Source organism: Uranotaenia lowii, chromosome 3, assembly GCF_029784155.1.
Source record: "Uranotaenia lowii strain MFRU-FL chromosome 3, ASM2978415v1, whole genome shotgun sequence".
NCBI lineage: Eukaryota > Metazoa > Arthropoda > Insecta > Diptera > Culicidae > Uranotaenia > Uranotaenia lowii.
This window is the reverse complement of record NC_073693.1, coordinates 154,028,926-154,173,104: the sequence shown is the minus strand read 5'-3', so window position 1 is coordinate 154,173,104 and position 144,179 is coordinate 154,028,926. Positions and strand designations below refer to the sequence as shown.

The 144,179-nt window shown below is 35.0% G+C and overlaps 4 protein-coding genes and 1 long non-coding RNA gene across 15 annotated transcripts; 3 read left to right on the top strand and 2 right to left on the bottom strand.

Annotated features, from left to right (window-relative positions):
• Nucleotides 1-9,181: 9,181 nt before the first annotated feature.
• Nucleotides 9,182-13,987, top strand: LOC129756012 (membrane-associated protein Hem). The gene is made up of 3 exons (XM_055752760.1): nt 9,182-9,328; nt 10,167-11,544; nt 11,604-13,987. The coding sequence occupies exons 2-3, from the start codon at nt 10,195-10,197 to the stop codon at nt 13,620-13,622; spliced, it is 3,369 nt and encodes a 1,122-aa protein (XP_055608735.1). The 5' UTR covers nt 9,182-9,328; nt 10,167-10,194; the 3' UTR covers nt 13,623-13,987.
• A 4,137-nt stretch (nt 13,988-18,124) lies between these two features.
• LOC129756253 (uncharacterized) lies at nt 18,125-20,028 on the top strand. The gene is made up of 5 exons (XR_008739426.1): nt 18,125-18,181; nt 18,292-18,447; nt 18,733-18,867; nt 18,929-19,068; nt 19,138-20,028. It is a non-coding gene; the product is annotated as an uncharacterized LOC129756253 (long non-coding RNA).
• Nucleotides 20,029-35,111: 15,083 nt separating this feature from the next.
• LOC129754876 (aldehyde dehydrogenase family 3 member B1-like) lies at nt 35,112-70,478 on the bottom strand. 5 transcript variants are annotated; one of them, XM_055751128.1, is made up of 10 exons: nt 70,333-70,477; nt 51,376-51,405; nt 51,256-51,314; nt 37,520-37,922; nt 37,038-37,432; nt 36,737-36,934; nt 35,899-36,014; nt 35,463-35,598; nt 35,251-35,401; nt 35,112-35,197 (listed from the first exon to the last, which is right to left on the bottom strand). In XM_055751128.1, the coding sequence occupies exons 2-10, from the start codon at nt 51,388-51,390 to the stop codon at nt 35,186-35,188; spliced, it is 1,485 nt and encodes a 494-aa protein (XP_055607103.1). In that variant the 5' UTR covers nt 51,391-51,405; nt 70,333-70,477; the 3' UTR covers nt 35,112-35,185. The 5 variants fall into 5 exon arrangements, with proteins under 5 accessions (XP_055607103.1, XP_055607100.1, XP_055607099.1 ...); XM_055751125.1 differs by lacking the exon at nt 35,899-36,014 and adding an exon at nt 36,190-36,305 and having other exon boundaries at nt 35,113-35,193; nt 70,333-70,478; XM_055751124.1 differs by having other exon boundaries at nt 35,113-35,193.
• On the top strand, nt 46,140-50,039 carry LOC129754877 (uncharacterized). The gene is made up of 2 exons (XM_055751129.1): nt 46,140-47,400; nt 48,456-50,039. The coding sequence occupies exons 1-2, from the start codon at nt 46,556-46,558 to the stop codon at nt 49,039-49,041; spliced, it is 1,431 nt and encodes a 476-aa protein (XP_055607104.1). The 5' UTR covers nt 46,140-46,555; the 3' UTR covers nt 49,042-50,039.
• Nucleotides 70,479-75,387: 4,909 nt separating the features above from the next.
• Nucleotides 75,388-131,574, bottom strand: LOC129751092 (aldehyde dehydrogenase family 3 member B1-like). Of its 7 annotated transcripts, none has more exons than XM_055746382.1 (11): nt 130,791-131,574; nt 117,802-118,188; nt 84,942-84,976; nt 84,821-84,879; nt 84,357-84,759; nt 83,698-84,092; nt 83,435-83,632; nt 82,575-82,690; nt 81,005-81,140; nt 80,782-80,932; nt 75,388-75,770 (listed from the first exon to the last, which is right to left on the bottom strand). In XM_055746382.1, the coding sequence occupies exons 2-11, from the start codon at nt 118,181-118,183 to the stop codon at nt 75,759-75,761; spliced, it is 1,887 nt and encodes a 628-aa protein (XP_055602357.1). In that variant the 5' UTR covers nt 118,184-118,188; nt 130,791-131,574; the 3' UTR covers nt 75,388-75,758. The 7 variants fall into 7 exon arrangements, with proteins under 7 accessions (XP_055602357.1, XP_055602355.1, XP_055602353.1 ...); XM_055746380.1 differs by lacking the exons at nt 75,388-75,770; nt 82,575-82,690 and adding exons at nt 75,804-76,019; nt 83,074-83,189; XM_055746378.1 differs by lacking the exon at nt 75,388-75,770 and adding an exon at nt 75,804-76,019.
• Nucleotides 131,575-144,179: the final 12,605 nt, after the last annotated feature.

Below are 144,179 nucleotides of genomic sequence, written 5' to 3'. Positions count from 1 at the left end.
CATCCATAAAAATAATAAAAATGAGATTATTTCAAAGAAATGCATTTTTTGCTGTCAAATTCAAGTTTATATCGTACAAGTTTATTATTTGCCTGATTGCTGGTTTTATTGTTAGTACCTGGACTTGATCCCCTGACCATACGATCTGCAGCTCATGATGGTTCCTCGAAGCTATCTGGGATATATAAATTCAAGGGGATTTGCTTCAAAGGCATTAAACCAAAAGCAAATCGTACATTTCTATAACTTAAATCTTTTAAATCGTAGAACACGTCATCGATGATCTAAAAATAGACCAACATTTTGAAGCCACCTTTAATTCGATTTCAATCATCGATGTCCCATTATCATAAACGATTTTATTGAACTTTTTTGTAATCTTTTACGATTGCCAGCAAATACGTTTTACGAAAATCAGACATGCGAATTAATTTGCAAAGGTATACGATTGCATGCACATTATTACGAATCAATGCAGTTATATACGTTTTTTATTTCGAATTATTTTATGCATAGCACGACAAAATCTCTCAGTCACGGCTAATCACCGTATATCGGACTTTTTGCGAATTGTCGTACACAAAGGTCGAGTTCATATGTACATAAATACGAGTCTCTATTCTTGTCGTAATAAAATCATGCAATGCTTTTAAATACGATAAAGAATATGCATGAACCGCACATTGTAGGTGCAGATATACGAAAATGAGTATAAATAACATTCTATACGATGTAATCTGTAAAAGGAAATACGACTTCTGGTTATCTGGGGTGACTTTTTACCCTCCTTAGAAAATGGGATAACTTGCAATAAACTTTGTTACCATCTTATGAACACGTATGAAAATTACGATGCCTTAAAGATCATAACGCATGAAAACACCAATTTCTTTTAATTGCATTTTGTTGGATTTTACCCCAGACACCTTACTGAATAATAAAAATATTCATTTAAAAAAATTGTGTGACTGTTTGAAAAATATTTTTACACCAAAATTGTTGGTATAGCATGAGGAAAACAGTAAAAACTTTGTAAGTAATATTATCAAGCCAATCTGTCATACTGGGTAGTTTTTTTCGGCATCAAAAAACGTTAAAATTTGTACATTTACTGCTCGATTTTTCATATTTTATTAAATAGTTTTTTTTTTAAACTAGCTTAAGATGCGAGAAATTATGTCATCATCATTTTGTAATAATTTAAAGATAACTTTATTACAATACCTTAAATTAAAGATTGATTCAGTGTGGTGTTATATAAATGTTGCATCTAACCCCGCTATTGCATGATGCCCCATTTGACGGTACCGTAAACTGGGGGAACTTTGATCAGCGGGGTAACTTTGATCAACATGAAATTTTTGCAGATAATCATCATTAACGTGGTCTGAAGGGTAAAAGTTTAAGGCTAAAAACCCTTTTTAAATAAATGTACAACAACAACAACTAGGTCTGTAAAAAAAAAATATCTGAAAACTGTTTACTACGTTTGAAAGCCTATAAATTGAGTTACAAATAAGCTAAATTTGGTTTGATTAGAAGATTTTCAATGTTACTTAAAATGTAATTTTAAAATCTTTAAATATCTGGTTTTATGAAGGCTCACAAACAACCATCTCTCCTGATCAAATTTAAGCATTTAGGAGCAAATGAGTTGTTAATGTGAAATTTCAACGTTTTTCTATGTTTAGGATTAGTTTAAGTGTTATTTTTATGGTCATTTGATGATAATTTTTGGATGTTGAAAAATAACGGTCATTTTCCATGAAAAAGCCTGTAAAGAAAAAATGGCTAAAACCCTATCAAATGGTTAAGTTCGAAGAAAACAAGAACATGGTAACAGTGCGAGGACTTAGGGAATTGCATGAAGGTAAAATTTCATTTGTTTTTGAGGCCAAAAAATATTGAAAAATGTTGTTATTTTTGCCCCTTAATGTATGCAGCAACATTGTCAATCTTTTGAATATATTTGATTTTGAAAGATAACGTTGAAAAAATCAATTGACTCCAAACAAAAAATTACTGTTATCGATGTTTTAAGCATTCTTTGCTAAAGGCATCTAAACAATAAATTTGAAGATGTTGAGATACGTAAAAACCATAGTGATCAAAATTCAAAGTTACCCCGAAATTCGAAGTCTGGTTTTGTAACAAACATTTAATTATTACCACCAATGTCGTTTGAATTAACTGCAATCGATGATCATGTTGAATACTCCTCACCTCAGTAAGTGTTTTAAAGCTTTTAGGTGTTACGAAAAAGCAACCTCTTCCAAAATGTTCAAAAATGTATGAAAAAAGTGATCAAAGTTCCCCCAGTTTACGGTAATTTATTAATATTTACAAATTATTGAACCCAGCTTGGCATATCAATCCAATATTAAAATATCAAAAAGCCGCAGTGGAAGAAAGAGGGTGTAACAGTTCCGTTCCGATAAAAGGATTATCTTCTGCTATTTACTCCCTCCGATATGGCCGGCATGTTGCTCAGAAAAATTGGGTGTAGGAAATAAAACTTTACTGCTGTCGAGGAACATTTGCAATTCTTTTGTTATTTTTTTTTGCTCCACATGCAAATTAATCCAGCCTCAAATTTCTGAAATGGTACATGGTGATAAGGGCTAATTGAATTCACTTTGTTTTTATTTGTTCTCCAATAACAAAACTCACAAAAGAACAAAATTTCCATTTAAATTGAATTCATGGGCAGTTGAGTGGAGGCATCCCAAAGTGAAAAATGAGATTTCTTAAATAGTGTGTTTTTAGGCTTGGTAAGAAACAAAAAACAAGGTATTTCGACAATGGAAATGCATCTTAAAATATCCCTAAATCATATTGATACACGATAAAATGTTGTCATTAAAATAATGAAATAAGACAAATCTAATAAATGGTAAAAATATTTCATTCTTCTCTAGTTACCTACCTCAACTGGGGCAAAAAAAAATATATCACAGATGAAGTTATATCCACAGATAATCATCATACCACTTATGCGTCAAAAGTTTTAAGGTTGATGATGGGGCATCAAAATGACGTGGTCAGAAATATTATTGGGTAATTTAATTAATTATTTTTATGAGAATAAACATGATGGTGCTGCTAGACTACACAGTAAACGAAAATTACCGAGTTCGGTAATTTTTTTACAGAAATCCTAACATGTGTAAATCGTTAAACTGTTCGGTAATTTTTTCGGTAAAAAATAAACGAACATCGGTAAATGAAGAATCGATTTACCGATGTTCGTTTATTTTTTACCGAAAAAATTACCGAACAGTTTAACGATTTACACATGTTAGGATTTCGGCAAAAAAATTACCGAGCTCGGTAATTTTCGTTTACTGTGTAAACCAATGCAAAAATTCACTTCTTGCTCCAAATGTTTTTTTTGATGTCTTTTGGGTTACCAAGCATCAGTGTAAAGTTTGAGATGATTGGCTGATTCCTGAATTAGCGCAACGTGTTTCAATTTTGTGTGGAAGTTTGCATGGAAGAAGAAATTTTTGCTTACTAAATCATCAAATCATGAAGTTTGTCTTTAGTTATTGGTTTTGCCTATTCTTGAGCTTCGTTTTTTTTTGGTAACAAGCGAAGATATAATGATTTCAAAATAAAAAAATCTGAGTTCAATAAAAATTATTTAAAAGTGGCTGGTTTAGCTTGCTAGAGACTTCACATATATCAAGAAATGTTATTGTCAAAGCCAAAAAAATCATTGGCTATGCAAAGAATTTTTTTACGATTTTTTATTTTCATCCCACGGTTGAACAGCTTAAAATGAGCACTCAAAAACGCTAGTAGTTAAAAAAATATATTTTGAACCTTTTTTTTTTGCATAACATCGCATTTGCATCTTTTCTGGAATAAAAGTTAGGTTAAAGGTTGGTTTACATGAAATGTACAGCAAGAATTAAGGAATATTTAAAATCCAAACATATATTTTTAGAACTTTCAGTACATAAGTATCTGGCGAGTTTTGAATACAATTTTGTTATCCCTTACAAATTGCTTATAAAATAAAAACTCGTTGCGCTAATTCAAAACTGAATGAATCGCTTCCAAATTTTTGGCAGTAAAAACAACCAAAAAAATCATGTGAGGTGTAAAAATGTATAAACTTGAAATTTTCGTACAGAACTTGCAGCGGTCTAGTGTGCCTACATTTAGGGGTACAAGTACTAGGATAGAAGCACTAGTTATTGAACAGGTACCAGATATTGAACACTAGTAAAACATAAACCAATTAAAACAATTATATTCAATAGAAAAATTAACAAAAATCGTTGTGCCACGGTTGAAGCATTTTCTACCACAGAGAATTTCTACATCTGTACAAATTTTATCAAGAATTTCGGTCTCTAAGAGCCACAATCTACGAAACTTTAATATTTGTTCAAATTTCGACATGATTGTTTGACTGGATGTAGAAAACAGCCGTTTTTTCAATACTGATGTTATGAAATCGCTTTGGTACATCTTTGTACCTGAAAATAATCACATTTTCGTAGGTGATGGAAAGAATTAAAGAAACATAAGCTATCAAAGAACGAAAGAACATAAGCCGTAAATATCATGAACTTTTCGAAAAAGATACAACGGCTCACCGGCAGGACTTGAACCTGCAATCTCCGCTTCAGTACAACGGCGCGTTAGCCAATTTCACCACGGTGAACGTGATGAAACCAGCGAACACGAGCAATCGAGCTCTGCCGATCAACTGCTGGACCTTCTATCGAAGCGGATTTCATAACATCAGTATTGATTTCAACAGAGCAACACCTCCCTATGTAACTGGTCTGCTCGGAACCTTGAGCAGCACTGATTGTTTCTTCATCTGCTGACCGTAAGTTGCGGCAAACCCGAAGCAATCGACCATGTGCTCGCTCGGCTAAATCCCGAGTCGATGGGTGGGGTTAGAGAAACAAGAGAGATCAATAGCGGGAAAGACATGGTTGCCACATGTACAGATTTATCTAGACAGGTACAGATTTTTGAGCTAATTTTTGGTACAGAATCTGTACGTACAGATGATAGATTTTTAAAATTTGGTACAGATTTGTACAGATTTTTGACTTTTAAAAACTGTCAAAGTTTCTATATTTGGCTTTCATCCAGTTTATTGAAAAATGTATAGAAAATAAGTACAAAATTAGCCTTTATTATTATTGACGATAGAAGATCCTTACTAGGAAGTATGGAACAATAATTAGATTTGTAAATTTGCTACAAATAATTAAATATCCGATAATCTCCACTCCTCCACTCGTCAGCAATGGTTAACCCCTTTTTCTCTCAAGTAAATGCCGTTAAAATCAAAATTCGTAATCAAATGAGTGTTGACACATTGGACGCTATCCTTAGAACGAAAAGTTGTTTAAGATTAAATGGCGGTTCGAAAAATGTCGCATTTAATATGACACTCAAAAATCGTTTTGATAAAAGTATGTATAAACATCATGAACATTAGGAAGTGTTCGTTATGAAAAATATTTTTTAATGTCAGTTTTTTAAAGAGGTAAAATAACAATAATTAAATGAGTTTCACAAAAAGTGTTCTACTAAAAAACTTTACTTTTTTTTTTTTTTTTTTTTTTTTTTTTTTTTTTTTTTTTTTTTTTTTTTTTTTTTTTTTTTTACAAGATGGAAATTTGACTTCAAACCATAACAGCCGGGTGTTTGCTGCCGTGTGTGGGTTCGTCCCACTAAAACCACCTTGGGCTTCGTGTGCCGGATGTGCCCCTTGGTTTCACCCTATGATACTACATCAAGGGGTAGGCTGTGCTCATGCACTTATACATCTCACCCTTTTCCTCTTTCTCAATTTTTCAAAACTGTACTATGTGCAATATAGTGTATATCTTTTTCAAGATTAAAAATAAGGAAACAAAATCTTCACATATCAACACATTGAATGCAGAACTTTGTTTTCTTCGGTACAGATTTTGGTGCAGATTTTTGAGTTTTCGGTACAGATGAAAAAGATTTTTTCGATGAGCGGTACAGATTTTGATGTGGCAACACTGGGGAAAGACCACATGCGGGATATACAATGTATATCCCGCATGTGGTCTTTCCCGCTATTGATCTCTCTTGTTTCTCTAACCCCACCCATCGACTCGGGATTTAGCCGAGCGAGCACATGGTCGATTGCTTCGGGTTTGCCGCAACTTACACTGAACCTCAAAAATACCCAAACTTGAGAACTTTCCCCGCCAACCCGAATGAAACTCCCTCCCTACAGGTTTGGCTATTGGTGGCATAACCCAAAGTTAAGCTTTTAAAGGAGAACTCATCCCCCAAAATCTGATACCGCAATAAAATGGAAATCAAAATAAAAAAAATTACTGCAGGTACGGGAACACACCCATACCTGCAATGGCTCTGCGATTACCATCTCAGGATGCTAACCGCTCGACCACCTAAGAGTTGTTGAGAGAGGCAGCTGCATCATCGTATATGCGAAACTTTCTGCGAATGAAGCGGGAATAAAAGTTATCCCCCAAAAAAAACAGTTCTTCGCTTTGAACTTACCCCCCAAACCAAAATCTGCCACGATGGAGGTAACAGAATAAGATGCGCTTACAACAAAACCCCCCCAAAAAAAAACAGTTCTCCGCTTGAAGGACAAGTTTGGCGTATTGGCAAACTGTGAGTTTTTCACAAACTTAAGTTGTCAATCTTGAACTTAGGTTTGGCGGGTGGCAGTTCTCAAGTTTGGGTATTTTCGATTTTCAGTGTACGGTCAGATGAAGAAACAATCAGTGCTGTTCAAGGTTCCGAGCAGACCAGTTACACAGGGAGGTGTTGCTCTGTTGAAATCAATACTGATGTTATGAAATCCGCTTCGATAGAAGGTCCAGCAGTTGATCGGCAGAGCTCGATTGCTCGTGTTCGCCGGTTTCATCACGTTCACCGTGGTGAATTTGGCTAACGCGCCGTTGTACTGAAGCGGAGATTGCAGGTTAAAGTCCTGCCGGTGAGCCGTTGTATCTTTTTCGAAAAGTTCATGATATTTACGGCTTATGTTCTTTCGTTCTTTGATAGCTCATGTTTCTTCGATTCTTTCCATCACCTACGAAAAAGCCGTTTTTTGATTGGGAGGAAAATTTAATAAAAAAAAAACAAATCAAATTCTATAGCAATATCATGACTGTTTTCCAATAGGTCTTCTTCAATGATTTCTGGAAGACTGGAAGCCTTTATTATTTGAATTTTCTTAAAATTTTACAAACTAAAGTGTTCAATCATTGGATCACCGTAAATGCCATTGTTTCAATTATCGAACATTCAATCTTGCCATACCAGTTTCGTAAAGAAATGCATGTTACCAATTATTGAACAAACATCGGTTGGGTGCTTGGAACTACACGGAAAATAAAAAAAAAGGTAAAATTTACCTTTTTGCGAGGTGATTTTTTTCCACCTCTCTTTCGAGGTAAATTTTACCTTTTTTTCATTCACCTAGCAAAAAGGTAAATCTTACCTTTTTTCCATTCACCTAGCAAAATGGTAAATTTTACCTTTTTCGCATTCACCTAGCAAAATAGTAAATAATATCGTTTTCCCATTCATTGATTTGAAAGGTAAATGCTAGTTGGTTTGGTTGGTTTCTTCAATAAAAATGAAAACAAAATTCATTGAAAAATTTATATTTATTTTATAAATAAATATGGACAATTCATTATATTATTTTTTAAATATATCACCTTGTTTAAAAATTATTGAGGTAAGTCCTTTTTTCGCCAGGCTCGTGGCAATTCGGCTTCTCGTTCTTCCATAATGGCGACTTATCCAGTCAGGTCCGGCTTTTCCGGAATGATATCTGGAGGATGACGTGGAATACACCTCGAAGCTGGGCGTCTGAAACAAAAGCAAATTATTATGATGAGAACCAGCACAACTAAATAAAAGCTAAGAAAAAACTTACCATTCTGTTCCGATTTTTCCATATTGGCACGAAACAAAACTTCCCTTCTGAACGACAAAACAGCTTAACCTCAATAAACGGATTCGGCAAATAGTTCTTTTGTTCGAGATGATTGTACCGTTTTGTTTAGCTCAATCCAGGTCAATTTCACCTCGCTACGAGGTAAGTTTTATCTTATTTGGATTTACCTATTTTTCTAGGTGAATTATACTTTTTTATTGAGCTCAATTCAGGTGAACTTCACCTCGCTACGAGGTAAGATTTATCTTTTTTGGATGCACCTGTTTTCTCGGTGAATTGTACCTTTTTTTCAACCTCGATTCAGGTAAATTTTACCTCGCTGTGAGGTGAGTTTCACCTCGAAGAGGTAGAAGTTACCTTTTTGGCTTTCACGAGCGTTCACCTTTGCTAACTCGGTAAATTTTACCTTTTTATTATTTTCCGTGTAATATAAGCTAACTGTGTTTTGTCATGTGTTGTGAGCCTAGTTGGTTGAATAATTCTACTGAATGAAAGCAATCGAAAGATTCCCTTTAATTCAACCACGGTATAAGAAAAGTTCAGATACCGGTATTTCCATAGCAACGTACTATCTTCTTCAGTGAGCGTTTTCGATTCTTGGTTAAAATAGCTCATCCCACATTGCCCCGGCAATGTATTCTATTGAAAGAAATACCCCTAAATGTATTCAATTATTTCAAAATGTTTACGTGTTCAGTAATTAAAACACTTAATTATTATGTTTATTGAGACAAAAAAAAATTTAATAAAAAGGCTTATATGATGGTTTAAAAACATATTTTCGCTTAAAAAAATCATATCGATTCGAAGCGTGGAACAAACTTAAGCTACACTATCCAAATTGCATCAAAAAAATGTTATTTTTGTGGGCCACAAATTCGATAAATCCCAAGTATGGTGTTCAATATATAGTGATCTCAAAATATCTTTTCAAACCGAATGTAATTCAAGCTTTTAATAATCAGACTCAAATTTGTTTTCAAAGTGGTCCACAAAGAATCATGGACACGAGATCCTCATGATCTTTGGTGAAAACATTTTTTAAACAAAATGCGATGTTTTAAATCCACTTTTCATTGCATACTGATAGGCGCAAATCAATATTTTAACAACTAGGTGGCGCTTTCAAACTGCTCGAAAATTTAGCTCCACAATCTTTACGCTCTCTTTCCGACGAGCCAGCAACGAAAAGGCGATTTTTCTTGCAACCCTCCGAGGCGTTCGATTTGACAGCTCACCAGCATCGAAAATTTTTATGATTTCTCGTCGCGTTTATGCTCTCATAATGGAATCCGAAAAATTCCATTATAATTTGTAGTTTTGTGGTGGTAAATCGTCAAATTTGTGCGAATATTATATCTCCTTAGTAAGCTGAAGGTAAGGTGCACCGGGTGAATGTAATATTATATCAGTAAAATCGGATTAATAGCCTCAAAACGCGATATTGTGCAGCAGCAATCTGCTACCGATACGGCTCGCCCATTTTTTTTTCCATTGCATTCGTCTCTGCTATGTTAAGTGCATTACAAGAGGGGTGACAATTTCAGAGCAGTGGAAAAATAAATTATGAATTTCAATTTGGTATGATCTGGATTCCTGTTTGTTATGAAAACTTCTGAACGCTCATCGTAGTTTTTGACGAACCGCGAATTTATACGGTGTGAATTTAATTTTTTTAACTAGAAAATAATGGGCCAAAAATGCGAGGGGGAGTAGTGTAATGCTAACATCCATTCATAACAGCAGAGAGTGCAAACCACTAGCAAAGGTTTTCGCTCCTGCTTGTCCCACTTGATTTCTCATGCGCTTGTTGGTGAGTGGGTTGGATCAATTAATAAACAGAGCAAAGCATATTGCAACATACTAATATTTAACTAACGAAGGAGAAATGCATCCGGAGCATTTGAACTGATTTTGAATTGTTTCCCATGCATTACTGTCTTGCGTCGTCTTTACTAGTTTCATACGCTGCTAACGATCATTACTTATTTGGGATGAGTCACGCTTTGCTGAAAAGAAAATGCAAAAGCATTCGTTCACACATATGATTTAATACACATGAGTTCATGTTAAGCTATTTTTTGATTAAGGGTATACTAAATATGCATGCAAAAAGATCTTAAGAATTTGTGTTACCCTTTCTTATTTTATACTGCGTGTTGTTCTAGAACTAAAAGCAGTTCAACCACATAATATGCATTGTTTTCCTTTTCAGAAAACCCAAATAGCATCAACGGTTCACAATGGCTCGACAACTAAATCCTAACCAGCAAAAGATATCGGAAAAGCTGATCATTCTTAACGATCGCGGCGTTGGGATACTGACTCGAATCTACAACATCAAGAAAGCATGTGGCGACACCAAATCCAAACCTGGATTTCTTTCCGACAAAGCCCTCGAGTCCTCTATCAAGTTTATCGTCAAAAGATTTCCCAACATCGACGTCAAGGGATTGGCAGCAATTACCAACATCAAATCGGAGATCATTAAATCTTTGTCACTCTATTATTATACGTTCGTTGATTTGCTGGATTTCAAGGACAATGTTTGCGAAATTTTAACCACCATGGATGCGCTGCAAATCCACCTGGATGTTACTCTTAATTTCGAACTTACCAAAAACTATATGGATTTGGTAACAACTTACGTGTCATTGATGATTCTACTGTCTCGAGTAGAAGACAGGAAGGCTGTTCTTGGTTTGTTCAATGCTGCATTCGAAATGCAAAATCAGCAAAGCGATCAAAGCTTCCCACGATTGGGTCAAATGATAATTGATTACGATGTCCCTGTGAAGAAACTGGCTGACGAGTTTATACCTCATCAACGACTGCTGTCTAGTGCAATAACATCGTTAGCGAAGATATACCCAATGCGAAACTTGAGTGCCGAAAAATGGCGCGAGTTGCAGCTACTCAGTTTGGTTGGAACACCGGCTACTCTTTTGAAGGCTGCCAAAACTGACACCATGTCTTGCGAGTATGTTTCTCTAGAAACGCTTGATCGCTGGGTTATTTTCGGATTAATGCTGCAGCACCAATTACTTGGCCATCAAGATTTAATAACCTCGATGTGGATTTCCGCACTAGATTCCAGCTGGGTCGTTGCCTTGTTTCGAGATGAAGTCATCTACATTCACCAGTACATCATAAACACGTTCGAAGGCATGAAAGGCTACGGCAAACGAATATCCGAGGTTAAAGAGTGCCAGAACCAAGCACTACAAAAGGCAGGTCTATTGCACCGAGAAAGACGAAAGTTTCTTCGCACAGCGCTAAAAGAACTTGCTCTGATTATGACAGATCAGCCGGGATTGTTGGGACCCAAGGCGTTACTCGTTTTCATAGGACTATGCTATGCGCGGGATGAAATTTTGTGGCTACTTCGACACAACGATAACCCGCCAGTTGTGAAGAACAAAGGCAAATCCACAGAAGATTTAGTGGATCGCCAATTGCCCGAACTCCTTTTCCATATGGAGGAATTAAGGGCGTTAGTCCGCAAGTACAGCCAAGTTATGCAGCGGTACTACGTGCAGTATCTATCGGGCTACGACGCTCTAGACCTCAACCTTAAAATGCAGCAACTGCAGGTAAGCAACAAATTTAACAAAATACCCCAACCCCAATTAATACTTTAACTCGGTTTCAGGTTTGCCCGGAAGATGAAAGCATCATTTTATCCTCACTTTATAATTCGGCTGCATCTCTGAACGTAAAGCAGGTGGAAGATAATGAAACTTTCGATTTCCGGGCATTCCGTCTGGATTGGTTCCGCTTGCAAACCTTTATGAGTGCCAAATCAGCGATTCGAATCGTTGATTTCCCAGACCTAGCACGGCTGCTGGATTCAATGATTTTCCATACAAAGATGGTTGATAATTTAGATGAAATTTTGGTTGAAACGTCAGATTTGTCTATTTTCTGCTTCTACAACAAAATGTTCGAAGACCAATTTCACATGTGCTTGGAATTCCCAGCACAAAATCGATACATAATAGCATTCCCACTGATCTGCAGCCACTTCCAGAACTGCACACATGAGATGTGTCCCGAAGAAAGACACCACATTCGGGAGCGGTCCCTTTCGGTGGTTAATATGTTCCTGGACGAAATGGCCAAAGAAGCGAAAAACATCATCACAACCATTTGCGACGAGCAGTGTATGATGGCGGATGCGTTACTACCAAAGCATTGCGCGAAAATTTTATCTGCCGCCGCTAGCCGAAAAAAGAAAGATAAAAACAAGAAACACATGGATGACATACGTAGACCGGGAGACGAAAGTTATCGAAAAACTCGCGAAGAACTCACTAAATTGGATAAACTCCACATGGCACTCACGGAACTTTGCTTTGCTATTAACTATTGTCACACAGTCAATGTTTGGGAATATGCATTTGCTCCTCGTGAGTATCTTTGTCAGCATCTGGAAACACGCTTTTCCCGCGCCCTGGTCGGCATGGTTATGTATAATCCGGATACTATGGAGATAGCCAAACCTTCAGAACTCTTAGCCTCCGTGAGAGCATATATGAATGTTCTTCAAACGGTTGAAAATTATGTTCATATTGATATAACTCGAGTGTTCAACAACTGTTTACTTCAACAAACGCAAGCCCAAGATAGCCATGGGGAGAAAACGATTGCAGCTCATTACAATACCTGGTATTCAGATGTGCTTCTTCGTAAAGTGAGTGGTGGAAATATCGTATTTTCACTCAATCAAAAAGCCTTCGTTAGCATCACAGCTGAAGGATGCATTCCATTCAACCCGGAAGAATTTTCCGATTTCAACGAACTACGGGCTCTAGCTGAACTGATAGGTCCCTACGGAATTAAACTGCTGAACGAATCACTCATGTGGCACATAGCTAATCAGGTACAAGAACTCAAACGAATGGTAACCCTAAACAAGGAAGTTTTGATAATTTTGCGAAGCAATTTTGACAAACCGGAAATAATGAAAGAACAATTCAAACGGCTTCAACAAGTGGACAATGTTCTGCAGCGGATGACCATAATAGGAGTCATCCTAAGTTTTCGCCAGCTTGCCCAAGAAGCACTCGTAGATGTGCTTGATTCTCGAATACCATTTTTGCTTTCTTCGGTAAAAGATTTCCAAGAGCATGTGCCGGGAGGAGATCCTCTTAAAACCGTGTCTGAAATGGCCTCAGCTGCAGGGCTTAAGTGCAAAGTTGATCCAGCTCTCCTTAATGCCCTCAAAGCACAGAAACCGGAGCTGGACGAAGGCGAACATCTGATCGTTTGTCTTCTTATGGTATTCGTAGCTGTGTCGATTCCAAAGTTAGCCAAAAATGAAAACTCGTTCTATAGAGCCTCTCAAGAAGCACATACGAATAACACCCACTGCATGGCTGTAGCTGTAAATAATATTTTCGGTGCTATGTTTACAATCTGCGGCCAGAATGATATCGAGGATCGGATGAAAGAATTTTTGGCTTTAGCCAGTTCCTCCTTGCTTCGACTTGGACAAGAATCAGATAAGGAAGCGATTAAAAACCGTGAATCAATCTACCTTCTGCTGGATCAGATTGTACAAGAATCGCCGTTCCTCACAATGGATCTATTAGAGTCGTGCTTCCCGTATGCTTTGATCCGGAATGCATATCATGCCGTGTATAAACAAGAGCAATTGTTGATGCATTGAAATGACAGTACGTATTGGTATATTTCTTTGCAATAACCATCTACATATTTAGCAAGCTTCAATCGAGAAATATTACACATTCTCCATTATTCGCAAAGATGGTTTATTATCTACCTTCATGTTGACAGTGTGTGAGCATTCAAAATAAAATATTATCTACACATCTTCATAAGCCAACTAAATATTTCAAACTTCAATGAAGCATCAAAAAAATGTCTTGTTTGATTGTAAAACTTTCCAAACATCTAAATTATGACATCCATATATTATTATCAAATATTATATAAGTAAGTGCTAAAAGTGAAACCCAACATTAATAAAAGGCAATATTTCATAATATTATAATAAATATTTAGTAAAAGCTACATTGACTGTTTTTTTCAAAATTTAATACTTTCGATGGGTCTGAAAGCACTGTTAAACGATTGTCACTACTGGTGAATCGTGAATCACCGGTTTATGATTGTTGCCGTGCAGAAAATTTTGATTGGGCTCTTTTGACAAGTCATTTTCCTTAGACTCGATAAGTCTTGAAATCAAAGGCAAATATGTATTGTTGTTTTCTGTTTTTTTTTATGACGAGCAGGGTTCAACAAAACGCACTCTTTTAGCCACGCGCAACACACGCAAACCATTCTCTCGTGCAAAACACTTCATCGTTTGCGTTCTGGCCGATGACGCACTACGCACTCTCGCTCTAAACAAAAACACGCTCGCTCTATCTTTTCCACTCGTTCTTGTCGACGAGATGCGCTATCCGAAATCTGCGCGAGCGGCCGAGTCAGACAGGCACGGCTAGCTCACTGCGCGTCCTAACCGAGCGGCGTGCGAGGTCTCTCTTTTGGTTAACAGAACAGCACGCAGCGGCTCTCAATGCAGCTCGCGGCGGCCCTCCAAACGGTCTGAGGCGGCTCTCTTTTTGTCACCGGGCGGCGCGCACGGGTTCTAGTATGGGGCTTGTGTTTTGTATTTGCCGTGGCCCGATTGATAAATCTGTGTGTTTAATTTCATCAGCAAAATAGTTAGAACAAATGGTAGCGGGCAATGGACTTGGCGGGAGGATTAAAAGAATCAATGTAGGAGGTTTACGTTACATATTATTAATAGCTCCAAGCACTAGTATTTATGAAAATTTAACCATTAACTAGTAAAATTTCAATAGATCCTTTTTTGGAAATGCTACGGCGACATCGACATTTATAATGTCACGAAATTTCAATCGTAACATTGAAATGTTATGAATTTGACTGTCGCGACCACTTTTAATGCAAAGAAAATTTAGACAATGGGATTCAGATCGATTAAAATTTAATCGGAGCTAAACTAATCTCTACTGGTATTTGTTCCGTTAATGATCATTAGTTTGTTTTAATCTCGCGTATGTACTATCTTCCTATAGAAAAGCCAACAAATTAAAAACAAACATACGCGAGATTAAAACAAACTAATGATCATTAACGGAACAAATACCAGTAGAAATTAGTTTAGCTCCGATTTTAACTTGCGACCCCTTTAGTGAAAGGGTTTGACTTGTAGGTGACGAAAACTAGTGTCGCGAGTTCGCTAGTACAAGCTACTAGTGTTAGTACAGCTAGAAATTAGTTTGGCTCCGATTTCAACTTTCGACCGGTCAAGTGAAAGGGTTTGACTTGGAGATGACGAAAAATAGTGTCGCGAGCTCGCTAGTACAAGCTACTAGTGTTAGTACAAGTAGAAATTAGTTTAGCTCCGATTTCAACTTGCGACCCCTCTAGTGAAAGGGTTTGACTTGTAGGTGACGAAAACTAGTGTCGCGAGCTCGCTAGTACAAGCTACTAGTGTTAGTACAGCTAGAAATTAGTTTAGCTCCGATTTCAACTTTCGACCGGTCAAGTGAAAGGGTTTGACTTGCAGATGACGAAAAATAGTGTCGCGAGCTCGCTAGTACAAGCTACTAGTGTTAGTACAAGTAGAAATTAGTTTAGCTCCGATTTCAACATGCAAACCCTCTAGTGAAAGGGTTTGACTTGTAGGTGACGAAAAATAGTGTCGCGAATTCGCTAGTACAAGCTACTAATGTTAGTACCGCGAGAAATGTGTTTAGCTCCGATTTCAACATGCGACCCCTCTAGTGGAAGGGTTTGACTTGTAGGTGACGAAAAATAGTGTCGTGAGTTCGCTAGTACAAGCTACTAGTGTTAGTACAGGTAGAAATGAGTTTAGCTCCGATTTCAACTTGCGACCCCTCTAGTGGAAGGGTTTGACTTGTAGGTGACGACCCGCATACGAAAAAACTCTAGCCCAAATAATCAAAACGATACTTGAACTGCTCCTGCAACTGTGACTGTTTATATAAACATAGCTGTTGTGTACAACTATGCAAATCAAATAAATAAATTTTAAATAAAACGATTCAAACCAAGCCTCCACGTTCATATGAAAAGTCACGTTAATGGTTAATTCAGCTGAATGGTTTGAACAATTCACCAACGTTTTTCATCAACCGTACAAATCATCTCGAACGATTACTGCTACCGTCCATGTATACAATTTCTGGATAGCAGTGAGGGGTGCCAGGTGGTTTTGTAAGAATCAGGACAACGCGAAGAAAAAAAATCATGATTTTTCAGGACACCTATAAGAATTTATGGAAATAATATGCAGCTCTTCATAGATTGCATGAACAAAGGCGAAATACAGGTGCGCTATCCGCCCTAATTTATGCAACAATCGTCAGCTGTTTCTTGGCTGGCATGCAGCAGCTCATATCGAAAACCCCCATTTAACTACCATCTGAACCGAAGATCCTATCGGAAAAACGAGTTTTACAATTGTCTTATCACATATTCGTTCAATGTTCTCATAATTCGATTACATTTTCTATTATAATTGAGATTTTTTTTTTTGAAATTCAGGACAATTCAAGACATTTGAAGACAAATTTCCAACAAACAGGACAATTCGAGAGTTTTGGAAAAATCAGGACGGTCTCTCGAAAATCAGGACAAATACTGATAAATCAGAACACCTGGCACCTCTGATGGCAACTGTCATGCAGCTTCGAGAAAACGAAGAAAAAGAATAAGAAATTTAGGAATTTGACTCTGCGTGTTAAGTTTGAAACCAAACAGCAACTCGAACGAGTTTTTTAAGAATTCGTGCGGAATTGCTGTTGATCTGCCTCAATGGATCACAAAGCCGGCGCACCTAGAGGCAGGGTTGCCAACTGTTTTTCAGAAAAGTCTGGAAGATTTTGAAAAAATGTCTGGAATTGTCTGGAAATGTCTGGACACCAAAGTTTTGAAGATGACTTCCTTTTTTTTTGGTCCTCATAAGATCAATGTTGCAAGTTGCAGCGAAAAGATTTTTGATTTCAAAGAAAAGTGACGCAAAAACAAAGGATTTTTTACCTTTGATTTTGGTATAAACAGATATTCATATTGCTTTGGTTAAAAGGCAATTTCCTTTGTTTTAAAGAATTTTTCCTTTCAATCAAAATCTCAATGCTTTGAAATAAAAAACATCAAAAGAGCAAGTTGTTTTCGTTTGCTACAATGTTATTTAGATTTAGATTTAAAAGGATTGGTTCATTAAACCATTTTCCTTTTATAAAAAATTTAAGAAATATTTTCTGTTGATTCGAAGTTCCTATTAGGAGTTTTGAATAATAAAAACAAATAAATTACATCTTAAATTGGTTCACTATAATTGAATCATCCGGTCCTAATTTTGGCCTGAGATTTTATATGAAATCTTAAATATCCACATTTTGATTAACGGATTAACACACACTTACCATGCATTCTTCACCAGGAATCCTCCTAAATAGCTGTCTCTGATTCGAATTATTCGAGTTCCGGTTCTTGCTCAATCCAAAATATCTTCTAAGTTTGAAGTTTCAATTTAAAGAAATGATTCCTTTCTGTTCAAAACATTTTTTTTTGTTGAAAGAAAACTTACTTTGTTTCAATAGAAAAGTGCAATTGGACAAATATCTTTTGAATCAAAGAATTTGTTTAAAATCAAAGTCAAAAATTATTCAGTTCAAAAAATTAATTCTTTCTTTCCAAAATTATTCTTTCGAATCATAACGATAATTCATTGATTCAAAGGAAACAGGAATTTGATTTAAAAAAAACTGAATATTTTGAATCAAAGTCAGTTTTAATTTGTTTCAAAATCCAAGTTTTCTCTGCGTTTCGTATTTTTCTGTCACTATACCAGTCACGCGCTCTGTCTGACTCTCGATTTAACATTCATCTTCAAAGCATTTGCCATTATTAATAAGTTTCGAACACTTTTGAATTCATAATTCATAAAATTTATCATTTCCTGCCATATTACACCATGGCCAATTTGAATGTTCATAGTTTCTTATAATAATTTATGTCCAAATCCAAAAGTCTGGAATTGTCTGGAAGAAATGTCAAAAGTCTGGAAGTCTGGAAACCTAAATAAATGTCTGACAAAAGTCCAAAAAGTCTGGAAGATCCAGACAAAATCTGGAAGGTTGACATCCCTGCCTAGAGGTGGAATCTGCACAGCTCAACAGTTAGGCCAAAAGATGCATAATATTTCAGGTGAGTGGGTTTGTTTATTTTCTTTTTTTACCTGCTTATGGGGTAGCCAAACTTCATCTTTCCAATTTCCTATATGTTTCTGACTGTTTTTGTTTTTAATTTCATTTTAGAGTCGCCGAATGATAGATTTTCATACAGCCCGAGTTCCCAGACCGTGGGGAATGCCTTTGCTGGTGTAGCGATTGGGCCTGCAGTGCAAATTTCGGACCAAATTTGCCAATGTCTGCCCACATCATTCACCATTGATGATGGATAAGCAAAGCGAGGTGAATCACAGAAATAATTTAAAAGATCCTGATAGCAGTACCCGCATAGCTAAAAACCATACTCTGAATCTTGCGAATCATTCGGTTCTGATAACATTAATAGTTCCAATTGCTTTTGAGTCATTGCTAATGTGCCTTTGCTAGAAACCAGTTAAAAACCATTTTTGAAAGATACAAATAATCTTCTAAGAAATTCATTGATTAATTTAGCAACGCGTCGATAAGATACCAAATTATTCACAAAAGATTCAGTTAATAATCGTGAAAAATAATTGAATATTTTAGCAACGCGCCCCAAAATTTTCCGGCTGTCAGCAACCCGCGTGGCTGAAATTGTTGACAAAAAAATCATCTCCCGGCAAAATGTTACTTTGTTGGGCTGGTCCGGTAGGCAACGGCAATGGTTCCGGTGGTGCAAGGGTAAGTACACTTATTTATTGTGGTAGTAAGATTTTTTTAACAGTAAAGTATTTTATTCTAGGCGCAGGTAGTCGGGTGTTTCCAGATCGAGGAACAGGCGGCCTAGGATGATGAGGCCCTTGGTTCCGAAACTGAAGTGCTGAAGCTAGAAGGGAAAGGCTACGTGAAAGCCTTAGAGCATATATACAATGTAAGAAAAGGGTAAGTAAAATTACTTTGTGTATAGCTAGCGATAAACTTAAATTTCATTCTTTTCATTTTCGCCCCCAGACTGGAGAATCAATCCATTGATTGAAAAATGCGACGTTCTTTTTTTCCGAAAAGACACGAGAACCAGCATCATTACTGGAAAACCACGGGGCAGCAGCGACAAGAAAGGTTCAGCAGTGCTTCTTCAACACGAAGTAGGATGGATCGGAAGTGCCACTGCATTTGATACGGAAAGTGCTGCAGAATTGGGAGCATCCGGAAGGTGTATCAGTTAACATCCGCAGGTTGCGGAAGGTTAGTATTTTAATGATGAATCTATATATTATAAACATCGTATGGAATTAAATATATTAGAAAATTAAATCTCGCTTTATATTTATTACGAAAAAGTAATTGGAAATCAAGAAAAATAAATAAAATCCCAGCATGGGCAATCTTTTCATTGTTGGTTAACAAAAGGTTGTATCGTCATCTTTTTATGAGCGGATCATAAGACAACGATAACACGTATGATCAACCCGTTTAAGAAAGAGTAGAAAAAAGCAAAAAAATTGAATGGTTACTCTACTTAACGACCCGTTCGCTGTATCGTACAGTGTGTCCAAACGATTCCATTTCATGGAAAAAAGATTAGTTTGATCATACATTAATAATCCAAAACTATAAAGGTAATCTTTTCTGTGTCTTGGAAAGAAGATAATAGGAATAGTCATTGTACAGTATTGATTTATGCGGGTAAATATGTAAGATGAAATAGAAAAATAAAATGCAGGTAAAGAGAAATCGAATAACTTTATATGAAATCCGAAAACTCCGCAAAATATTCCCTTTTGGTGCATCCGCCATTAACGCATACGGTTCCCATAACCATCAGTATAACGCTGGAAGAACATTTTGTGGAATCGTGAACTAACTATTACTGTAAACGTTCAGTTTCAAGCATACTTCAAAGAAAACTATAACGATAACTGTTGTAAGTTCTAAAAACGTTTCCATTTGCGGTTTTGGGACGTTGTCTTAACTGTTTGTGTTACAGTTCTTCCATATAAGTGTTTTAACAGTTTTTAACAGTTACATAACCTAACAACATATTTAAAATACAGTCATTTTTTAATTCACGATTCAAGCAATGTTTTTCACAATTTCCATAATCGTTTGCTTAACTTTTATTTACGCTTCATAAAATCGTCGATAGACTATTTCAGAAATCGTTGGGTTACAATTCTTATTTATGCGGGGAAAACTAGTGTCGCGAGATCGCTAGTACAAGCTACTAGTGTTAGTACAAGTAGAAATTAGTTTAGCTCCGATTTCAACTTGCGACCCCTCTAGTAAAAGGGTTTGACTTGTAGGTGACGAAAACTAGTGTCGCGAGTTCGCTAGTACAAGCTACTAGTATTAGTACAGCTAGAAATTAGTTTAGCTTCGATTTCAACTTTCGACCGGTCAAATGAAAGGGATTGACTCGTAGGTGACGAAAAATAGTTTCGCGAGTTCGCTAGTACAAGCTACTAGTGTTAGTACAGCTAGAAATGAGTTTGGCTCCGATTTCAACTTTCGACCGGTCAAGTGAAAGGGTTTGACTTGTAGATGACGAAAAATAGTGTCGCGAGTTCGCTAGTACAAGCTACTAGTATTAGTACAGCTAGAAATTAGTTTAGCTTCGATTTCAACTTTCGACCGGTCAAATGAAAGGGATTGACTCGTAGGTGACGAAAAATAGTTTCGCGAGTTCGCTAGTACAAGCTACTAGTGTTAGTACAGCTAGAAATGAGTTTGGCTCCGATTTCAACTTTCGACCGGTCAAGTGAAAGGGTTTGACTTGTAGATGACGAAAAATAGTGTCGCGAGCTCGCTAGTACAAGCTACTAGTGTTAGTACAAGTAGAAATTAGTTTAGCTCCGATTTCAACTTGCGACCCCTCTAGTGAAAGGGTTTGACTTGTAGATGACGAAAACTAGTGTCGCAAGTTCGCTAGTACAAGCTACTAGTGTTAGTACAGGTAGAAATTAGTTTAGCTCCAATTCAATTTTTCGACCGGTCAAATGAATGGGTTTGACTTGCAGCCCGCATAAATGGAGATTATAACCCAACGATTTCTTAAATCATCAAACGACGATTTGATGAAGAGTAGAAAAACGTTTAGCAAACGATCATAGAAATTGTAAAATACATTGCCTGAATCTTGAATTCCGAAATGATTGTATTTTGAATATGTTGTTAGGTTATGTAACTGTTAAAAACTGTTAAAACAGTTGTATGAAAAAACTTTTCTGCAAACGGTATGTTAATGGTTCAGGAAACGCTATTCTTAATAGTATGCAGCATATCAAACTATTATGGTTATTGTTGCAATTGGAAGCGATAAAACGATTCTATAAAACGTGCTTCCGATGATTTGCTCACGATAATCATAACTGCGTTACGCTTTAAATAAATCGTAAGTTTTTTAAATACTGTTCGTAAGACAGTTGTTGAGAAAACCCCCACTATTAATAACTGTTCATAGACCTTTATAGAAAAGGTCATCTGAAGGATCCGGATATGCTTGTGGTTAAGGTATTAAAATATCATTAAATTCAGAGATAATTTTTATATATTTTTCACATAATCACAAAAATACAAACAACATTTTCACTAAAATATTTTTTGGAAGCTTAATATCACTTATTTTCACGGAAGCTTAATAACTTTACATATTCCTCACTTATTTTGACAATCCAAAATCCAGTGCGATAATGCCCAAAAAACGACTGTCCGGACCCGACGAAATGGCATAAATGTTCGACAGCAAGGCAAATGGCCGTCACCGCCCTCAACGCCATGGCCTTCCGGAATTTGGGCCAGAAGCAGATTAAATCGTTCCGCACCCTTCTTTCGGAGATGCGGCAAAGCGAAAAGACCATAACCTGAAAGAAAAAAATATTTCAAATTGGTTTTTTATGGAATAAGTTTTTCCAAACAGTGGTCTGGTGTTCCCCCGCAGGTTTGTTTACCTCGATTGAATTCTATTCTTGTTTCCATGAATTCGAACGCTGTGTCTGGGAATTAAAGCTGCCGTAGCCGAGAGTTCACACGGATTTTTCAAAAACTTCCGGTGCGCCAGTGTAGACACTTACTGTTAGAACAGAAAGTTCTATTTTTCACGAAAGGTCGGACCGTAATCACCGTCGTTGAAAAACGATATTCAATTCGATGCTGATTGACCCAGAGAATCCGGAACAATTCTCGAAGTGGTTGCAACAAAAAAAAATTGCAAATTTCGCGGACCGAAAGAAAACAAACTAGTCAGTGGTGCCAGATTGTTTGAACATTCAAGTTTTGATTTTTTTTGGTTCTAGATCTTTCAAAATGAATTCATAAAAACCATTTTATACAACTGAATCTGCTATTTGTGTTGTATAGTTGATATGATGAATGCCGATTAGTACCATTTGTGATAATTACTGTTATACATGATTTTCAGCGTAGATTTTGAAATAGATAAAATTCCAGGGATGGAAAACAGAAAAAAAAACCAAAAAAAGCGCTCAAATGTCAAATTGATTTGATTAAATCACCGACCAGTGAGCAGGCATCAAATTTTGTTTCATTAGAATGACCATTCTTAAAACTTTTTTTAAGTCGTTGAGAGAGTTTTGCATTGGATAAGTATACAAGTTTCACCAAACTGAACACGCCTCATCTATGAAACAACAGCTTTGTTGATTTTATTTGGTTCCGGCACGAATTTTTATCATTAACGATAACAAATCTTTTCAAAAAGTGCTCATTTTTATGTCGAAAAGTAAAAAATACTGCAGCAAAATTTCTATTTGCCTGACCTAGATAAAATCAAATCGAAGTTTTAATAACCTAATTGTTAAATTCATAGTATATTTCAAACTCACTTCTCAATGAATAATTAAGTTACAATACACATCATGGTATCCATCTGAAAATGAAATTTTATCATTAAAATCTTTAGGAGTACTGACATTTTATTTGATAAGCTATACCTGGCATCCTTGCTCAGCGTTTTGATCATCAGGTGTCAACATGCATGAACGCTTTTGGTAACGGTTCGAGATCAATTTTACGCTTAAAAAAATGAAAACGAATCGTCCATATCCATTATTCACGTTATCTTATAACGTAATTTTTAACATGAACGTGAGAGTATAGTTTTAATCGTTTTCGAGCCAAAGTAAGATGAAATAGTAACGTTTACAGAAAACTTCACTTTTTCAACAACCGTTGATGTATCGTGATGACTTTTTGAGATATGGTTTTTTCGTATGCGGGAGGTAACCAAAACTAGTGTCGCGAGTTCGCTTGTACAAGCTACTAGCATTAGTACAGGTAGAAATGAGTTTAGCTTCTATTTCAATTTTCGACCGGTCAAGTGAAAGTGTTTGACTTGTAGATGACGAAAAATAGACTCTAGTCGCGAGTTCTTCACTTGACCAGTCGAAAGTTGGAATCGGAGCAAAACTAGTTTCTACCTGTACTAACATTAGTAGCTTGTACTAGCGAGCTCGTGACACTATTTTTCGTCACCTGCAAGTCAACCCTTTCACTTGACCAGTCAAAAGTTGAAAGCAGAGCTGAACTTATTTCTACCTGTATTAACACTAGTAGCTTGTACTAGCGAACTCGCGACACTATTTTTCGTCAACTGCAAGTCAAACCCTTTCACTAGAGGTGTCGCATGTTGAAATCGGAGCTAAACTAATTTCTCGTGGTACTTACACTAGTAGCTTGTACTAGCGAATTCGCGACACTATTTTTCGTCACCCACAAGTCCATCCCTTTCATTTGACTGGTCGAAAGTTGAAATCGGAGCTTAACTAATTTCTCGCGGTACTAACACTAGTAGCTTGTACTAGCGAGCTCGCGACACTATTTTTCGTCATCCACAAGTCAAACCCTTTCACTTGACCGGTCGAAAGTTGAAATCGGAGCTAAAATAATTTCTACCTGTACTAATACTAGTAGCTTGTACTAGCGAACTCGCGACACTATTTTTCGTCACCTATGAGTGAATCCCTTTCATTTGACCGGTCGAAAGTTGAAATCGGAGCTAAACCAATTTCTAGCTGTACTAACACTAGTAGCTTGTACTAGCGAACTCGCGATACTAGTTTTCGTCACCTACAAGTCAAACCCTTTCACTAGAGGGGTCGCAAGTTGAAATCGGAGCTAAACTAATTTCTAGCTGTACTAACACTAGTAGCTTGTACTAGCGATCTCGCGACACTAGTTTTCGTCACCTACAAGTCAAACCCTTCCACTAGAGGGGTCGCAAGTTGAAATCGGAGCTAAACTCATTTCTACCTGTACTAACACTAGTAGCTTGTACTAGCGAACTCACGACACTATTTTTCGTCACCTACAAGTCAAACCCTTCCACTAGAGGGGTCGCATGTTGAAATCGGAGCTAAACACATTTCTCGCGGTACTAACATTAGTAGCTTGTGTGGTAGGTAAGTCCTGAGAAAAGATTTATGTTGAAAAAATTAATCAATTAGAGAATCAACACCTTTCATACCTCAGTAAAATATCCGGGAATAATCTTTTGAAGGATATAAATTTCACTTGAATGTTCAGATGTGTAAAAAAAAATGAAATCTAGCTAATTCTAGAAGGCAGCGTAAAATGATTTAAAAATATTGCAAACTTTGTAACGTGATCGGAGTGTGTAATTTGAGTGGCGCATGAGTTCCGTGAGTGAACTGACAGTACTTGTGGATGAACGTTTTGTGTTGTCATTCTTGATACGAACTTTGGAACGAAACAACGAGTGAAAAAAAAGGAAAATTTAAATTGTGGAAAATGTGTGTTTTGGAAATGGGAAAGAGGAAAATTGGGAAATCATGTGCTCGGAAAAGGACGGTTACCACAATGGCGCAGTTTACGCTCCCGTTGGGTGAGTATGTTCAGTAATATTTGATTCGATTTAAAATTGCTAAAATGGCGGTGGGCACAAATTTTGTACATCCGGGTTGAGATACATCTGCAGAGATGCCAGATCGATTTGGATAAGATTTAAATATTTCAAAATGTTGAACTCATTTTAACTAGTTCGATGTACAGTTTCGATACTTCTTATAAATTTAATAGTGAAATTAATCCAATGACAAATGAACTGTTGATATGAATTGAAAAAAACAGGGTTGTACATTCTTAAGGTGGTCACAAGCACGAAGAAGTGTAACACGAGTTTTATTTAAATTCACAAAAAGACTAATCTATTGAAATTTTAATTAATTTATTCAGATGAAAATGTATCGATCGACGACGAGATAATATTATGAAGCATTGATTTAATATGAAATTTCTATTTTTCTTGTTTAGTTCTTTGATATGATTTACATTGGTTTTCTGGCGCTTAATTACTGGTACAGTTCAAGATGCCTTCTACGATAAATGCCTACTTTGAACTTAAAATACGACATGACGGTGTAATTTGCATGGTACATGAAACAGCGAGGTGAATGAATTAATTGAATAGGTTTTTGATGGAGATTAAAGGACAAATTATCGAACTTTGACGACATGTGACAAATTTAAATGATCAGTTACTTAAATTGGTTTTCTAAAGCTGAAGAAAACTTTGTCGCATGCATTGATTTTTATCATTAATACATGTTATTTATGATTGGTAGAAACAAAAGCCAATAAATAGAGTGAATCTAAATATATTCAATGTAATCTCTTATCAAACAACCAAAGATATGTAAATACATTAGAATATCACATAGTGCATTTATAATTTTTGGAAAGGTATAAGAAGCGTGGTTATTAATAATCTGCTGACCAGAATAGTCATGCAATTATTTTGTGCATGCTGTAGTGTGAAGGAGGTATGCAGTTATCTTTTAAATGACTGCGATTTAATAACATAATGTGATTTTTTCATGGAACACAGTAGAAACATTATCTTCAATTCAAAAAATGTTCATCGTCAATCTACGATCTGGATAAAGCCTTGGGTCTTTAAACAAGTTTTATCAAATTTGAAAATTATGTTTAACATGTTCAAATAAAGCTTCGTAAAAGATCGAGATAATTGACATTCATATCAAAACACGGTTTGAATTGGTCAAGTTGAAAAGAGATGAGATTATGATGAAATACAGATATGTTAAATAATTTGTTCTTAGAATGATTAAATAATGAGCCATTAAAGACAGTTTAGGTCCAAAATAAAGTTGCTAATGAATGAGATGAAATACAGAAATACTGAATAATTTGTTCATAGAAAATTTATATGACGATCAATAAAATACGGCTTGCGAAAGGTCAGGTTCAAAATAAAGAGATTGCGAATATTGAGTATCATCAAAAGACGGCTTGCGAGAGGTCAAGTCCCTTTTAGTTTGTGCGATAGGTCACAAAAGGAACGAGATGCAATATAGAAGTATTGAATACATAGAAAGTTTATATGACGATCGATAAAAGATGACTTGCGAAAGGTCAAGTCCAAAATAAAGAGATTGCGAATATTGATAGCCATCAAAAGACGACTTGCGAGAAGTCAAGTCCCGTTTAGTTTGTGCGACAGGTCACAAACTGAATGAGATGCAATACAGAAGTACTGAATAATTTGTTCATAGAAAGTTTATATGACGATCGATAAAAGATGGCTTGCGAAAGGTCAAGTCCAAAATAAGAGATTGCGAATATTGAGAATCATCAAAAGACGGCTTGCGAGAGGTCAAGTCCCGTTTAGTTTGTGCGACAGGTCACAAACTGAATGAGATGAAATACAGAAGTACTGAATAATTTGTTCATAGAAAGTTTATATGACGATCGATAAAAGATGGCTTGCGAAAGGTCAAGTCCAAAATAAGAGATTGCGAATATCGAGAATCATCAAAAGACGGCTTGCGAGAGGTCAAGTCCCGTTTAGTTTGTGCGACAGGTCACAAACTGAATGAGATGAAATACAGAAGTACTGAATAATTTGGTCATAGAAAGTTTATATGACGATCGATAAAAGATGGCTTGCGAAAAGTCAAGTCCAAAATAAAGAGATTTCGAATATTGAGAATCATTAAAAGACGGCTTGCGAGAGGTCAAGTCCTGTTTAGAGTATGCGACAAGTCACAAACTGAACGAGATGCAATACAGAAGTATTCAATTCATAGGAAGTTTATATGACGTTCGATAAAAGACGGTTTGCGAAAGGTCAAGTCCGAAATGAAGAGATTGTGATTGTTGATAATCATCAAAAGACGGCTTGAAAGAGGTCAAGTCACGTTTAGTTTGTGCGACAGGTTACAAACTGAATGAGATGAAATACAGAAATACAGACTATCGATAAAAAAAGAAGGCTTAGCTTTGTCAAAAAAAAAAAAAAAAAACAAAATGGAAAAAGATTGCGATTAAAAAGAATCATTAAAAGAATTCGAGAGATCAAGTCACATTCAGTTAGGCAAGAGGTGCACGAAATGAATGAGATGCAATACAGGAGAATTTAATAATTTGATCACAGAAAATTTATATAACGAAAAATGACGGCTTGCCGAAGGCCAAGTCCAGAAAACAAAAAAAAATTAATAATGATCATTAAGAATACAGCTTGCGAAGGGTCAAGTTCGGCTGGTTGCGGAAATAGCTCGTAAATAGGATGAAATACAAAAAAAAAATATAAATTATTATTCATGGAATTTCGATATATGACAATCGATAAACACACACTGCGACTATTTTAATCCAAATCAAATTTTGTCCCAGATCCCAATCATAGAGGATCATCGAAAGACGGCTTGCGAAAAGTCAAATCAGTCTCGTTTGTTCAGCTCCGAAACTAATAAACTAAAAGAAATAAAATACAAAAGGAAACAAGTTTTGAATACAGCTTTAACAAAAGGTAAATATTACCATCGAATTAAGATCGTGATGTTAACCATACATTTTTGAAAACATTTTTACAGGTCAGTTTAATAAGTTTTTAATTATGTTTTTCATGTTAAATTTTGGTTATATTTTTAATTAAAAAAAAAGTAGAAGATTAGGTCGTTTATGCCTAGTTAATAAAAAATACATAAAATAATTGGCTTGTTTTGTTTATTTATAAAGAATTTTAACTAATTTGATAAGTTGTTCTTGTAGGAAATTGTTTGCATTTATTTTAAGCAGTTAATAGCCTAAACTTTAAATAGACCTTTTCATTTGGTGCAATATGATACATAACAATCAAAGATACGATGAATAAAGAGCAAACCAAAGACTACTTACAACAGTTGTGGTTGAATTGCGGTGGGAGACACTTTGTAAAAATCGTATGGTTTTGATTGATTGATTTGATGATTGGAAATAAAATACAACTTGAGTCCGCTTCGAATGGAATAACAGAAATTGAATTCTCTACATCACACTTAACAACACTATATATTTTAGATTTTCTAAAGACGTCTAACACTGTTTTCTATCTCACGCGTCTGATTTAACCAAGGGGCTGAAGAAAGCAAACATTTCCGTACCAAGTTTTCAGTCAAGAAACCCGCAGGAAGAAGAAAATTGAAACGAGTGAAACACGTAAATGGGCAACATGGCCGTCTTCATTGCAACAATTTCTACCAGAGGCAATTTTTTAATAATCTTTAAAATGATACCTGCGGCTCGGGAATGTCAATCAAAGGGATCTTTGGTAACATTAATAAATAATGGTTGGGCACAAAATGCAGAGTTTTCAGCATAATCCTTGTTAAAATTGATTCAAAATCTGCAGTATGCCAACAACAGATAAGTTTGGCAACCAAAATGTTACCCTATTTCGAGTCAATTATGGGGTGAAGTGTTTAATTTCGGGAACCACACTGACGTTCTGGTTCCAAAAATTTGGTACGGTGCGTTTGTATGCGATTTGACAGCTGGTTCAGTCCTCTGGATTTAACAGAACGCTGCTCTAGTTTAATTGAACAGGATTTCATACTTTAAAATGACATGTTTTTAAAATATAGTTTTGTTTTTAAAATATGGCCTAAACAGTATGTAATATAAAAAAAAAATCCATTGAAAACAATTTTTTACCTCATAGGCCTACCAATACCTTGTAGAGTAATCAGCAGATGCTGAAACTTTCTAGTTGTATAATATACAATATATTATCGTATTTTAAAATACGAGTATAAATTGTCTTAATTTGTGATAGCTAATTTCATCGAGACTCCTTCACGACATCGAAGAAAGGGTAGAAACACATTCTTAAATTTACTTATGCATCTATTCAGGACGCTAAAGGAGTAATAAAGTTGAAGAACCGTAGTTAAAATGGTGATTATAATAATGTATATTCACAGGTCATTGTTGTAAGTTATTTAAAGCTGTTACTATTAATTTTCATTACGGAAAGGAAATTATGTGAATGTGGAAAAAAAACTTCCAGCAGTACCAATTTAAGCAATCAGTCCGCGCTCTTATCGTCTTTTCCAGTTTTAAGTGTCAGGCTCATTATTCATGTTAGCGTTTGGTAAGCTGTGTTTTAAAATAAGAATTTTTACCGCAAAAGTTGTCACAATAAATGTTGTCATTCTCTCTTACGCGGATTAAATGGACATTTACAAATAGAGGCATTAAATCGCAATATTGAATCGGATGCAATTCACTATTGAGGCAACAGTCAGCTTGTTTGCTGACTAATTTCTTGAATTCTGGTGGTTTGGAGCTCTAATAATCTTTTCACTCAGGTTATCTAGGTTGGTGCTGTCTCCGAAGCGATGGTCTAAGCATGTTGGGGAAGTTTGGAAACTTTCGATTTGCCTGGAAAGAATACTTATTGTTAGTTCGTAACTCTTTATTCAAACGGAATCAGAAACTATGCCTGGTAAACAGCCGTGATTGCGACAATATTTACATGGTTATTGGATGGTTAAATTACCTTCGTACTTTGGCTCCTGGAGATGAGATTTACAATGATTTTCTTTCGAGGTTCAATGCATACGGATGGATTACGCGTGGGGTAATATAAGTGGGAACAGTATACGTTTTGCTGACGTTATTTTGATAGTGAATGGGACCTCGGTTAAACCCGACTTGTATGTGTCCGGCATCTTCATACTTCTTTCGTTTCCCGGAGTGTTTGATCAGCTTCTGAAGTTTCCTTAATGCTGTTCGGCCGATTCCTTTTTCCATATCCACGCCGTGAAAATGTTCGGTGGTCGCCGGACTCGGAATTCCGTACATTTTCACAACAAACAAAAATCGATTCCGAATTTGTGTTGATCTGTCAAAGGAATGAGTGACTATACACGCTTAGAAAATTCTACCAAGAAGTGGGTGGAAAAAACTTATCGCGTACGGTAGTAAAATTTGGGGAATTACTATAATTACACGGAAATTTTTTTTTAGAAAAATTGTTAATGATTCATAAAGCTATAAAAAAAAACCTTTACTTTAAACGTTTAATTTCAGTTCGCTACATAAATGACTATATCGGGTAACTAGGAACAAACATCTATTCACAATTGAAAAAAAAAGAAAAGAAACGTGCATGTCTCAATAGAATCGACTACCCGAAACTCACCACTGCGTAAAATTGAACAAAGAAAAAAAAACATTTTATACGATGATAGCATGCAGAAATTTTAATTGAGAGAGAACTCAATTCACTCATCCAGCTTGTTTGACGCGAAAAATAGGAATAAGATTTCGAAGGGGGTCATAAACATGATAAATATAATATCAGTAAATGTCGAATTAAAAATAACAGTTAAATATGTTATCCAGTTTAATGGGTTGGTGCCTGAGTGATATATTGTTATACCTACCTAATCACTGATTGAACAAATTTCTTATAAGTTTATGCCACTACTACACAAAAAAAGCAAATATTAATCTATTCATGAGATGTTTTCAATGAAGCATTATTTTTTGCTAAGAGGTGACAAAATTGATATTTCTTTAGTTATCTCTTATGTATCTTATTATGGAAAGAGTAGAGAAGGAGGCGAATGTGGTAGGTAAGTCCTGAGAAAAGATTTATGTTGAAAAAATTAATCAATTAGAGAATCAACACCTTTCATACCTCAGTAAAATATCCGGGAATAATCTTTTGAAGGATATAAATTTCACTTGAATGTTCAGATGTGTAAAAAAAAATGAAATCTAGCTAATTCTAGAAGGCAGCGTAAAATGATTTAAAAATATTGCAAACTTTGTAACGTGATCGGAGTGTGTAATTTGAGTGGCGCATGAGTTCCGTGAGTGAACTGACAGTACTTGTGGATGAACGTTTTGTGTTGTCATTCTTGATACGAACTTTGGAACGAAACAACGAGTGAAAAAAAAGGAAAATTTAAATTGTGGAAAATGTGTGTTTTGGAAATGGGAAAGAGGAAAATTGGGAAATCATGTGCTCGGAAAAGGACGGTTACCACAGCTTATACTAGCGAATTCGCGACACTATTTTTCGTCACCTACAAGTCAAACCCTTTCACTAGAGGGTTTGCATGTTGAAATCGAAGCTAAACTAATTTCTCGCGGTACTTGTGCCGTTAATCATCATTAATTTGTTTTAATTTCGCGTTTAATCTCCCCAAAGACACAACAACTAATTAATATTCCAACCTTCGATCAATATGATCGATCTAAACGGTTTCATTTTAACAACCCTTGCGTAAAGCTCTTTAATTTGGCATTTTTCGCGAAATTTTACTAGTTCATGGTTAAAAATTTCATAGTTACTAGTGTTGGTAACTATAACTTACAAATATTTTAAAACTTCTAACATTCATTGTAATAACCCTCCCACCAATCCCGTTGCGCGCTACAAACTGTTTAACCAATTCTATTAATTAAATTATTCGTACAGATTTCTTAATCGCCCCCCAAACACGAAACACACGGCACACGGCCCACACACCGTGTGCTAAAGAGAGCCGCGCGCGCTGATCGGTGAGCCGCCGTGTCTTCACGGTAGATGCTCGGTGTTCCTAAACGCACGCGGCTAGATAAACGCAAACGCAGTTTTCGAACCGCTCGAGCTCTCGAATAGGCGCGCGCAAATTCGCTCAGCTCAAAAATTTTCAATCTGCGTTTTGGTCGCAAATTTCTCGAGAGAATTTCGAGCAATCAAATGTGCCCGTGAACCGAGAACGAAAGAGCTGCGTTTTATTTGCTCTTTCTCATTCGACGCACTCCTGCGTGTTGAACCCTGATGACGAGATGCTGAAAAAATGAAAAACATAGTTTTAAGTTTCGCATGAATATTAATGTGGCGTTAATGTAACTTCTGGTTATAAAAGCATAAGGGCAGAAGCTTACCATCAGTTCCTGGGTCCCGTTTCCCGTTACACAAAACGTTAAATGGTTATTTTATGAAAACTTTCAATCGCTGATAAATTTATTAATTTAAGTATGTTCATTGACACGTGCGGCGAGATGAAATGCTAGGTAGAAGAATTGGTAAAGGAATGAAGAACAGGTGGATAGGCAAGCATCATATGAGCTTCGTAGGATAAAGTTTGGATAGGTGTTGAAAATTGTAAGTCTAGGGCATTTTTGTATTAGAAAGCATAAAAGTGTGCATGGTGTTATGCCTTTGCCGTACAACAGACTACTCTGTATAGGACGCACGATCGACTTTTGATCACACATTCCTAAACATAGCAGGCCATTTGGATTGTTTAGCCGTCAAATGACGGCAAACACCTTTTTCGCTAAAAGTCTCTTGTTTCCCAACCGATATCTACAAAATGTATAGTTTTTGAAAGATTATATTGTAACTCAAATATGATTCAAAGAAAACTTTCAGCTACAATCATTTGTTTTAAAGTTAGTCAAAGTCCAAGTTTTTTTTTAAAAAAAACCATGCTTCATGAAAAAAGGCTGTAAATCAGTTATTAAGTGCTCGAAAAAAAATCATTTAGAGCAAGTTCACTGGTGTTGGTAAAAAGTGGTAAAAATTTTGACATTTTGAAAATTTTACCATGCAAAAATGTTTTCAAGATCTTTGGGCGTTGTATTTTTTACAGCACTGTTTCTATTTCAGCCGTATGTGATAGAAATATTGCTATTTTTGCATCACAGCATGCAAAACTACAACACGTATTGTTAAAAAACCACAGCACAGAACCACAGATCTTAAAAATGTTTTAGCATGGCAAAATTTTCAAAATGTGCAAAAAGTGACAAAATTTCTACCACTTTTTCCCAACACCAGTGAACTTGTTCTTAGTGCCTGAAAAAGCTGAAGTTAGAAACTATGAAACTTTTTTTTAATTTTTTTTTAATCATGGCTACAAAAATGTAAAAACGTTGTGCAAACCCCGTACTTTCCCATCAATCAACCGCCAAAGCTGTTCCAGTTACCGTAGAAAACTTTTAAAAAGGGAATGGGTAAGTTGACGTAATTTATAATATTTTGGCATCTTAAGATTTTTGTAATACGAAACACCCAATTTATGACGACTTTTCGAAGGTAGCTGATTTTCGAATTTTTTATCAATCTGGATCAGCTATCAGCTTTGCACTGAATTTTGAGTATGTTAACGTAAAGTTTACTTATATGCCATTTTCTTTTCCTAAGATCTAGGCAATGATTATTTATGAATCTTATCGAAATGTTTAAATAACACTTTTTCAAGATCTTTTCATACAATCTTTGTCATTTTTGCTAAAATTTATGAAATGACATAATTTTATTGGAAGCTTTTAAAACATACGCATTTCTGCTGCAATTTTCACCAATCTAAGCTAATTTTTAACGTCAATTTATGTAACCCTTGGCTGTTATAAACTGATTCTTAATGTCTAAAATGGTAGCAAAACTCATAAAAAAGCATTATTCGGGTTTTTTGTAATAAGTTTTCTATCAGAATATCAATAAATCGCGTGTTTTTTAAAAGTAAAATATGATCTTGAGTGGAACCATCTTTGATCTTGAGCGGAACTACTAGCTTCCGGTTTAAACCGCTAGCTGCGCTGCCTTATGCCTTATGTCTCACACGTGGTTTTTACCCCTGAATGTATGCAGCACCTTTTATATATCAACTTTAGGGACAGAAAAGATGTAAAATCATTTTCGAATAGAACCAACAATTTCTTTAATTGGTTTCACAGCTTGCCAAACCAGGCACACAAAAATTTATTCTTTTTTTTCAGAGGGACGACGGGGAGGAGGAGGAAGGCTTTCTACATATTTTTTGTCATAGTTCGAGTTAGTTCTCAAACCCAATAAAGAAAGTTATTATTTCAGAATAAGAATCAATCTTCATTGTCATTACTATTTGAATTTCAATTTTTTTTTTGTCAATATATAATTTAGGTTTCTTATTTATAATTAGAAAAGTATGATAAGAATTTAATTTAAACTGATTTTTCCCAACTAAAATGTAAAACAGACCCAATTTATAATGAATTTGTTGCATCGAGTTGCATCGAATTGGGCTATTTAGTTCCGCTCAAGATCATTGCACTTTCTCGTTGTTATTTCCAATCTTCGTTGTTTCGTGATTTGTGAAAATGTGAATTACGACTTCACCGCCCACCTGAGTCCTTCCAACGCCCCCCAAATTTCAAAATAGAACTCAACGCCTTCCTGGAAGCTCTTAACGCCCCCAAGGGGGCGGTAGGGACCACTTTGAAAACCACTGGCCTAATCTTTATGTTAACATACGCAAAATCCAGCGCAAAGCTTAATTTAGGTGTTAGAATTATTTCAGAAAATCCAGATTGATAAAAGTGAAAAACAGCTTCCTTCGAAAAGTCGTCATAATTTTTGTGTTTCGTATTTCAAAAATTTAAAGACGCCAAAAGATTATAAATTACGTCGACTTTCCAATTCACGTTTTTAACATTTTTTACTGTAACTGGTACAGCTTTGGCGTTTGATAGAATAAAAGTACGGGTTTTACACACTTTTTTACTTTTTTTTATGGCCATGATCTTAAAAAAAAAAGTGCCATATGTGCAACATATAGCTTCTAACTTTGGTTAACTGCTAACAAGTTAACAAGTTAACTGTTATAAACACAACAACAACTTGTCTTCGCCCTATCTTAAAGTTGACAAAAGGCTGTCATCACTTGAATGAATAACAACTTCAGTATTTAAACAGGATGTTTAATATAAAATCGATATTTACATAGCGATCGTATCTTGTCTGCGACTCACGATGAAGTTAACGTTCTTTCTGAAAAAGAAATACATTATGGGACAAGTCATGATCAAAATATTTCAACAAACCTCAGTAATGCATTTGATGATCAGTGTTGATGCAACTCCGACTCCAAACATCAACGCATACGGCAGAAACTTGATCGAAACGCCTTGCCTTTTCTTCAGCAGAGCTGACAGGAACGACAGCTTTGAGTCGGAATATGGTGGATACCGTGATCTGGAGGAAAATTAAAGGTTTTAATTTTCTTAAACATATATGATGCAATGTTGGAACTCACGAAGCCAACCGTTCCCCGAGGGCATTGAAGTCTTTCATCAGACACGATTTGTGATGAGTGAAGGTATCGAAACCGTATTTGCCATGGTAAGATCCCATTCCGCTGGGACCGACGCCTCCGAAAGGAAGGGACTCAACTGAAATGAGAGATTCCTATGAATAATAGCTCCAAATAGATATCTTAATAATCAGTAACGGATTAGTAGAATCAACTTATTCAAGCAATAAAAATTTTGCAGCTTTTAAATAACATAACCAGATTTAAAAGAGTCAAATTTTTTTCGAGATCTAACAACTTAATTCACAGATAAGTGATTCAAAATGTATTTTGTAATATCTTTAAGAATTTTTTTTATCTCTATCTTTTATCTACTTTTTGTGAGTCACAAGTTTATTGTTTGCAATGAATTTAATAAATAAAATAAGTTATTCCAAACCTCCACAGTGAGCCAAAGTATCGTTCACGCAAACTCCTCCACAGCTTGTACTGGCCAGAATTAAATCCCTTTGGGTAGTGTTGGTGCTAAATATGTACAGAGCCAACGGTTTCTCTCTAAAGCAAGGTTAGGAAAGCATGAGAAATTTTTGTTATACAAAAGAGAGTTGGGAAACCATATACCAGACAACGTATGAACACAGTTAAGATTACCCAAATTCACCACAGCGATATAAAAAAAATTTAGATCCATTTGAAAGATTTTACCATCACCGAACCCTTCGTTTCTTACCGGCGTATTGCAGCATCGTATCGTTGAGACACAAACTACCGGACGTTGTCTTGTGAATGAACTCCTCTTGCATCATTTTATCTTGCGTAAAAATGTACAAAACCAAAGCTGGGGATCTAACGATGTAACGGACATAAGAACGAATTTCAGACGGTCACTACATAAACACTGTACAAATGACAATATGGGAACTCTCTATAACTCGTTACCAAAAAAATAGATGCTGATCAACGAATCAGTTGTAATCAGAGAGCCAATAACTAATAAATTACGAAACAAGAAATTACAGAATATAATTTACCTCACATACTGATGAGTTAAGCGTAGTTAGAAAAACGGGACATATGAAATTCGAGTTACAGAGAGCTTAACAATAACTTTCTATGACTAATTTTTTCGGTACCGAATCTACTAAACGCCTGTCAAATTAATTTCAAACGAGAATCAACCGACAAGAATGTTCGAACTTTTAAAAAGGAATTGGTTGCTCTCTAAAGGTGAATACAGGCTTCAAATTTCTTGAAATGTGGTAACCGGGAAAGAATACCTTGCATTGATGAATTCGATAGCTTCGTAGGCACCCTCAACATTGATTATGGGCAGGATCGGCCCGAAAATTTCGTCCTGCATAACTGGATCATCTGGACGAACATCGACTAGCACCGTAGGGGCAATATACTTGTCTGTAGCATCCATTTGGCCTCCGATCGCAACCTTTGCGCCCTTAATCAGTGTGCTCAGTCGCCTGAAAAGTTTTCATATTCAGAATAAGACGCCAGCAAAAATTTTACATGTTTTGTCATTGGTCCGAGATCATCAAATGATATTGAATTTCCAACGACACTTACTGAAAGTGTTGTTGATTGATGATGCGACATAAGTCCGGGCTTTGTTGTGGATTCTCTCCGTACCACTCTTTCAGAACGTTCTTTGCTTCTTCGATGAACTGTCGCTGCACTTGTTTGCTGCAGAGGACATAATCCGGTGCAATGCAAGTTTGCCCTGCGTTGATGAATTTTCCCCAGAGAATTCGTTTAGTCGCAATTGAAATGTCAGCCGAAGCGTCGATATAACATGGGCTCTTGCCGCCAAGTTCAAGAGTACAAGGCGTGAGATTTTCGTTGCACGCCTGATGAACAATTCGTCCGACTCGGCCGGAACCGGTGTAGAAAATGTAGTCAAACTTTTGCCTCAAGATTTCGGCCGTTTCTTTTGCCCCTCCTTCTACGACGCGATAACAGTCCTTGAAAGTGGAGAAAACAGGTATAGGTATCAATCAGATCTGAGATGCAACGACATTATCTTACAACCCGAACTGATCATGACTCACCTGATCCAGATACTGCGGCACTATTTTGGCAATGAACTTGGAAGTTGCCGGTGCAACTTCGCTAGGCTTGATGACTATGCAGTTGCCAGCCGCGATCGCAGCCGCCACTGGAACCAAAGTCAGCTGCAGTGGGTAGTTCCAGGCCCCGATCACCAGAACCACACCGTAAGGATCCTTGTAGATAAACACACCATCAAGCAAGTTAACGACAGTTTTCTCCGGCTTGTCAGGCTTAACCCATTGACGCAGATTGAAGATAGTGTTTCGCAGATCGTTCATGAGAAATTCTATTTCCATCAGGTACGCTTCCTGTTTATGCTTTCGGAGGTCTTCAGCCAATGCACGAGCCATTTCGGTGTGATTCTCCTCGTACATACGAAGCAGATTTTGGAGTTGTTGTTCTCTAGGTGAGCAGAAAGTTAAAATAAAGAGAATAATGATTATTTCAGCACCAACACGTGAAAAGGGTCTATGTTCATATATGACGTTTCGAGAAAAACGCGTTTGAAAATTTTGCAGTCTTTTTTAAATCGATAATTAAAATTCACGAGGAATTTCCCCAAGTCTTAATAGTCAAAACGGTGCGTAGGATCATTCTAAGTATGTTTTTATCGATACGACGGTTTTATCATGTAAAAATAGCTCGCAATTGTTTATAGACCCTAGCTGGAGTAAGAAATTCGTCTAGATGTTTTATACACCCTTCGCTTTGTACTGTATGTCTCATATGTGTGAGTGAGATGGAGATAAAATTTCCCCTAGTTTTTGACAAAGGCTTATGGTTCTCGCTATAGGAGTGAGTGAATAGGTTTCCACATTCTTCCCCTTTTAATGTTTTGCATCTAGACCGTTTGCTTTGTTGTGGAGTAAAGGGTGTATAAAACAATCTGTGTGAGGATAATGTCATTTTATGGCTCTAAATTTTTTAGATCCTTTACTCAAACTGCATTATAAATCTTACGAAAACTGAAAAACTAAAAACGGTTTTTGTGTTAAGTAGAGCTTATATTGGGCCATTTGAATCCACTGAAAACCGGTTTTGTTTACTTTGTCTTTTATACCCTTTTCTCATGTTGCTGCTGAATTTATTAATTGAAATTGAATCGTAAACAGTAAAACTTCATGAAGATAGACATTATTGGAAAATCAATATGGACACACATTAAAAACAATCTGGTAATTCGAAAGTATTAATACAACAAGAGTAAATTATATTTTTCGCAATCAAAAGCTTTAAAAAACTGTACAAGACGCACCAGCGGGGTAAGATGGCCATTATAATTTCAAAAATACGCCAACTTTTGGCCACGAATGATGTTTTTCTTCATTTCAGTAGCGGCAAACAAGCTTCTCTTTCATTTCTTAGGTAAAAATTTCATTAAAACGACTTACATTCTTAGAAACAGAAGGATAAATCGAATCTGCGTGAAACTTGTAATTTTTCATGATTAACATTCAAGGTTTTATGGCAAACCAGACTACGCAGACTAATAAAATTTCAGCTTTTCTTTTTTTCAATCGTTTGCTCGTTCGGAGGACTATAAAGATTTTTTTAAAATTTCATTTAATTTTCCCAAATTTTAACTTTAAACAATCATATTAAAATTGGGGCCGAATGCGCGCCAGACCACGTGTTTACGCTCAAATTTAGAATGCTGTTCACTTCTGATAAAAACCGAATATTAAAGCGAAATGTTATTCTTTTTATTTGCTGACTCCCAAATTACGATAAAAATGTATATTTATATCAAATTTCGTCCTTTATCACGTTTAAAAGGTGCACCAATATTTGATTATAAAAAATCATCTGCCGCCATATTTGCCGCGATATTACTTACTTACTTACTTAATGATCCCGCGCCGATCCTCCGGTGCATAGGGCCGTGGTAAAAGACCTCCACTGTTGACGATCCGGAGCCAGCGTCTTCACCTGGTCCCAGTCAAGATTCTCGTCGACAGTTCGGATTTCAGCGGCTAGACTTCGCCGCCACGAATTTCTGGGTCTGCCTCTTCTTCGATGACCTTCTGGATTCCAATCTAGCGCCTCTCTGCAAATCTCGTTTTCATCTCTTCGCAGCGTGTGCCCAATCCATCTCCACTTACGTTCCCGAATCTCGATTTCTAGCGCCTTTTGATGACACCGGCGATGTAGTTCCTCATTCGAGATCCAGTTGCCAGGCCACCAAGCGCGGATGATATTCCGCAGGCAGCGGTTTACAAATACTTGCAGTTTTCGCGTCGTTACCGCATATGTGCACCAAGTTTCGCACCCGTACAGCAATACGGATTTGACGTTTGAGTTGAAGATTCGGATTTTTGTTCGTAGAGAGATCTGGCGTGACCGCCAGATGTTTCGGAGACTCGCAAACGCAAATCGGGCCTTTCTGATCCGTGTTTCGATGTCTTTTCTGGTACCACCATCAGGCGTAATCTGGCTACCAAGATACTGGAAGCACTCCACTTTCTCAACTTGTTGCCCAGCTACCAGGAAACAGGAGGGATCTCCTGTGTTGATCTCCATCGACTTGGTCTTTCCGACATTGACTTTGAGACCTGCTGCCTTGGAACTTTCGGTGAGGTCGTCGAGTTTGCTCTGCATATCTGGTTGTGTTTGGGCGAGCAAAACAATATCGTCAGCCAGGTCAAGGTCGTTCAGTTGCTCCATTGTTGAAGGATTCCACGGCAATCCTCGGTTCGGTGCACAGTCAATCGATCCAATCAGAATCTCATCCATTACGATTAGAAAAAGTAGCGGTGATAGAATACATCCTTGTCTCACTCCAGCAGTTACCGGGATTGGTTCGGACAAGACACCGTCGTGCAAGACCTTGCACGAAAATGCCTCATACTGTGCTTCGATGAGATGGACTAGTTTCTCTGGGACCCCTCGTCGCCTTAGAGCCGCCCAGATGTTTTCATGGTTAAGTCGGTCAAATGCTTTTTCGAAATCAACGAACACCAGCAGAAGAGAGTCCTGGAATTCGTTGATTTGTTCCAGTATGATTCGGAGCGTTGTGATGTGGTCCACACATGATCGTCGAGATCGGAATCCAGCTTGTTGCCGTCGGAGTGTGGCGTCTATTTTCTCCTGGATCCTGTTCAGAATCACTTTGCAGAGTTGAGGGTTGTACAGATCAACGTTATGCCTCGCCAGTTACCGCACTCTGTCAGGTCTCCTTTCTTCGGGACCTTTACGAGGATACCCTGCATCCAGTCGGCCGGGAATGTTGCAGTATCCCATATGTCAGCGAAAAGACGGTGCAACATTTGTGCTGATAGGGCAGGGTCGGCTTTCAGCATTTCAGCAGGGATGCAATCGATCCCAGGTGCTTTGTTGGATTTCATGTTTTTGATTGCCGCTTCTATTTCAGCCAGCGAAGGCGCTTCCGAGTTGACGCCATTTATGCGACTTACTGTTGGCGCTTCGAGCTGCAGATTCTGTTGGCCATCGCTATTCGTGACTCGGAAGAGTTGTTCGAAGTGCTCAGTCCATCGTTTGAGCTGATCTGTTCGATCGGTCAATAACTGACCTGCTCGGTCTTTTAGCGGCATTCTTGCATTAGTCCTTGCACCACTGAGGCGGCGAGAAATGTCATAAAGTAATCGGATATCTCCATTGGCGGCGGCTCTTTCTCCCTCTTCGGCTAGGGAGTTTGTCCAGGCTCTCTTGTCTCGTCTACAAGCTCGTTTAACTGCCTTTTCCAGCTCCGCATATCGTAAGCGGGCGGCTGCTTTGGCTGACCCGGTACATGCCTGCTCAATTCCGACTTTCGCCTTTCTCCGATCATCGACCATCCTCCAAGTTTCATCCGACATCCATTCACTCCTTCTTCCACAAACTTTACCGAGAGTACCATGGCTCGTCGTGATAAAGGCATTCTTGATTCCACACCACTGTTCTTCGACTGTTCCGTCTGTCGGCAGCTCCGAGGCTCGGGATTCTAGCTGTTCAACGTATGCCCTTTTCACCTCTGGATTCTCCAACCGGCGGACGTCGTAACGACACCCGACTTTCTCCTCGCGCCGTTGGACACGTGCAACTCTCAGTCGTATCTCGCCAAGGACGAGGTGATGGTCAGATGCAATGTCTGCGCTTCGCTTGTTGCGGACATCAAGAAGGCTCCTTCTCCATTTTCGGCTGATGCAGATGTGGTCAATTTGATTTTCTGTTCGGCCATCTCGGGATACCCAAGTGACCTTATGTGCTGGTCGATGGGGGAAGAGCGATCCACCGATCACCATGTTGTTGTTGCCACAAAATTCTACAAACAGCTCTCCGTTTTCGCTCATCTGTCCTAGGCCATGGCGCCCCATGATGCGCTCAAGGTCCTGATTGTCGGAGCCAATCTTTGCGTTGAAGTCGCCCAAATGGATTTGAATGTCACCCTTCGGAATTCTCTCAACCACGCTGTTCAGTTGACTGTAAAACTGCTCTTTCTCCTGCAAGTCGGCAACGTCAGTTGGCGCATAACACTGGACCATTGTAAGGTTTCTAACCCGTGTTCTAAATCTGGCTACGATTATTCTTTCGTTTATCGGTTCCCATCTAATGAGGGCCGCGTAGGCCTGCGGGCTTAACAGGAAACCAACTCCTCGTTCCCGAGTAGCATGTTCTCCTCGTATGCCAGAGTAAAGCAGGACTTGCCCGGATTGTGTCTTGTGTTCTCCAGTATTAGGCCAACGGACTTCGCTCAGTCCCAGAATTTCAAGCTTAAGGCGGCTAGCCTCTCTAGCAAGTTGTTCCAGTTTGCCTTGTTGGGCAAGGGTTAAAACATTCCAAGTTCCAATTCGTGTCCGTGTTTTCATGCTAAAAGTCGTCGCCAAAGTTCCAGGTCGGTCATTTCTTTCGGATTCCGTAACAATTTCAAATCGGGAGCAGTAGGTTGTTAGCCTAAAGTCCCTATCCCGCGATGGGGCTGCCATCTTGGACATAGCTGGCGGGAGCCGCATTTCATAAATTCAGCCGCTTGCTACAAGACAGACGCTGTTTGAGCCGCCCCTGACCTGGAGAACAGACGCTCGGTTGTTGTTGCACGCCGCCCCTGACCTGGGGAACAGACGCGTGCGGCCACCTTCTCAGTCTGCATGCGACCAAAGCATCCACCGGGGTTGGGTACCCGATCTCCGCTTAGGTTACTCGCACCCCAGCCGGCACCGCGGGGAGGTAGAGATAGGAGTTGTGAATAAGAGGTGCCGCGATATTAGCAAAGAAATAGAAATTCGTTGCCTACTTGAAGGCGTTTAACCTATAAGGATCTTCCAGTAACTTTTTCTTTATCCCAAAGTCCCATTGAAAACCCTTTAAAATCAACTTTTAACTTTCAAAAAGCTGACTGGGAGCGATATAGGAATTTTATTGAACGTAATTTAGATGTAAACGTTCCACTGAATTTAATAGAAGATATTGATTTGGCTGTAGAAAATTTGACAAATTCAACAGTCATTGCTAAAGCCGCTTCAATACCCAAAGTTAAACATAAATTTAATCAACCTTTGATCGATGATGATCTTCAGTTTTCGATACGACTGAAAAACATTCGTCGACGTTAATATCAATGAACTAGGGATCCTTATTTGAAATTTATTTATTGCGACCTTCAAAAAGAGATCAAACGTCATCTAAATTTTATTCGTAATGAAAATTTTGCAAAAGCAGTAGAGGACATAAAACCCTACTCAAAGCCATTTAGGAAATTAACTTGAATTCTGAAAAAGCCCCAGAAGCCAATTCCTACTTTGAAAGATGAGGATAAACTTCTTTTAACTAACTCAGAAAAAGCTCAAAAATTAGCCCAACAATTTGAGTCTGTTCATGATTTTAATTCAAACGTTGTAAGTCCAATTGATGCTCAAATTTCCCTTGAATTTGATGATATTCTTTCTAAGCAAAATGTATTTGAAAGTTCTTGTGAGACAAATATTGATGAACTAAAATTGATTTTCAAAATAATTAAAAATATGAAAAGATTGGGATGAAGGTGGGATTTTCTATATTCTTATTAAAAAGTTGCCTGGAAGCACTTTAAATTTTTTAGTTAAAATCTTCAATAAATGTTTTCACTTGGCTTATTTTCCCAATAAATGGAAAAATGCCAAAGTAACTCCAATTTTGAAACCTGGAAAAAGTGCTTCAGAGCCGTCAAGTTATCCACCAATTAGTTTGCTTCCATCTTTAAGTAAACTATTCGAGAGAGTTATTTTGAATAGAATGATGATCCACATTAATCAGAATTCTATTTTCCCTGATGAACAATTCGGTTTTCGTCACGGACATTCTACAACACATAAACTTTTGAGTATAACTAATATGATTAACGCTAGCAAATCTGAAGGTTATACAACTGGTGTTGCTCTTCTTGATATTGAAAAAGCTTTTGACAGTGTTTGGCACAAAGGTTTAGTAGCTAAATTAGCTCGATTTGATTTTCCCGTATATCTCACCAAAATTATTTGACTAGCCGAACCTTGCAAGTAAGCTATCAAAATTCATGCTCTGGAAGGACACCCATTAGAGCTGGTGTCCCTCAGGGCAGTATACTTGGGCTAATTTTATACAATATTTTTACTTCTGATCTTCCTGATGTACCAGAATGTGATGATACTTTGCTTTCAGCCAAAGGTCGAAATTTACGGGTGGTACGCAGTAGATTGCAACAAAATTTAAATTCCTTTTTTGAATTACTTGAAAATGTGGAAAATTTTCCCTATCGCTTCCAAAACTCAACTTATTTTATTTCCCCATAAGCCATAAGAGATTATTTTTTAAAACCTAATGAAAATCATTCCATAACTTTTAATGCATGGGGTTTCATTAGAATGGTCTGATCACGTGAAGTCCTTGGGACTCACACGGAAAAGTAAGATCGGAATCTTACTTTAAAAAATCACAATCACATCTTTATTCTCTCATCAACAGGAAGTCCAAGTTGTGTCTGCGAAATAAGTTGCTCATCTACAAACAGGTGTTCCGACCAGCGATAATGTACGCAGTTCCGATTTGGTCTAACTGCTGCGCGACGAGGAAGCCATCCAGAGGATTCAGAACAAGGTTCTGAAAATGATTTTGCGGCTTCCACCTTGGCACAGCACCGAAGATCTTCACCGGATTGCGGGCATTGAATCTATCGAAGAGATGGCCAACAAAATCATCTCTAACTTCAGAGGCAAATCGATGCAGTCTTCCATCGCAGAAATTCGTTCTCTTTATAATTAGTTTAATTTTTGGATAGTGTTTAGTTTTTCAGTTTAAAATATTTTTGCCATTACAGGATGTTCTCCTAAATTAAACACTTGATTGCGCTCAGCAAATTTAAATCTTTTGAATAAATTTTTATTATCTAGTTAACTATAGGGCTCTGAACAGTTCATTATCGAGCTGAACACCTAATTTAATGTCATATAAATGTAACGATGAATTGATACAAATAAAGACATATTTAGAAAACAAACCTATAAGGATATTACAAAGTGTATTTCAAAAAGCGAAATTTCCGATGCGTTTAGCAATAACAAATAAGTTTTCACCGGAGTATGCTTAGTTTACAAAAAAATGCGATGAACATGTTACTAAACATTTGATGTAACACTCAGTATATTCCATATAGGGGAAAACTATACAAGACGCACAACGATACCAATCATCTAAGAACCAAATTGAAAGTGTACGACGATTCAGAGATCAGATTTACTTATTATCAAAATGAAAAAAAAAAAATATGATAAAGTTACGATTTTGATTACGCTTTTGTAAACATTTTAAACAGCCAGAAAACAAACCGCGGGGTAGAACGCCAAAACTAGTGGAGAGAACGCACTATACCGAAAGGGTGGTAAGAAATGAAACAAGGATTATAAGGAATGTTATGATTGAAACATAAAATGTTTAATTACATGTTCATCGTATTTTTGAAAAGTAACCATACACTGGCAAAAAATCATTTAATAATGCTAAACTTATCGAAAATTTAGCTTTTCAAAATACACTTCTTTATAGCCTTATAGGTAAAACGGGTAGGCAACAAAAATCAATTTCTTGAATGATATCGCGGCAAACATGGCGGCAGATAATTTTTTTTTTCGAGTCGAATCTTGGTGCACCTTTTTAACTCGAACAAGAACGAAGTTTGTTATAATACTGGCCTTGTTGTTAAATCGGTTTGCGATTTCGGTACGTGAACCCAACATAGAAACCCATTCGTGCTTTGCCCCTTGGCCCTTGGTATCTTCCAAGTTTTCCGCCACTCCTTCAGCAGCTTTCTCAGCCGCTTTGGCTCGGGGCACATAATCGTCATCGTCATACTTTTCGTAGAAAAGTTCCCGATCGTTTAGATGAATTCCGGTTGCGATCACGACGCGACGTCGCATCTCAGCCTCAGCGTTTGCTGTCCGCAGAATTTGTGGACGAATGCTTGAAGCGCGAAGCCGAATAAAAAATGAAAACAAACTAAGCGCATTAGTATTAGTGGCTGGCTGTTCATTCAGCAGCCTGATGGAAATCGATCGAAGTCAATTGGAATTTTTTCAATTGATTTCGATTGAGTCCCGTTGAACACACCTAACAATGTTTGTGATTTTGTCAACACTAGGCAAAACAAACAAAACAAAGCCAGTCATTGATCTATTCTTGTGAGCGACAGACGTGTCTGTGTGAATCTCTAAATTTGTTGGAACATTTGTTTTCGTTCGGCCTCCGATAGAAAGACGGATTGGCACAGGGAGCACAGATTTTTAAGGCTGCTGCTACGAAAAAAAAATGTTTTGATTCGGCCTCCGGTATCAAGACGGATTGGTTATGATTTATGCTGTAGGCTTTTGAGTGCATATAGGGAGGCATACGGAAAGTTTGCTTGAAAATACGTAGCATAGAAGTGAGCAATAAGCGGTGTAATGTTTGGGGGTGGTGGCGTGCCATACGTAGGCGTAAAAGAGTCATTTTAATTTTATCTCGAGCAGAAAGTGTCAATAATTTGCAGTTTTGGTGCGTTTCGATACGTTGATAATATCAGGCCCATAATCATTCTAGTATCTGCCGCTAAGATGTGTGATCGACAGCATTCCATAGAATTATCAAACATCAACGATAATGAGAAGTTTTCTTATCCGATAATATTACTCAAGGGGAACATTGCTAATAGATGTGAAATTGATAGTTTAAAAGTACAAATCAATACTCATGAATTCCCAGCATCCAAAGATGTTCGATTTTTCAACGAAAAACGTGGTCAATTCAAAGTGCTTTTTAGACTTGATCCTGGTGAAAATGTTTTAGTACTCACTTATTGCCGCAGTAAAATAGAATTAAATCTCTTCTTTGAGCAGTCTGGGAATCCATTCTGTGTTATACCTTTGTACATCATATGTGATGGTCATGATGGAACTTATCAATCAGACGATGCAGAGAATGGTATTGAAAATGCCTGCAATAAAATAACGCTAGGAATAGAACTCGTTCAGAGCCTGTATGCCGAAAAGTTGTCTGAGAAAGGTTTCGGAAGAAAAACCTTTACCATCGGTTCTCGATGTTCACCGTTCTACAGTACATTGCCGGTAGAAAAATCGAAAAAGATGACCGAACAACAACTGTGGAGCTATTTTGGAAAGGAAATTCTACAATCGGAGCTTTTTGTGAGCGATAAGCTTAAATTTATAGGCTTTATAAGCAGCACTTATTACGAAGGAATATTAGATAACGACTTTTCCTATGCAAACATCAAACGCCGAACAACGGGAAACGCTGCCCTAGGAGGCGGAGGATTGGCACTCTTTGGCACAGGTTGCCTGTACACATGGCCCAATAGACTTGAAGAAATAATCCCTGCCTTTTTGAGCAACAAATCTGTAGATCGGTCGTTAATGATGGACGATAGCAATCATAGATATACGTGAGCATTATATATATAGGGGAGAATGAGGATACTTGATCCCTGGGGATACTTGATTCCTTAGCTATATCTCGAAACTGGAATGTCTTACAAAGATCAAATGTTCTAGAAAAATGTGCCAAAATGAGCAAAATAACAATGCTTGTAGTTTAAAAAATTTTAACAAAATAATTGTTTGATTAATTGAACTTTGTTTGAAAAATTTCACAAAATGTAACTTGAAGATCTTTTTTCATCACTTTAAAATGTTCCTTACATGGGAAAATTATGAAAAAATATTTGTTCCAATGTATCAATCGTTCGAGGGTAAAATTAACTTCATAATGCCATATGTTCAAAGCAATGGAAAACTCTCAACTTTTTTCAGAAAAAGTTTTTTTAAATGTTGATTATGGGTACAATTGATCCCCTAGAGTTGGGTACAATTGATCCCCCTTCCAAATGGCATATTCTTCTTCTGAATTGATCGTTATGATTGCTGATTATGAAATTACTAATATTTATCCAAAAACTAATATTTATCAAACAATTGTCTGAAGAAAAGAGCAAAAATAATTAATTTTCCCTTAATGAATAAAAAAAGCGCCTTTAAGTATGCAATGTTATTAGCGTTGAGACAAAGTTATAGAATTTTCTTCTTATGTTTGCTATAAATTGTGAAATGCGAACAAACATGACCAAAATAGTCAATTAACATTCTATCTTGGGGTTTTGTTTGATTTTTATACAAGGATTAGGGCTTCCTGAATAAAAGATCAAGTATCCTTCAATAGGGGATCATCTCTCCCCTAACTTCAGAAAAATCGCAATTTTTTTACTCCCACGAAAATGTCTCTAGTTCATCAACGGGTTCAAGTATCGTTCTAATTTTTGGAGCATATAAACTTGAAGTTACAAGCTGTCAGAAAATGACAAAGACGGCGAGTTGCTAATTTTTTCCAAAAAGATATGGTGAAAATAAGAAAAGGGGATCAAGTATCCCCATTCTCCCCTATATATTTGTATTTTATATCTGTACTCCTAAATGATATCTTTAAACCATATTTTATTTGCAGGTACGCTGGATGTTTTGCTACTACTATTGGGTCAGTTTGCCATGAGATCGGACATATCTTCGATCTAGGTCACACCAAAAATGGAATCATGGGAGCAGAGCTAGACCATATCAATCGTGTATTTACGCTCATTACACAAACGGAAGACCTCCCAGGACGAATCGTTGGTCATTCGGTGCAGCAGCAAACAAATCGTCGTTTGACTCAGATAAAAAGACCAGGAGAGTTTTTACTGAAATACCAACAGCAGAAAGAGAGCGATGTTACCTATTTTACTGACAATTGTGCTATTACACTGCAATGGCACAAATGGTTCAATGACTATTCTAATTCTGGTGCTATTTCTGAGGATAACAATTGTGTTACTAGGCTAACTTTCAACTTTATCACGAAACACGTTACCAGTGTAAACTCAAATCTTAAACTCATTGAAATACGCGATAAAAATGATGGTATGCTGAAAACATTCTGGTCATTTCTAGACACAACAACAGACCAATTCCAAATTCCGTTTGATGTAAAGCTAGATGGACTGACGCTCTTTGTGATCGACAATTATGGTAATATATTGAAGCAAGATTTGTAAAAAGTAACCTTGGGAAAACGCATTAAAATCAAGTGTTGATCTCTATAATAAAGATATTAAAAAAAGTGAAGATGAATTATTTTGTTGAAGTTTAATCTTATAGCACAGACTTATACTTATAGCACTGACCATACTGACTGGACACTCGATTTCGTTTTCTGGATAATTTTTCCAGAAAAAAAAAACATTTTTCCAACAGTACGCAATGTCGATTCCAGAGTGCGCATCGATCGATTTGAAGAAATGCTATCCCAGTAAGGAAATGCCACCCAACTTTAAAAATAAAACATGCAATTTCTACGATAAAATCGGGCTAAACAGAACCATTTTTCCTACAGGGCATTTTTTGTCAAATTTTTCAGGTTCGCCACCTGCCGTCGGTATTGCGAACCTGCAAAATCTGACAACAAAAAATTAGACAGAAAATGGTTGAATTTTTGTTCTAAGAGTCAAGTCAGTGTGGTCAGTGCTTATAGTATGAGCTGCAAATTATCAGTGTCAGACAGCCAATGTCAGCCGACTATGATACTGCTAAGCATGTCTGTGTCAAGCGATACTGATTTTTAGTCAGCGGCATAAGTGTAGAGATGAGATGAAGAATATGCAGAATATAAATTAAATTTAGTAAAAATAATTTAAAAGTTGTATTCGACAACACTGTAGATAAATAAAATAAAATAATGGCAATGTTTGTGATTTTGGCAACACTAGGCAAAACAAACAAAACAAAGCCAGTCATTGATCTATTCTTGTGAGCGACAGACGTGTCTGTGTGAATCTCTAAATTGAGATTCGTAAGATCACGACACTGTAGTTTGATCAGATTGCCCAGGCCAGTTAACTATGAAACCTTAAACGTTAACCATGAAAAATAACAGGTTTCACGCTGATTCCATTAATCCTTCTATTTCTTAGAACTAGAGTCGTTTTTGTGACCTTTTAATCTAATAAATGATAGAAAAGATTGTTTGCTACAATATAAATGAAGAAAAACATCATTCGAAGCCATAGGTTAGTGTTTTTTTGAAAAAGAATGACATGGGCCATCTTACCCCGCTGGTGCGTCTTGTACAGTTTTCCCTTAATCATTATTCTATTTCTGACCACCCTTCCGGTATGGTGCGTTCTGTCCACTAGTTTCGGCGTTCTACCACGTTCTACCCCACGGTGTGGTTTCTAGCTGGTTGAGTTTTTTAAGGAAATTTCATCTAAATTGAGTTTTTATCGTAATTTTGCTTTCAATTAAGACGTAAAATAAATTCCAGAATCGTCGTTAACGTTCAATCCGGTTCTTACATGATTTTTAGCGCTGTAAATAGTGTTGATGCTTAACTAAAGCGTTCTGTACAGTTTTTCCTTACATATCGAAATAAATCTGTTTGGGCTCAGTTTAGAATGAAACGCCAACAGCCCAAATCATGAACTCAATAAACATTGGTTTCGCTAGGTCTAAAATCAACATTTGAGAGCTAATAATGAAGATTTTCAATATAACTTTTTGAAGTCTGTAACTTATGGCCATATTTGTTTAAGTTCACTCAAATATTTTCTTTGCAGAACTCGAAAATAGCTTAAAAACATATCAACTCACTGACTCCTCTTGAAAATTAAAAAAAAAATAAAAATGTCTTAGAAAGTTTTATGGAACCTATTCTTTGGTGCCAATTGGGTGTTGCATATTCTTTTGCTTGTCTAATTTTTAACGTGTTTAACCAATGAACTGGATATAGAAATACCATGTATAAAACCCTCACAAGGGTTTAGAAGGCCAGAAGGTTTTGAAGAGAACTTTATAACCTTTAGAACCTGATCGAATCATTAGGACTCAAAAGATCTTAAACAGAAACCAACTTTTGTCGCAGAAAAAAAAATTATTGCGTGAATGAATAGTTTTCGAGAAAGCTTGGTTTTAAAACTGCTCCAATAAAATAAAATACTCCGATTTTTTCAATCAGAAACAATTCGCAATTGAGTTTTGAGCTTAGTATTCAACTTTGAAACGGTCGAACCATGCCTCACAAAAGAGATAACTTATTTTCAAATTCAATATTTGCTGCATAAAAAGAAAGCTGAAGTTTAATAATCAATATTCTGTTACATAAACCGGAGATGACGTTTCATGTGACTTCGATTAGTGTTGTCGATTAGAATGGCGACTGTCATTAACGACATGTTTTAAATAAATATTTAAAAATTACTATAAAAATTACTCACCTGAAATCGACATTTCTCGTTTTTCCACTTGCAAAAGTAGTTTGAAGTTGTTGCACGATCTGAAATTTGCGAAATGATGCTATTATCACTGAGGTTGGTATTATGGCAGCCAATACTTACATCTGCGTATGACATTTTTAATCAGAATACCTGCGGAGTAAGTAGAAGAGAAAAGGACACAGAAAGTTCTTCGTTATTGAAAGGGAGATTAAAATTTTTTAAATGTAATTTTACTTTTATTTTTTCAGCCTCAATTCATTAATATCACTAGTTTACAGCATTTTTGAACTTAGTAAACTCAAGGTCATTTCCAATGTGAAATCGGGCGCTGAATCCGAGAATGAAATTCAAAAAAATCTCAGTAAAACCGTTTTTGAGTTATGCCGCAATTATGAAATTTCGAAAAAATTGAAAAAGTTCTTGTACTTAGATTAAAATATCTCGGACGGCATAACAGTAATTTGTAATCTCTCTTTTGCATATTGAAGGTTAATTAATTTTTTTTAAATTTTCTATCGATCATCTGAAATCTGTTTTTGCGTTTGACCAAACAGTATTGCAGATATTAGTGACTTTATGAGAAAAAAAATTATAAAAAAAGAATTTTTTTAGAGAAAATTTTGTTGCAACGAAAGTTTCAACTTTTCTGTTTCAAATCCAATCCAGTTACAGTCTTCGGGTGAAATATTTGTCTCAACTTAGGCTTTAAGAAAAAATAAACCATAAAAAACAATCAGCTAGTAATAAAAAAAGTTATTGATGAAAAACCAGTATTTTTTGTTCCTTCCGGGCAAAATACCTCAAAATTTTATTCACGTTTGAGACTTAAGCAACCCCTCCCTATGGTCAGATCTTCCTGAAACTTGGCATGTGACCTTTTGGTAAGCTAATAAATAATTTTGACTTGGAGCGAGTGAGATTTATCATGTTTCATTCTTCCTATACTATGAGAAGTGTACTGCGGTTCGTTAAATTATTAAAAACTGCAAAAATTACAGTTATGGTAAAGTAGCCATAACTTCATCAATTTTCAACCGATTTTGATAAATAACCACTTGACATTTTTGTTTTAAATTGATATTTAAGCGCAAAAGAAAATCAGATTTTTTAAATGTTACCATCGAGTCTAAAACTTTCGTTGAAACAAAATTTTCTCTAAAAAAATGCGTTTTTTATATTTTTTTTTCTCATAAAGTCACTTATATCAGCAATACTGTTGGTCAAACGCAAAAACAGTGTTCAGATGATCGATAGAAAATTTATTAACCTTCAATATGCAAATGAGAGATTTCAAATTACTGTTATCCCGTCCGAGATATTTTAATCTAAGTACAATAGCTTTTTTATTTTTTTCGAAATTTCATATTTGGAGCATAACTCAAAAACGGTTCTACTGAGATTTTTTTGAATTTCATTTTCGGATTCAGCGCCCGATTTTACATTAAAAATGTTGGTCAGTTAATCAAGTTCACGATTTTTTTTTAAAATTTTGTAAACTAGTGTATTCAATCAGGTTCCGGTATGTAATTAATGTTGATTGACTTCTAGATAGATACTAAATTAAGGGGGGGGGTAGGGTCTAACGGGTATAAAAAAACACCGTTTTCACGATTTTTTTCTAGAGCTATCGTTCCAACAAATGTATCCAATTTTTTTGCATTATACAAAGCATTGTTAAAAGAAAATTTAGTAATTTTTTCGTAGAAAAATATTGAAAAATGAGCCGGTGACGGAGCACTTTCGAGGATGCTTTTTAGAAAACAGGATTTGCGGTGGACACTGTATCTCAGCACAGAATCATCTGAAGTCAAAAAATCAGAGCAAAATATTTATAATAGATGTTTTTCTGGACCCCAACGTTTTTGTTTAACTTAAAAAAAAATTTATGAAATTTGTGTGGCTGTTTGAAGTAAAAACTACGATTTTTCACGAAAAAATCCGCTATTTTTCACCTGTAAAATCTTCCCAAAGTAAAAAAAACAAAAAAGAAAAACGTTGGGGTCTGGTATTTTATATGTAGAAAATATGTTCCAAATTTGAAAAGAATCGGATAAGTAGTTTTCAAATGACGATGTCCACGGACTTTAAAAATGTGCTTTCGAGAAAAACGCGTTTGAAGTTTCTGCTCTTGCTTTCTTGCAGTATAAGATAGGAGGAGATAAAGGCCTATAATTTCTACAATTTTGCTTCAATTGACTTGAAAATTTGACACAACATTCTTGAAATGTTTTACAATAAGAAAATAAAAAAATAAAAAAATCGATTTTTTGAAAGTGTTAGACCCTACCCCCCCCTTAAATCACATTAATATTCGGGGTAGAACAACTCCTATCTGTAAATCCGTGAAATTGAAAAAAATGGATTTTTCACTAGACTGAGTCGATTTGGGGTCAATTCTCAAACCCTGGGGTCTAAACAGCTTCAAAACTCATCCATGATTTTTTGCAGAATTTTTAAGAAACTTTTACATGAGTTAGTATGAACTTTGTGTGGATCCGAGCCCACTAATGGTTTTTGTGCCAATTTATAAATTCTCTGAAGAAAATTTTCCGCTGAACAACTTTTTCGAAGACAGGTAACAACCTCGTATCTTCTTAGTCAAAAAGTTATTAGCTGTTAAACAGGGGTATGTCTTTTGGAATTGATAAACAATAAATTCAATTGATATCACTGCTTGTGTCCCGCGAAGTATTGCATGAAAAGTAGTCATACAATACCTTGCTAGGCATTCATCCTAATTTTAATATACTAACTGACCAGATGTTCTTTGACATACCCTTTGAAAATACATATAAAATAACTTTTGAATTAATAAATTTCAAGCACCCTGATACCCTCAGTGCCAAGTGGGTGCACAGGTATAAGTATAGGTGCTAAAATGATCGATTTTGAGTTAATAATACCAAAGGATTCTTCATATTTTTAACTCTATTTTATGATTTTTCAGATTTGCAAACTTTTATTTACATATTTTTACGTTAAAAAGAATAAAACAAATTTCCGAAAAATATATGGAAAATGACCAAACACAATAACTTGAATTATTATGTAATATTTTTTATTTACGGCACTTCAGTCTATTATTTTTAAGATGATATTATATCACTGTTTAGAAACGGGACATAGGTTCGACTTAACAAATACTATAATTATAGACACAAGTTTCAACACACACACACTCAAATTCTTGGAGATGTGTCATATTTTTAACAATCCAAACACAGTAAATCTCAAAACAGATACAAATAATCTAAACGCAATGTACTCACAAATACTTCATTGTCTCAAACAACAAAAATACAAAACTCAACATCTCTCCGAAATAGTTCCTACCAAAAAAGACACTCACTCTCAACATAACCAATAGCCGTCCATCAAACGCCAAAACCAAAATTTAGTACCACAAATCAGACTCCATTTTCAAAATAGCCGTTTACCCATAGTTTTTCAAATTCACTGTGTAGATTTTAATCATATTTATTTGGTAAGACTTTGTATAACAAATTCAAAATCAAAAATCATTATTCAACCATAATTTTACCTTCCATAGAAACAACAAAAATAGTGAACAATCCAGACATTAAACTTAACAAAAGTGACAGAAAAGATGACAATATTGTAAGTAGGACAAAGATTATGCTAAGATCAATTTAGTGTTTTTAAATTTAAGTATTCACAACTTTTGTAGTTTCCCTGAAGATGAGACTAATCAGTCTTGAAACGTTGGAATAAATATAATATCATCTTAAAAATAATAGACTGAAGTGCCGTAAATAAAAAATATTACATCCAATTACCAGTCGATCGAAAATCTCATTGAATTATTATTTTTAGTTTGTTTCGATTATAGTCGTTTTACCATTTTTATGGCATTCGCGACTTTATCAACGTTGCAGTTGGCGGATCGTTATTGAAAAACTTATCCGGTACAACTGTGTTCGATGTTTACTCCTGGGCTCGAATTCACGGACATCGGCTCAGGAGACAACAGACTTGCCAACTGAGCTATATCACAAGCCCAACTTGAATTATCTTATACCCCTTTGGCTTCAAAGGACTCATTTAAAAAGAGATTCTAACTTGAGTTCAGACTGTCCATAGAAATATGTGGAAATTATTCTCGATTTTAGAAATAGGAACTGTTTTTCCGAACTTATTCTTCATCAGTTCTATCTGAATTACAAACATGCAGACATTTTTACATGTAATTTGTGTTTTTGTCCTTAATTGAATACCACTAGTTTACAGCGTTTTAGAACTTAATTAACTGACGATCATTTTTAATATAAAATCGGGCGCTGAATCCGAAAATGCAACTCAAATAAAATCTCATTAGTGCAGTTTTTGAATTATGCTCCAAATATGAAATTTTTGAAAAAGAAAAAAAGTACCGTAATCCGGGGTAATATATATTGATAACTTTTTCAATATTTTTCGATAACTTTTTATGTTAAGGGGTATGTGGCATGTTTCATATTTTTAAAACCAGTACTGGACTCCGATGAACATAAAACATGGTTGCAGAAATTTATTAGACTGCTTTAAATTTGATTGAAAAATCGATTTCGTCTCTGTTTAGAATTTAATGTTTTGGGGTAACATTGATCAGTCTCTACTTTGACGGTTTCAACGAGTTTTCTTTATCATAAAGGATACAAAACACCTTCATAATATTTACAATTGATGGTTGATCATTTGCTAAGGCAGTTCAGAACAAACTCAAATGATATAAAAATAATCAGAAACTCTACAAAATTGAACACAACACTTTCGGTGGCTCAAATATACTAAATTTGTAACTTTTGGTCCAGTAAATTCTAAGATATACCAACTTTGCCGAATTTTGGCGTTTCTTTGTTTAGATTTCTTCGCGGTAAAAAAAAAACATCGCGATCCTTAATGTGTTAAGGGCAAACCACAACTAAAATCGAAAGATAGATAATGCTGCATAAATTATGGGGCGATTTTTTTTAAAAATTATTTATAAATTTTTAACTACAAAAAAAAATGAAATTGTCCCTTCATTCAATTTCCTAGGCCCTCGCACTATTCCCCTTTAATTTTTTCCTTCAAACTTTACCATTTGATAGAGTATCTAGCATATTTTAGTAGACTGGCTTACTCTTGGAAAATGTCCCTTTTTTTGTTAATATCAAAAATTTACCTCGATATACAACAAAAACTACACAAAAACTGTACAGCAAAAATTTTGAACTCTCACATAAATCAATCTACTGCTTCTAAACGCTTTGATTTCAAGCCTTTGAAAAAATAGATATTTCCACATTTTGAAATAACCTATTACTTACATTTGGAATTTTCAAAAACAAACCAAGTTTTTTTCCCAATTCGAAACTCAACTTATGGGTTTTTAAACGTAGAAAAAAGCTTTGAGATATTTCAACTTTAGACTTAGTTATTGATGATTATGTGGAAAAATTTCATGTTGATCACAGTTATCCCGGTGATCAATGTTATCCCGTTTTACGGTAATTTTACTTAGATTTATATAATTCAGACTACGAAAAGCGATGATCTTTTTAAATAATGTGAGTTGGAGAACCAGAGTAATAAGGTTTCGTATGGCTGTGACGAATTATCAATGTAAAATTTCCTACGTAAGCATCCCCATTGTAAGAGATCGTAAGCAAATGTGACCCCCCCCCCCATGCCCCCTATGTGCATACATAATCAGTGAACGGCCCCTAACATGAATTTGAAATCTCTTTTTGGGGAATTATTTCTTCACTGGCCAATTACTTTTCATGATAATTTTCTTAAAGCCCAAATCAAGACAAAAATTTCACCCGAAGATCACACCACGATTGGAATTATAACAAAAAGTTATTGCGGTTCAAAGATTGTTTTATGGCCGCAATTTGTAGTCTAACACGCAATGAGTACATTTTACGTATTGCATGTTAGACGACGATTTGCAGCCTAAATACAATCTTTATACAAGCATTATTCTCAAACGTACGAGGAAAAAGAAAGAAAATAACTTGAAATTCAAAGTTTTCATCGAATCACAGTAGAAGTTTCAAAATCGGATCTAAGGATTAAACAAAAAATGATGTAAAAGTAACTCAAAAAAATCGTTTTCAAACGCAAAACCTTAAAATTTTTATAAAGAAGTCTGAGATTTTTATTTGATTTAGTAAATAATCTGAATAAACCAGGGTAAAACCCGAAAAGTTTTAAACATTATCTGGCCATCTCGGTCAGATTTGACTTTCTCGAATTCTTTATTGGATTTAAGAGCAAGCCTGGATATATATCAAGAAAAGCTGGAATTAAAGATAATCAAAGTACAGTGGTACCTCGACAGGTACGATTTTAATTCGTTCCGCAACCTTGCTTGTACAAATTACACGTATCTCGAAGATCCAGACAAAATCGGGAAGGTTGACATCAGTGGTGTTACTACCGAACCGAACCGAACTCGTATCTCGAATTTCGCTCGTAACTAAAAGCAAACAATCACTTGCTTGTCGGATAGTATCTCGAAAAACTCGTATGTTGGGGCACTCGTATATCGAGGTACCAGTGTATAAAGTTATCTACAGTGAAATATTCACGAATACGCCTAAGATGTTTTACTGAAATCTTAAGTTTTTGATTTTTTTTCTTTTTCAACACTATTTTTGGATATTTTATAAATTATCCAACCTCAGTTCAAATATTTGACAAGTCTGTTATTTATTTAATTTAAAAGAATTTCTATAAGGCCTATTCGGCCGAATACTTAGCTCATCTATTTGGTGAGCCGAATATTCGGCTTAACGGGTTTTGACGGTATTCGGCGTCATTCGGTACACCTCTAATTTTAATTATAATAATTTTACCGAATTGATTTTTTTTCCATGGAAGGGGAAGCAAAGCACACCGGGTCACAGCTAGTTATTTAAATAATTCAAAAATTATTGTTATAGTAAAATAATATCAGCTTCTACAATTTCAAACCTATTTGATAAATGGGCATTTCAAATCTTGGTTTTAATGAAGTTTAAATGATCGATAGCAGATTTATTCACCTTCAATATGCAAAAAAGAGATTTCAAATTTATGTTATGCAATTCGAGATACACAAGTACCTACTGTTTTTCTTTTTTTTAAATTTCCAAAAAATTAAAACTGTTCTACTGAGATTTTTTTCATCTCATTTTTCGAATTCAGCATCCGATTTCACATTAGAAATATGGATCGGTCAACAAAATTCACGATTTTCAAATTTTGTAAACTGGTTCAAATAGAACTGGGAGAAAATAGGATGGGTCCTTCCATAAATCAAGCGCCTTTCAAGGCATTTCGATTTTTTTGAAGAGGGCTCCCATAACAAATCAACATACATAACACATCATTTACCATTTTAATTAGTTTTCTCAAAATTGGAAAATTTTATCAAAATTTATTTCAACCCGTTTTTGAAAGTGGAAGAGGTTTTCTTCTGAGAAAGAAGAGAAGATTATTTTTTGTTTCAAATTTGATGAAAATCACTTAAAAATTGTACCGCTTAACTGGCTTGCCAGATAGTTTTAGAAAAAAGCGGGACATTTCACGAAAAAAAGCGGGACACAGCCAAAAAAAGCGGGACATTGAAAAAGTCTAGAAAGAAAACCTTAATTGTATAGCCAAAATTATATGTTTACCATCAGCCTAAGTTGTTCATAGAGAGCACCGTACGGATTTATGTTCAACGCGGATTGAATTTGCTCAGTGTTTCTTATTTTACTTCTGTTTGCACGTTATTTTTGCCATAAACACGGTTATTTTCCACGGTTCTCGCGAATTAACACGTTATTTGAAAGAAAATATTTTATGTCATACTTGTAAACGGAGGATTTGATAAAGCTTAACAATTTTAAAACTCAAGAAAATTTTCCTATTTATATACTTTGAACAATTGAGTCAAAAAAGGCGGTGTAAAACATAAGGCTGTTTAATTAAGATTCTGGCGAAAAATATTAGATCTTTCATTATTTGGAAGCAATTTAAACAATGTTTTCTTCATACCAAAGTTCTTTACAAAGCGCTGCACAGTGGGAATTTGGATTTAAAATTCCAAAAAAATAGAAACCGCAGGTTTAATAGCCTGAAACAAAACTTATTCTATGTGAAATGTCCTTAATTACTCAGCAAAAATACAACAATAACTTCGTGAAAATTAATTTGAGCAAAATTTTTCTAAGGAAAACTCTTTGAGTGTCATGAAGGTTTTTGAAGTGATATATGAATTATAAGCCTTTTTTTAAATGATCCCTCTTTCATGAAAAATTGCTATTTTGATCAATAAATTTTTAAAAATGATAAATTCTCATATAAAAGTGATCAAGATTGATCAACATTCAAATGAGATTGTGGGATATGAAAGAACCGAATACGAATACGAATACAACCGAAATACGGTGGATAGGACAAAAGAAACCCGGATCGTCGTGCGGGTTCTTCGATAGACTCCGGAGAGGCCCCACAGAGATATAAAGCAATTATTTTATAAAATGAAAAAGTCTCCATAGGGATAAAAGGAGGAATAAAGATCGCTTCTTGGGGTCTTCTTATTTGTAAATGTTCAAGTGATTTTAGGTAAAAACATTTCAGTTCGTTTATTGAAGTTGCTATGACTGAATGACATGTTTGAAAGATTTTCTATGTTGAACCAATGAATTCAAATTGAGATTAAAGTTTGATTTTTTTTTCAGTTTAAGTCAGTAAACTTTAAAATAGTTTTCCAAGAAAAAAAAACGGGACATTTCGAGGAAAAAGCGGGACGGTGGGACAGTCGACAAAAAAGCGGGACATATCCCGCTTTTGCGGGACGGATGGCAACCTTAGCTTAACAGTCATTTTCATAAGATTTGTATCTCTTTTGTAAGAAACCTTCTTTTCATAAAGGAAAGTTGACTCGAAATGCATTACTCGAACCTATAAACATTCACACGATGTTTCGCTGCACGTGTTCCCGAATATTTATTGACACATTTCTCGAATCATTTGCTTAAAAAGTTCTCGAGCTGAAAAAATATGGAACCTTAATCTACACTCAGAGGAAATCTTATTATAAGTTTCATAAGATACATCTTATGAACCACTTTTTTGCGTCCAAACTAATTTTTCATAAGAGTCTTATGAAATTCTTTCAATTTTCATACGATGTTCTAATGAAAAATAGAAGAAACGGCATTGTGAAAAAATGATGAACACATTCATTCATAGCATCAGTTTTTTTTTCATCATCTAACAGTACGAAGCAATCGCCAGTTCATAGTTATTATAGTTTTCCTTCAATGTTAAATGTTATTGTTATCTCCGGAATGGTAAGTTCGATTTGATGTTTTTGGTGTGAACGTTGAATATATTAGTAAACTAAAATACATTGTTTGTTTACTTTTCAGCAAGCTGATCGGCAAAAAACGAAAGGTCGAAGATTAAGATGCGACAAAAAAACTTTGATGGAGCCGTCTGTTGATGCGCTGCTGATGGTGACCATGAAGGATTTAATTTTAAACAAATTTGGCAAACAATAAAGTGAATGTTTTCAGCATGAAATATCGAGAATTTTTCTTATTAGAAAGTGATTTACTGTTTCCATAAGAATCTCTTATGAAAAGCAACAACCTCTCATTGAAGTAGGCGTTCATCTTCAGAATTCATTCGCGTCATAAGACAATCTTATGAATTTCATTAATTTTTCTTATGGCGCCACTTCATAAGAGAATCTTATGGCATACATAATAGTATTTTTCTGAGTGTACTTTTAAATCTTCCCTCTGTAAAAATAGATGGGGCTCTCATAATAATAATTAATCATTGGTACATTTCTCGTTTTCAAACTCCCTCCCATATCATAATAGTAAGGAAACTCCTTTCCATTTTCCCTTCTCCCCACCCACTGGAAATATAATCATAGAAACATTTCTCGTACCCCAATATTCTCCCATGCCGAATTTGTTTGGGAGAGCCCCCTTCCTCAATTCAGTGAGAGGGAGGGGTTAAACTGAGAACAATAAAATTCGAAACTCTGGCGTGAGCTGATGCTGATTTCGACTGCCTTTAACCAAACATATTTTGTTTTCGTATAAATTTAAAATACTCCAAAAAATGAGGTAAAGTTGTTTGTTTTTTTTTTTGTATAGAGTATGGTGGGGTAAAACTACGACCTTAGTGCTGCTCACAGCAGCAACTTCTGTGTTCGCTTCTGCTGATACAAATCCTATGCATGGGCGATCAACCTGCACCAATTTGGAGCTCTTCCCAAATTGTCCTGATTCAATAGATTTTAGATATCCAGTTCTCATCGTTTTTGAGCAACTTTTCGCGCGAGCAAATTGTAGTATTCGGCTAATTAACAATTCGATGATTGGAAACAATCCCTTTCTGAGAACGCAGAATCCGATATGAGAACTCGCTGGCGAGTGCTCTACAAAAAGATTAAATAAATAGTCCAGTCTCTTTTAGCCTGGCTCCCAACAGAACCAGACGTGTTTTGTATAATTTCTATTACTAAGAAAAACACGTTTTATAGATATTATAAAAAGTTATTAAATCATATGTAATGATCCGGACACATCACAAATCTTTGTAGGAACAAAAATACGCGCTGATGTTTCCAGTGCAATTTAAAAAAAAAGTTAAAACTTTTCGTTCAGATTTACTTTAGTGAACCCTGTATATCATTCGTACTTGTGCCCCATTTGCAGTTCGGACTTTTACCCTTTCAAGGGTTCTCGTGACTCCCAGTTTATTGTTTATATTTTGTGGTTGAAAACAACTAAACAGGCACATTAAAACTTTCATTGAAAGTCAGAATTTTGATTGCTCAAACATGTTTGCCGTTATTTTGAATATTACACCATTATCAATCCACGCCAAAGTTTTGAATTTTACTGTTCTCGGTTTGTGATAATCTCAAAACGTACTTCTACCCGACTCTTACTTTTACCCCACCTTACTCTAAAGGAAGTAATATTTAAAATGACGGCAAACATGTTTAAGCTATCAAAATTCTTGTTCTCAAATGCAAGTGTTATGTCTCTGTTTAGCTGGTTTCAACCACTTCAAATTCAGAAGAGAGAATTTCGTTAACATGTCTCTGCTTTGCAGAATAATTTATGATTCACCAAAAATCTTGAAGGGGCAAAAGTACGAACTTCAAATGGGGCAAAAGTACGAATGATATACAGGGCCCGCAGATGTAAATCTTTTTTTTTTTCTATTTTAAAAAACATCTGCAGATATTTTTGTTTCTACAATCACCTGCTCGCGTGAAATGTTGCTCAAACACGATCAGAATTGGATATCGTAAACCTGTAGAATATGGACAAAAAGAGAAGAACCCTGATTTTGCACGGTTGATCGCCAATGTATAGGATTTGTATCAGAAGCGAACACAGGAGCTGCAAAGTTTGATATGAAATAATTGTTCACTTGACTTCATGCGCAAATGTGGAGTTATGAATGGATGTACTACTACTTTTACCCCGCATCATTCGAACTTTTGCCCCAGAGGTGGGGTAAAAGTACGTTTTGATAGCAGTTAGGCATTTTCACTACTGCTGTCAAATCTATCATTCGTTAGTCTTCGTATTTTTTTTTAGAAAAGAGATAAAAGACTAAGAAATCAGATGATGTTCTTGGGGGAAGAGACCACCTACCAAGTTTCACGCAATTCGGTTTAGTACTTTCCAAGACTATAGAAAACATTTAATAAAGTTATTGTTCCTTTACTTTCAAAGCTTTTAACAATAATTTGATTTCAATTTTGCGTTTTTTGCAGATTCATTAAACTGGTAAAATATTATTTATGTTATAAAACTGCTGAAATTTTTTTCAATTTTTTTTCGCGAATTCGTGTCCATCGAATGATAATAAACTAATCTCCGCTAATTAACAGGTTAAGATATACGACACCGATACGAATTCCTATGTCTCAGCTTAGCTTAGCGTTTGAACCGACAGATACCGGTTAGCGATCGCGTGGAATGGAGTAGTCAAAACAAAACGAAAAAACATTGTGACCTTGATTTCGAGAAGGAATCGCTAATGTATTTCAAAATGCAACCAAGACAGCTTCCTGGCTGGATAAACGAGACGGACGCACGTCAACGAAGAGCCGGAAGAGAAAAAAAAATGCTTCTGACCACGAGGCGGAACGAATTTTAAATACCCACCTCTAAGAACGCATTGGAATAACAGAAACCGGACTAACAGCGTTAGGTTTTTTTTGAGGTAAGCTTACATAAGCTTGATTGTAGGTTTGAACCAAATTGAATGTGAATATTTCCATCATTGAATTTCAGGACCTTGAATGTTCTTGAAAGGTTGAGTTCCTTAAAAATATCACGCCTACTCAAACGACAATCTCAGTTATGAAATATTAATATCTAATAGAAGAAAAAATAATGCTGGGTTTAAGATTAAGATCGTAATCATGGCAAAACGAAACAATGTGATGATTTTAACAGAATAATAACGGTATTACATATATTGAATCTAATATCTTAAACTGAAATCTAAATCTGAAATCTGAATCTGAAATCTGAATCTGAAATCTGAATCTGAAATCTGAATCTGAAATCTGAATCTGAAATCTGAATCTGAAATCTGAATCTGAAATCTGAATCTGAAATCTGAATCTGAAATCTGAATCTGAAATCTGAATCTGAAATCTGAATCTGAAATCTGAATCTGAAATCTGAATCTGAAATCTGAATCTGAAATCTGAATCTGAAATCTGAATCTGAAATCTGAATCTGAAATCTGAATCTGAAATCTGAATCTGAAATCTGAATCTGAAATCTGAATCTGAAATCTGAATCTGAAATCTGAATCTGAAATCTGAATCTGAAATCTGAATCTGAAATCTGAATCTGAAATCTGAATCTGAAATCTGAATCTGAAATCTGAATCTGAAATCTGAATCTGAAATCTGAATCTGAAATCTGAATCTGAAATCTGAATCTGAAATCTGAATCTGAAATCTGAATCTGAAATCTGAATCTGAAATCTGAATCTGAAATCTGAATCTGAAATCTGAATCTGAAATCTGAATCTGAAATCTGAATCTGAAATCTGAATCTGAAATCTGAATCTGAAATCTGAATCTGAAATCTGAATCTGAAATCTGAATCTGAAATCTGAATCTGAAATCTGAATCTGAAATCTGAATCTGAAATCTGAATCTGAAATCTGAATCTGAAATCTGAATCTGAAATCTGAATCTGAAATCTGAATCTGAAATCTGAATCTGAAATCTGAATCTGAAATCTGAATCTGAAATCTGAATCTGAAATCTGAATCTGAAATCTGAATCTGAAATCTGAATCTGAAATCTGAATCTGAAATCTGAATCTGAATCTGAAATCTGAATCTGAAATCTGAATCTGAAATCTGAATCTGAAATCTGAATCTGAAATCTGAATCTGAAATCTGAATCTGAAATCTGAATCTGAAATCTGAATCTGAAATCTGAATCTGAAATCTGAATCTGAAATCTGAATCTGAAATCTGAATCTGAAATCTGAATCTGAAATCTGAATCTGAAATCTGAATCTGAAATCTGAATCTGAAATCTGAATCTGAAATCTGAATCTGAAATCTGAATCTGAAATCTGAATCTGAAATCTGAATCTGAAATCTGAAATCTGAATCTGAAATCTGAATCTGAAATCTGAATCTGAAATCTGAATCTGAAATCTGAATCTGAAATCTGAATCTGAAATCTGAATCTGAAATCTGAATCTGAAATCTGAATCTGAAATCTGAATCTGAAATCTGAATCTGAAATCTGAATCTGAAATCTGAATCTGAAATCTGAATCTGAAATCTGAATCTGAAATCTGAATCTGAAATCTGAATCTGAAATCTGAATCTGAAATCTGAATCTGAAATCTGAATCTGAAATCTGAATCTGAAATCTGAATCTGAAATCTGAATCTGAAATCTGAATCTGAAATCTGAATCTGAAATCTGAATCTGAAATCTGAATCTGAAATCTGAATCTGAAATCTGAATCTGAAATCTGAATCTGAAATCTGAATCTGAAATCTGAATCTGAAATCTGAATCTGAAATCTGAATCTGAAATCTGAATCTGAAATCTGAATCTGAAATCTGAATCTGAAATCTGAATCTGAAATCTGAATCTGAAATCTGAATCTGAAATCTGAATCTGAAATCTGAATCTGAAATCTGAATCTGAAATCTGAATCTGAAATCTGAATCTGAAATCTGAATCTGAAATCTGAATCTGAAATCTGAATCTGAAATCTGAATCTGAAATCTGAATCTGAAATCTGAATCTGAAATCTGAATCTGAACTCTGAATCTGAAATCTGAATCTGAAATCTGAATCTGAAATCTGAATCTGAAATCTGAATCTGAAATCTGAATCTGAAATCTGAATCTGAAATCTGAATCTGAAATCTGAATCTGAAATCTGAATCTGAAATCTGAATCTGAAATCTGAATCTGAAATCTGAATCTGAAATCTGAATCTGAAATCTGAATCTGAAATCTGAATCTGAAATCTGAATCTGAAATCTGAATCTGAAATCTGAATCTGAAATCTGAATCTGAAATCTGAATCTGAAATCTGAATCTGAAATCTGAATCTGAAATCTGAATCTGAAATCTGAATCTGAAATCTGAATCTGAAATCTGAATCTGAAATCTGAATCTGAAATCTGAATCTGAAATCTGAATCTGAAATCTGAATCTGAAATCTGAATCTGAAATCTGAATCTGAAATCTGAATCTGAAATCTGAATCTGAAATCTGAATCTGAAATCTGAATCTGAAATCTGAATCTGAAATCTGAATCTGAAATCTGAATCTGAAATCTGAATCTGAAATCTGAATCTGAAATCTGAATCTGAAATCTGAATCTGAAATCTGAATCTGAAATCTGAATCTGAAATCTGAATCTGAAATCTGAATCTGAAATCTGAATCTGAAATCTGAATCTGAAATCTGAATCTGAAATCTGAATCTGAAATCTGAATCTGAAATCTGAATCTGAAATCTGAATCTGAAATCTGAATCTGAAATCTGAATCTGAAATCTGAATCTGAAATCTGAATCTGAAATCTGAATCTGAAATCTGAATCTGAAATCTGAATCTGAAATCTGAATCTGAAATCTGAATCTGAAATCTGAATCTGAAATCTGAATCTGAAATCTGAATCTGAAATCTGAATCTGAAATCTGAATCTGAAATCTGAATCTGAAATCTGAATCTGAAATCTGAATCTGAAATCTGAATCTGAAATCTGAATCTGAAATCTGAATCTGAATCTGAAATCTGAATCTGAAATCTGAATCTGAAATCTGAATCTGAAATCTGAATCTGAAATCTGAATCTGAAATCTGAATCTGAAATCTGAATCTGAAAGCTGAATCTGAAATCTGAATCTGAAATCTGAATCTGAAATCTTAATCTGAAATCTGAATCTGAAATCAAAAATGAGAAATCCGAATTTGATATCGGAATCTGATCTGAACCTGAAATCAGAATCTGAAATCTGAATCCGAAGCCTGATTTTTTTTATATATATCGGAAATCTTAGACCTTGATCTGAATTTTAAAATCTGAAACTGAATTTATTATTATTGAATTTTCTTATTCTATTCTGGTTTTCGTGGTATCTTTACTTCAACAGAATTTCTTCAAACGTATGATTTTTTAAGGATATCAATTGGAACTTATTATTCCTTCAAATGTTTTCTTAAATTTATTTGGTCCTAAGGATTTTAACTTCTAGATGTTATTCATCCCTACTCCTTCAAATATTGAACTGCCTAATCCCAAAAACTTACGAAACTCCGCCTTTTAGTGTCACCTTTAAAGTAATTATTTTAAAACAGGTAAAATGCATTTAATTAATACTATTGTTACTCGAGAATTTTACCTTGAATTTACTTCCTGATCTTAGTCTAACTATTTTGGTTCGGAATTTTCTGTCGTGAACGAGAAGCAGGATATGAAATTTCATTAATTTGATATTAGAGCATGAGGATTATTTGAAATAGTGTCAGTCGTAGAACTAAACTTAAACTGAACATTTTTGAAAATCTTTTATAAATTTTATATATCAACTTCTTTGAAAACATTTTTGAATACCGGCAACATGTTATTCTAATTTCACTTATCATAGCTCAAGCATACTGAAAAGACCTTTGAAAGACTGAGCCTTCTAGGTAAATCAAGGGCAAGTCAAATCAATTCGAAGCATGGACGATCAAAGCGAAGAAAAACAATAGAGCTTTGAGTCTAATTCGCTTCATATAAAATTGTTAATAATTTTACGATAAATTGCCTACCACATGCTATTCTTTGACTTCAACTCAGTAAAAAATTGTGACACGACCTTTAACCATGGCCGTAGGAACGGGGGGGTTTTGGGGGTTAAACCCCCCCCCATGAGGATCCAAAAAAGCATGCGAGGTATTCTACTCTTCACACCAAATTTTAAATTCAGAACCAAATTATAATAATAGAGTAAGGTGAATCAAGATTATCAATCTCGAATAAAAACTAATGCCGAGACCTCAAAAATCCATCCCACTTTTTCAAAATTTTCTTACTTGTTCATATAAATTCAGGTCTGAATATTAAATTTTAAATTAAATTAAACCCATTTCGTAGGTTCTGATTCCATAATTCCCATAACCAAAATTGTATTCCTATTTTCGTATTTCGGATTCTGTATCCAGTTTAGAATTATGGATTTTCAGTTTGATAATCATAAGAAGTTAGAAATAAAAGCTGCTTTGAAATTCTGGTTCAAATTTGGTTTTGCATTTCACATCAAATTTGAATCACGCTTTTCGAGATTATATGCATTTTCACTATTTTGATAATAGTTTTCCGAATATGAAAAAAGAGAAATATTTAAATTCGAAGTTCTTAAACTTGATTCATACATAAAATTCAAACATTTAAAGCTTCAAAATGGCAATCCAAAATTAAAAAATCAGATTCAGATCATTGAAAATTAATATTTTAATGCTGATTCACAAAAATATAGATTAAACCTAAACTACAGAATATAAATTATAGATTCTTGAATGAGAGCTCAAAAACTAGGCTCATAAAATTCTGATCTGGAATTAGATTTGGAAAATCGAATTTTTTGTACATTTCAGAAATCGTATGGAAATTCGGATACAGATTCAAATTTTGCAATTTTTGAATTCAGGTTCAGAATTAAGATTCGGAATGCAGGTTAAAAATTCAGAAAAAAACCAGTTGGTAAATAAATTTTACATTCAACATAAATTATTGAGGAATTCCATAGATCATGAATTTATCACATGGCGGACTAAATACGAGATATCTCGTTTTTTCACTTGCAAAAGTGTGCTTTTTACACTTTGAAGTAAAGCTCAAATGGACTGAATTTAATTGCAATTTTTTTTTTGAAAAAACTGAAAACAAGATTTACCGTAACTTAAAAATGCTAAATTTGTAAAATTTAATCCAACGGTTTTTGAGATATAGAATGCTGAATTTCGGTGTTTCTCGTCATAGATTTCTTCGCGGTACTTAATGTGTTAAGATTGCTAATCAATTCAATTTCGAGATTTCAAATTTTCAATCAAAATTATTTTCTAAGCACAGTTCAGCTGAAAATCACAAATAAAAGGTTCATTTTAAGTTATTTGTTTTATCCGAAAACCCCTAATTTCATTTTAAAAATCATCCACACGATTTTCATTATGGAATTGATTCTTCTTTATGAAAAATATTTGCTGTTAAAAAAACATTCTTACCTTATTAACATATTAAGGACGCCCAAAATTCGACATTTTATGTTTCAGAAACCAATAGTCAAAATTTTGCTAATTTCATATATTTGAGTAAGGGTCAGTGTTGTGTTAAATTTAGTAGAATGAGGTTTCATTATTAAATTTACGAACGCCAGCATCGATACGAAAAAACACTTCAATAGATAAAATCAATTTACGAACACACCGTTAGGATCAGGTTTTTCATCAAGCAAATTTGATCCGAAAATCTAATGATAATTATTTCCTACTTTTTTTTTTTAATACAAAAATTTTTAATATCAGAGTACTTAAAAATAAATAATCATATAGTCACACACCTAATTTGTTTTTTTTTTGTTTTCGTGCAGTATTGGGCAATAAATCATAGATAAAAATAAGTCACCAAAACCCCCCCCCATGAGTCGGTTCTTCCTACGGCCCTGCCTTTAACCAAAACTAAAATGCTTATTTGGAGAGTTCAAAAATTCGCATTTAAGTTAACTGAATGTAATGAAAACAACAAACATGATTTCATCTTTCATGATATAAACAAAAAAGGATGCTACTAAAACCTTGACGAAATGACCAATGAGCAATGACGATTGTTATTCACTGTACTTTACAGTGTACACCTTGAAGCAGGTATCGCAAAAGTTTATCTTTCTTTTTTATTGGCACGGGAGGTTGGAAATAAATCAATCCATTTATTGTACGTAGCACCTGAACCGAATTACACTTTGCCCCCCACATTGATTTTATAAGTCCGATCACAAAGTTCCAAGTGTACATTTTGATACAAATGCTTTATCATGGTTACAATTTCTTTTTTGAGAAGTGTAAACCAAAGCGATGAACTTTCTTATCTCCTCTTGCGTACTGAAAGCTTATCGACAACAACTGTTGAGCTCGAGCACAAAACCAGACGGATTTCAGGAATCAAGAATTGGTATTTTTAGCTCTTCTGAAGCCAGCCACTCTTTCAATTCCTTCTGAACTTGTGAGATTTATCTATTCCTGTTTACACTTTTATACACTCAACAGGAACACGTTTTTATTGATCTGAATTCAATTTCACTTAGCAAACTTTCAATTTTCTGGTAAAGCAGATCAACACAAATTAGATCACCAAGGATAATCACAAGGGCTCGTCAATTCCACGGTTTGCATTCGCGATGTTCACCAAACCGCGACGAACTCTTCTTAGACGGCACTCTTAATGAGCTTCCGGTTCTTTGGATGCTGACACCGTGAAGTGCGTTTCAATGAAGACCAAAAATCCACTTAAATTATTAAAATTAGAAGAACCGATCACCTTCGGTAAATTTACGCTTCACTGCCGTTGATCAAATATTAGCGTTCGCGATTCGGGGCTTGTGTTTTGGAAACTTTGAGCAGCACAAGAATGCGCCTAGTGTCTTGGGCGGTTGTTAGAGAGGAACTGACGAAATCGAACGTGTGCGCCCCTTCAAATTTGGTGCTCACGACGACGCTTCTTGACTTGAATGAGTCATTGACTGATTCCGCGATTAGCGAGACACCACAGAGACTATAATGTTTAGTTGGCATTCAATTGAAAACAGAATTAAAATCATGAAAAGATCATGCTGTCAACGTTGGCGCTTATGCGACAGGTTTAGTGCTGTAGATTGGTTGCATACTCAAGAAAGTCTAATGCTTGACGCTTATGAATTTTGCTGATAGGTAGTTCTAACTTAAGAAATGGAACGTTGAGTGCAACTTAATATCTTTTTCTCTCCCTATAAGGCATGTACTCGAGAAGAATGCCGTATTTTCTTTAGTGAATAAATTTGAATTGCGTGATTGCAGTCTAATGAAATTTCAAGCAAAAATAGTTAGAAATGTAATGTTTACATGTGCAAAATATGATGAAAATCTATCAAATTGTTTTTAAAATAGAACCCAAAAATGAACAACTTTGAGGTTGTAGAAAATCCAAAAGGTGAATAGGTAAATCCTAAAAATGCTGAAACATATCTATTAGACCATTATCAAGGTGGTAAAATTATTAAAGTAGCTCTAGTTAACCGAGTGGTGAGTAGCTGGAATAAAGGCTTAAATAGTTGACCGACTCTATGAAGGCAAGGAAGGTGAGTAGTAAGTTCAAGCTCAATCTAAACCTTTCGACTCAGTAAGTGGCCAAGAAGGTCTTTTTTCTGGTTCATCCAACAGACATAGAAAAAAAATCAGTTTTCTAATCTATAACGTTAAAAAGTCGGCTGGTTTTATCAATAAGAGAAATGCGATGCTCAAATCGTAAGCAAGAAAATTGGACCGCAAAATGTTCGAAATTTCTTATTGTTCGGTAATGGATGACGAAACGTACTTCGAAGAAAGCGTTTAGCAAATCTCAGGCAAGATATTTTCGTTACCAAGTCCCGTCTGAATATTTTTGGAAAGTTCCATAAATAAAAGTTGAAAAGTTTGCGCATTATGTTTTCCACAAGAGAAAACAAAAGAAAAATCCTTTCTTGCATAAGGTTTACATATGTTGGGAATTTTGTCGTTCAACTTTATTTTTGATAGAACTTATTTTAGGACGAGTTTGCAAAAAAAAATGGTTTTTTCACTAATGCTGATTTTCTTATAACTTGAGTTGAACTATTCCATCTTATGTTTTGTCCTTTCGTTCATTTTTTTTTGTCCTTTACTGATATTTTTTCCAGCAATCATCCTAAAACTAAACTTAAACGATTTTTTTACATTGTTTATAAAATCGCAAAAAAACCTAACAAAACTACGCTGAACACGTTCGAGGCGGTAGCATTGTGATACGGATCCCACACCTGTGCCTCATAGTCCAAGATGCTACGTACCGAAGAGCAATAGACGACTTTCAAAGCCTGAATGTCATCAAAATCGCATGTGTTTCGACGCAGAAATCCAAGTATTTCAAATCCTTTAGCTGCGGTAAGCGCAATGTGCTCGGCAAATGTAAGCCTATTATCATTTTTTACACCTATCTCCAGAATAGACGACACATTCCCCCGGCTCTCTCCACAAAGTTGGTATTCAACATTGATAACACGAAGTGCACGGGAAAAATTGACAACCTTACATTTTTAGCGTTAGCCAGCATTCCGTTAAAATGACACCAGTTGTCAAGTCTAGCAATATCGGCTTGCAAGGCAAGGCAATCAACTTTACCTATCTGAAAAGCTTCAGATCGTCGGCGTACAGGAGCGTATCAGATTGAAGCGTGGCACACAAGTCATCCACGAAAATGATGGAAAGCAGCGGTCCCAGGTGACTTCCTCGAGGAATTCCTGATGGGGTGGCAAATGTCTTCGAGTATGTATTTTTTAGCTTCGTGTAAGCGTGGCGTTGTGACAGGTACAACGAAATCCACTCTAGCAACCAGGTTGGAAAGCCAAGTTGATCCATCTTTGCTATTAGTATCTTGTGCGGAACACGGTCGAAATAGAAGACTTGACAACCTTTCTCCAGATTGTTACTTAACGAGCTCACGTAACACATTAAATTTGTGACAGTTGACCTTTTTTTTAACGAAACCATGCTGAGAATCGGAGATCAATGGTTTGGCAGCAGCGTACAGTGATCCATGTATGAGAACTTCAAAAATTTTGGAGATCGAACTCAGAAGCGAAATTGGTTGGTAGTTTTCGACGCTGTGTGTATTTCCCGATTTGTAGATAGGAGTGATGGCCGCAATTCGCCAGACGCTTGGAAATACCCTTTCTCTCAGTGAACGATTGAAAAGACTTTAAATGGGGGCAGCTAGTGATGCAGCGCAATGTTTCAAAACCGTCGGAGATATGTTGTATGGCCCGGAACCTTTATATGGATCGGCTGTGGACAATTGCTCGTATACTTCCTGCTCGGTGAGGCAAGGCAAAGGTAAATTCACGTCATGGGATTGTATGGAGGCGAGGTAGTTGTTGTTTGCTACAATGTCGGAGGAACTGAAGACACTTTGGAAAAAATCGGCAAACATGTTGAGGATTCAGTTATATTACGTGAAGTAACGCCATTGAAACTGACATCTACCGGAATAGTTGCGTTTTTTGTTTTTAAAGCGTCTCCAAAACGATGCGGGGTCATTTTGAAGGTTCTCTTGAAGACTTATAAGTTGAAAAAAAATGTGGTATTTGTTTGGTGGAAAAAGAATGAAGATATCAAATATCTAAAACTTTCTCTACAACACTGCAAAATGTTCTCTAAAGAGATCAACACAATGTCAAAAAGCTTTTTTTTTATCTATGACTACATTATCATAACCTATCTATTTAAAGATTTTTGTTAAACTCACTGAAATTTGAAATAAATTAAAAATCAAGCCGTACAAGCAATCATATGTGCCGGGAATTTCCGGGAGTGAAAACTGAATTCCGGGAAACGGGAATTCCCGATTTATTTGAATTCTCGAGATTTTCCGACCGGGAATTCCCGGGATGGCCACTCTACGGGCGCAACGAGCGAGGTGGTTAAACCAAGTGGAGCGTAATCTGGAGAACGTGGGATGTCCGAGAAATTTAAGAACGGTTGCCATGAACCGAGTGAATTTTACGGATTATGTTCATCAAGTTATGTCGTGAGACCAAATTCTATGAAAAAAAATTACCACTTGACAGACTATCACCAAATGATCATATCTAATTAGTACATTACTAGCTATGAGAACTGTATATTACTAGGTAGTTAACTTTGCTGAAACTTTCTTTAAATACTAACCACACAATCTAAAGTTTTTTTTATTAAATTCTTTATTTGAAACGGCTGATACCTTTAAACTTTAAGGATCCAAACTCGTTTTGTATTTTTACAATTTGTATACTTAGCTCAACACTTGTTTAGTAGAAAAAGGAGGATAGAAAGGGAATTATGAAAATAAAAAGAATTACAGGCGAAGATCTAAAAGCTATTGATTGAAAAGATATATTTCGAACACGTAGTCCAAGTCCATCACAGCTAACACATCCCTCACTGGAACGTTGGGTTGTTTTCCTCGGGTCCGAAGGGAATCTATGGAATTGGTGGTCCTCACACGACCAAACAATATGCTCGATGTCATGGTAACCTAGGCCGCAAAGGCATTTATACGATAGAGTATCGCATTCAAGGAATAATCATGGGACATAAGACGGCAAAATATAAGAATAAAATCCCAACTCAGGTCCAATCTTTTAAAGCAGGGCACAAGGCTTACCTTTGGGATAATCTAAATTGGGCTTACCCAACTCATCCTCGTCCATCTGCGCTGCCAGTTGACAAGAGCCAAGAAGTAAAATTCGTTGAATACGATTCCACCCTGGTAAATGTTGCCTTCCATCGCACGCAATCTAAAGTTATTTACTAAAGGAATTTGTGCGTTATTTCGAATACAGGCTTTAAAACTACTTATCGATCACTTCGTTCTAAACTACCAAATAAAAATGAGAGAAACAGCAGAGAACAGTCGTTAAGTATTTGCGGGAGTTCATTTCCTAATAAAATACTACACTCAACCAAATATACACATTAGGGGTATGTGTGAGCCTATATAGATTTTTGCAATTTGTCTCCCAATTGAAATTTATGTGTCACACATATTTTTTGGAAATATTTCAGGTTTAAATGCGACTCATGAAAATGATGAATTCACACATATGGATGTTATATGTGCAATGAAAACGCCTAAAAGTAAGCAGGTGTTTTTCGAATCTAGTCTACAAATAAGCAGGAAAATTGTGATTTTGTTTAAAATGATATCATTTTTTTTATTAATTTTTTTTTTCGTATAAATTATTCAAAGCTACTTTTTGTCACTAAACTATTGTCCTTTCCGGTGACTCATCATCCGAAAAATCCGAGGTTCCTTTTCCGAATCTAGCTTTGTATTACACATTGCTTAAGGCCGCAAAAACACCAAAACTTGCTGTGAAAGAGAGATCGGATAATAATATTTAGGCTGTGTTGTTATCGTAAGAAACACCTTCTTTTAAACTTTATAATAAAATTTACTAACCTTATTTGCATTTATTATTCCGAGAAAAAGGTTTTTTTATCGCGCACCTCGCGTTTCTTTATCAATCTCGGCCATTTTGAAAGAGTGAAATTTTTCAATGATGATATTCATAAAAGTTATGTGTAAGGTAATGAACATCATATTCCAATCCAATTAAAACTAAAACTCAAACATAAATATTACTTGAATCATATAGTAGCAGACATTAATTGGCTTATGTGTGAAGGAACATAAACAATAGGTGTCGATTTTTTGCAGTGTACAGTTCTACAATACTTTGGCTTTGAAAAACACCTCGATATACAGCTTATTGTCATATAAGTTTATTGAAAGTTTCACTTCTTCTGGCAATGAGTTTCTTTCGGGTAAATACACAAAATTAGATATTTTTTCGTTATTTATTAATCAATTTAAACTCCCTGAATTGAAGTTCCATTTTTTTCTCTTTCATATAAATAAACGTACTTCTACACGAATGCCTCTATACTACGAGTCATTTCTTGAAAAGTTGAAAAGATAAAATTTAAAAAATCTATTAAAAATTAACAAGTAATCGACCATTATAAGAAATCCACTTGATGTAGCCACCCTTGCCCTACATTTTAAAAAGTTTTCTATGATGTAGACTTATCACAAAAAGAAAAACACCACTTACAGTCAATTTGTGACAGTAAGTTTACCCCTGACACGCCCAGTTATTGGGCAGCACTCACTTACGACGTGCTCGTGTACCGCAAATCGTTACTCCGACCGGTTCAATCATCGTCCTGGATGGGATATGAAATAAAAACAAACACATCTTATTTAGCGCAACAATTGTAACAATTCATTTTATTTCAAAGAATCACTTAAGAGTAAATTGTAGCTGCAAACATTTTGCTTTAATGCCCGCAATACTGACAAATCTTTTCTGAATGCAGGTACAATACTATTTATGCAAAAATACACGGCATCGGAATCTACTGTTCAAAATGGCTTGCTTTCACTGCATTGTTAGTGCCCTAGTGCAAACGTCGCTGAAAATGAGAAACAATCAGGAATTAGGAATTTGACACACGAACTTAAGCTGTGTTGAAAGAACAATCTGCAACATACAGTGAAAGCGACAGGCAAAAACATGTTTGCAGCGTACAATAAACACAAGGATTAAGGAAAATTTAAATTTAAACAGCATTATAGGAAAATTATTAAGATGAATATTAAATTTTCTGGGTATGAAAGATATTCTTAGTCCTCAGTGCTAAAGAGGTATAAATGCAAAAATGATCAATATTTAGTTAATAAAGCCAGACAATTTTACTTATTTCCAAAAATTTTCATATTTTTTATAATGTGTTGTCACAAACTACTTAACTCGATCGAAAACTACCGCTTTTCGAAAAATGTATGGAAAATCGCTTAACACAAATACTTCAAAGCGTGTTCTCTCCAATTTAGCTTCAGGCGCTACAAATCGAGATTCGAGAGCGTAAGTGAAGATGGATTGGACATACGCTGCGAAAAAATGTGAACGAGATCTGCAGAGAAGCGTTCGAGGGGAATCCAGAAGGACATCAAAGAAGAGGCATACCCAGATGCTCGTGGCGGCGAAGCGTAGCCGCCGAAATAACTTTAACTTTTAAACTTAACACAAGCTTTTCAGATAGACTAGAAGAACTAGAACATCATACAGGTTGAATTGACTCTTTGGCCCGTATTATACTGAATTGCCATGATCTAAAGAACAATAACTAACGTCTTCTCGCAAGAGTAGCTCTTTCAAAACTATGGAACGAAGGAGCGGCGGAGAGCTTCATCCTTGATGAAGAACGCAACAGAAACTCGTTACAGAACCCTTATCGGCTGACAACTTGCCGAGTTTCCTATGCCTACAGGATCATCTCAGTAGGTGCAGCCTTTATCTGCGCGGACATAATTTCATCGTGTACTGTGTATAAGACAATATACCATCGATGGTATTGATGGCTGGTTGGCCTCAGCCATTACCTCGAAACTTGTTTTCGATTTGGCCTCATCACTCATCACCTTTATTTTTCAAATATTTTAAGTGAATTTTCAACTCTTAACATTTTCTACTCATTGGTTTGCAACTTTGCAAATTTTTAGTAGACATGTACGCGCCTTGCGTATGCAAAAACTTCACTTCAGTAGATACAGAAAATGTGAAGTTTCTAAGCATGGTATCGTTGGAAATCTTGGGTGTTTAGGCAGTAGTGAGTGATAGAGAAGCTGAAAATGTTTCATATTAAGCGGACCATACATCATACAAGGGCGTGTGTAAATTCGATGATTCCACGACGATTGTTTGATTATTTGCTCGCCCATATACTATACAAACATATTTTACTTTAGGCCGAATGGGTTATCTGGCCGAATAAAGGGTGATACGGTCAAAATTTGGTCAATATCAACTTGACGTATTTCTTTCAATTTTGCATTTAAAAAACCTGAACACCACTCATTTTGAAGGTATGTGTGTGTAGAATGTTGCTCCTATTTTGATTTTCGAATTCACTCTTCAGTTGTCAAAATGCCGTCCAAGGAAGAAGAGCAGCTTATCAAAATTTTGCTCGCGCATCGCGAAAATCCGAGTTACTCGCACGCAAAGCTGGCAAAATCGCTAAAAGTTGAAAAATCAACCGTTACAAATGTAATTAAAGTGTTTGGGGAACGTTTGTCGACAGCCAGTAAATCTGGATCGGGGGGAAATCGAAAATCGGAAGCCGCTGAGACGACACAGAGAATTGCCGGTAGTTTCAAGCGAAATCCTAACCTCTCTCTCCGAGTTGCCGCAAATAAGCTGAATGTATCGTCTACAACCGAGCATCGAGTCAAAAACGAGCCGGACTATCGACTTACAAGAAGGTAGTGACTCCAAATCGCGATGATAAACAAAATACGACGGCCAAAGCGCGATCCCGGAGGCTGTACACGACGATGCTGACGAAGTTTGACTGCGTGGTAATGGACGACGAATCCTACGTCAAAGCCGACTACAAGCAGCTTCCGGGACAGGAGTTTTATACGGCAAAAGGAAGGGGAAAGGTAGCAGATATTTTCAAGCACATGAAACTGTCAAAGTTCGCGAAGAAATATCTGGTTTGGCAAGCCATCTGTACCTGTGGCTTGAAAAGCAGTATTTTCATAGCTTCCGGGACTGTCAACCAAGAAATTTATTTTACATTTACATTTACATTTACATTTATTATCACATTTCATCTGACTGAATAGTCTACATGAAAGATTAATTCTAAGTTTAACGGGAACATTACAAATATAATGTTTATGTAATGTATATGTCAACCAAGAAATTTACGTGAAAGAGTGTTTGAATAAACGTCTGCTGCCTTTCGTGAAGAAATACGGTTGTTCCGTACTGTTTTGGCCGGATTTGGCATCTTGCCATCACGGTAAAAAGACCATGAAGTGGTACGCCGCCAACAACGTACAGGCGGTTTTCAAGGACAAGAACCCTCCCAACACGCCACAGCTCCACCCAATTGAGAAATACTGGGCTATTGTCAAGCGGAACCTAAAGAAGATCTAAAAAACTGCTAAGAATGAGCAGCAGGACAAGGCAAACTGGCAATTTTGATTTGGAAAAGCTGAAGCCTAACTGAATATTTTTCCTGAATTTTATACTAATCAAACTTCAAAAAGAAATTTAATTTGATTTTTTAAATAAACGATTTCACCAATTTGCAAGCGTTTTTCCTTGATCAAATTTTGACCGTTTCACCCTTTAGGCCACTAGGGCGAATGAGTTATTCGGCCGATGGTTATCCAGCCTATGGTTATCCAGCCGAAGGCTGTTAGGCCGAAAGGACGCACGGCCGAAAGGATGTTCGACCGAATGGTCACTAGGTCGAATGGTCATTGGGCCGAATGGTCATGAAGCCGAATGGTTATTAAGCCGAATGGTCATCAGGCCGAATGATCATTTGGCCAAATGATCATTAGGCAAATGTCCATTAGACCGAATAGTCATTAGGCTGAATGGTCATTAGGCCGAATGGTCGTAAGGCCGAAATGTCGTAAGGCCGAATAGTCGTAAGGCCGAATGGTCATAAGGCTGAATCTTCGCTAGGTCAATTAGAAATCATTTACACTTGTCTGCATGCTAGGCCGGATGGTCATCAGGCTGAATGGACGGTAGGCCGAATAGTCGAATCCGGCCTTGTATCCATTCGGCCTGATGACTTTTCGGCCTAACGACCATTCGGCCTTCGGCCTAACGACGGCGATCGGCCTAACATGCAAAAAGCGATAATATATCTTATGGTCCTAGCATAAATTCAGCTCAACGACCATTCAGCCTAGCAACCATTCGACCTAATGACCTTCTAGCATCCATTCAGCCTTTCCACCATTCGGGCTAATGACCATTCGGCCTAGTGACCATTCAGCCAAACGACCTTTCGGCCTAGCATTCATTCGAACTTACGACCATTCGGCCTTACGACCATTCGGCCTTACGATCATTCGCCTAATGACCATTCGGCTTAATGACCATTCGACCTAATGACCATTCGGCCTAATGATCATTCGGCCTAACGTCCAAATAATATTCGGCCAAATAACCTTCGGCCTATTGTCCTATTCGGCCGAACATCCGTCGGCATTTTAACCCATTCGGCCTAGCGACCTTCGGCCTAACATCTTTCGGCCTATCGGTCTTCGGCCGAATGTCCGAGATCCGTTTGCGTTCTTATCTTAGGCCAATTAAGTTGCAATATCGAGAACTCATGATTGGAGTAAAGGCTGAATTTTGGGAGCCATCATCAATTGTTCTGTCGCTGATAAAATTTAGGATACAGATCTATTTTTGTAAACTGGTGGAGAGCTATTTCCAGAACCGTTAGCTGCAATATTTGACGAGCAAAGGACTCCACGTGATAAAAATAGCAGTTGATTTGGAGTCATTTTTGAAATTCTGAAGCCCTAAGGTCTAAAAAGCTTCGTTTTGGTTCAAAGCTCATCCATGATTTTTACAGAATTTCAAAGCAACGTTTACATGAGTAAATTTGAACTTTTAGATTTGTATGCGAAAATTGAATATTTTGTACTGAAAAATCAACATAATTTTTGTTTCTTATGTGGTACGGAGCTTGCAAATGGTTTATGTGCCAATTGAACAATTATTGAAAGAAAAATTTCTGCTAAACAACTTTGTCGAAGACCGTAACTTCGTAAATTATTAGACAAACAAGTTACTAGGTATTGAATGGAGGAGTGTCTTTTGGCATTGAAAAACAATAAATTGAATTGACATCACTGTTGGTTGCCTAGCGAGGTATTGCATGACTACTTTTCATGCAATGTTTCGCGAGGCACAAGGAGTGATGTCAGTTGAATTTATTGTTTTTCAATGCTTAAAGACATATCCCTGTTAAACAGCTAATAACTTTTTTGCCTATTAAGATATAAAGTTAAGGTCTCGGACAAAATAGTTTTGCGGAAAATTTCCTTTAGAGAATTTATAAGTTGGCACAAAAACCATTAGCAGGCTTGGTTTTACAGAAAGAACAAAAATGATGTTGATTTATCAGTACAAAACATTCAATTTTTCCATACAAACCTAAAAGTTCAAATTAACTCACGTAAATGTTACTTGAAATTTTTGCTAAAAATCAAGGTGAAGTTTTGAACCAAAACGAAGCAATTTATACTCCGGGGTCTGAGAAATTCAAAAATGACCCTACATCGACTTAATCGTATGATACAATTATCATGCAACCCATACCGATATTACTAATTAATTCTCAACATTGTTCTTACCTTAATGAGAGTGTTTACTATCAGCGTAGATGCTACACCAATTCCAAACATAAACAAATATGGCAAATATTTAGTATTTATTCCTTGTCTTTTCTTGAGCAGCATCGTCAAGAACGATAGCTTGGAATCCGAGTAAGGTGGATACCGAGAGCTGTAACCAAACAAATATAAGAAAATTGTTTCTGTAATTTTAGAATGTTCGACAAACTATCGGGGTACTTACGCAGCCAGCTTTTCGCCGATCATGTTGTAGTCCTTGGTCAGGCAGGACTTTTTGTGGGTGAAGGTGTCGAACGAGAATTTGCCATGGTAGGCACCCATTCCGCTTGGCCCCACTCCACCGAAGGGTAGCGTTTCAACTAATAGTAAATTTTAACGGAAAAAACACATTAGTTTGTTAAAATTTTGAAGCAAAGAAAGTTGAAGTTTGTATTGACCAATGGTTAGAAAACAATAACACAATATAAATAATCTTTGAAATATTCTATTTACAGTTAAAGCTTACAAATTTCGAAAATCTTTTCAAAAGGACTTGACAATATTCTATCGAAAGATCCTTGATAAGTCAGGCACAAATGATACAAACCATCTAACTACCAAAATATAATGACACTCATGACATTTTTCTCCTTGCCCAACAATAAACAACCATGCTCATGTGTTCATTTGTTACCTCGGACAAAAATCAGGCATTTTTTAAATTCTTCATTCAAATCCTTTTGAAAAGTTTTCTGTAAAAACTGTTAAAGGTAAGATCGACCATTCATTTTTTTCACTCTCACTGTCTACGAAGTAAGTCCCACAGTCTTCATTCTAGGTTTTGATGTTTACATATAAATTTAACTTTATTCAAAACATTCAAGTAGTTTTTTATACTTTACAAAAAATCAAATTGCTTTGTCCGAATCTAGAGAAAATGATCGATCTTTTCATGCTACCTTCTAATTTCGAACCTGCATAATGAGCGATTGTATCGTTGACTGTGATGCCTCCGCTGGATGTGTTATCGACAAGCGAATTTATAGCTGTTTTATTGCAACTGAACACATACATTACGAGGGCCTTGTCTCTGTACAGGAATATGTGCTGTTAATTACTTTTCAATCCATGCTGTTTCACACATAACAATTAATGGTAAGAGATCAATTCAGTGAAAAGTTCAAGTGAATATGTAAAAGTTGCTAAGGAAAATATGGACGGTGATTCAGGTCTTGTTGTATGCGGATATCAGTTTCGCTATATGGCGACCGTCAAAAATTGCTTTATAAGATTTGTTGACGTATGCAATCTGGAGTTTTAACCCAGCACAACTAACATACAAGTGTATACATATTTAATACAGGTTATTGAAGGCTTCACTTGTACTCTGTCACTGAATGTCTCAAAATGATTTTGATTATGATATGAAATGATTCAATAACGAGTTTTTGGCGCAATGAAAAACAACAAAGAATATTTGAGGTTACAAAAACTGGCATGTTCTAACAGAGACATCACCTAGAACCAAAACAGAAGCTAACCTGCAAAATGCATCACTGTATCATTGACGCAAACGCCACCACTTGTAGTATTCTGCATGATGGTGTTGGTATCAGAACCATTTTTGGTGAAAATGTACAAACACAGCGGTTTTATTCTAGGACAACATAGTAAGTGTGTTTAAGCAAACGAAGAAAGGTACTTAATCAGGAAAAAAAGTTTAGTGCAAAAGATGACAGAAAAAAACAGAATCTACACATGACAATACCATTTACATCCCATGCTTTAGAAAGAAGACAATATACATATCTAACCTGATAAGTGTAAAATTGTATCATTTATACAGATGCCACCACTTGAAGAGTTAGATACCAACAATTGTTGGTCCTTAGCATTCATACTGAAGATATACATTGCTAGTGGTTTTTCCCTAATGGATTTAGAGACAACGGATTAGTTGATGAAGAAAATAATAAAAAATTGATATAAGTTAGTGTAGATGGAAGAAATTAAAAATGAACAATAAACTGATTTTTGATGTATTTTTATCAGTTTGTAACCCAATTTAGAAAAATACAAACAAATCCAAGAACTTTTTGTTTAACATCGCATATGTGAAATATCCCTTACTTTTTAACGGAAATATATGTTTAGAAAAAGGAATGCTAGATAACGCCAATACTAGATAGGTATATAAAGAAATCCTTCACCCCGAGATTAATAACCAGACACCTTGTGAATCGATCTAAAAAAAGTTCAATTTTAAACGTGGAAGCGTTTCAAGAGCCAATCAAAACTACCCAAAGTCCTTACCCGCATACTGCATAATGGTATCGTTCAGACACATACTGCCCGATCTAGTACTATGAATGAAGAGATCTTGCAGATTTTTGTCTTGGGTGAAGATGTACATGACAAGCGCAGGTGATCTGGCAATTTTGAAGTGATTTTCGCACATCCAATCAATGATGGATACGTTTTATATGTTTTTTTTTTGTTTTGGTTGGAAAAGATGACAAACCATGCAACCACGGAAATCAGGAAAATAAACAAAAGAAATTAAAAGACGAATAATTGAAAATTTCGAAAATTAAAAACTAAGAAAATGACTCAATTGGTGCAGATGGGTGCTTGTTGAACAATTTTATCTTGAGTTGGACTATCGGATTGTTACCTGGAATTGATGAATCGGATGGCATCATACGCGTTGTCGATATTCACGATGGGTAGGATTGGCCCGAAAATTTCATCCTGCATCACAGGATCGTTCGGACTAACGTCTACGAGAATCGTGGGAGAAATGTACTTCTCTGAAGAATCCTGCTCTCCACCTATGGCCACTTTTGAACCTTTAATCATCGAACTCAATCGCCTACAATGGAAAGTTTGCTTAATATAATCTGTATCATTTAAAAAAAAAACATTGTTGTAACTTACTGGAAATGCTGTTGATTAATAATTCGGCAAAGATCGGGACTATCTTTGGGGTTAGTTCCATACCATTCATTCAAAATCTTCTTCGACTCCTCCACAAATTTATCCTGAACTTCTTTTGTGCACAGCACGTAATCCGGAGCAATACAGGTCTGCCCGGCATTGATAAATTTACCCCACAGGATCCGTTTCGTAGCTATAGCTATATCTACTGTATTATCAACATAGCAGGGACTCTTTCCTCCCAGTTCCAAGGTGCAAGGCGTAAGATTTTCACTACAGGCTTGATGCACTATCTTTCCGACACGACTGGAACCGGTGTAGAAAACGTAGTCGAATTTCTGCCGCAAAAGTTCCGAAGTTTCTTTCGGCCCTCCTTCGATCACTCGGAAACATTCCTGTGAAATAATAAGAAATTATACAATTACAGCCAAAGAAATTCGAAAATCAGAAAGCTGAATTTCAAACGTTGAGATTAATTTCCATATGACCAATGTTATGACATAAAAGAGCAACAAAAGTAGAAATCATTAAGCAAATAATTGGAACCACTGATGGCAAATAAGTAAGTTCAATCAACCAAAACACGAGCAGCAATAGCGAAAATGCCAAACTGATTCGTGAACGTACTTCTCGAGTTACGCAACTCTTGCAGAACTCACCGGGTCCAGATACTTTGGAATGGTTCGAGCAATGAACTTTGACGTTTCTGCCGCGATTTCGCTCGGCTTGATTACCACACAGTTTCCGGCGGCAATGGCACCGGCTACCGGAACAAGGGTCAGCTGCAGCGGATAGTTCCAAGCGCCGATCACCAGTACCACCCCGAAAGGGTCCTTGTAGATGTGCACCCCGTCCAGCATGTTGACAATCGACTTCTCCGGTTTGTCCGGTTTGACCCACTCGCGCAGATTGTAGATTATGTTGCGCAGGTCGTTGATTAGGAAATCGATCTCCATAACAAATGCTTCCTGTTTGTGTTTGCGCAAATCCGCGGCCAAGACGTGAGCCATCTCGGTGCCATTTTCCTCGTACATTCGAAGGAGATTTTTCAGCTGTTGTAATCTGAAATAACACATTTACGTTAAAATGTATAATAATGAACATGTAAAATAAAAAATAGTACCTAAATTCCACATTCCGTGTTTTCCCATTGACGAATGATGTGCGAAGCTGTTGTACAGTCTGAGAAACAGATAAAAGAAAATCAGTATCTTAAGTATTTAATTAGCGTGATAAATACGTACGTCTTCGAAACTCATACTGGTGTCTAGTATGATACCTACAAAAGAAACGGAAACAGTGTTTTATTTAAAGAGTAGAACTGAAGTTATATGAGAAGTAAGCAACACTTTATTACCTACTATAATTGAGCCTAAGATTTTGTTGCTTATTAGTTTTCTAGCGTTGTTTTTATAAATTAACGTTTTATTCATTAAATCTCTCATTTATCATACATACGAGTACGAGTCTTGTAAAGTGTGTGTATTGTATGATGATTACAAGCATAACTTATTTTGCACAATGTCAAACGAAGGTAGATGGAAAATTGTGAAAATATTTCCCGGAACGATTCTCAACTTACAGTAAGTAAGCCTACTTGCGTGTCATTAAAATCGCTACGATTGTAGTGAAATAGCATTCGACCAATAATCATAGACCTGACTATGGATAAACTTTATAATTCCATCTGATCATTGATCGTATGACCCATCATGCTAATGTAATAAAAGCATTATCAGCTCACTTAAGCTTAAGCTTATTGAATACCGTCAACTGGGGCAACATGCAACAATTTTCAACTTCAATGGCTTCTAAAAACTAACACAGTTAATCCTACCCCTTATGCATCAAAAGTTTCATGGATGATAGGACATCGAATTGGCGTAGTTCAGGTATCAGAAAAGGGGTAGGCTTGATAGCGGCACGTTATCCAAACAAACGGGAAAATTGTGCCTAGCCTTTTTTTTACAGATTTCATCATATACCTGAGAAACCTGAAAACCATAAAGGGATTAGAAAATAAATAAATATTTAGGGCATGAAGCCGATCCCCGTAGGAATTTTGAAGCATTGAAGCTTATAACCACATTGGGTGAAAAATGACAGATTGTTAGGTATTTTAGTTTAAATTCTTAGAATGAGGCACACTTATATCAGGATAGGCGAGAGTACATAAAAGCTTTCTAGCATTCGAAAAACAGGCATATATGAGCTAAAAGAATCATACATTATTGATTCACAACTACAAAATTCAGGAGATTTGAGTTTACAACGATTAGAAAATGTTCTAACCAGGATGCTACCATGAGGGCAAATAAACGATTTTATAATGGCAAAGTTGGCATTTAGCCTATCCACATAGGGATTTTTAAGCAATGAAGCTTTTTTTCAATCAAAATATTGGAAATAAGTACATTTTTTTAAACTTCCTTTGTTAAATTCTGACATACATTTAAAAAAAAAAAATAAGTCGGGCAAAAGAGGGACATGTACACACTAAGTGGAAGGTAAATATAGGTACAACAGTACCTCTGAATCATAGCGATTATTGCAAGTGGAGTGGATTGCCAACCATTGTAGGTTTCTTAGGGTTGGATGCCTTCTCTCGACGAACCATCGGCCGTGGAAGCCCTAGAAGTCAATTCGAAGGCCAAGCCACACAGACATAGGCTGGACCTTGCTACCGATGGGGGAATCATACATACATACATACATACAATAGTACATCTGAATCATAGCTTAACCATAAAGCAGATTCAGAGCACAAAGTCTTGATTTTATATATTTTTATTTAACTGACCAGTTAGCGCTCTGGTTAGAGGACTTCAATGAGCTTCTGTGACGCCAAATTTGAAACAGGCGATATTAACACTGCACGAAGCTGTAGCAGTGGATTCCAGAACCAGGATTGACGTATGATACGGAATATCAGAGTACGATATTAGAGGAGCTTTGACTCTTCTTAACACTATACCATCCTAAAGCTAAGGGAACATGTCTCAATACAAGAGAAGTGACATATATTAGGTGAAATAGATATGACTGTCGACATGCGGTACAAGTTTTGATCAAAAACTTGATTTAATAGGGAACATTGAGGCCTTTAGGCAACCCTAAAAAAAATATATTTTTTTGAAATTTTTTTTTTCCACGGAAACGATATTTGTACGGCTTCAATGATTGAATAACCATGATGCAATTTCTACAATTTAATATCTTTATATAAACGGACATTTATATCCACAAAATTCTGTTGCCAATCCAAAGATAGAAGGGACTGAATACTTGTCCATTATAAGGAAAATACACTAATTTTGCGCTTGACGTAACAGATATAACTAACGTAATTTAGATCATATGCTTCTATGATTTCAAATCGGTTAATATTAACAGATAGCCAGAAGCAATGGGACCGTAAGAGATTTTATTGAACGGAGTTACTAGGAGAGCAAAGAGATTTGCTAAATGAAAAATCATATTCCAAATTGGTAGAACGAGAAAATATGGAAGAATACAGCTTGTGCAAATGCAAGTACTACATATGCACTATTGGCATACCCTTCTCGAGAGAAAATACGTACAAAGGTTAAAAAATACTAGCAAGAATTTAAAACTGATTCAGATTCAAAACATTTCCTTCCAATGTTTTGAACTTGAAAAACTTCTGAACTCTGCATGCAATAATTGACCTTGACCTATTTTCTCCCCCGCCCAGATACAGCCTCATTGATTTCCAATAGACAGAAATATGAGATAAACGTATCTGGGAAGTACTGGATAAGTCGCCTCGTACGACATGGACCAGTATCCCAGTGGCAGTATTCTTTAGGCCGCTGCCACACAGCCAAATTGTGAAAATATTTCCCGGAACGATTCTCAACTTACAGTAAGTAAGCCTACTTGCGTGTCATTAAAATCGCTACGATTGTAGTGAAATAGCATTCGACCAATAATCATAGACCTGACTATGGATAAACTTTATAATTCCATCTGATCATTGATCGTATGACCCATCATGCTAATGTAATGAAAGCATTATCAGCTCACTTAAGCTTAAGCTTATTTAATACCGTCAACTGGGGCAACATGCAACAATTTTCAACTTCAATGGCTTCTAAAAACTAACACAGTTAATCCTACCCCTTATGCATCAAAAGTTTCATGGATGATAGGACATCGAATTGGCGTAATTAGAAAAAATATTGGTTTCTTTAGTTATTTTTCATTTTCTCAAAACATGCGATTTTCAACCTCCTCAGAAAATCGGGTAACTTGCAACAAAATTAGTTTTTAATGAAAAATTTTATGAACACGTATGAAAATTTTTAGCTTTTAATATTTTTGCGATACCTTAAAGACCATTACGCATGACAACACCAGTTGCAGTAATTTTTTGTTCTGAAAAAAACTAAATTTTCACATTTTTTCTGAAAATAAGTATGCTGAATACATTTAGGGGATAAATAATACTACGAAAAATTCTACAAGCTAAAATCATAAGAATAAATGTTTGGATGAAAGAAATTTTAATGTTTACAAACGCGTGATGCAAAACATTCCTATTCCAGCATATAGAAACGAGATTTACAAGGCGTTTCATTGATTTGCATTTTGATGCATTTTACCTCAGACCCCAAACTGAATAATAAAAATATTAGGTAATTTAAAAAATTGAGTGGTTGCTCGATAAATATTTTTACACCAACAGTGTTGGTATAGCATGAGGAAACCAGTAAAAAGTTTGTAGGTAATATTATAAAGCCAATCCGTCTTACTGGGTAAAGTTTTTTAAGGGCATCGAAAAATGTTAAAATTTGTAAATTTTTTGCTCAATTTTTCAAATTTTATATAAAAATAAAAAACATTAAAGAACTAGCTTAAGATGCGAGAAATTATATCGTCATCATTTTGTTATCATTAAAAGATAACTTTGTATTGTTATATTAAATTTAAAAATTGATTCAGTGTAGTGTTATGAAAATGTAGCATCTAACCCCGCTGTTGCATGATGCCCCGTTTGACGGTAATAACTGAACTTCGTCTATTAATTTCGGCTGAGGTTGGTTTGTAAGCATCGTCTGTCACTAAATATTAAGTTGTTTAGAAAAATTCGAAGAAAATCTATTTAAAATAGTTAGACCACGTTAGACTAGGAATGGAACATCTAAGGAAAATAGGCTACAATTTCGTTTTTTTCTGGAAAGATGTATGTTTGAAAAAGTTAATCGATTAAAAAGGTTATTTATAATGACTATTGAGAAAGCGATACAAATTACAAATTATAATGAACAAAGATTAATAATTTCAGTCATTTTTAAATTAAAACAATATTACGGATCGAATTGAACATTTTTACAAAAAAAAAACGAATAAAATAAAAAGTAATTTGTTCAAATCCACATGCACTAAGCTCAAGTAGCATATGCCTAAAAAATAAACTGCAATCAAATCAATTGAAAATAACGAAAGTTTTGTTAGTTTTAATAACTTAATTTTTTTATGAAACGCAAAAAGATGAATCCGATTTTAGGTCACTGATAGTTAATTCATTTTGAAATAAGTTTTTCTGTGGTGGTGGTAGTATGATTTGAGATTTAGGTGTGTTGTTTATTCAGGTAAAATGAAAATAAAAAAAACTCTTTACGTGGCCTGATAATATGTGAAGTACATGATCAATTCAGATTGATCTATAATTGAATTGATCTGAAATTGAGGCGTTAATTGAAGTTAGAAACGAACAACTCAACCACGGTCGGGCCGTATTATATCCTTTTACAGTTCCAGTATCTTAACAGAAAAGATTTTTTAATATTTGTAGGTTAGGTTTTGAATAAAATGATTATTTTTTCTTTTCATTTCCAGCATAACCAGGTACGGTCGATATTTGCTGTAGCATTAAATAATTTTGATTTGATGACAATCATATCGATAAGGATGTATTTAATTCGATATTTATGCAAAGTTCGTAACGTTTCCGTGATTGTTGGACATTTGTATTTTTCTATTTATTTTTTTTGCTCAACGTAAAATGAATGACGATTTATGTCATGAAAACATTTATTTATCTTTGACACCTCTGTAATCAAATTATTGATATTTTTATACTTTATATCCTTTTTCGATATAAAGTCTTAAGCTTGAGCACGAGACGTATCGTAGAATAACAGAAAGGGAAACCAGCTAGATCAATACCATATCAAAATATGAGATTCCAAGGGGAATGTCTAGAAGCATAGGAGGTGTAGGTTTGTTTTTTGCTTTGTCTAGGACGTGAAGGGAAAAAAAACTGCACCATGCGATTGACATATCAGAAAAAGGCTATTTGAGAAACTTTTTGGAACTTCAAGTCCATGGAAGGCTATTTGAGGCCCCATTTGTAACTTTAATACTGATTGATGCGATTGACGTGTCACAGAAAGGCTATTTAAGGAACATTTTGTAACTATCATGCTCGCATTCGAGAAAATTCGGTAACGATTTCCTTTGGAACCTTTGTGCAGGGAAATTCGAACTTTGGAAACACGCGTTTAAGTAGATATGGGACTTTTGGTTGCTTGGGCATTTATCAAAATGGCTCCTGGCAAGGATGGTGATTGGCGAATAAATCGACGAACATAAAATGATTCGCTCACTCTTTGAGGTAACCCATTCCCCGAACGCATTCGAAAAAAATACACACGATGGCACTCAGTGAGCGAACCAATCGGACTTTCCGGCCAACCTCTTTAGTTCATTCAGGAGCCTCCTGGTCCTTTCATTTACCAACAAAATTCCGTCCTGAGATACCTCAATATAGATTCGCAGACGTACAGACTGTTTCCATAGCTGGTTATACAAAACTATCTCTGTTTCCGAATATTTAAAATTATTTTTTAGAGTATTCGGGGACGAAAGGTTGCTAGTTGAACCTGAAGAGTATCTTACTAACATTCTTTCTTTTTATCCTCATTGACTACTAGGACGTGGCCGGTGCCGTTATTGATCATTTTTCAAAAGGGAGGGCATCAGTTTGGTGCATCGAGAATGCACTGCTAATCCCAAGCAACATTTTTTTGGAGTTTGCACAAAATTTATGGGCTCGATCAATCACGGAGTAACGACGTGTTGTGGAACTTGTTCTGCTTAGCCACGCAAACGATTGTGGAATTCGAAGTGCATAAAAAATGATGGTAACAAAAATCTACAAAATGAATTGCAGTTATTTAAAAAAATAATTTGTCGCACTTCTAGTTCAACGATTTAAGGTTGATATGAGTAGTCAAACAAGCTAAGCTAAGCTATATTGGCTCGAATGACATCATCTGCTTTTTTAATAACTTCTCGAAATTTCAGTTCAACAAACAACTAGGTAGTAGATGAAACATGATCGTTTTTGAGGTTGTTTTTTCCCAAAAAAAAATGTTTGTGATTAGGATAGAATTATTTCACTAATATCACTACCACAATTCAATAACTTACAGTAAAGTCGACTGTTGGAAATAGATATAAAATACACTACACAGTTAAGAAAAATAATTAAAAATTAAATTTTTCATCAAAGAAATTAAAAGTATGCACAAGGAGAAGTGTTATAGATAATTCACAATTCAAACAAACTCAACGAAATATAAATTTTAGGTTAAGGTACATGGAGTTTATATACTTAAAGTTGACAAATATGTGCAAAATGCTCAATACAGTTTCTGCATTTTGTCCTAACGAAAATTTATTGAAACAAGTTTTCAGTAATAGTTTGAAAAATGTAACACCATGCCATGATATAAAGCTAACGTTTTCAAGGGATTCCGAAAACAGTAGGGGAGAATGAGGATACTTGATCCCTGGGGATACTTGATTGCTTAGCTATATCTCGAAACTGGAATGTCTTACAAAGATCAAATGTTCTAGAAAAATGTGCCAAAATAAGCAAAATAACAATGCTTGTAGTTTAAAAAATTTTACTAAAATAATTGTTTGAGTAATTTAACTTTGTTTGAAAAATTTCACAAAATGTAACTTGAAGATCTTTTTTCATCACATTAAAATGTTCCTTACCTGGGAAAATTATGAAAAAAATATTTGTTCCAATGTATCAATCGTTCGAGCGTAAAATGAACTTCATAATGCCATATTTTCAAAGCAATGGAAAACTCTCAACTTTTTTCAGAAAAAGTTTTCTAAAATGTTGATTATGGGTACAATTGATCCTCTAGAGTTGGGTACAATTGATCCCCCTTCCAAACGGCATATTCTTCTTCTGAATTGATTGTTATGATTGCTGATTACGAAATTACTAATATTTATCCAAAAACTAATATTGATCAAACAATTGTCTGAAGGAAAGAGCAAAAATGATTAATTTTCTCTTAATTATAAAAAATAGCGCCTTTAAGTATGCAATGTTATTAGCGTTGAGACAAAGTTATTGAATTTTCTTCTTATGTCTGTTATAAATTGTGAAATGAGAACAAACATGACCAAAATAGTCAATCAACATTCTATCTTGGGGTTTTGTTTGATTTTTAAACAAGGATTAGGGCTTCCTGAATAAAAGATCAAGTCTCCCCTAACTTCAGAAAAATCGCAATTTTTTTACTCCCACGAAAATGCTTCTAGTTCATCAACGGGTACAAGTATCGTTCTAATTCTTGGAGCATGTAAACTTAAAGTTAGAAGCTGTCAGAAAATGTCAAAGACGGCGAGTTGCTAAATTTTTCCAAAAAGATATGGTGAAAATAAGAAAAGGGGATCAAGTATCCCCACTCTCCCCTACACTAAGTTTCTCGTGTAGGTCGAGTAGACTGTTTGAAAATATGTTCAATTTTCTTTATTCCCAATAGTGAATTCTAGCTTTACTATTTCGTATTCCGAATTTAAATTCCAATTGAAAATGATATTTATTTTATATTGCTTGGTCGTGTGAGGACCACCTTGTCGCTAGAACGAACTTCATAGATAGCTTTCGGGCCCGAGGAAAATCACCCGATGTTCCAGTGAGGGTTGTGTCAGCTGTACTGGACTTAAACTATATGTTCGAAATATATCTTTTCCTAAACGCTTTTGATCTTCGTCTGTGATTCTTTTTATTTTCATATTTCCCTTTCTGTCCTTCTGAATTTCAAAGCATCGCAAGTGGCAATACAGCAGCCAGGGTACCTATACCAGAGCAGATGATGGTATCATTGCAGCATCGATCCCATCATTTCAAGTTATTCATGAACTCAGCTGGTACAAGAATTGGTGAGCTCTTTCCATTTTATTTGTGTATTTGTTTATTTTGAAAAATCTCTTGTCAATCCTATCTACCAAGTAGGATTTTTTATAAACATAAATAATCCTTCCCTTGCCTTCCTGAAACAGCATCTTTATATGTAGGGTCGTATGAGTTCTCTGCACCTGAAAAGTGTATTTTGCTGTTCCAGACTATCCCTACATGTTTACATTGACTTGACACGGTGTGCATTACGGTACCATACTAATCCTCAATAGCAACAATTGAAATGAGTATTGAATCCAGGATACTCATTTTGGCATCTTGTGTTGGGCTTGATTATTAGTTGTACCTTGTGTATCAGCCAGTTCAAGATGTGTGTAGTCACCCAATGCTAATCTGAACACCCCTAATTTTGAAGGTGTGTGTGTGTGTTTAGAATGTTGCTCCTATTTTGATGTTGGAGTTCACCTTTTAGTTATCAAAATGCCGTCCAAGGGAGAAGAGCAGCGTATCAAAATTTTGCTCGCGCATGGCGAAAATCCGAGCTACTCGCACGCAAAGCTGGCAAAATCGCTAAAAGTTGCCAAACCAACAGTTACAAATGTAATTAAAGAATTTGGGGAACGTTTGTCGACAGCCAGGAAGTCTGGATCGGGGGGAAATCGAAAACCGGAAGCCGCTGAGACGGAAAAAGTGAGTTGCCGGTAGTTTCAAGCGAAACTTTAACCTCTCTCTCCGAAATGCCGCAAATAAACTGGGTGTATCGTCTGCAACCGTGCATCGAGCCAAAAAACGAGCCGGACTATCGACTTACCAGAAGGTAGTGACTCCAAATCGCGATGATAAACAAAATACGACGGCCAAAGCGCAATCCCGGAGGCTGTACACGACGATGCTGACGAAGTTTGTGTGCGTGGTAATGGACGACGAAACCTACGTCAAAGCCGACTACAAGCAGCTTTCGGGACAGGAGTTTTATACGGCAAAAGGAAGGGGAAAAGTAGCAGATATTTTCAAGCACATGAAACTGTCAAAGTTCGCGACAGTACCTGCGGCTTGAAAAGCAGCATTTTCATAGCTTCCGAGACTGTCAACCAAGAAATTTACGTGAAAGAGTGTTTGAGTGCTGCCTTTCCTGAAGAAACACGGTTGTTCCGTACTGTTTCGGCCGGATTTGGCATCTTGCCATTACGGTAAAAAGGCCATGGAGTGGTGCGCCGCCAACAACGTGCAGGTGGTTCCCAAGGACAAGAACCCTCCCAACACGCCAGAGCTCCGCCCAATTGAGAAATACTGGGCTATTGTCAAGCGGAACCTAAAGAAGACCAAAAAAACCACCCGATGTTCCAGTGAGGGATGTGTTAGCTGTACTGGACTTGGACTACATGTTCGAAATGTATCTTTTCCTAAACGCTTTTGATCTTCGTCTGTGATTCTTTTTATTTTCATATTTCCCTTTCTGTCCTTTTTTTTCGTCTAAACAAGTGTTAGCTAAGCATACAAATTGTAAAAATACGTAAAGGTATGAGCCGTTTCAAGTAAAGAATTTACAAAAAGTTTATGAGTATTTAGGAAAAAGGACTACATTTTCAAAAACCCCTCCTATTTTCAAAGCTGAAATACAAACTCACACGAGACAACTCAGATAGTATTGAAAGATTACCATAAGATAATCATAAGGTGAACAAGATAGATTTGCTATTTACAGAAGAATTATTGTCCTTAAATAACCCCCGCTCTCACTTTCAAAACGAGTCCTCTTTTAAAATTTATTTACGCATTTAAAATATTTTGCTAGGTATTTACGTCTCTGTTTTATTTATCACAATATACAAAAAAATGCACTATTTATATTCTAAATCTTTCTAAATGATTCGTTACCAACATACAAAACCAATATGAAAAATTACGGTCTCGAAAAATAGTTTTGGACTTTGGACTGGCAAATGTATGAAAATTATCAGAAAATCACATTTTTCTATAAATTGAGAAGCACTAACCTTAAGGGAAAAATGAAATGGGCTTTTTGTCGATTTGAAATCAGAATTTGGTAATAGTTTTGCCTTGTGTGACCATTTGAATGCGATTTGAATCAAAATTAAAAAAAATTGACTTTTCATCACAGAAACACGAACTTTATTAGATCATTTATCAAATTTTCAACATAAACAGAGGACATCACATTGGTTACTTTCAACAAAGAAGGACGGCTATGAAAATTTCTTATGAATGCTCATTATTAACGGTTCAGATCCGAAAATCCAACACAAAAAATGGTTCCCGATAAGCCTGAAGAATCAATCTGAAATTTGAAGCCCTTTTCAAAAGAATCGAATGGCCATCGATGGAGAAATTAAGAATTTTGATTGCCATTCTATATAAAACCGCCAAATTTACATAAATATTTTTGTTAGAATGCAAGCATGCTGTGTATATACACGGAGCTTTCAAGTGAGGTTAAGCGCAATGGCCTATCTGTTATTTTCCATGTACTATGAGTTAGCACAACAAAAATTGAAACCACCAAAAAAAAATTTTTTTTGGAGTTGGTGAAAATTTTTTAAAATGAAAACTCAGTAGACTATGAAAATTATCGAATACACTGGCCTTCTGATACGCCCTGCAAGAATTTTTACCTTTAATAAGACTAAGATTTTTTTTTCTCTTGTTTTATTCCCGTAATTTTTCATCATCTTAATTATAGACACTATAATTTCATATAGTCTGGCAAAGAGAATGACGGGAGCCAATCGTACTGTCATTCGCGCGGAGCCAATCGAGCATTCTATGATAATGTTCAAGCTCTTCATAACTCTTTCCAGTTGCAAAGTCTAAAATAGTTTTTTAGATTCGTAAATTAAATGCTTTTCTTGTTAATTGACCTTGAAATCGTTTTTGGAAAACATGTTATAATCTATAGGTGAATAAATAGTGAAAATTATACGAAATACCTTTAGTTATTGTTACTTAAATGCCAAAAAAGCTTTGTCAATCACAATACTTCCACCATGATTTTCCAATATTTAGAAAGTTTGCTCGATTGGCTCCCGCGAATGACAGTTCGATTGGCTCCCGTCATTCTCTTTGCCAGACTATATGAAATTATAGTGTCTATAATCTTAATCAACCAAAGCATTTTATTCAATGATCCCACAGTAATATTTATGCGAGCGTATGTCAAAGTTGTTTTGGTACAGCACAACGTATCCTCCCCTCAGCTGTGTGATTCATCACACCACAAACGACGATTCACGAGCAATTCTCTACAATGGAATAGTATTTACCTTTAGGAGTTTTATGTGTATGTTGTTTTCTAGGATGATTAGCAAAACACACGTAAAACACAGTTGATTTCACAGCACACCGTCTACAATTATTGCCGACAAGCCAATTACCTACTGAAAAGTATTCAAACCGGTAGGGTACTGTCACACTCGTTAGAGCACTGCTGCTGGTATGAGTTGAAAAACAACTGCATCCATAGATCTATTCAGTGACACTTGATTCAATCGTTCACAGCTGACTTGCGGTTGATTATTTATATATTATGTTGAATTATGAAAATAATCAACAACAATCATCTGTCAATGGTTGTGAGTCAAAGTCTGTTCCAAAGTCCATGAACAGATCTAACCGGTGAGCACGCGCACTGCAGGAAAATATCGCCTCTGAACCGGTGCGTGTGTATGTTTAAAATGGAATTCTGCGTTCTGTTGTATACATCAATAAAAAAAAACCAGATATTAATACATTGCCCTTTCGGGTGTGATAACGATCTTGCTCCATTTAATTCTACACTCAAAGGGGAATATAATGTTTCAGCTCACGTTACAGGATGAAAGTCAACTGACAATACTCAATCATTCCATACTGTACCTAGAATATAATTAGGTTTCAAATAATCAATTTATCAGAGTTCTAATTGAGTATCAGTACACAACGTCACTAAATCAATAAGTAACAGATAACGATACATAAAACTTCACAAATTTCTTCTTGTTTATATCAATACAATAAATCCAAAGTTTAAAATTTGATTCAACAAAAATATGCTGAAGAGATCCAGGTCGTAACAATTTTCGAAACGATGCCACAAACCAGCGCCTGTAAAATAAACCAAAACCGGCGCCGGTTGGGAAAAAAATGTCAGATGTTTCATTCATAACAATGCGATACCGATCCAGTTGTTTATCACGCAGCCTGACAGACTACTCGGTGATACAAAATTAAAGGTGTCAGTTATACAAACAAATTCTAGTTCTAGAAATCATTAATACACAAAACCATGTAAGCCCGAGCTTTTAATAAAACTCCACTTCAAACAGACTTGAGTTCTTGAAAATCTTCACGCAAAATGGTGGGGTGTTGAGAGCACAAACTGGTCTCGATATAATTGCCGTATTCCGTCGGTGTTAAAGACAATTCCGAATCATCAAATATGCACTCAGCAACGCACAATAAAAAATACATTCTCGCCCCATCGTTTGTCCTGAATGACTTTAACTTAACTTTAATGGGTCAAATCTTGAGGTTAGTCCGAAATATTCACTATAAAAACTAACGAACCAACCGAATGTCTGGTACAAAACTGATGAACTGGCAATATAGACGACTCATGATTTCATGTACGTACGAATGTATGTCTCAGTGCCTACGAAAAAAAACTCGCCTGGATGAGATTGGGTAATCCAATGTACATTTTTCTGTTAATACACTTCACTTGTTGTTGCTTGCTTCTTGACTCCCCAAGTGAGCCAGCCAGTCGGACACTTATGGGCCCGTATGCAAGCATTGCCTTTTTGTGCTAGCTGGTATTATGTAAAAAAATATCTGCACCATAAAACGTTGAACCGGTGGGTATGTTTTAATTGAGCCCGGTCAACGATGTCCATCAACTTAAAGTGACTTAGTTGCTGAATTTGCTGGGAAAAGAATGTTTTGAATTAGGAATTTGTATAAGGAAACGCGTCGACGACCGGTTTCATGTCATGCCCAAACTGCCCTTCCCGGAAAGGTTTTAGAATTTCAACATGTTGAGACGTACACGAACTTATCATAACTTGTAAATTGAAAAAATAAGTGAAAACCATATATCTACTAGTTAACGGAAAAGTAGTTCACTTTTCAATGAACCGAGAAGTAATATACAACAAGTTTCAAAGTTTAATCCCGTGCTATTATTCGGTTTTTCAATATTCCATAAAATTTGAATAATTTCTACGGGTTCTACGTTATAGTGACATGTATAAAAAAATTTACATATTCATGTTTAAAATAAAAAAAAATCGTAAAAATTATACTAAATACTCTGTTGTAGGGAGGGAAACGATACACATTCATCAATCGAAAACACTCACTGAAGATGATAATAAGTTGCTATCGAAATACCGATATCTGAATTTTTCATTTACCGTGGTTGAATTAAAAGGAATCTTTCGATTGCTTTGTTTCAGCCTACACTTAATACTTTCCGGGATGAATGGTTGATAAAATTTCATACCCCGTGAACAATGAGAAGAGCAAGAAATCTCTATATATATAAATGATTATTTTTTATTTACATAGTATTCCGTCTTACGACATAACTTGACGAACATAATTCCTAAAATTCACTCGATATATATAAATGAGTGTTGTCTTTCTGTCTTTCTGTCTGATCCCTATAGACTTGAAAACTACTGAACTGATCATCGCTAAAATTGGCGGTTTCTGGTTTCAGGTTTGATGTACATTTGCACCAATAATTGTATTTACAAATATTTTTGTAGAAAGGGGGGAGGGGGATTCTTACATATTCATTGTAAAATATATCAGAACTCGAACAATTTTCAAACGATATTGATCAAATTTGCATATAATAAAGTTCTTGATGTCACCAGATTATTTAAAGATTTCTTAACGTTTACCATTTTGAAAAGGATACAAAATTTTCAAAAATATGGTTAATTCGTACAATTTTCGAACAAATTTTGTCACAAGTTGATAAATATTAGCGTTGTTAAAGATGAGATGATTTAGTGATTCGGCAAACATGATTTGATATAATTGTATAATATGTTGTATTGAAAGACTCTTTCCATTTAAATAATGAGGGCACTCGTCTCCCATACAAAATCATGAAAAATCTGACACAATTCGAACTGTTTCCGGAAACTACTGAACCGATCAACCAGAAATTTGGTGTGAAACCGTTTTTAAGACTTAATACTTTAAAACCCCTTCAAATTAAGAAAGGGGCTCTCCCATACAAAATTAATAAAATTTATGACACAATTCGTTAAAATTCTGAACCGATCAATATGCAATATGGCGTGAAGTCGTTTTTAAGACCGGGAATGGTTTCTATAATACTTTCAAACCTCTCCAAATCCAAAAACGGAGGTTCGTAAAGAAAAATAACCAAAAATATGATAAAAACCTCGATGGATTACAAAATCAATAAAAATATGACACAATTCCAACAGTTTTTGGAATCGATTGAACCAATCAACATGAAATTTAGTGTGTAGCCTTTTTCAAGACCGGATATAATTTCTATAATACTTCCAAACCCCTTCAAATCCAAAAAGGGGGGGGGGGGATTCCATACAAAATGAACAAAAAAGTTTACACAATTTTAACTATATCAACGTAAAATTTGGTTTGAATCCGTTTTTAGGACCGGGAATAGATTCTAAAATACTATCAAAACCCTCCAAATTGATAAAAGTAGGGCTCTAATACTAAATTTACAAAAATTGACAAAATTTTGACAATCCCTGAAGCATTTTTGTTAGAAATTGATAAACGTTAACGTTTTGACATAATGATATGATTCAATGAATCCACAAATAAATTTTAACAAAATTTGATGATATATTGTACTTATTGATAAACGCTTCCCATTATAATGAATGAAGATTCTCATATTTATGAAATGTAACATACATAAAATTTTATAATTATATAATTTATACGTATAATTTAGGGAGTTGGTAATAATCCTCCATAATTTCGTTTGAATTTTCCGAATTAGACGTATTTTTTTAGTGGGAAACGCTTTGCTACAAAGGTGTTCAAAATGAAACAACGATTTTTGTTTAATACATTACAGTTTTGATTGGCTTGTGTTTTACTAGTGCTCAATATCTGGAACATATTCAATAACTAGTGCTTATACCATGATAAGTAGAATACCATTACTGAAATTGTTTGAGGCTTGTTAAAGCCTTTTTTACACAAATTTATTGCTGTATTATAAATCTAGGAAGTCTGCTATTTTTCGCATCGGCTTCAAAATTTAAACTTATTTCACGTAACTGTTTTATTTATAAAACAAATAAAATAAATTAGATAACAACGTACAACTCTTATATATACAAAGAATTTCTTTGTGCATGACCAACTCGTCATCGCTTGTTAACTATATTCATTGCATGATTTTCATAACCAAAATACTAGGCTCTATCACAAAACCAAGGCCGTGCGAACGGGGGGGGGTTTAGGGGTTTAACCCCCCCCCCCATGGAGATTTTTTTCAAGTAAAATTTTCAACGTAGTAAAGGGAAATTACTAAATTTTTCTCGCCTCCGGCGGAAATTTATCTTAACTCACTCTAGACTTGAGACATTTCACTTTATGAAATTACATATATGCTGTTCACGAATTTTTAATTGTAAACTTCGATTTGCAATTCCATCAACATTTTGTATTAAAACTTTAAATTTGACATTCAGAAACATTACCTTGTCGTTAGAATGGGTTTTAATTAGGAAGTGTCACGAAACAAATTCAGAGTTTGAAACCAACCATTTTAACATCAAACTTGATACATCGAATACTAATTTAAAACATTAACAAGTTGAAAGCCATGATGGTCATCAGAATTAGCAAAATAAAATCTAAAATCTTATATCCTCTACTTTATTACTAAAAAAATTGATTTACAAAAAATCGTGCTGATATGAAATATTCTTCAAGAAACCAATTTCAGTTACAATTTTATTTTGTGCTTCTTGTTATTCTAAATGCTTAACATCACATTCGAAAGCAATAAATGAAGCTTTAAATCAAATTGAGTTTTATATATTTTTAAAGCGAAAAAACTAATCGCTTTGCAGGTTTAAACAAATTCTGGTAAGTGAATTCAATTTTATCTATACTTTATATAGTTATGCCAAAAATACTTGTAATGATAACTTTCCAAAGTTTTCAAAACTGTATAATTAAACTTTTTAGATTATGCATCATCATCTTTAAACCATTATTTCTTAATTGAATTGTTATTTCATCATTTATCAAAGATTGATTTCACCTTAAACTGATACATTTTAAAGCTTATAAACTCCATATCACTAAACGCAAGGTGATAAACAAAATTTGACAAGCAAAACGAGTTCAGCGAGCTTAAATCCACCAAATCAATTATTAAATCATAGATACCTAAATGCTGTTCCTCTGAGCTAACAATTAAATTCTATTAATAAGTTTTTAAAGTTGTTAGAGTTAATTGAAAAAAAAAATTTCTAAAATGTCAAAAAACTTATCGTTTTCTTTTTCATATTTTATTTTCAAATACTTCTACCAAATTTTAGAGTAAAGCTATAAAAACTTTAGGAAATATTTTTTATAAGTTTGTTTTTTTAGACTTAATTTTTGTTTTCTTAAAACTTAATTCTCTTGGAAGCCTTTGAAACTAAATTTGTAAAAAGAAAAATAAAGTTTGCACCTTTTGTCCTTCCCAGGACCCAATATTCCAATTGAAACACTATATATTCGGAGCTTGAAACTTTAAACTTTAAAACCGTTGATTAAAATTAAAGCTCTCCAGCAGCTTCGCCAGTGAGCCAGTGTAGAAGCTGATAATTGACCTAAAGCGTAGTCTAAGTGTGTTAAACAGCTAACCCTCGAACGGCCGCCATCAAATTGATGTAAAATTATAAATTTGTAAAATGCGCTATCAAATTATGCACAAACCACAACTCTGCTCTGACAGATTCAAAGTCGAGTGTGCAGTATTCCAATTGAAACAGTATATATTCGGAGCTTGAAACTTTAAACTTTAAAACCGTTGATTAAAATTTTATAAACTTTTAAATTTATAAATTTTATTTCTTTAATTTTCATTATATTAAATCAACCATGATTTTTAAATTATCTTTATAAAGTTCGAAAATTGTTTGAAGTAGCATCTTAGAAGTTGAATTTTAATGCCTAGTGTAAACTTAATTTGTATAAACTTAGTTCTTTCAATATATACACCAAAACTTGGAATTTATTATTTTTATAAAGATTTCTTATTGATCATTTCCTTATCTGTAATTTGTCTGTTTAATTGAACATGTATGATAAGCATATACAGTTATTATTTTGAACCACAGAGAACGTTTTTTTAACTTTTATTTTAATAACTAGAAGAATTTAAATATAGCAAAGGGTTTTATCTTTGACTTTTATCATCGGCAGTCTTAAAATGAAGTTAAATATTTTCTTCTTTTTACAAATAAAGTTCAATTAGGTATCAACAATTAAATAAATTCTCCTAAGTTTAGAATGTTTTTTTTTCCTAATCGAAAATCCACATATCATATCGTGATAAATGTTCTTTTAAAATTCAAGGTAGTACAGCGGAATTTTTAATCAATCCTTACACTGAAAATTAAGAAAAGAAATTGAGGATAAAATAAATAGTGAATAACAATCACTATCATTTTTCTAACAATTTTTAATCATTGTTGATATTAAACCTGATCAAACATTATTTTTTTTAAACTGATGTTATATTTTAGGTATTCTATTTCTGTGCATTTATCCTTGGGCCTGAAGCTTTATTCGAAATTTTGATTTTCATTCTTTTTCGGAAATATTGATTCCAAATTTGAAAACTTGACTACTTAGAATTTATTTTCAAGAAAATTTCCAGTTCAGAATAAGAAACATAATTTTGATAAATGAATGACTTACTGGAATCAGCATTGATTTGAAACATTCATTCTGATTTGTTTTGAAAAATTGATTGATTTTATCAGTTAAATTTATTATTTTTAAAGTCTTTGTGTTAATTTGATTAGAAATTCGTTTATTTGAAAGGATGCCGTGCAGTTTGTGTGTTAATCATAAGTGAGAAAATTCTTTAGAAATAAATTACCTTATTTATTGTTTATTTTTGGTATTGTTTTTATTTTTGGCTAAATTTAGAATTTTGAAAACCCCCCCCATGGACGGATCCTTCGCACGGGCCTGCACAAAACATATGCCAATTCTGCGTTCGATGATTGGAACTTTTCAAAACACGGCATGCTTCCAATATTATACATCTAAAAGTTTGTAACGTAGGCGAATCAATTCTTTGTCGTCTTAGTTGGTCACTTAAAAGTATTCGAAAAGGGGATTTCTGATTGGTTTCGTTTTGCTGTAATAATATGCTTCGTTTCGACATTTTATAATGCAGTTTGGTAGTTCCTTTCTCTTCGGGAACGATGATGAGGTCGAAAAAATCAGCTGTGAAAACAATGTTTCTGTACTCGAAGACCGTTTTTTTTTGTTGGTACGCTGCCAATGAGAGGTGTTTGAATCCAAAAAGTGATTTTGAATGTGCATCGGAAGTTTTATTTGCATAAATGCAACTCGACGAAAAAGTTCCACAGTTTTTGCACCACTTTTCATTCCCCGGTGTTCAATTACCACGATTTGAATATTTATAATATCATGAGACCTGATTATAAAAATTTCATGTTTTGATTTTATACCACAACATCATTCTTTTGCAGTGCTACCACCATGCTGATGTGCAAACACTTTGGAAGCGACCTCCATCGATCAATACTCGATCACTAAGCCTGAACATGAAGATGTTTATTTTCTATATTGGGTTTTCACTTCTCTTTTGTCGCTGTTTAGCAATTCTGCGTACGTTTCGTGCAATTGACCGCGTAAGTTTTTTCGCTTGTTCATCTGTTGATGCCACCATCAGTTGTAATTTGTAAAATTGCCGGTATCAAGATTGACCATCACAATTTCAGACCCACAACAACCACACAGTATTGCATCTACAATTATTCATCAAATCATTCCCACCTCACCCTATTTGGAAATGAAGATTGAATAAAACAAAAAATAAAAGAACAGCTCCCAAACAGTCGTCATACCTTGTGGTAATTATTCAACGCACAACCTTTTTCACACTCGAGAGGGCACAGTTTAATTGAACCCACAAAAGCAAGTAAGCAAATGAAAGCAGCTAGTCAGACAAAACAAATCGGCAACCGATATGGCAGGGTACTTGAATTGAACGCGTGTACAAAGTTCGCCCGTCGACACCAGACTGAATGTAAAACCGGGCAACTGGTTCTTGGATGAGCCCCCCCTTGGCAATAAAAATTACTTGCGATGCATACACAGTACTTGCTTATGTTTCTATATCTACCTCCTATACATGAACTGGATGCTCCCCGCGCGGGCTTTTTTGTATTTGTGTAGAAATGGTGGACAATTATTACGAGTTTTGTTGCATGCACCGAAACACCGGCATGTGTCAGCAGCTCTCCAGCAGCTTCGCCAGTGAGCCAGTGTAGGAGCTGATAATTGACCTAAAGCGTAGTCTAAGTGTGTTAAACAGCTAACCCTCGAACGGCCGCTATTAAATTGATGTAATATTATACATTTGTAAAATAAGCTATCAAGTCATGCACAAACTACAACTCGGCTATAAAAGATTCAAAGTCGGGTGTGCGTAAAACTTTGGACTGATCTTTGGTTTCCACTTAGTGTTCAACGTTTAAAGGAAGAATTATTTAGGTATGTTAAATTTTTTATTCAATGTACATTGTACAAACCCGGATCTAGATAATTATTGGGATGTGGATCCCAATTTAATTTACAAAAATAAGTATTCCGTGAGAAAAAAGTGGGGTCCACTTGTTTCATTATTTGGATCGAAATCTAGAACGTATGTATGTGGCGCCGTCAAAAATCGGTTCCCGAGACGGCTACTAAAAGGTTACGTGGAAAAAAATCAGAAAACATGAATGTTTTAGGATAAATGTCATAAGACTCTACCCTTAGTATTGCCCAACATAATTATTTAACCCTCGACCGCTCTAGAGTGTCAGTGTGACACTATTGTACTGGCAAATTGTAACTTTTTTGAGGCGCACTAAACGAAAATCTTCTGGATCCTATTATTAAGTCATGGCTTCCCTAACTAGTTATAGTGTAAGGTTGAACTTTCTGAACTTAAAACCTTGCAAAATCCGGGCAATATCCGGAAGAATTTGGGTAAAACCCCAGAAATCATTCAATAAACATCAAAAAGAAAAAAAAAAGTATTTTCAACAAAACACCTCAGATGATTTGTTATTTTTTTAGGCTTCTATAACATCGATCATGTTTATTTTGACAATACGTGTTCAAAAATTTGGTTTTGTTGAAAACATTAAAAAAAAAATATTTTGGATTTTTGTTTGTTTTTGCTAATAAAGTGCAACATTCCGACCAAAAGTACCGGTCTGGACCGTTCCTAAATTTTAAACTTTATATCCGGGTAATCTGGCATAATTATTCTAAAGTCTGCTTCATTTAATATTGGAACAAATTCTTTTGCTCATTGTGGCGCTCCTAGTGGACGGATTTGGAAACTTTTTTCACCCACGTGTCGGGAAATTCATTACCTTTCACCATGTATTTATGTCATAACACCAAACGATAGCATTTTGTAAACAACCGCCATGGAAGCCGAACGGAGAGATCAAATTGTGCACAGTTTTCTTGAAAATCCATTGTTGTCGGCATCGAAGCTAGCTAAACAGCTTAAAATGCCCAGAAATACCGTATGGCGTGTTATCAAGCAGTACAAGGAAACATTGACGACGGCTCGGAAGCCGCATTCGAAGCGTCGGAGTGGACCTGTCGACCGAAAACTGCGTGGGAAAGTCATCAAGGCCGTCAAGAGGAATCCCAATCTTTCAGACCGCGATTTGGCCAATAAGTTCCAGGCCGCTCACAGTACGGTGCGACGAATTCGTCTCCGGGAAGAAATAAGGTCATTCCGAGCCAGCACACAGCCAAATCGGACGCTGAAGCAGAACAATGTGGCCAGAATCCGTGCTCGAAAGCTGTACGACCAAGTTCGACGGATGTATTCTGATGGACGATGAGACCTACGTGAAGGCGGACTTTGGGCAAATCCCAGGTCAAAATTTTTATTTGGCGACGGCTCGGGGGGATGTACCTGCAAAATTTAAGTTCGTGTTTGCGGATAAATTCGCCCGCAAGTACATGATTTTTCAGGGGATATGCAGTTGTGGACAGAAAACCAAAGTCTTTCTCACTGACAAGACAATGACATCAGAAGTCTACAAAAAAGAGTGTCTACAGAAACGGATTCTGCCGTTTATTCGTGCCCACGACCGTCCAGTAATGTTTTGGCCGGACCTCGCAAGCTGCCATTACAGCAAAACGGTTATGGAATGGTACGCAACGAACGGGGTCAGCGTAATACCGAAGGACCTCAACCCCCCAAACTGCCCCCAGTTGCGGCCGATAGAGAAATACTGGGCAATCACGAAGCGGAGGCTTAAGGCAAAGGGAAAACTTGTTAGGAACATGACTCAAATGAAGAACTGGTGGAATCAAATCGCCAAAACGGTGGACGAAAAGGGTGTGCGCCGCCTAACGTGCCGTATTACGGGAAAAGTACGAGAATTTCTTCGAGACAGCAATGAATAATTTTTTAAATTTTTTTTTATGAAAGAGTAAAGAAAATGCTACATTTGTATGAAAAACAAATTATGAATTCGTTAATAAATGACTGAACTACACGCAATTGTTTGTGTTCCAATATTAAATGAAGCAGACTTTATTGGCACTCATAGCTGAATTTTCTAGTTCTTATCGATACTATACGAAATCGATAGTTCTTGAAATCTTGTAACGTAAATTTGATTCAGAAAATATTTCCCCACACTCAATTAGTTTTACGTTGCTTAAAATCTAATCAAAATTTATTTTAAAAAAACTTCAGAAAAAATTCAAGAGAATGTAGTTCTTGTATCAAATGCTCAAAAAAAATCACTAAGTGCATGAGTTGGCTAACCATAGAAGTTATGTTGTTTTATTTTTTTGTTTTTTTCAAAATTGAAGACTGAAAAAGTTGTTTTTAATACCGTACTTATGAATCGTCAAGGTTGTTTTGTAAAATGGATTGGAAAGTTCACGTAATTTGTTAGTTTTTACCATCTTTAGATTCTTAAAATACGTAAAACCGAATTTTCGACAAGATGATAATTTTTAAACTTTTTGTGAATCTGCATTTTTGCAGATTGATTCAACACCTGCTTTTAACATGCACCTGGATTTTGGGTATAATCGATTCAATTCAAATGTATTCCATAGGGGAGAATAGGAAAACTTGATTCCGTTTTCTTATTTTCATCATATCCTTTTTGGAAAATTTTTGCAGATCGCCGTCTTTTGCGTTTTCTGACAGCGTGTAGTTTCAAGTTTATATGCTGCAAAAGTTTTATCGATACATGAATCCGTAGATGAACTAGAAATGTTTTCGTTGGATCAAGAAAAACTGTGAAATTCTAAAACTGAAAGGAGACTTGATCCTTTAATCAGGGTGCCTTAAGCTTTGGCTAAAATCATGCAAGATCTAAAGATAAAGGTTCCATTGACTTTTTTGACCATATTAGTTCCTTTTTATCAGGAAATTACTGGATAAACATTGGTCATTGGATAAATATTCAAAATTTCAAGCTTTGCAACATCCATGCAGATATTTTTTGGACTCGAGGGATCAAGTGAACCCATAACATACATTTTGGAAAACTTTTTTTTTTAAACAATGAGAGTTTACATTTGTCATTTTGACACTATTTCAAGTTCGAATGCTTGTAACTTTTTTCAGAAGCATCAAAAAACAAAAATTTCTGCGGGGACCCTAAATGAATTCAAAAGTTCTTTAATTTTGCATCTTTACTTTATTTATGGACGAACCCTGGAAGCCTGGACAAAAAAACTCCCTTTTCCGACTTAGAGTGTCATTTTGACACTCCAAAAGTAAAATCCATTTAAATCGTTTGAACTGTTATGAACTTCATATAAAACTTATATCAATAGAAACCTTGTAATGTCAGTAAAATATGTTTAGAACATTCTATATAGCTAAAGCTTCCAGTTTTCTCGTTATTCAGCATGAAAGAAAAAAAATCCGAAAAAACATGCCTCAGGAAAACTGCTGTAGTTCATATGTTACACGTCCAAAAAAATATTTGCCTTATACATATGAAAGCTGAAGTTAATGTCTACATCATGGAACAAAGAAATATTTTTTTAAATTTTTTTTAATGAAATGGTCACAAAAAGTTCAAAAAAGTGGTCTGAAAAACCTACTTTTCATTCGATTGCTAGTAAATACTGTTTAAGCGATGGTAGAGTGTTTTAAAAAATATGACTACAAACTTTATTGAAATTCTAACATTTTGCTGTCTTTAGATTTTCGATGCAACAAAAATTGAATTTACTGGAATTTTTCAAAGTTGGCTACTTTGCGCGATTTTTTCACTAATTGAAATTTCATCTGTTTTTGTGGTCTTCCGTCAGGTTGTTCCCGGATTTTCAGTGCTTTTACTTTGTTTGGACCAATCAAAAGGGAATTTAATCTTCATTCTAGTGAGGTGCAACAATTTACGCTGTGAGATTTCACAAAAATATGAAAATTATAAACGTAAAATAATTCCTGAATTTCTAGAACTACAAGCAGCGGTCCAGCAAAACGTGTTTGTTTGCTCTCCGAGTAGGTACGGTTGGCAGTGTTACCACATCCAAATCTGTACCGCTCATCGAAAAAATCTTTTTCATCTGTACCGAAAACTCAAAAATCTGTACCAAAATCTGTACCGAAGAAAACAAAGTTCTGCATTCAATGTGTTGATATGTAAACATTTTGTTTCCTTAATTTTAATCTTAATAAAGATAGATACTTTATTGCACAAAGTACAGTTTTTTAGTTAAACAGTTTTTGGTGAAACTCATTTAATCATTTTAATTTCTCTCTCTTAAAAAAACTGAAATTAAAAAATATTTTTCATAACAAACACATCCTAATGTTCATGATGTTCATATATAATTTTATTAAAACGATTCATGAGCGTTATATTTAATAGGACATTTTTCGATCTTCACTTACTTTTCTATACTAACTTTTCGTCCTAAGGATAGCACCCAATGTGTCAACACTCAGACGATTACGAACTTTGATTTTATTGGAATTTACTTGCGAGAAAATGCGCTCCACCACTGCTGACGAGTGAGGGATTATAATCAGATATTTAATTATATGTAGAAAATTTTGAAATCTAATTGTTCCTTCGTGTACTTTACAGTAAGGAACTCCTATCGTCAGAAAAATATAGGCTAACTTTTGACTTATTTTCTATAAAGTTTTCAATAAACTGGATGAGACAAAATATAGAAACTTTTTTCAGTTTTTAAAAGTGAAAAATCTGTACAAATCTGTACCAAATTTTGAAAATCTGTCATCTGTACGTACAGATTCTGTACCAAAAATGAGCTCAAAAATCTGTACCTGTCTAGATAAATCTGTACATGTGGCAACCATGACGGTGGGTGGTTATTCGGACCGAGAGCGAAGCCGACAGACGAAATAACGATGCGTGTCGTGCATTTCTTGGTCTGTCGGCTTCGCTCTCTGCCCGAATAACCACCCACCGTACCTACTCGGAGAGGAAACAAACACGTTTTGCTGGACCGCTGCTTGTAGTTCTAGAAATTCAGGAATGATTTTACGTTTATAATTGTCATATTTTTGTGAAATCTTACAGCGTGAATTGTTGCACCTCACTAGAATGTAGATTAGATGTGATTTCCAATGAATATACTTTTGATTGGTCCAAACAAAGTAAAAGCACTGCAAATCCGGGTACAACCTGACGGAGGACCACAAAAACAGATGAAATTTCAATTAGTGAAAAAATCGCGCAAAGTAGTGAACTTAGAAAAATTCCAGTAAACTCAATTTTTGTTGCATCGAAAATCTAAAGACAGCAAAATGTTAGAATTTCAATAAAGTTTGTAGTCATATTTTTTAAAACACTCTACCATCGCTAAAACAGTATTTACTAGCAATCGAATGAAAAGTAGGTTTTTCAGACCACTTTTTTGAACTTTTTGTGACCATTTCATTAAAAAAAATTTAAAAAAATATTTCTTTGTTCCATGATGTAGACATTAACTTCAGCTTTCATATGTATAAGGCAAATATTTTTTTGGACGTGTAACATATGAACTACAGCAGTTTTCCTGAGGCATGTTTTTTCGGATTTTTTTTCTTTCATGCTGAATAACGAGAAAACTAGAAGCTTTAGCTATAAAGAATGTTCTAAACATATTTTACTGACGTTACAAGCTTTCTAGTGATATAAGTTTCATTGTAATCGGTTAGATATAAAGAGAGTTATGACGATTTTAGCTTGGAGTGTCAAAATGACACTCCTAGTGCTGATTAGGGTAATGAAATCTAATGCGGATGAGGGTTAATGTAGGAAACATTTTAAAATGATAACAAAGATATTAAAGTCACATTTTGCTAGATTTTTCAAACAAAGTGCAATAACTAAAAAAAAAATATTTTCTTTTGATATTACAGTTTTGGTGTTTTTTTTCTATTTGGCATATTTTTCTACAACACTTGATCGATTTAAGGTTTTTCATTGGGAGTCCACATATTTATACATTGCTATAAAATTAAACCCTTAAATACAGCAAAACTGTCAGAAGTTCCTGGTGTTCCGCAGGGTAGTCATCTTGGACCGTTCATCTTCGTGATTTTTATTAACGACCTGGCTACATTCCTTCAGTCACAGAAACTGCTGTTCGCAGATGATCTTAACCCTCCAAAGCCGTTCGGGTCAATATGACCCGAATCGCACATTTCAAACATCTTTATCATCATTCCAATATACTGATGAACTGGTAGTTTTGACAGACCAAGTATGTTCTTTGAAAATAATGATCAAATTAACGTCAAAAAACTAAAATTTGAGTTTTTAAAATCGGTTCATTGAGAAATGAAATACAGCTAAGCAAAGCAAAAACTGGATGTCGTTTTTTTTTTAAGTAAGACTTTTTTCTACCGGAAAATCTGTCATAGCGGTAAAAACTTTCATTGGACCCCAACATATTTATACATTGTCGGATAGATGAATTCTTGAAAATTTCAAACATCAATGAAATAATTAAATACAGAAAAGCTGTCAGAAGTTATGAGTATTTTAAAAATAAAATTGATTTTTCGGACTTTTAACTTTCTGAACCAGTTTCTGAAATCCTGGTAATACATATCGACTTTATTTTGAAATGATGAGTAATTAGAATAAATTACCTACACAATGAATATAATATCATCAAAATCGGTTAACATTTACAGCCAGGAGAACGAAATCAAATTACAACGCATATTTCCCCGAAACGAATATTTAGCGAACGGCTTTGGAAGGTTAAAATCTACCGGACCATTGATTCGATATTGGATTGTGTTGCGCTTCAGGAGGACGTCGATCGATTACACTAGTTTACAGCATTTTTGAACTTAGTAAACTGAAGGTAATTTTTAATGTGAAATCGGGCGCTGAATCCGAAAATGAAAATCAAAAAAATCTCAGTAGAACAGTTTTTGAGTTATGTTCCAATTGTGAAATTTCGGAAAAATAAAAAAGTTCTTGTACTTAGCTTAAAATATCTCGGACGGCTTAACAGTAATTTGAAATCCCTCTTTTGCATATTGAAGATGAATAAATTTTATATAGATCATCTGAACACTATTTTTGCGTATGATCAACAGTATTGTTGATATTAGTGACTTTATGATAGAAAAAGTTATAAAAAACGCTTTTTTAAAGAAAATTTTGTTTCAGTGAAGGTTTTAGACTCGATGGTAACATTTACGCTTAAATGTCAATTTAAAACAAAAATTTCTTATTTATCAAAATCGATTAAAAATTGAAAAAGTTTTGGCAAACTTAACATAACAGTATTTTTTGCAGATTTTAATAATTTAACGAACCGCAGTACACTTATCATAATATAGGAAGAATGAAACATGATAAATCTCACTCGCTCCAAGTCAAAATTATTTATTAGCTTACCAGAAGGTCAGATGCCAAATTTCAGGAAGATCTGACCATAGGGAGGGGTTGCTTGAGTCTCAAAAATGAATAAAATTTTAAGGTATTCTGCCCAGGATGACCAAAAAATACTGTCTTTTTATCAATAACTTATTTCAACACTAATTGTTTTTTTTTAATTGATTTTCTTAAAGCCTGAGTTGAGACAAATATTTAACCCCAAGACTGCAACTTGATTGGATTTGAAACAGAAAAGTTATGACAGTAGTCAAAGACTTCATAAATAAATAAATTATTAAATAAATAAATAATTTATAAAAAACGACATACTGTTCAGTTCGATCCAGACAGCTAGTGTGAGAGCTCTCGCATCGCGATGAGAGAAAGAGAATTCTAGCTAAGAGCGCCATAGTGTTTGAATCATACACCTCAACAGAGATGCCAATGTGCCTGATTTTTCAGGATTTGCCCGATTTTTCAACCAATTTTCAAGTCTGACAACCTGATAAGCCTTCGATTTTCCCTGATTTTTGAAAATATCTGTACCAACACCTGAAAAGGATCTATCTCCAAAAGTAAACCAAAACCATTTTCAGTACCTCATGGTCACAGGCCAACATTTGCACTACTTAACGGTAAAACCCTTTTGAGAAAATAATATTCCGTTACATCAAAACTCAATTTGAGTAATGGATCTATAAACATTCTAAAACTAGAACTGCCATCAAATTGATATACACCGTTTACTCTGGAACAATTTTTCGCAACTACTCCGCAAACAAACTGAAAATAATCAATTTGACTCTTTATTCAACATAAAAACATAGTTGCAAATAAATGCGAGCTTATAACTAAAGCTAAAAATAAGAAAATAGCAAAGGGTGTATAAACAAATAGGTTAAACAAAATATTACGTGAGCTTTTCATGAAAATTGATATTCCTCTATTCTAACATATAGGGGATGCTTCTAAAAATCGTTTGTCTTTCATAAAAAGGAAAAAATTCAAGTGAATTTTATTAGCGATTTTAAATAGGTTGTATTTTTTTCCAACGCGTTTTTCTCGATACGCCATATATGGAGATAGATCCTTCTCATGTGTTGGTACAGATATGCCTGATTTTAACAGATTTTTACGAATGTGATGAAAAAAGAGTAGTAAGGAACTGGATAAGATACGAGTGCTGAAGTTAAAAAGTGAAAATATGGCTGAATCAAAATAATCGAATTTTATTTATTTTATTTTTTTTCCGGGAATTTAACACTATTGTCATTCTTCCCAAAACCAAAAAAATAATCGAATGATTCCATTTAATTCTTATTTAAAAAAAGGAAATAAAGAGAATCTTTCGATTGCTTGATTCAGTAGAATTATTCAATCAAGTAGGCTCACAACACGTATTAGAGTAAAAATGTGGAGCGATTTCCAAAAAAAGGTCATCACTTTGAGCGAAATTTCCGTAACTTTAACGTAGCCTGATTTTGCCTGATTTTTATTTCACCAGTTCCCTGATTTTTGAAAAAAAATGACAATCTCACTCTTATCAGCAGTGCGATTTATCTCTCTTCGCATAGCTTCGGGGAACATTAGAAACAAAATTGCACTCTCTTTCACTGAACAAGCAGAGCTGAAGAGAAATACCAGCCAACCATCTCCACCATTTTTGGGTTTGAATATAATTTAGTCGAAATTTCGGATTTATTTCAGAAACTCGGAGAGTTATTAGTAAAGTTTATCAAAATGAAAACTAAATGTGTTTTTTTTTAAACTTATAAATTTAAATGTTGATTCACTCTGAAATACGACTTCCTAAAAAGTCTGCGAAACATACTCCAATCAGTTAAACCAGGGATGAGCAACCTTTTGAAGCAACGGGCCACTTATAGTTTAAAACTCTTTCGGCGGGCCGCATTCAAATAAAATAGTAATAATAGTTGGCAGAGCTTTAAGTAACTTTTTATAACGAAAACTTTGACAATAAAAAACTGGAAAAGTATAAATGAAACGAATTTATGTACTTGCATAAATATTTTTTTAACTAAAGGTGATTTAATTTCAATAGGTTCATCACTAAATCTTGATCATTTTTCAATAATTGAAATGTTTTAATTTATTTGAAATGTTAGTGAATGTTCATTTTTTACAAAGAGGAAACATCATTTGCTTCCCTTTTATTTATTTATTGTGAAAGTCTTTCTAAGGTTCTTGAAAGGATTTGAACCTTTTTCGTTCGAACCAAAATGCGATGGTATTGTTCATCATCACTTCCCTTTAAAAGTTTCATGGAGCTTAACCATAACGATTTTTTTGTGCCCATTTTTTCACAAAGTTTTTTCACAATTTATTTAAGTTTTGTCGTGAAGCCTAGATTTTTTTTCCTATCAACGGTGTTTTTTTTTTTTTTCAATTTGAAATTCCGTATGAAATCATTGCCTTGAGATGATGAGCAAGTTTTCAAAATCATGAAAAATTCATAATTTCACGCATTTTTAACCAGAATGGACAATGCCACAGTTTTCAATTTTGATTCTAGAAAAATTTCACAGATTTCATAAATTTTATTAATTTAATTAAGATACTACTAGGATAGGCTTTCTAAGGCTGAATCATGAAAATCCTATGGCGTTGGTAATGTGAATTGCTTATTTTTTGTCAGCTATAGTTTTCGCGAAAACTGAAAAAAATTAGCTATTAATTTGATTACTTTTTTGACAAAACTGTAAAATACAAATACTTATTGACTCAATGCTCAACCTTTCCCAAAGACCCAATTTTTAATTATGAGAAAAAAAGTTATGGAAGTTTTCTTTTTCCCAAACCTGCAAAAAACGGGAATTTTGAAGAAATTTTAAAGAAAAATTAAACTAAATTGAATCTATGATATTTAAACCGTAAAGGCAGAAACACAATACAGCGTCGGTCGTCGCGTCACCTCAGCGGTCAACGCTGTCGATAAGTACTAAAACGCGGACGCGACGCACCCGACGATTTTTGCATCACAATTCAGCGTCAAGAGACATCTAAGATGTCTCTTGACGCTGAATTGTGATGCAAAAATCGTCGGGTGCGTCGCGTCCGCGTTTTAGTACTTATCGACAGCGTTGACCGCTGACGTGACGCGACGACCGACGCTGTATTGTGTTTCTGCCTTAATCCAAATCATTTCGCAGTCTTGAACAAAGTTGTAGGATGAATCAAAATCTTTAATATCCAGTATTCAATAATTTTGTTCAATGATGTCAGAAGAAGTTGTTATCTTATCTTTTGGAATTTCTATAAATTGTAAAATTCAATTTTTTGAAAGCGTTGTATCTCTGATACTAGAATATCTCGGCCATATTTAAGTCCATGATTGAATGAAATTGAAATTGAAAACAGATTGATACATATCACCGAAACTAGTAGTGATAGACGAAATCTGTGAATTTTTTTGAATTAAGGACGCCATACTCCAACAAAATCAGTTGAAACATAGTCAACAAAAATGCTGTTCCGCTGTGTAATCGTTACAAACGTTTTGGTTTGATTCACGGACTTACAGATATTATTTTTGTCGAGAAATCAGAATTTCGTTGAGTTCTGTTTATAAGAAATCTGGATGATTAAGGGACAAATGCAACTGCAAACAAGTGACGTGCATATAAAGTTATAATTTTTTTGGTTTAGTAGAGACTGCTATTTTATGATAATTTACAATCTACCGTAGAAAAAAAATCGTGAACTAAATTTAATTAGAGATAAGCTTCGCGGGCCGCACAAACATGTCTCGATGGCCGCATGCGGCCCGCAGGCCGCGGGTTGCTCACCCCTGAGTTAAACGAATTACTAAGCATTGGTGGACAGTTTTTAACTATTCTGAGGATTGTGCAGAATTCAAATGATATTGATATTATTGCTTTTCAAACAAATCTTAGAAAACGGGGGTAGTTCGGAATTTCGAGCATAAAATAAAAAGTTTTGATTCTTCAAATAAAAAATGCAGATCTGGTAAAATTGTTGTAGTTTCAATTCCAGTTGTTTGATTCATAATCTAAGTAGATCAACGAAAGCAGAAATGAATTGTGATAGTTTAAAACAAAACCTGTCACAAAAGTGTCACTTTCGCTTAATTATTGCAAGGATTGAAATCAGTAGGTGAGAGTAGAGTATCTTGGACCACTTTTTTTCTTTGTTTCATATCTTCTTAATTATAAAAGATAAAAAGAAAAAAATAAATGGAAACGTTTTCTACATTTTTAAGATATCATTAGGCATTTTTATTATGTTTTAAATATATAAATTTCCTAAGTTTTGACTGTTTTAAAAAAGATTTTTTTTTCGGATTTTGAAAACCTGTGGGGAAACGTGAGCCACCAAATCCAAATTGACTAGATAACGTGCAAAGTTTATGAGTTGACCCAAAACTGAAATTATATAATTTATTTCGTTATTTTAAAGCAATTTCAGATGAGGAAATAAAAAAGAGAGTTGTGTATGATCGAATAGTTCATAAAACCTGGCTCGCGAACGTTTCGGCAAAATTACATATACATACAGGATTAATGTTTGTCTATAGCGCATTAGAAAAGATGGACAAAACATTTTTCATAACTCTTAATTTAGCATAAGAAAACTATACATATAGTAATAACGTAATTCAAGTTCTGAATGTGTATAAAAACACCAAAATAAAGGGGGCCCAAGATACCCCAAAAAATATGACCCACGATTCCCCACAAGCAATGATTTGCAAATTGGTTGCGTTTTTTTGACTTATTGATGTTTCATCAAAAATTTCTTTTCCACGTGAAAGAACATTACAAAACTAAGATCATAAGCGTATGAGCATATTTTTGTTATGTACTTTAGGTCTATGTAAGGTTTATGTAAGTATATTTTTCTAGGGTAGTTAAATAAAAGAAGCATATGATGCGTACATAAGTCAAAAACGTATAGAAAAACATGCTTGCGCAAAGTGACGACGATGACAAATGGATTGGGATTTTTATCTCAACGCACAGCTGAGATATTAAGAGTGGCCCACGTTTCCTCATGGCCCACGTTACCCCACTCTCCCCTATCCAAAAGCGATTTAAGAAATAGGATCGAACAAGAAAAGATTATATTTGATTGATTGAAGTGCATTTATGGGAGATGCTGCCGTACGCGTAGCGATCAATCACCCTTAAGTTTAAATTTGAAGATCATTAGAAACAGTCGCTCTTTCAAACGAACAAATCTTTTAGCCATCACTGTATGTGACACTGAAAATCTGTTGCGCTTCCTACGCGCGATTTATAAAAACGTTACACCAAAAATCACTCAGGAACTTTAAATTGCTTTTCTTTGCCGTTTCTACAATACGACTGGTTTTGATTGTAGGGTAGCGCAAGAAAGTCAAAACAAGTACCTACCAATGAAATTATAATAAATTAATTATCTGTTCGTATAAAGGTACGTTAGTCGGTTCTTGCTACTGACTATGACCGGCCTCAGCATTCTTCGTCGTACATTGGATGTCACGCAACAAACTACTGATCTGTTGCGCGACAATCAACTGCGAACGAAGAAAGCGACAACCGGCTTCAGCTGGACTGTGCATTGGCGCGTTTGTTTACTAACACGTTAACCGTTTGAAGTAATATTGTTGGTAAACAAACCGGCCAAGGATTAAAAGGTGAACGTTTAAAACAGATGTTGGCTGAATTAATATGAATAAAAATGTCAAAATAACAATTCAAATTAATATTGAAAATAGAAAAAAAACTAACGGATGAATGTAAATCAAACGTGGTGGTAAACACTCACCTCCATCACTTTCGATGTCGATAACTACGGTCTGGCGACTTCCGCCCGGCTCATCACTAGCCGCCGATGAGATATGGCCATTATTCTCATTTTCTGAAGCAGCGGCTGATGCGCTGATCGGTGATTTAGCAAAAAGTTCATCTTTCCCCTTATCGCTGGCTGATGATGTCTGATGATTCGAGTGTCCCTGGTCAACCACATTCAAGTTGGTGATGCTGCCCTCCTCGCTTCCTATCCCTGAACTTTTATCGTTCTCTTCGGGCGACGACGACCGCTGCTGGTTGCTCTTCAGCAGTGCTAGGTGATCCTGTTCGATCGACTCCGGAACGGCTCCGAATAATTTAGTATCATCTAAATCGTTGACTCGTTCTAAACCGCTCATTTTTCCTTGAAATATAGTTGTGGAAAAAAATGATGATGTATTTTTTTATAGTGAATTCAAATAATATGGAGAATATTGATCTATATGAAGAAGCTATAAACATAAATGTATAGGTCCTGCATCATAAATCATGAACTTCAAGTTCCAAAAACGAATTTGTTTTTGGATGTTTAGGTTAAACTTTGCAGTTCTTTTAATAAAATACAAAAATGGTTTGTTAATGGTGCGCTGCTAAGTACATTAAGTGCTATCTTTCTGATCAAATAGTAACAAAGTCTTTTCATTGGACAAAAACTTTATAGTTTTTTTTTTCAAAGTTATATTCCTTAAACTTAAGTTTCTGTGGGAAATGGATTATTGTGCATTTAATTTCACCAACTGATTTTCTCAACACTCAATATTCGAGTTAGTCTTTGTTCCATTGAATATTCTTGTCGATCGTAAATAGCTGAAGTAGAAGTGCCTCAAAAGCTTCGTGAATCTTGTGATTAATTTTCCGTGCGAAAGGTTTTATGAAGTTTGCATAAAATTGAAACTATAATTAATCCATCTCTATAATTAACACATCGTGGACGCAGGTTTGGGCTAGTTGTAACAAGCTGCATATCACCCCTTGATCATTCATGGTTGACTGAGGCCACAATTTTTAATAATGGCCAGATTATCAGCAGCCAGCTTTGAACATAACAGCTATTAATTTTCCCATCAAGCAAAGATGATGTACAATAGCAAAATAGAAACAAAATCAATTTCGTTGGATATCTGAACTTAAAAAAAGCATCTCGCTAGACATTTCATATTATTCTTCTTATACTACCACTTTTTTAACAGTCCCGTCTACATTTATTTCGACTAACTTCACGATAGATTTCGCCGGAGGTTTGGTATCACATAAAATTGACCTACTTCTTGGGTTTGAACTCGTTTAGCTTTCACTACAATATTCCATTCAAATTCGATTATAACAATTATGAAACTAACTGTGTTTATCACACACTAAAAATATTTTGTTTATTCATCGTGTCATTTAGTTAGTTGATTCTAACGTATCAATCTTCATAAAATCTACAGCAACAGTTGGTAATTTGACATTTTGGCTTCCAATATACTTACAATGGTTGCCTAAGTCACATTGAAGAATCATTGAAGATTATTGATCAAGAAATATTTAAAGATAATGTTTAGAGCAACATTGGATTGTTTTACGTCATTGTTATGAAGTTTGAAAATTGTATAGGGGAGTATGGGAATCCTTGATCAGTTTTTTTTATTTTCATCATACCTTTTTGGAAAAAAATGCATATCGCCGTCTTTTCCATTTTCTGATAGCGTGTAATTTCACGTTGATATGCTACAAAAATTGGATCAATACATGAACGTTTCCGTGCGACTCAAAAATTGTGACATTTTGAAAGTTAAAGGAGACGTGATCCATCATTAAAAAAGACTTGATCCCTTAATCAGGGTGCCCTAAGCTTTGGCAAAAATCGTGCTAAATCTTAAGATAAAAATTCCATTGACTCTTTCGGCCATATTAGTTTTCATTTCACAGTTTATAAATGTTAGACAAAAAAAAATTATCAAAGTTTGTCAACTACCCTGAGTTTTTGCATACTTAAAGGGGCAATTTTCTAAATTTTAGAAAAAAAAAATGTACTTTTTTGTGTCCTGTTTATCAGGAAATTATTGGATAAATATTGGTCATTGAAAAAATATTAAAAATTTCGTGCTTAGCAATGATCATCATCCACTGAGAAGACAAATATATCTTTTGGGACTCTAGGGATCAAGTGATCCCATAACATACATTTTGAAAAACTTTTTCTTATAAAAAATGAGAGTTTACAATAGGTTTGAAAATATTACATTTAGAAGTGCATGTTATATTCTAACGGTTTACATAATGAAATAAATATTTTCATTAAAGTTTTTTCGTGTGGGAAATATTTTAAAATGCTGGTAAAGATCTTAAAGTAACATTTGCTAGATTTTTCCAACAAAGTGTAAAAAATCAAAAAATTAAATTTTTGAACTATTTTAAGATAACAGGTTTGTTGTTTTGCACTATTTGGCAAATTATTCTAGAAAATTTGACATTTCAGGTCCGAGATATATGTAGCTGAGGAATCAAGCATCCCCAATGATAAAGTATCTTCATTCTCCCCTACACTTTTATTGATAGTGTAAGTTGAATTAAGGTATTGGATTAATTTGAGGAAATGCAGATTGATAAAAGGTTCGAAAAACTGGTCAAAACTTCGGAATTTTGTTTTTTTTAAGAATTTAATGATTCCAAAATATTTCAAATTGCGTCAGCTTTCAAATAAACTTTTCAAAATTGTCAGTAAAAAAATATTCACCGTTGATAGGTTGAAATTCACGGTTTTACATATGTGCAACATATTTATAGTTTAAAACTTCAGCTTACAAGGCACTTTTTGATTGTTTTTAAGAATTTGATAGCTGATCTACAATCTTGTTTGAAAGAGCTTTTTTTTATTCAACTTTGAACTAGGATTTTTCGATCTTCTGTAAAAGATCGATTCAGCTGATGGTTGAAAAATCGATCCATCTAAAAAATCGAGGCCAAAGAATCGATCTCTGCAAGATCGATCTTCCAAATTTTGTTGAAATGGTATGCGACCTGAGGACTACTTTGCGATGAAATAAAAAGCAAAAAAATGACAGAAAAGCTTGTATACTTGAATATATTTAAAATATATACTAGAATTTATCCAATTAATATGGAATGATTTTATACCAAGGTCCATTAAAAGTACATTAATTTAAATTTAACATAAGAATATTTTTGTTTTTTCTTGTTGAACTATAGAGACTTTAAACTTCTAACCAGATTTTTTTTAATTTTTATGACTTTGGTTGAGTGTTTATGATAAGCTTGCTCTGTTGTCCGATTATACAAAACAGAAAAAAACGGGTTTAACTAGAAAAATCCAGTCCTGTCCGGTTGTTTGTTAAAAAAAACCTGGATTGTACGAACCAGAGGTTCCTGGTTTCCCGATTTTTCAGAGATTATCCTTTTTTGAAAGGCAATACTAATTTTTCTAAAACATCAAAATTGCTCATATTTTCGACAAATGGCTTGTCATGATTTTCGGGAAAAAAAAATATCTAAATTCAAATTGAATTTGTTGTTAAAGGATGGGAACATCAATCAAATCTGTAATAAAATATTTTAACCCATTTAATTAGTGATAAATTTCAGATGATATTTCAATAGTGTTTTTCGATATAAACTGCAGTTCAGCCAAGATTCTGCTCGCTTCAGTTGCATAAATTAAGACGTCTCCAGTACCTGTATTTTGCCTTTATTTTTGCAATTCAAGCAGAGTCCCATGTTATTTTCATCAGTCTAGCATGGGTGGCCAAACCATGGCCCGCGGGCCACATGTGGCCCGCGACCAACATTTTGTGGTCCGCGAAGCTCATTTTGGAAAACCCTAGTTCCAAGAACAGAACCTTTTTTTAATATTCTTCATATATCATTTGGATAAATATATCTGAATCAACATTTGCTAAATTCAAAATAAGGATCTGATTTTTTTTTGGATATGATATAAGGCATAGGAATAAAAGTGTGTAAAAACTAATTTCGAAAAACACGCTTTTGTTGTTGTGTTTGGCCTTTTTCCATACATTTTTCGAACATTTGCAATTTTCTGTCGAACGTAAAAGTATTCGAACATAATTTAAAAATTCTGAAAAAATATAATTTGAATAAAAATATAATAACCAAATATAATTTGAAAGAATTATTTAGCGTTATTTACTAAAAATCCTTAATTTTTACACTTATACCCGTATGGATTTTAGGGGCCTCATATAATTTTACAAAGAATTTACCGTCACTGAAAAAACGATTACAATTAAAATTTTTAAAATAACAAATTATACGGCATTTAACACATCATCTGTAAATTCCATCACAGACTTTTCAATGTTTTCCAATTGGATTTTGGTGGCTACATATGATTGGTATGAAGAGCGTTCAAGCGGACTCTAGTTTTAATATTGAGGAGTTTGGATAGCCTCAGAAAGATAGTAAGACCCTATAAATATTAAATTTAAAAAAATCACCGAATCATATCAACATCATAATTGAAATTATTCTTTCACAACAATTTCAACCATTCGTAACTTGAATTCTTATATCAAAACCTTCTGTTACTTTTGCAAATTATGTAACATAGGTATCAAAAGTTTGCTCTGTAAATTTTTCCAATTTTTAATTTTTTGCTCAACTTTCTAGAAAAGGGTTGAAAATTAAACCAAGTCCAAATATATTTTAATTGGCATCGTGCTTTGTATTTGTGTACATCAATAATGAAAAACTAGACAGATTTGGCAGTTTGGTAGTAGAATCAAACTAGAATCGGTTTGGTACTGACAAATCTATCAGAAGAACGACTTTTTTTTCTATATTTTTACTTAAAGAAGCTACACTGATTATAAAACAATCAAATTCGTATTCATCATGTTTAAAGAAGTCTTCCCTAATACACTTGTCAATTCGAGATGCTGGAAAATTTGAAAATAGTTGGGTTGAGTTGATGTTGAGATCCGTACTTTGTGAAATTAATATTTTTTAAATAATTATTCTTTTAAATGTCAAAAGCGTTACTTTTTTTCAACAATTCCATTCCGATTTTTTCTAATTTGTCTATTAAATATTTCTAAGAAGAACGGTGAACTTTGGCAAAGGATCATTTTTATTTATTTGGAGACTATAAAATTGACGTTAAGTCCATTGTAGTCACGCGATTTGACTTTTTCGGGATGAATAAGCCGAAGAGGTTTTAAATTCCTTGAAAACATACATAAGTTGGGAGGGATAATACATTTCGTATTGCATAATATTCTTACTATTTTTCACAGGAGCGAAATTTATAAAAAAAATTACTCAGTAAGATGAATCTATACTCGATGTGACCGAGGCAAATGTTTTTCCTAAGCGTTTTCAGAAATCGGTTGTTTTTTTTAATACTCCTGAACAATTTGTTTTTGTGGCCCGCCAGCCAATCTCATTTCTGAAAGTTGGCCCGCCTGTTGAAAATGTTGGCCACCCATGAGCAGGCGCGGTCCTATGGGGGGGTGATCGGGGTGATCACCCCCCCCAAGCGGCAAAAAACTGTTACAAAATACTCGCAAACGCTAGAATTTCTATGAAAAGTTCGAACATTTCCTAGTGGATATTCTATGGAATTTTTAAAATTTTCCACTCCGTGGGGGTGATTATTAAATAAAATAATTTATTAATTTCTTAGCTTCTTAAAATTGGAAAAAAATCGGTCCGCCAAACTAAAAACTTCTTAAATTAGAGGTGATGAACAAAACCTGATAAAAATTGAGTTCAGGAATATACCTCCAAAAACAGGTTTTAAAACAAATGCTCCAAAAACTTGCCTATGTATTCATTTTTCCCAGATGAGATAAAACCGATGATAATAATACCCCGTCATAACTCGACTATTTTCTCGAGAACAAGGACTTTTCATTGAAAAATAGTATAAGCTATAAGCAATGAACCCTTTGTTATTTTTTTTTTTTTTCATTTTAAATTACACATTATGTTTGAAAATATTAAATGCATGAAGCAAAAATACTATTTTTCACTTTTTTACTAAATCATTCGTTTCAAATTTGTAACTGTATCTTTCAATTCAGTTACAGTAAATTTTAAAATCTATGAGAGCTGCATTAAGAGAAAACAAATAAAAATAAAGTTCCGAAAGTTGCATACCTAAGAATTTGATTTTAATGATTTTGTTTTAGAATTGAATTTATATTTAGAAATTGAAGAATCGAAACAAGAGTTTTTATTAATTAGTTTTTTCGAATCACGATTCAGCAATATACTTCTGAAAAATAATAAACCATTCAGTTTTAAATTCATAGCAATTGTTAACACATTTTCAAATTAATGTTTGGATTTCAAAAGGTATTGATGGAAAACGAGAATCACAAAAATTTTGGTGAGAGTTTTATGGTGATTTTAAAATATTGTAGATAACTTGAGATTTTTTCACATGTGTGTATTTTTTCATTTGTAAAATTACATTTATCTCGGAAGGTTTTTTAAAGAGTTCTTAAATTGATGATTTTTAAACTGTTCAATATACAAATGACGAAAATTATCTTTTTGTCAACAATTGATCGCAGTGAATATTAAAGATTCGCAGATTGTTTTATAAAAGGATGTATATGCTATTCAAAAGGATATCAAAATAAGTATGTAAGAAAGTTTGTTAAACTTCACTAATTTCTAACTTTTTTTAATATAAACCTCTAATTAATTTAAATGAAATTTATAAGGGAAGAGGAGAAGCAGTGTGCATCATGGTCGTGAAATTTTTTTTTTTAAGAAGTATATCTAATCAAATTCATCCATTACTTTGATGATTTATCACATAAATCCAAAAAATGGCTTGAATCAATACAAATTTTATGCTGATATGAAATATTTTTTCAAGAACCCAATTTCAGCCTCTATTTTTTTATGTTCAACTCCACATTCAAAAGGGTTTTTTTTATAAATTCTCAAACTTTTTTAAATGAATAAGGGTTCATATCACATTTCTTTCCTCAAGAACGCAAGTAATGTTGACTTCTGTGAAATTTTTTTAATTCAAGTTTTCTGTTTATTTACTGTTCCCAATTTTGTAAAATAATAGACTTTTAGCGAATGTTTAAAGAAGTAATGACTACATAGGATTTAAGATATTTCTCAAAGTAGAAACCAATTCGTTTTTCAGACTTTGGCAAATTTTTCAATAAAATAAAATCTTTGTTTTTTAAAACTTTCTTTAGTCAATAATGACAGAAATTCTTGTGTTTGAATTATTAAACACTGTAGATTTTTTTTAGATTATTCATCATCATGAAAGTAGTGTTTCTTAATTGAATAAAATATAATAAACAAGTTCAGAATCAGTTTTTTTTTCATGTTAACTTGTAAGTTCATCAATTATCAATGATTGATTTCACTCAAAACTGATTCTTTTTAAAACTCTATATAAACTCCATATCACCAAAACGAGAGGAGATAAACAAAATCTAGTTGAAGTACAAGTTCTACTAAATCAATCATTAAAACATAGACACCAAAATGCTATCTCTTGCATTATTTTGGAAAGACGTTTTTATTAGAAAAATAATTTTCAAATGTTAAAACTTATCTTTTTCATCTTCATATTATATTTGAATTTATGAAGAGTTATTCACCGTGATTTTGTTTGTTAATTTTATTTATCGACCTTATCCATTAAAATTAAAAGAACATAACTAAGAACATTTCAACATTATGAAAATTCTTGTCAAATAGAAAGTTCGAAATGTATGGATATTGAAAATGAGAAAGTAGATTTTTATAAGAAGCATTTTAATCACATGTCATCAATTCATTCCTCATGGATAAAAAAAAAACAAATGAATAAATGAATAAATAAAAGGGATCATTTTCGTGTTTTATCATTCAAGAACTCTTCCATTTCCCGAATTGTACTTTGTCAGTGATGATTAATTGTTGTTGTATTTTAAATACATAAAGTTATAAATTTGATAACTTGATAGAATTAATTATTTTCATTTTTAAATTAATCATATACTAATTTCGAATAAATTCTCTGAAGTTCAAAATGGATATAATTTCCTCGTCGATAATTCACATTACAAATTGTGATTGAATAGTATTTCAAATGGATGACATTACACAGGAATTTTTCAACCGAAACTAAAATTGAAATTGAAGAAAAGAAATGTAAATTAATATGGTTGATAATTTACATTATTATCAATTAAATATTCTGACCTGATTTGATTTTTTGTAAGAATTCGAGTTTAATTTCTCATCAAATCTGGTGTTATATTTGATCTATTCTTCTTCTGTGCACTGATTGTTATGCCCGAAGCTTCAACTTCTGGATTTATTCCAATTTTTCATTCGCATTCCGTTTTTGATGTTAAAATACTTGCTTGAATTTTTTTTTGTTCAGAATAAGTATCAACATTTCGAATGAATTAATAATGACTAACCGGAAATAAAATTGATTTGAATTTTGATTCGTATCAGTATCTTTTTTTCGAGTTTTTGTGATGATTATGGGTTTCAATATGGTTTAAGAAATCAATTTGCTTATTATTGTCCTTTTTTTGGTATTTTATTATTTCTAACAAAATTTGAAATTCGAAATCCCTCACCCATGGACGTGTCCATCGCACGAGTCTGGTGTGCAGCAAATATTAAAGTCTCATTTGAAACTGCACACAAATCCCCCTCCCCCCATCCCCCCACTCGCACTCTCCAAATGAACGTTTTTTTCGCAATATATTTACGTTATTGACTGATTTTTGAAAATTTGGAAAATCACCCCCCCCAAGAGCCAGCTCTAGGACCGCCCCTGCCCATGAGTCTAGTGATATCCTTGAAAATCCTGATTTTTTGCCTCGCGGTGTCCTGTCCTAAAGAGACTACATACAAAGAGGCGCAATCTGATCCCTTCCAAAATAATAAGCTTGCAACCCTGCTGTGGGGCTGCCTTTGAGATTGCTTGGTTTTGCTCGATTGGAATGACACTGACAGAAAATCGAAAATTCCAATCGTGACATTTTGTCTCTTTGTTTACTAAAAAGTCTCGTTATCATGTCCTAACTATTGAATCATGACTGATTATAATGGTACAATCATTCGATAAACGTTTGGGTAATCCACAAAAGTCTTAACCATGGGTGGCCAAGATTTTCACCAAAATCGCCTTATTTTGAAGCTAGTGGACATAAAAAAATGTATTTCATTATGGGAATTTTGTACCACGGGATCCTGTGGGCCTGTGGGCTGTTTGTGTACATAGAAAGAGAAAAATGTTTATTCAAAAGCCTTGTAACCCGCGGGCTGAAGATTTTCGACTACCTATTAAGAATTGACAAATTTATGCAACCGTTTTTTTTTCTTTCAATGTACACAAACAGCGCACATTGATGCTTACATAACAAAATACATCTTGGTGTCCTCAAGCTACAAAATAAGGAGATTTTGATGAAAATCTTGGTCACTCATGGCATACACGATGGAAATCTCCGGTAAGAAGTAAACCATTTTTCAAAGATCTAAAGATCGATTCGAGAATAAACCGATTTAATCGATTTTTACAAGGCTAAAGAATTGATCCAAAAAATCGAAAACTACACGCTCTTTTTTTTTAACTCAAAATTAAGTATGACCGAGGTTCAAAACATAGTTCGATTCTATGAACTTAAAGTTAAGTACCCTTTTTTCCTCGTTGCGATGGATCAAAACGGAGTTCGAACTGCGAACTCAAAATTGATCCCTTTTTTTCCTTCGGCGAGGGATCAAAGCTGAGTTCAACTTTATGAACTAAAAATTGATCTCTCTTTGTTGGACTGAAAACACTTAGCGAGTTCAGTCCGAACCGGAACAGCAACCAACGAACACGTCGCAAAATTATGTCGTTCCGGAACAATTACCGGAAGACTATGAAGGAACTTCATAATGAAATGCATGTTCACCGTGTCAGCGTAAAATTCTGTCCGTCATTTTCATCATATGGTGAGCGGCTTGGAATGTCCGGAAACTTCCGGATGTTGTTTACTTCCCGTGGGAAGTAACATCCGGAAGTTTTCTTTGACCGGGAGTGTCAAAACTTTCCACCGCTCTGTAATTGCAATGCAATGTACCGGAACAGCAACATCCGGGTACAACAAATTTTAATCATCCTTTAATTCCCTGAAAATCAGGATAAATCCGAGTTCGGCTGCCGAACTTAGTATTGAGTATGCCTACCAGAACTTAGTTTTGCTATTGCCCAGTCAAACTCAAAGTTGAGGGAAGCCACCGAAGTGCTGTTTTGAACCAAAAATACTTAATTTTGAGTTTAAAAAAAAGAGCGTGTAGAGTTTAAATGATCGATCTTGCAAAGATCGATCCAAGATCGACCAATCCTAACGTCAATTGGACATCGGATCGATCGGAAAAAGTCGTTTGAGAACACAACGATTATATGCTTCATCTTAAACTTAAACAGATATCGCTTCGAGCGCTCAACTTGCAGTACTTTAATTCATTCTGTTATCAAAAGGAGCTTCGCTGTTACCATTGATGACGCATTCAAGGCATTTTTGATCAATCTTGGCATGGTGAATAGAACTTCTAAATAAAAAAATTTAAAAGGCAACAAATCTCCCTAGAATGCAGTGGTGGTAGATGTGTTTTTAAATCTTGGAGTAAAGCCAAAAGTCATCTCAAAAACAGAATTCTAATAGTGTTCATATTTATTCCATAGACAACCGGGTAATTATAAACAGTTATTTTAAGATCATAAGCTGCATCTTTAAAATAATAGAAAAAAATCCTTAAATAAAGAACAGAAAAAGCCTTCAATTATTGGCTACTTTCCGGAATTTGTACATTGAATTATTAGGGGAGATGAGGGCATAATGAGCACCCAGGGCATAATGAGCACTATTCTTTTCTACGAAAGTACGTATTTTCTAAAATAAATTTTCATGAGGATTTGTTTCGTACTTCCTATAGCATTAGTTTTTCACAAAAAAAGGAATCTCCTTATCATCTTTACAGAGATATTTAAATAAAATCAGCTAAGTTTTCAAGTAACGGAAATATTATAATTTTTGAGCATCACGAAATAAGCTCATATGATCTTAAAATCACCTTGATCTATAATATACGCACTGCAACATGATGTACACATTCTTTCTCAATTTTTACCATCATAAAATTTTTGATTTTTCACTTTTATCAATTTTAAAACACGTTTTTACTTAAATTTGTTCACTAGGGGCATATAGAGCACCATATACTCGAGGCATAATGAGCATTTTCTGCCGTAGAATCTAGCAGCGAATTAAAATGGATTTATAGAGCCACACCTTGACTAGTTTTCATCCGACGATTAAGTCTATTGGTAAGGTGTCGGAGAGGTAATCAAAAGACTAGAGTTCGATTTCTGTTCGAGGTGATTTTTTTCCATTTACAATTCATGATCGATTACATTATACGGCTAGTAGCATCATCCTCCAAACAAAGCACATAATGTATGAGCGTGCGTGAATTGTTTGTATTCTACAAACAGGCCTAGATTATTTTGTTATTGCTTTGTTTGATGAATCTACGACTCACCTGACTTCATCGAGTTTAATTCGCTGCTAGATTCCCTGGCAGAAAACGCACATCTTGCCCTGACTCATGGTGCTCATACTGCCTCAGGGGGGGTTCTCATTATGCCCCTACAGTGGCTGGTTTTCAGCTTTTGGCAAAAATTTTCAAAATGCATTTTTTAACGTTTTCATCTAGTTTTTCACGTTTCAGCCCGTTAGGGAATAGGCTTTTCAAGTGTCTGAACACGAAACAATAATTTAACCTCCATATTATAGCTATTTTCTATGATTAAATAAGCGTTTTCCTTAAGGTGGCCATTATGACACCATCTCCCCTATGTGGTTAAAAACATATTAATTTCGTTCATTATTTCCCCGCTTGACCCTTTCTTGCTGTATAGCGATGCCGATTGATTTGTTTTTTTTTAATACCGAAAGAGATACCCCTATTAACCATAATTTTTTACCTCAAAAGTAACGAACGGATTTCAACAAAGTTGTTCAGTATAATTTTTTCTTCAAAAATTTTGGAATTGAAAAAAAAAAGGCTAAAAGGCTAGATTCCACAGGAGAATGTCAAATAATTTTGTGTTCACACAAACCTATTTAATTGTTCGTTTATTTAATTAAACTACCTTCTAACAACTTTGGTTATTCTGGCCGATCTCATACAGACCTCAAAGTTAAGAATTACTCATGTAATCGTTGCTATAAATTTCTACAAACAATCATGAATGAGTTTAGAACCAAAATGAAACTTTTTGGGCCCCAGGCCTTAAGAAATTAAAAACTACCCCAGATCGCTTCAGTCTATTACCACATGCCTTACAACTTGGGAAATAACCCAATTCAGTAGCTTAACAGTTTATCCCTCATTATTGGGTTTGCTTAGTTTTCAATTGGCAAATTAAATCGGTATAGAAACACTTTGACAATGATCATGGATGACAAATGTGTACATGTGAAAATAAAGCCAACGAAATTGCAAACCTCTTGAAGTTTATGAAGCTCTTCATGCACCTGAAAGAGCTCCGAGATTTTTATTAGGTTCTTTATAAGGTATGTACTGCATGCATAAATCTTACAATTAAGTAGACCATAAACGCAAGTTTTGCATCCTTTTTAAATGGAGACCATTTTAACATTCGGTTCAACCAGTCGATTTAAAACGTTAATAAAACTTTGACTTAATTTCTTTCTCTCCAGGTTAGTTTTGTAAAAAAGAATTACCATTTTTTCCCAAACACCGATAGAAAATGTTTCTTCAAAAATGAGCGGTCAAGCGAAAAAATTAAACCAGTTGTTTATACAATTCACTGACCAAAATACATTTTTTTTACAGCTGGCGATGCCAAATCAAAACAAAAAAAACACCCACAAAAGAAAATCAAAAAGGAGACGCAGTTGATGAAAGTCAAAGACTAGCTAAATCTAACGTTATATAATTGAACCTTACCTTCTTTTAAGTGTTGCAGCGGTTGTCGATTTTTAAAAGGCACGAAGCAACTTTAAATCATAAGGAAAGCGAAACAACAATAACAGCAAAGTTAGACGAGTTTGATTTACTGTCAACCGTTTTAAGCTTCACGTTGTGATGGCGTGTCACAAATTACGCGCGAGTTGATTTGCGTAGCGATTGCATGTAGCTACTCCCAAGTGATCTCAGCCTTCTCAAGGTTGTGTGGAATAATTGCACTTAGTGATAAACTTCCCTGTTCACTTGTTGATCTTGTGAACTAATTCCCGTGTTCTACTTTGTCAAGCGTTTCTAGAGCTAGTCACTGATGCTTAAGCTTCGAAGTTGAACTGAAGAGAAAACAAAGGTTGAAAAAAAACACCAACACACACCGAAAACATTGGTTTTATAGGGGTCCAAAAATAGCAGTTGCTTGCTTTGAACCTCTTCCTTAATTCTGAGGTCGCCGACCGGTTTATCAAAAAATCGAACACCAAACTTGACTAGAACCTGGTTTCCCTGCCTAATTTACATTTAGCACATGGTTCAAAGGCACGCACAACTGGAGTGAGGAAATAGAATTCTTCAAGATTGAATTCCTTTATGAAGACGCTGGCTGGATGTTTGTGATAACACTAAACAACAAATCGTCGCGGCATGGTTATGAATGTTATTACTTCACCATTTCACACGTACCGGGTGGAGTGCCGAATGGTTTTTTATTCGTTGGCAGAGAAAAAAAAAGTAGAAGCACGTAACAACGTTCAGAGAACCGTTTCAGTCGCGACCATAACTGATACTGACGCTGTTTCGTCAAACCGAAACTAGCCAACAAAGAGTTTCCCGGTGTTGTTGTCCAGCTCAAGCCATCCGTCGAACAGCTCGCAGAGCAAAAGCCGGGCCTTCCACCCATCATCATCATCATCGAATAATAACAACAACAACGACGACTACGACGATTATACTTTGAACTAATAATCCTAAATCCAAAGTATGTGCTCCTAGTGAGAATGAGTTTCTCATTTCATATGCTTTCTCCTCAAGAGGAAATTTTTCAATTGGCTTGGTGGCAAATTTAAAGGTTTGATTTTTCAATTTTGGAGCCTCTTGGGTGGTTAAAAAACAATACTTAAAAAATGAAATTTGTCAAATATAATAAAATTGTAAACGTTTCAAACATAAGCTCTAATAGTCCATGGTTGTAGCAGATGCAACAGTAAAAGCAGCAAATTTACGAATAAACAAGGTTTACACTACTGCCTACTTGTGTTAGCTACTCGTACTAGAAGCTCATAGTAAAACACTTCTGACATCGATATTTGTCATCTGCATATCACACCCTGGTTTCTAATGTATCAATAAGATACAACCTTAAAATTATCGAAATGACTACGCGTAATTTGATAACGTTTAATTTTTTCACACACAAAAAAAACGACTTTAAATTTTCTAAAATTCGGAATTTCTGTATTTTCAAACACATAAGACCATCCTACATAACTAGAAGCTATAACTCGTATACTTCGATATTTGTTTTTTTTTTCAACCTACAAGCCGATAAAACCAGAAATTCATTGTTTTTATACCGGCACTAGAGTAGTGCTAGTACTAGTACACTTCTAACATTGATTATTGTAACCTACATACACATACACTCTCAAATTTCCGAAAACATACGTTAACAGATTCTCTCTCAATATGATTTAAAACAGCATACGAGAGTGACAACAGGCGAACTCTGAAGCATCGCCAGATTTCTCTCGAGGCAAAGTTCTGACGTGAGAAGAGATTCGGAATTTTCGAAATACCTTGTAACAGTTATCTTGCCAACAAAAAGATCAACGAATCAAGTGGAGTCTTGGACGCAACGGCACAGTACCATGCCATAGACTGGAAATTACTAGCAATTTGTTATAAAAAAGTTTAGGGTTTAGGTTTAGGAAGACTGCTCAACAGCACCGCAAAGACTTCTTGACGGTGCCTCGGTTACGTCACCATTTTTCAACTATAACAAATTGATTTTTTTTGTATTCTACGACTACGACGTCCTATTATGATTCAGCCAGAAGATTTTTTTCCCGTCATCAGGTGGACATTGTCCAGTATTAGAGCAACATCGATTTTGAACCCGTCGGCAAAAAATGTTATTATTTAGGATGTCCTTTATTCGCTTGGGAGAATTTTAAAAGTCATGTCCTGTGATACGTCGTGCGTTAATGAAGAGAAACGAAAATATTTTCAGTGTAATAACATTAAGCTAAATGTCCACTTTTTTCAATTTGAGAACTAATTTCAAAGAGTGGTTCAAATTCTTGATCCACACGTATTGGAATTATATTATTGTGATGGGTCTTCTATGCCATAGGTCATGATACTGAATTTCGGTTACGGCGTACATAGTTCTTCTCTGTGGGCTTGTGTTTTTAGGATTTGAAAGATGGTAGCTACATACGCATGAAAGACTCAACAGGTTTGTAAAGTAAAAGAAAATTAATACTGAATTTTTAAAACATTTTTTAAAAACGATTTTCCATAGTGTTCATTGGGTGCAGGAAATTATTTTTGATTGATTAAGAAGAACAAAAACATTATCTCCACAACTGTAGATAAAACTACACACAAAATAAAAGCACAGTAAAACTACTAAATCCGTGGTTTGAATGAACAACAGGCAACCATTTTTTTGAGTCAAATATGTTTTGTTGTTAATAATCCCTTACGCATAGCTATTCTACCATGTGCTCAATATGGCTGCGCATAGTAAATTTGGAGTAAAATTAGCATACGCACTGATGTTTTTGAGTCAAATATGTTTTATTCTCAAAAGTACCATTTTTTCCGTGTAAAGGGTGTCCACGATGAAATTGCGACACTATGAATTTGCTCTAACTTTTTAACCGCTGGGTACAATTTAATGAATTTAAAGTTTGAGTGAATTAAGTCATAGTGCATTGTTTACATCCTGCAAGTTTTAAAGCCCTGTGATCAAAACTCGCGGAAATGGAGTCGAAAGAACAGCTCGTGCGTGATAAAATCTTGCGCATTCATCACGAGAACAAGGTTCTCTCGCATCGTTCCATCGCTTAAACGTTGGGAAAAACGAATTCCACGATGTTGCGAATAATTAAGCAGATCGAGGAACGATTGACCACCAATCGGAAGCCCAGAAATGAACGAAAAAGTTTTCCGTACAACTTCAAAAATCACAACCGCGTAGTTGAGGCCTTCAACCGGAACCCGAACGCCTCCGTTCGGGATGTTGTTATGAAGCTGCACCTAAGCCGAAGTTTTGCTCAGAAGGCCAAAACTAAGGCTGGGCTTCGAAAGTTCAAGGTACAAAAGACTCCTAATCGCGACGAGAAGCAGAAAAAGTCCGCCAAAACCCGTGCTAGAAAGGTGTACCTCAACATGCTGACAAAAGTTGAATGCTGCATCATGGAGGACGAAACATATACAGTGAGCGAAATAAGAATAGCACCACTATGTGTTTTGCTTGTTAATATATGAATGATTGAAAATTATGAAAATTTTCTTCCACAGTTTGTTCAGAATTGCTTAACAGATAAATCAAGCATAAGTTTACTTTTTTCAGACGTAGCAATTGGCGTTGAGGACCAAAAATGTGAAAAAAGGGTGCGAAATAAAAATAGCACCACTTGAGTTTTTCAACAAAAACAAGATTATTTTTAAAAATTTACAGTGTAAAAGTGAATAATAATGCTTCTACGAATTTTTTGAATACATAAATGCATTTTAAGGAGTTTTCCAGAATTCCAAAGGTTTTTAAAGGTATTAAAAGGGGGTTTTAAGAGATGCTCATCTAGCGTTAAGGAATTTGATATTTGAGCTGTAATTCTTTACCAAACTACTTACTTTTTTTATTAAAATGACGTGAAATGATGAAACATACATTCGGGATTAATTTTGAATCAGAAAAAATAGGTTGGAAATAAAAAACTTTGATTTTGTTCAGTAAACCACACTTTTTCCAGTTTCAAGTCGTAGATGGAAGCACTATCTTGCAGTTCAAACCAGTTTTCACAGTTGAAAACCCAGTTTGCAGTTTTTACAATTGACCGAATAAATAATAGGAATTCCATTTTTTTTTAATTGCTTAGTGGAAGATTCTTGAAGAAAAAGTTTATTTATGGTACCCAATTGCCTGACACCCCAAGAACGTCCGAACGATCTGATTAAAAAGTGTCTATTTAACTAGCGAGTGCTGTACTTAGAACATTTACCTTGGATTAGAGAAAACATTTTAAATAGGCACGCTATCGCTTCAAATGCATACCGCCACGTGTGGGTCTCGGCTTGTACATATCTGACTACACATAAGATACCTACAGATCTCCATAGAGCTACGCTAGTTACTTACATATGTTTGAACATTCTTCGAACGACAAGTGATCGATTGATCTCTCTCTATTAAGAAAGGATCAAACGGGCAGTGGCTAATTACATGGTTGGCTCTTTCGATTGCCATGAGGTGATTACATTTATAGAGGTTTCCTGTAATCATAAAGTATGCAATGTAACCGAGAAATGATTCAAGGATACATTTTGGAGTTAAATTGCTACGGAATCATGTATTACAGAAATGGGAGAAGATTGTTCCCAAAGGTTGTTTTACTTTTTGTGAACCTGCAGGGTCTAGAATAAATGAAAAAAATTATCTACTTTTTTTTTAATCCAAAAAAATTGATAATATGTAAAAATAGGATCATACTATGAACATTCACTCTCTATTTAGAATAGGATGAACATTATCAGCAGCTCTGGGAGATTTTTTACGCGTTTCGATAGGAACCGGTCAATCAATGAGGATGATCGTTTGTTTGAGAAACTTATTAGTTACTGTTAGCGTGTGCGTTTATTGCTGGCACGATGAATGAAGCGACTATAAAGCCGTTCCAACTTGGGATTGCGGAACCGATTCTACGGATTCGCAAATGAAATAGTATTTTTATTAGTTCAGTTCTAAATTCAAAACACACATTATTAATTTAAATAAAATTATTATAAATAAAAATTATGTATGTCACTTGATTGTAAATCGGTGAAAAGTGATATCCATTTTAGTAAGCACATCTTAAAAATTTGAAATTTCATTTAGAAGAATTCTCATCACATACTAAATTTTTGTTCGGCAACAACTGTGAAGTGGTAGATACAGATAGAGATGCATCTACCCGTAAGTTCTGTCAAAATTGGGTGAAATTTAAGCTGTATCCCACTTGCGCTAATTCAAAACCATCACCCAAATATGGCAGCGCTTCCATCGCCTATAGCGGCACATTATCCAAACATACGGGAAAATGGTGCCTACTTAGCCTTTGATCTTCTAGTTGTTATTTAGAAGAATTCAATTCATCAAAAATTAATATATCTCCTTAACCAAACTTGACCTCGCACAGATAAATACCCAACACTTTATGCATTTAAAATGATCGCAACCTCAAAAGAAATTATAATCGATAGTGTAATTAATATTTCAAATGATACGTACGCGAACTGTAACGCTACTTGAGGGTCAATCATTTACACCTGCATCATCTGGGCGTTCACACAATGCAAACTGTGAACAAAGCATATAACTATAGCTATATGTTCAATTGCTGTGTCAAGGTGCAGGACCTGTGACATCCGCCTTGTGACAAGATCCTTTGCCTTTGGCCAGAAAGACACCACGCTGCAAATAGTGACCGATAATGATTATTGCAGGAGACCAAAGAAAATCATGAACAACGGAAAATCATGAACTATTCATTCTAAGTTTAGCTACCTAGCTTTGGTTTCATCACCTTCACCTGCACAGTAGAGAAATTGTGAGTTTTTTTTTTGTTTGACAAGCATTTAATTTTTGGATTTAAAAAAAAGTTTTTGAAGCTAAATCGCTTTCCTATTTATGCTTCTAGTGACTGGCCTACTGCGGTGATGTAAATGGATAAGGGGACTGTACAAAATCTGAATGGCAGGCGTCACACGAAAGGCTTGCCAATTTGGACTAGGTCGACTGGAATCTTAATTGAGTATTCTTTCCGTCTTTTAAACATGTTAAACTTTGAAAAGAAAGATACTTTGATATATCCTTTAATTAAAAAAAACGAATTATTAAAAATAAAAAAAGTGTATAATGTGCAACTATTTGTCAAAATTTTCGGTTAATTTGCCATCAGATTTTGTACAGCCACCTTGTCCAACTTCTTCGCCGCAGAAAGCCAGTTTGCCTTGAAATGCTGCTCGCCCTTGGCAGTTTTTTTGGTCTTCTTTAGGTTCCGCTTGACAATAGCCCAATTGGGCGGAGCTCTGGCGTGTTGGGAGGGTTCTTGTCCTTGGGAACCACCTGCACGTTGTTGGCGGCGTACCACTCCATGGACTTTTTACCGTAATGGCAAGATACCAAATCCGGCCAAAACAGTACGGAACAACCGTGTTTCTTCAGGAAAGGCAGCAGACGTTTATTCAAACACTCTTTACCGTAAACTTCTTGGTTGACAGTCCCGGAAGCTATGAAAATGCTGCTTTTCAAGCCACATGTACAGATGGCTTGCCAAACCAGATATTTCTTCGCGAACTTTGACAGTTTCATGTGGCATCTCGGAGAGAGAGGTTAGGGATTCGCTTGAAACTACCGGCAACTCTCTTTGTCGTCTCAGCGGCTTCCGGTTTTCGATTTCCCCCCGATCCAGATCCAGCCAGGAAGGCTGTCGACAAACGCTTTAATTACATTTGTAACGGTTGATTTGGCAACTTTTAGCGATTTTGCCAGCTTTGCGTGCGAGTAGCACGGATTTTCGCGATGGGCGAGCAAAATTTTGATACGCTGCTCTTCTTCCTTGGACGGCATTTTAATAACTGAAGAGTGAATTTCAAAATCAAAAAAAGTGAAACATTCTACACACACACACCTTCGAAACAGGTTTTTTAAATGCAAAATTGAAAGAAATACGTCAAGTTGATATTGACCAAATTTTGACCGTATCACCCTTTAGGTACTTCATCGACTAATGCTATGTGTGCCAAAGAGAGAATTGGACTTCAGACCTATCGAAAGCAAAGGCAGCCAAAAAGGAGTACCAAACAGGCTGAATCCGTGAAACCGAGGGCTCGGAAACTCTACAGCAATCTTCTGACCAAGAAATCGATTTGTGTTATCATGGATGATGAAACCTACATTAAACACGACTTTACTGAGGAAATACATGAAACCAGCGGATATTGTTTAAAAATTCGAGAATGATTGGCCTGAAGTGGTAAATATGGTCGAAGAAAGCACTGTGCAGAAACTGATGAGTAGTGTAAAGAGAAAAGTAAGAGAACTTGCCTGAATTATAAATTGAAACGAAACACTTTTTTGCAGTTTGTTTGAGGATAAGATGTTTTTTTTAAACATCATGGTTTCTTTTATTTAAGGGGGGGGGGGGTAGGGTCTAACACTTTCAAAAAATCGATTTTTTTTATTTTTTTATTTTCTTATTGTAAAACATTTCAAGAATGTTGTGTCAAATTTTCAAGTCAATTGAAGCAAAACTGTAGAAGTTATAGGCCTTTATCTCCTCCTATCTAATACTGTAAGAAAGCAAGAGCAGAAACTTCGAACGCGTTTTTCTCGAAAGCACATTTTTAAAGTCCGTGGACATCGTCATTTGAAAACTACTTATCCGATTCTTTTCAAATTTGGAACATATTTTCTACATATAAAATACTAGACCCCAACGTTTTTCTTTTTTGATTTTTTTTTACTTTGGGGAGATTTTAGAGGTGAAAAATGGCGGATTTTTAAGTGAAAAATCGTAGTTTTTACTTCAAACAGCCACAAAAATTTCATAAAAATATTTTTAAGTTAAACAAAAACGTTGGGGTCCAGAAAAACATCTATTAAAAATATTTTGCTCTGATTTTTTGACTTCAGATGATTCTGTGCTGAGATACAGTGTCCACCGCAAATCCTGTTTTCTAAAAGGCATCCTCGAAAATGCTCCGTCATCGGCTCATTTTTCAATATTTTTCTACGAAAAAATCACTAAATGTCCTTTTAACAATGCTTTGTATAAAGCAAACAATTTGAATACATTTGTTTGAACGATAGCTCTAGGAAAAAATCGTAAAAATGGTGTTTTTTTATACCCGTTAGACCCTACCCCCCCCCCCCCCCCCCCCCTTAAGAAAGACAGTGTGATTATAATTTTCGGAACAGTCTAGTAAATTACTCCAAATGGGGTAAAAGTTAAATTCTTGGGGGTAACAGTTAATATTTTGTGAGTGAAAAGTGTATATTTGCAATTAATGAATTTTTTGGTTTTATTTCGAAAGTAAAGAATTAAGCAGCATATCCAGAAGTTAAAATTTCCCCCTGAGGCATTCAAACAACAAGCTTTGAGAGCTCGCTTAGTGTTTACGGATACGTTTTTTTTGCTCTTCGTCATGGGGTAATATCAACTTAAATAAAAATGTTTTGGGGTAATGATTCAAAAAGTTCGCCGACCCCTGGTCTATACCTATGTACTTCAAAAATATTCATGCGTTCCGAGATATTAGGATTTATTCATATAGTTTGGGTATTGGGTAAAGGTTTAATTTGGTATTTTCCAAAAAAAAGTAGGATTTAAGAGCATTGAGGCAAACACAAAAACAAACTTAAATCGAAAGGTTTTTCGAGACGGTTCCCACCTCAGGGATGGAAGGCTTCGATAAAAAAAAGTTTTTTTTTCATTCACCGAAAAAAAGTCAATAAGTATAAAACGTACAAAATAAAATAAGTGAAATTCTGTCTAGTGTAAAGTAACTCTAATTGCATTTATCTAGCAATAAATTGAACCTGTCTTAGTTCATATACGATTACGCCTTTTCGAAAATTGAGCACTTGAAAATTTGATTTGTGACTTTTCAAAGGCGAAATAGATGGCACTGTTTCAAGTCAATTTTCAACGTATTTTTTTGATATCAGCACTTGAAATTTTACACACTTTTTTGAAGAATTTTTGTTTGAACTTGTACGTCTTTTTTCTGTGCTGCGGCTGGAGTTTTGAATTGCAATACAAAGATGACCTGAACACACTTAAACTTATTCTCTGAAACTTGATCTCTAAACATGTTATGCCAGATTTGTTGTTGAAAAAAGGAAGGTTATTAAGCCATCGCAGAAACATTCCTCGTATCGGAATACACTTCCATGCCAAATTTGGTTCCATTTGCATGACAAATTCTTGGGTAATGAAGACAAATTATAGTTCTATATTAAGGTTGCCAGAATTTTTTTCGCTCCCATCCGGGCCTAGCAATTCCGGGCATTTTTTCAAAAAAACCTGGCAAAATCCGGGCATGGATTTCAATTTTTCAAATCCAAATACCGGGCAAAAACCGGGAAAAATTTGAGTGTAATTATACATAAAAGCAAAGAAAAAAGGCAATAAAAATTGAAATTAATATTTTATCAATGTAATTGCTGACTTCCAAAAACTTTTTGGAACACTTAAATATTTAAAGGTTTATAAAAGTAAATCAGCGAAATTATTTGAAACAAATGTTGAAAATGTCCATACCGTTAATCGATTTTGTTGAAACTTACTCAAAAACTTTGATTTTTTTTTTTTGGTGTCTTCGGGAAAATTGTGAAAAAATCCGGGCAATACCCGGACTTTTTTCACGATATCCGGGCAACCGGGCCGGACCGGACTTTATCGAAATTTTGCATCAAATATCCGGGCAAACCTGGATAAAACCGGGCAATCTGGCAAGCTTATTCTATATGATTATTTATAATTGCTCCTCTCGTCTTACTAAACAGAGTTCTGAATGATTGTAAAACAAGTTATATGATCAAGTTTTAAAAATAGAGTAAAAATTGAAAAGGCTGCTTCTGAATGATTTTTAAAATTGACATTAAAATGATGTTCAAATGAATCAAAACTTGAAGAATTTTTGCGAATCTCATAATTGGTTGAAAGGTGTAGCAAAGCACACCGGGTCAGCTAGATGAATTATAAAAGATACCGTGAACTGGGGGAACTTTGATCTCCGGGGTAACTTTGATCAACATGAATTTTTTGCAGATAATAATCATTAACTAAGTTAATGTATCTGAAAACTTTTTAATACGTTTGAAAGCCTATATAATGAGTTACAAATAAGCTAAATTTGTTTTTTATTAGAAGATTTTTGATATTACTTACAATGTAATATAAAAATCTTAAAATATCTGGTTTTTCGAAGGCTCACAAACAAACATCTCTCCTGATCAAATTTAAGCATTTAGAAGCAAATGGGTTGTTTTATGAGAAAGTTAAACTTTTCTCTCTATTTAGGTTTAGTATAAGTGTTATTTTTATGATCATTTGGTGATAATTTTTGGATATTGAAAAAAAACGGTGATTTTCCATGAGAAAGCTCGTATAGTAAAAATGGCAAAAACCCTATCAAATTGTTCCATTTGAAGAAAAAAAGAACATGTGAACAGTGCGAGGACCTAGGGAATTGGATGCAGGCAAAATGTCATTTGATTTTGAGGCCAAAACAAAATTGAGAAATGTTTATAATTTTTACCCCTAGATGTATGCAGCAACATTGTCCATCTTTTGATAATAAATGTTTTTGAAAAAAAAGCGTTTAAAAACCAGTTTAGTCCTGACAAAAATTACTTTTTAATTATGTTTATGCCTTCTGTGCTAAATTGCACCATAACAATAATTTTGAAGATATTGAGGTACATATGTAAAAACCACAGTGATGAAAGTTACCCCGAAACTCGAAATCGGTTTTGTAACAAACATTTAAAAAGCAACCCCTTCCAAAATATTCAAAAATGAATAAAAAAAAGTGATCAAAGCTCCCCCAGTTTACGTTATAGTAAATATTTTTCAGTTTTGTTGTGCATGTCCGCCCAGTCCTTCATACCATTTCCCTAAACAGGATTCAAACAAAAATAATTAAGTGCAAGGCATACGTCTTCAAATTTGTTTATTTAATAGAAAGGGTAAAAACAACAAAAAAATGTTCAACACCTTTGAAGCACAAATCAATGCTTTTACAATGCTTGAGCTTCTGCTTGCTATCAACTTTGATGCACCTACGACAAACCCTGGGTCAAAGGGATAATGATAACTCCGCGACTGATTCGAGATAACCAGTATACATTGCACAGTGATCCTAATGATAGATTTCTGGGAACATGCTTATGCTTATGCTTATGATACATACACAGCCAGATCTTGTCAGCATCCCGGTGAGTAGTAAAAGTACATTCACTACTCATCTTAACTTGGCCGGGCCCACTGTGCAGTATTGGACGCAGAGACAACTGGAACACAGGGAGGAAGAAACGTGGACAACAGTACCATACGTTTCCATGACTATAAGTGAGATTTTAACGTTGGGAGCACATATGCTAAATTTCTGTGCTCCTTGATGGTGGTCCGTGTGACTTCGTCCTTCTGTGGATGGAAATGATATATTTCTGTACAGAAATCCGAAACCCCATGGTATAATTGATGATCTTACAAATTTCCTTATTTTCATTATTTAAAAATGTACGGTTTCAGATGTCAGATTGCATTTGCTTCAATGTTAATAAAAATTTAGAGTTTCGGATTTCGATGCACTATCATTTCTGGTCTTTGACCTTGGATATAGCGCCTTTGCTCGCTCTTGAAAAGAAACATTGAAAGAACAAAAAAATATAATTAGTGTAAGCATCCCCCCCCCTCCCCTCTAAAAAATAGAACACCAATGTGTCTCAATGGTATAGAATGAAAAAATGAACACGGCTCCAGTTCCACAATAATGAATACACAATAATCTTAAAACTCCCTGATAGCTGAGTGAATATGAATATAATTCGAAACGTTGCTTTTTCTTAATCTTATGATTTGAAGAAAAAAAATTTTTTTTTCCATCAATTTTCGTATCTCAATCAGAACCAAACTACGCTATTACCAAATACCTGAATAAAATGCTCCCTCCGACCAAGCGCAACAGAGGTAAGCAAAACCCATCCAAGTACCCATTGAATAATTTTGCAGTAAACTCGAGCATGCACCCACACGAACAAGAATTTTCTACATGAACACCACACTTTCCTGTGCTATCCTCCCGCTTGCCAATGCAGCCGTTCTGGAAAATTCATATTTTAGGCGCCACTAGACTATGCCAAGAGAAAAAAAAATCCAAGTTATGTTTCAAAATTTTTAAGTTTAACCAATATCTAAAAAAATAGTTTCACTCCTTACATATTTTAACTAAATAACTGATCGAAGAAGCGGCCCTTAATGTCTTGAGATGAAAGAAATAAAACATATAACAGTATGTACAGGCAAAATAGTTTCTACCTTGATTACTTTAAATTGAACATACATATTGATAAATTCTAAATTGTCCAAAACTGAACCATGCTAACAAAATCTGATTTGAGCTATCCTGTTTCAACGTCATCAACCATCGTCATCATTCAATCGACGTAAAATTGTGTTGTGTGAGTTGGCACCGAGAGGTTTAATGATGACAACTGAAAACCTTTATCTGTTATTAATGGAATTAAAGGAATAGTTTTCAATACACATCCGCTACGGTGAAAAATGTAAATATCAAAAATAATACTTAGCTGTGGTGTTATTCGTGATTTGTATGCTGCAGATATACGTGCTAGTACTTCCTCCATTTGATGATGATGATTGTCATAGAGGGTCTAGTTAAGCTTTCTTCATGTGTGTGTTCTAGCTAAGCTTTCTTCGTGTGTGATATTTTCACTTGCATAGATATCATCTAACACACACAAACACACTCGATCAAGCGGCTAGCCACTGTCCGTTTTCTCCCAGTGCCCAGCACAAAAATTGAACGATTTGAACAAATATTTAACACACTATTTCAACTGCTGGTTGCTCAATCCAACGCATTTAAAGAGGATTCACATTCGATCAACGTTAACATTCACAAGGCTAGCCGAAGCACGTAAATTTTACCCCGTATCCCGGAGAAACCAAATCTCCAAAACTTTGACCGCACTTCACGGTCGCTTTTTTCACAGTCACAAGTTTCTCCTTTTCCGATGAAAAACTGTTGCTATTTTACGACAAAAAGCACTTCCGGCTTTCCACTTATAACTTCTAGAACACCGGTGCCTGTTCAGTATTCAGGTAGTATAATTATCGCAGTTTAAATTTATTCACCACATGAAAATTATAATTTTTGTGGACAGAGCAAAAAATCGCGTGCGACGTCAAGGAATCACCGCCTACTCCCCTCCTCCTAATGATAGATTTCTGGGAACAAGCAATAAACAATCTCACTGCCCAGCATTGAGAATCTGCTACTCTATGATGAATCAATAACGACGCCGGCCACGTCCGTGTAATCGATTAACGGAAGGGTAGTGCCGAACATGTTGTACAC

Excerpts from the sequence above, each read along its gene's own strand:
- LOC129756012 (XM_055752760.1), top strand. The coding sequence starts at position 10,195 with ATGGCTCGACAACTAAATCCTAACCAGCAAAAGATATCGGAAAAGCTG. Across the intron at positions 11,545-11,603 it reads TTAAAATGCAGCAACTGCAG|GTTTGCCCGGAAGATGAAAG; the intron begins GTAAGCAACAAA and ends ACTCGGTTTCAG.
- LOC129754877 (XM_055751129.1), top strand. The coding sequence starts at position 46,556 with ATGTGTGATCGACAGCATTCCATAGAATTATCAAACATCAACGATAAT. Across the intron at positions 47,401-48,455 it reads GATAGCAATCATAGATATAC|GTACGCTGGATGTTTTGCTA; the intron begins GTGAGCATTATA and ends TTTTATTTGCAG.
- LOC129754876 (XM_055751125.1), bottom strand. Across the intron at positions 36,935-37,037 it reads ATCAATCAACAACACTTTCA|GCGACTGAGCACACTGATTA; the intron begins GTAAGTGTCGTT and ends AAAACTTTTCAG. Across the intron at positions 35,402-35,462 it reads CTCGGGGAACGGTTGGCTTC|ATCACGGTATCCACCATATT; the intron begins GTGAGTTCCAAC and ends ATTTTCCTCCAG.
- LOC129751092 (XM_055746380.1), bottom strand. The coding sequence starts at position 118,183 with ATGAGCGGTTTAGAACGAGTCAACGATTTAGATGATACTAAATTATTC. Across the intron at positions 84,977-117,801 it reads CGACATCGAAAGTGATGGAG|GTATCATACTAGACACCAGT; the intron begins GTGAGTGTTTAC and ends TTTCTTTTGTAG. Across the intron at positions 80,933-81,004 it reads ATCGGCGAAAAGCTGGCTGC|CTCTCGGTATCCACCTTACT; the intron begins GTAAGTACCCCG and ends GTTTGGTTACAG.